At 44.4% G+C, this 144,179-nt stretch overlaps 1 protein-coding gene across 4 annotated transcripts; it reads left to right on the top strand.

Annotated features, from left to right (window-relative positions):
• Positions 1-52,436: 52,436 nt before the first annotated feature.
• GAB1 (GRB2 associated binding protein 1) lies at positions 52,437-143,021 on the top strand. 4 transcript variants are annotated; one of them, XM_083173146.1, is made up of 11 exons: positions 52,437-53,053; positions 104,513-104,807; positions 112,513-112,729; positions 116,624-117,213; positions 120,655-120,740; positions 120,840-121,143; positions 132,006-132,095; positions 133,736-133,823; positions 134,171-134,294; positions 137,672-137,794; positions 140,371-143,021. In XM_083173146.1, the coding sequence occupies exons 1-11, from the start codon at positions 52,946-52,948 to the stop codon at positions 140,527-140,529; spliced, it is 2,184 nt and encodes a 727-aa protein (XP_083029272.1). In that variant the 5' UTR covers positions 52,437-52,945; the 3' UTR covers positions 140,530-143,021. The 4 variants fall into 4 exon arrangements, with proteins under 4 accessions (XP_083029272.1, XP_083029280.1, XP_083029296.1 ...); XM_083173170.1 differs by lacking the exon at positions 52,437-53,053 and adding an exon at positions 98,435-98,540; XM_083173160.1 differs by lacking the exon at positions 52,437-53,053 and adding an exon at positions 98,711-98,923.
• The last annotated feature ends 1,158 nt before the right edge of the window (positions 143,022-144,179 follow it).

Genomic DNA, 144,179 nt, shown 5'->3' with positions numbered 1-144,179 from the left:
ACACACCCCTTTTTCATTGATCCCCAAGTCACGCATTGAATCCCGACTGGCGATATGCTGTTGAGTGAAATAAAAATGGGCCAGGGTCACAGCTGTGGGGCCATGAGCCGGGATTGCATAATCTCCCTTAGTGCTTGTATTGATCAATGCGTTTAAGCATGCAGCCCCCGACATGGGACCCCACTTTTCTGCAGGGTATATATATATTGGAATAACTGCAAGCAACAACTGTTTGAATCAACGTTTCGAGAACTTTATTGTCGTCATTAGGATACAAGACATGGACAAGTGAACATTTTTTATAGCCCATCACAAACTAATCAACAGACTCCACCCAGGCTCCCACCTTAGTGAAATCACTTGTCCATGACTTGTATCCTGATGATCTTCTCGTATGAAGATTGTTAAGTATTACTGCTTTTATCTAATGTACGTGCAAATTCTGTACACAGGAATCTATGTATTTTTTAATGGTGTTTCACTATGTGCACATTATTTTCATCTTTTCTAGCAGATTGAGTTTGCTTCTCAGCATTGTAATTTATGTTAATATAATGTAGATGGTCTTCCTATAAATCTCCTGAGATCTTCCAATTTTTGCACCTGCTGACAGTTATTTTCTGTATTTTAATTTACTTTTCATTTTGTGTAAATTGTCTTTGTCAAAGAGTGACACATACTGTATAGGCATGACAAGTAAGAAACTGCAAATGCACAGGCCATTGAATACCTATTAAAAATAAATCCAGCAATAGCAGTGAAAAAAAAACAGATGAAACAGATGAAATAAAACAAGTGGAGTGTTCATGTGAAGATAAAGGTTACAGGGATATGTGTAGAAGGGAGTTATGGGGAGATAATGAGCCATCATTATATAACATGGTATTGGGATCCCAGTGCTTTAGATGTTGGTGGTCAGAAGTCTGACATCAGTATTACACTTGTCAGGATGCCAACACCTTTTAGAATAGTATACTAACCCCCCCCCCCCCCTAACCACCATAACTCTTCTTACCTGTAGCCTAACCCTCCCCCCTTAGTACCTAGCCCTCTAAGAGTATCCAGTCATATCCTGCCCGGTTGTAACTACTAGCAAAGACTATGTTATGGTATATTAGCAAATGAGCTTATCAGGGACAGGTCTCATGTGCAAGTTGAGAAAACACTATTCGCAAGCAATCTTAGCCGTCCGAACGAGTGCTTAGGAAGTAGGCGTGCTGTGGGCCTTAGCATGGGCGCAACCTTTATAATGAGCAAAACTGGGCGTACACATGGGCGTTCACTGTGAGTGGTGGGTTTGCTTTCGCATGAGTGGAAGAGGGATTGTTCCCCACAAACTCAAAAGCTTTCGCAAGCTCAAAGCAGGTTTTCAGTTTCGCACACCATACTTTTTGTGAACTGCTCATTCGTACGGACTAAACACACGCACGGAATGCCTAAATCAATGGCTAAATCAATGGCACCTGCACACCATTGACACCAATACATGGTTGATTTCGGGAGACAATTAACTCAGCACAACTTCTGATTGCATACCAACAGCAATCAAGTGTTAGCAGACACAAACTTCTTATGTTGGTAAGGCGAATTTTAAGAAACCAATGCGATAAAACCAAACAAATTACACCATTATAAATTGGCCTTATGTAACATACCACCACTATTTTAATTTCTACTCTGCTATGTTTAGCATGTTGGCCCTCTCAACATTAGTCGACATGTGTCAACTCACATATTCGGGAGCAGAGCATGTTCGTTTGCACACTGTGGTGCGTGTGCGTAAGAAAATGTGTGGGAGCGAGCGAACAGTTTTACGTGCGCGCAATGTAAGTCCACTCCCCTTTTGTTATGGTTGCGTGCGAAGGATTTTGCAAGCACTATAGGCGTGGCTCCGCCGGATGCGTGCGTGTGTTTGTTTCTTGTATGAGTGCTTGCGAATGTGCATGCGAGCGCATGAACCTGAATAAGGCCCAATGTCCATGCATCCAAAACCTTTTACACCCACTTACCTTTTTATTGTTCCTTAAAAAAAAAAGAGGATGGAAATGTATGCTGTATGTGGATGGTGGAAATTGTAGCATAGTCATCTGTTTGTCATCCAGCAAATGTTTGTAGTACAGTGCCTCTGCAGCCATTATCCACCTTTATTGCAGTAAGTAAAGACACACTTCTGGGGTTCCCCGGAGTCCTACGATAATTTGCATACAGACCACGTTACAAGTACATTACACAGTGTATACATGCAAATGCACTATTTTGCACTACCATGTTGCACTTTTAATGAAAGTGCAACATGGTAGTGCAAAATAGTTCCATATTATTATGACTGATCAGGAGGGCTTAATATGCCATGTGGCTTCACATTTTTCTGGTGGTTTTCATAAACTAAACACAATTGCCTATTCCTACTGTTACATCTAATACACTCTCTGACTGTGAGTGTCAACCCTAAATTGTGGTATAGAAGGATTATTAGTGCCACCACCAGCCGTCTTTACAAATCTGAAGGTTATGAAGAGCTGGTCACTGCTGTGCGATTCGGCAGTGAGTGAAAACCCGCCCTGTGCAAGTCTGTGACTTGTTTTGCGAAAACATCGTCATCCAGCTGCAAATCCATACGCAACTCACCATCGAAAGATTTTTCCAGTGTGTGCAGTCTGTGCCTTACCCTGACCTTTTCACAACTCTGCGATAGAAACAGGCTGATGGAGGCCAGAGCTGACATCACAGAGCCTCCCTGAAAACACCAGGGAACGCCTGCATTTCTCTTAACACTCCCAGGAGAGAGCAAGGGGATTGGGATTAAAATAAATTGCTGTTTTATGTTGCTGTTTGGCCTCACACATGCGTAATGCGATCCATGCGCAGTCGTTAGATAGTCCATACGCTGTCCTGCAAAGTCGCACGACAGCGATTAGCTCTGAAAAACCCCTTTATTCCAATTGAATGACCTCTCTTGCTCTGTTCTGTAAAATGATCCACATCAGTCTCTATACTTTGCACCCATCCTGCTCCCTTGACTAGTATAAACTGCTGCTCACCTCCACTGCAAATGCACTCAGCTCACCTTGCAGTCTTTTGTGTCTTGGCAGAAATCTATACACCGTAGTACAAATCCAGGAGCACAAAGCTAAGTGGTTTTCACTTTCTAAATGACCTCCAGTTACTTTATGCTCAACATTTTTGTGTTGCAATAAAAGATAAGAATAGGAGTTCTCAAGCAGTAAGCAGTTATTAGCCTTCTATGTGCTGTGCTGTAAGCCAGTTCTCATTGTGTAGGTTTTTCCATAGATCTTCACATTTAAAAAATCTCAGAAAACACTGTTATACCATTAAAGGTTGCAAAACATTTTCTCCAGAATGTTATGTATATACTCAAAAAGGAAATAACCCTAGTTGTGAAACTTGAAGATGAAACATTTGACAATTGTGGGCTTGTCAAAGCAGGGACGTGCAGTCAGGGGAGGCAGGGGAGGCAGAGCCTCCCCTGTCATTTATGTTTAATATAATAATACAATACAAAGAAAATACTTATGACACATATTTTGTGTCATAAGTATATGCTTTGTATTATTAGAATCATTTTTACTTTTTTTTTTATCAGCTAAGGAGGCACCAAGAGCGGTGCCTCCCGCTGTCCATATTAAAGTAAAAGACACAGGGGCGGGCAGTGGGCAGGGCTAAGAACTGAGCTGTAAAAGCTCATTCAAAAAGTGTGTATAGGCGGCACCTATAGCGGTGCCTCGGTGACAGGGATGTGCTTTTCTGCCGATATATGAAAGCACGCCCCTGTCACTGAGGCAGAAGTGATTGGGCACAGTAGTGCTGTCTCAGTGACAGGGGCGTGCTTTCATAAAGGCAGAAAGCGCGTCCCTGAACGATGGCACTTCTATAGGTAAGGTGCCGCTTATAGCACAGTTTAGTTTTTAAAGGTGGACGAGCCGTGCACCCGCTGCACAGCTCGTCTGCTGACTTGTAGTGCCGGGTGTGGGGGGCGGAGCTGTGCCGCGCCGTTCAGCCGCCAGCTCCCGCTGTTATCTGGCCAACAGGCACCGGCACCGTCTGCTCCCCTTACTGTCCGGGGTCTGTATTCTCCTTCCCGCCCGGCGCTATTGTTCCATGTCTGGATGCCTGTCCCGGGACGCTGCGGTCACTGCTGCCGGGCTGCCTGCTGCCTCGGCATCCATGTAAGCGGTGCCTGGGCTAAAAGGTAATTTGTGGAGGGTGAGGGCATATTGTAGGTGTTTATTTATGTTAAGGTACAGACGGGCATGTGTGTTTGTATTGTTGTTGTCACGATCCGAGCTGTCAGACAGACTTTCTTACCGGCTATGTGCCTCCGCAGGTTCAGCTTGCGGTCCAGACGTCATCTCTGCCGGCGTCCTGTCTCCCAGTGACAGTCCCCAGTGCACGGCAATCCACCTGTCCGCCGCCATTGCTCCCAGTATCCAGCATGGTGTGCACAAACACACTTTCCCGCCATAGCAGACATGGGGGCTGCCATGTTCTTCCCAGTCACATGTCTGTGCTGTCCAATCCTGTTGGTTCTGATCTCCCTGTCATACTTCCTCGGCCAATCCTGGCCACCCAGTGGGGATAAGTATGCTGGGAGCTCTCAGAACCATTGCTAGTGCTTCAGTTGTCTCCAGTGTATGGTCAGCTGTCCTTGTCTCCGTGCAAGTGTATTTCTCTGCTGGTGTTGTCTTCCATGCTGCAGTGTGTTCCAGGTTGTTCCATCTCCTGTGAAGTCCAGGTTATTCCATCGCCTGTGATCCTGCCTCGTCAGCCCAGCGACCAAGCCTAGCTCCGGGACTCTGGTCCTTCCGATGCTCCAGCATCATCCACCATCGATGTTTCATCGCTAGTCCGATATTCCGGATCTCCTGCTTCCGTCCGTCATTCCGGACCCACAGTCATCTCCCGTCCGTCATTCCGGACCCACAGTCTCCTTCCATATCCGATACCCGAATCCGATGTTCCCACATCATCATCGATATTCCGGATCTCCAAGCCAAGCTTCCGTCCGTCATTCTGGACCCACAGTCAAGCTCCAGTCTTCCGTCCGTCATTCCGGACCCACAGTCTTCACATCCGATGTTCCACCATCGATCCCACATATCATCACATCTGTAAAGTATTGCAATCTGCATGAACTCTGTCATTTCTCCTGCATACTTTACTGTCTGTTTATATTACAACCATCTGCAAATAAACTCCGGTTGTATTTTACCTCTGACTGCTTATTGGCTCTGGGTGCACTGTCGCGCACTCCATGCGCAAGGGTCCTCTCCAACCTTCCCGGTTCAGGTACCGGTCCAGGTCCCCACCAGAGGTCTCAGTCTCATCGACTAAGCCCCTGGTGTGACAGTTGTGACAGACAGGCATGTGTGTTTGTGTTAAGGGACAGACAGACATGTGTGTTTGTGTTGTTGTGACAGAGGTGTGTATCTGTATTTGTGTAAAGTGACAGGTGTGTGTTTGTGTAATGTGACAGGTATGTACTGTTTCTGTGTGTTTTTTTAAATTAAGTATATTGGCCCAATGTACTGGCCTCTGAGTTCACTGGCTGTGTGGGGTGCTGGCTGAACTCAGAGGTTCTTTTAAAGAGGCAGACATTTACAAGGCAAAACCATGCATTTTAAATGATTGCCCTTTTAAAAAAAAACTCAGAGTTTGGCCGTCACCCCACACAGCCACTGAACTCAGAGGGCAGTAGATTGGGCCAATACTGTATACTTCATTTAAAAATATACTTATTTTACACATACACACAGAAACCGTACACACCTCTGTCACTTTACACAAATACACAACTCTGTCACAACACAAATACACAATTCTGTCCCTAAGAGGCTAGTTAGTACATTTGGCTGCATGTGTTTTGTTTTGTTTTTAAGTGAAGAGGTATGTGGACAGACCCCATGGTGGCTTAGTGGAGCCAGCAACGATGGGTCTGTGGCAAGCTCTGGCTACAGGTTGCTTCTGCGCCGACAGGCAGAATCTGCTCTGGCAGGTCTCTGCTGCTTATGCAGGGGGCAGTTACCGCACCTACCTGTCAGCGCAGAAACATCCCGAACCCAATGCTTCCCACAGAGCCTGGCGGCACTGGCTCCACCAAGTTGGTGCCTCACCAACCACATACCTCACCGCACGTCACTGTGTCAAAGTCACGTATTATTTGGGAGAATACTACTCAGTGGCGTAACTACATTATTGCACACACCGTAATGCACTTCCACATTATTCCACACATCATAATTCCCTTCCACATTATTCCACACATTATAATGCCCTTCCACATTATTCCACACATCATAATTCCCTTCCACATTATTCCACACATTATAATGCCCTTCCACATTATTCCACACATCATAATTCCCTTCCACATTATTCCACACATCATAATGCCCTTCCACATTATTCCACACATCATAATTCCCTTCCACATTATTCCACACATCATAATGCCCTTCCACATTATTCCACACATCATAATTCCCTTCCACATTATTCCACACATCATAATTCCCTTCCACATTATTCCACACATCATAATGCCCTTCCACATTATTCCACACACCATAATGCCCTTCCACATTATTCCACACACCATGATGCCCTTCCACATTATTTCACACAGCATAATACCCTTGCACATTATTTCACACACGCACACCATAATGCCCTTCCACATTGTTCCACACTATAATGCCCTTCCACATTATTTCACACACCATAAAGCCCTTTAAACATTATGACAGAGACCTTAAGGGCCAGTCCTAACTTGGAAGGACACAGTTACTGAGAATAATGTCAGTGAAAGGTTTGTGATTAAACTGGAATAGTATCATTGTGTCATACACATGTAGCTGACCCTTGGAGAAATGTACCTCCCAACTTTGTACATTTTGTGATTGGGACCTGCTGTGCAATCCTGAAAAGGACCCCCTTGTTTGCTCCATGCTTTTTTGCTGTCTGCACTGTGCTACAGGCTGCTAGTGAGTCCTGACTCTCAGTAAACTTATTTGTAACTTTAGAATGAGTAAACTGACTGATGTCAGCAGGAGCAGTGTGTCACACCAGGGGGCTTAGTCGACAAGACTGAGACCTCTGGTGGGGACCTGGACCGGTACCTGAACCGGGAAGGTTGGAGAGGACCCTTGCGCATGGACTGCGCGACAGTGCACCCAGAGCCAATAAGCAGTCAGAGGTAAAAGTACAACCAGATTTATTATGCAGAAGGTTGTAACGGTACAGGCAGTAAAGTATGCAGGAGTAATGACAGTTCATGCAGATTGCAATACTTTACAGATGTGATGGATATGGTATCGATGGTGGAACATCGGATCCGGATATCGGATATGGAGACTGTGGGTCCGGAATGACGGACGGAAGGTTGGAGCTTGACTGTGGGTCCGGAATGACGGACGGAAGCTTGACTTGGGAATCCGGAATATCGGACTATCGATGAAACATCGGAGGAGGAGAATGCTGGAGCATCGGAGGACCAGAGTCCCGGAGCTAGGCTTGGTCGCTGGGCTGAAGAGGCAGGCTCACAGGTGATGGAATAACCTGGACTTCACAGGAGATGGAATAACCTGGAATACACTGCAGCATGGAAGACAACACCAGCAGAGAAATACACTTGCACGGAGACAAGGACAGCTGACCATACCCTGGAGACAACTGAAGCACTAGCAATGGTTCTGAGAGCTCCCTGCATACTTATACCCACTGGGTGGCCAGGATTGGCCGGGCAGGTATGACAGGGAGATCAGAACCAACGGGATTGGACAGTACAGACATGTGACTGGGAAGAACATGGCAGCCCCCATGTCTGCTATGGCGGGAAAGTGTGTTTGTGCACACCATGCTGGATACTGGGAGCAATGGCGGCGGACAGGTGGATTGCCGTGCACTGGGGACTGTCACTGGGAGACAGGAGAGCGGTGCGCCGCGCAGCCGCGGACTCAGCAGCGCTGAGAGGACTGGAGGATGGCAGCGGTGATGGCGCACGGCAGACAGGACGCCGGCAGAGATGACGTCTGGACCGCAAGCTGAACCTGCGGAGGCACTTAGCCGGTAGGAAAGTCTGTCTGACAGCTCGGATCGTGACAGCACCCCCCCCCCCCTTTAAGGGTTGCCCCAGGACACCTTTTAGGCTTGCGGGGAAACTTGGAGTGGAACGCCCGGATGAGTCTGGGAGCATGGACATCGATGGCATTGGTCCATGATCGTTCTTCGGGGCCGTAGCCCTTCCAATCGATCAGATATTGCAGACGACCATATCGGATGCGAGAGTCCAAGATTTTACTGACCTCATATTCTGTTCCACGCTGGGTGCAAACCTTAGGAGCCTTGGGAGCTTGGAATGAAAGCGATTCAGAACCAGCGGCTTGAGCAGCGAAATGTGGAATGTAGCTGGCACTTTCAAATAGGGCGGCAACTTGAGCTTGTAAGCTACTGGATTGACGACTCGCTCAACTGGGAAAGGACCAATATATCGGGGAGCGAACTTCATCGATGGCACTCTCAATCGAAGATTCTTGGTTGACAACCAGACACGATCTCCTGGACGGAGGGCTGGCACAGCTCTGCGTTTCCTGTCGGCAAATTTTTTGTACCTGCTTGAAGCTTTCAGGAGTGAAGAACGAATGAGCTTCCAGGATTTGACGAATTGCCGGATGGTCGTGTCGACCGCTGGAACAGAGGACACAGGTTGCAGAGTGAAGTCAGGAACTCGAGGATGAAACCCATAGTTGGCAAGGAATGGAGTGACATTTGATGAAGAATGATATTGGTTATTATGGCAGAACTCTGCCCATGGAAGGAGTTGAGCCCAGTCATCTTGGGAAGAAGAGACATATGTGCGGAGAAATGCTTCAAGGTCCTGATTCACCCTCTCCGTTTGGCCATTGGTTTGAGGGTGGTAGGCTGTGGAAAACTTTAACTTGATTTGAAGCAGGGAGCACAGGCTTCGCCAGAATTTGGCTACGAATTGGACTCCTCTATCGGAGATGATTTCAAGGGGCAGTCCATGAAGCTTGAATATCTCTTTGATGAAGAGCTGGGACAGCTTGGAAGCTGACGGAAGACCGGTGAGGGGAACGAAGTGAGCCATCTTGGTGAACCGCTCAACAATCACCCAGATGGTGGTGAATTTGTCAGACTCTGGAAGATCAGTTACAAAGTCCATAGAGATATGCGTCCAAGGACGATGTGGCACTGACAGTGGCATCAATTGCCCAGGAGGAGACTGACGACTGGTCTTGTGCTGAGCACATTTAGCACAAGAGGAAACAAAGTCCTGTACATCCTGTTTGAGGGACGGCCACCAGTAGGACCTGGTGATAAACTCGTAAGTTCTCTGAATGCCTGCATGGCCAGCGAATTTTTAAGAATGCGCCCAACAGAGCAACTTCTTTCTTAGAGCTGGCTTTACATATCTTTTCCCTGTAGGGGGCGTGAGATTTGAAACTCTCGTTGCGGAGAAGGCCACTGGATCAATAATGAAATGTTGATGTGTGGACTTAGACTCACTTTCTTGCTCCCATGAGCGGGAAAGGGCATCAGCTTTTCGGTTTTGTGTCCCTGGACAGAACGACAGCTTGAAACGGAACCTGGAAAAGAAAAGTGTCCATCTGGCTTGACGGGGATTTAAACATTGAGCAGACTTGAGATACAGAAGATTCTTATAGTCTGTGATAATTGTGATCTCATGAACAGCGCCCTCTAGAAGATATCTCCATTCTTCTAATGCCAACTTGATGGCGAGGAGCTCTTGGTCACCGATGGCATAGTTACGCTCTGCAGGCAGGAACTTACGAGAGTAGAACCCACAGGGATGAAGACGACCATCGGGCGCTTTTTGCGAGAGGACTGCCCCAACACCCACGGAGGAGGCATCAACCTCGAGAATAAAGGGCAAGGTGGTATCAGGTTGTCTTAAAACAGGAGCGGAAGTGAACCTCTGTTTCAACAGATGGAAGGCTTCGATGGCTTCTGCCGGCCACTTCGCTGGATTAGACCCCTTTTTCGTTAAGGCAGTGATGGGAGCCACAATAGACGAGAAATTACGAATGAATTTTCTGTAATAATTGGCAAAACCCAGGAAACGTTGAATACCTTTCAGCGAAGAGGGAATTGGCCAATCTTGGATGGCCTGCAGTTTTCCTGGATCCATTTGAAGACCGGAACCGGAGACAATGTACCCTAGGAAGGGTATAGACTTCACCTCGAAGACACACTTCTCCAGTTTACAGTAGAGATGATTAGCTCGCAGCCGGGACAGAACCTCTTTGACCCAATAACGATGTTCTGTGATGTTATTGGCGTAGATTAAAATGTCATCGAGATATACAACTACATGACGATACAGAATGTCCCGAAAAATCTCATTGACATAGTGCTGGAACACGGCTGGGGCATTGCTGAGCCCGAAGGGCATGACGAGGTACTCATAGTGGCCGTCTCTGGTATTAAACGCCGTCTTCCACTCGTCGCCCTCTCGTATGCGGATGAGATTGTATGCACCCCTCAGATCGAGTTTCGTAAAGATGGTTGCACCGCTGACACGGTCAAACAGCTCGGTGATGAGGGGCAACGGATATCGGTTCTTTACTGTAATGTCATTGAGGCCGCGATAATCAATGCAGGGACGTAGGCCTCCATCCTTCTTCTTGACGAAGAAGAATCCTGCGCCAGCAGGAGAAGTCGAAGGACGGATGAATCCCTTTGCCAGATTTTCCTTGATGTAATTGGTCATGGCTTGAGTCTCTGGAAGAGAGAGAGGATAGGTTCTACCTCTGGGTGGTTCTTTGCCTGGGATAAGTTCGATAGGGCAATCCCACGGTCTGTGAGGAGGTAGGACATCAGCGCCAGACTTGCTGAATACATCTGAGTACTCTTGGTAGGGAAGAGGCGGAAGGTCTGCTGCATCGGCTGAAGAATGACGAGCTGGGAGTACCTTTTGGAGACAGGTACCGGAGCAAGAAGGATCCCAGGAAAGGATTTCAGATGTCTTCCAATCAAGACGAGGATTGTGAAGACGGAGCCAGGGTAAACCCAGAACCAGAGCATGAGTGGCTCGGGGTAAAACCAGGAAGGACAAAAGTTCAGTGTGCAGGACTCCCACTTTTACTGTAAGTGGCAAAGTTCTGCGGGAGACTGTCGCATCAGGAATCCTACTGCCATCCACAGCAGTAAGGAAGACAGTCTTGGAAAGACTTTCAGTGGGCAACCCCCACTTGCGGACCAGTTCTGCAGTAACGAAGTTGCCAGCGGCACCGGAATCAAGAAGTGCGGAGACAGTCTTGAAATGCTGACCAACTTGTAGGGAAACTGGAAGGACACAATCAGTTGCTGATGGAGAGGACTTAATTACTCCTAGCCTACCCTCTCCTTGACGGGCTAGGAGGAGGAGTTTTCCTGACGCTTTGGGCATGCAGAAATTTGATGTGCAGGATCGGCACAATACAGGCAGAGCTGTGCCAACCGACGACGTCGACGTTCTCCGGGAGACAAACGGAAGCGGTTTATCTCCATTGGTTCTTCTTCGGAATGGACTGCGGGAGCAGTGGGTAAAGAAGGTGGAGGAGTTGGCACTTTAACTGGAGCGCTCTTGTGACGTTCTACAGCCCTTTCTCGGAAGCGTAGGTCTACTTTGATATACAATGAAATAAGGTCACTTAGACCTGAGGGTAAGTCTCTGGTAGCGAGTTCATCCTTAATATGATCAGATAGGCCATGCCAGAAAGCTGCGTATAAGGCCCCATCACACCAGGAGAGTTCAGACGCCAGAATCTGGAACTGGACCAGATATTGCCCGACGGAGCGGGATCCCTGTCTGAGACGGAGAAGTTCAGTGGAGGCAGATGCTGATCGCCCAGGCTCATCGAAGATACGCCGGAATGTTGACACGAAGTCCTTGTAATTGGACAGGATGGCATCAGATCTTTCCAATAAGGGAGACGCCCATTCTAACGCTGCTCCACACAGGAGGGAGATGATGTAGGCGATCTTGACCCTTTCAGTAGGGAAGTTGCTGGGTTGCAGCTCGAAGTGAATCTCACACTGATTGAGAAAACCTCGACAGGTCTTGGGGTTCCCATCATACTTGGTGGGGACAGACAGATGAAGGCGAGGTGCAGCAGCCATTACAGGAGGATGAACTGGACTTGGAAGTTCTCTGACAGGCTCAGGGCCACTGAGAGTGGTCTGTAGCTTATCCAGCCGGGAAGACAGATCTTGCAGACAATGAATCACTTGGCTCTGCGCAACCTCTTGCTGATCCAAGCGAACAGCCAGTTGCTGTACAGGGCTGGGTGGAGATGCTTGGTTTGCGGCTGGATCCATTTGGCTAGTGCTTACTGTCACACCAGGGGGCTTAGTCGACAAGACTGAGACCTCTGGTGGGGACCTGGACCGGTACCTGAACCGGGGAGGTTGGAGAGGACCCTTGCGCATGGACTGCGCGACAGTGCACCCAGAGCCAATAAGCAGTCAGAGGTAAAAGTACAACCAGATTTATTATGCAGAAGGTTGTAACGGTACAGGCAGTAAAGTATGCAGGAGTAATGACAGTTCATGCAGATTGCAATACTTTACAGATGTGATGGATATGGTATCGATGGTGGAACATCGGATCCGGATATCGGATATGGAGACTGTGGGTCCGGAATGACGGACGGAAGGTTGGAGCTTGACTGTGGGTCCGGAATGACGGACGGAAGCTTGACTTGGGAATCCGGAATATCGGACTATCGATGAAACATCGGAGGCAGATGATGCTGGAGCATCGGAGGACCAGAGTCCCGGAGCTAGGCTTGGTCGCTGGGCTGAAGAGGCAGGCTCACAGGTGATGGAATAACCTGGACTTCACAGGAGATGGAATAACCTGGAATACACTGCAGCATGGAAGACAACACCAGCAGAGAAATACACTTGCACGGAGACAAGGACAGCTGACCATACACTGGAGACAACTGAAGCACTAGCAATGGTTCTGAGAGCTCCCTGCATACTTATACCCACTGGGTGGCCAGGATTGGCCGGGCAGGTATGACAGGGAGATCAGAACCAACGGGATTGAACAGTACAGACATGTGACTGGGAAGAACATGGCAGCCCCCATGTCTGCTATGGCGGGAAAGTGTGTTTGTGCACACCATGCTGGATACTGGGAGCAATGGCGGCGGACAGGTGGATTGCCGTGCACTGGGGACTGTCACTGGGAGACAGGAGAGTGGTGCGCCGCGCAGCCGCGGACTCAGCAGCGCTGAGAGGACTGGAGGATGGCAGCAGTGATGGCGCACGGCAGACAGGACGCCGGCAGAGATGACGTCTGGACCGCAAGCTGAACCTGCGGAGGCACTTAGCCGGTAGGAAAGTCTGTCTGACAGCTCGGATCGTGACACAGTGCCTCAGCTTTCTCCTTCTTTCTCTCCATTTTTCCCTTTTCTCCCCTTTATTCTTCCATACTGACCCAGTTTTTCCTCTGTGAGACAGAATTTGCCACGGCATTAAGGAGGAGAGGAGGAGCCACTCTCCTCGTGCTTACCCACTGCATCTCCCCAGTGTCACCAACTACCTGTCACAGTGTTACCCACTGCCTCTTACCCACTGCCTCTCTCTAGTGTCATCCACTATCACCCACTGCCTCTCCCAAGTGTCATCCACTGCCTGTCACCCTCTCCCTATAACCCACTGACTCTCCTTTGTATCACCATCTTCCTGACCCTCACTGCTTCTCCCTGACACCCTCTCTCTCTCCTGTCATAAGCTTGTGAGCAGGGCCCTCATACCTTTGACTGTCTGTAAATACCCAGTTTGTTGTATCACTGTCTCTTTTGTGAAGCACAATGGAATATGCTGCACTATATAAGAAACTGTTAATAAACAAATAATATACTACCTGTCATGGTGTCACCCTCCTGCTGTCACCCACTACCTTTTTCTGTCACCACCTTAATGTCTGTCTCCCACTACATCTCCCGTCAAGTTCGCTCTGCTGTCACCCACTGCCTCTCTGTCACCCTCTACCTGTCTCCACAGTCGTTGTCTTCTGCCCTTCACCCATTGCCTCTCCCTTTCTCTATCATCCTCTCACTGTCACCCTCTACCTCACCCTTTCAGTCACTGCTGTGCAGCAGTTTATGTATTTGGGGAGAGATGGAGGAGGAGGACCAAAGCATATATTTGCCCCTGGAACCGCCGCTGCCTTAATGTGTTGGTCAATATGCTTATGATCACCAAATTCCTTTTTTTTTTATTACCCCTGAGTTTCTAAGAGTTCCATTATTATAGGCTGACTGCGCTTCTGTTCCCTGTCCTTCACTGCAATCATCTGGAGCCCACTATGAAAGAATTGCCTGTGATATAACATAATGAAAACAGTAGGAATCTGAAGGGAGAGAACATAGAGATTGTCTCATCAAGTCTTGTCAAGTAATGCCTGCGATTTGCAGGCTGTTTGGTAATTTCTGTGAGTCTGTAAAGACATAGGAGGACTCGCAACTACTCGGAATTACTGAAAACCTGCAGGCTATTAATATTGCCCTTTATGTTGGTTATAGTATCCTTCTTTGTGCAAGGCCTACTGTATGTCATACTTGTTGCTTTACATGCACTTCACATAGGAGGAGGCGATCAATGCCAGCACGTGGTCTATATCATTGGTCAGTGCTGGCAAAGTCTGACCCTTGCTTCAGAGATTTGCTGGAGATCCTGTCTCTGATTGTAGCATCAGCAATTGTCTTCACATTTATTAGGTAAGAACAATGAGAGGTAGTTGTGTAATAGCACGGCGCACGGCGACACTACATTTTCAGTGTAGGCTAAGCTACGCTGTCAGCATAGCCCAATGGCTGCCTAGCGTAGTTAGCATAGTGACTCCGTGGCAGCCCAATGGCTGCCTAGCGTATTTAGCGTAGTGAAAGCCCAACGGCTGCCTAGCGTAGTTGCGTAGTGACTCCGCGGCATCCTTGGCTTTGTCCCCGGCATCCATGGCAAGCCTTTGTGAGCGCCTTCACACAGCGCCGGTAAACGCCAGATCCCCTGCGCTGGCGGATGCCGGCGGAGAGGGGCTCATGCGGGCGCCGGCGGAGAGGCGCTCCATCTGTCTGAGACGCAGGTGTCTCAGACGCTCCTGCATCTCAGTAATTATTGCAGCATGGTACGGCAACGCTGCCCGTGTCCGCTTCAGGGAGACGGGGTTAGGGGGTAGTATGTCCATCACGTGCACAAAGGGGGTATGTGGGCACAAGTGCGTCTTATGCTCAATAAAGGAGGCATTTGCCAGTGCTCCATGATACATACTGGCAAATGCCTCCTTTTCAAACCCCCACTATCCACGCCAGCCCGAAGCATAGTGAGCGCACGCATTACGCGTACGACCTGTTCATACCCCCACTATCCACGTCGGTGTGGAGTTGATTTTATAAAGTGTGGCGAGCGCAGCGAGCCACCGAGCCCAAAGTGTGTCAAGCGCAGCGAGCCCCCAAGGGGATGCGGAATACTTGTAAAGTAATTCATGGCCCCTCGCGGGGCTCGCTGCTCTCGCCACGCTTCGGGCTTGGACAGTTGGGGTATGAACAGGTCAGGGGGACGCATAATACGTCCCCTCCGGGGCTCGCTGTGCTCGCCATGCTACGGGCTGGCGTGGATAGTGGGGGTGTTTCAATCTGACAGGAATGCTGACTACGCTGGCCGTGGGACCACTATGCTACTTCTGACAGGGACACTAAGCGGCCGCGGGAACACTATGCTACTTCTGACTGACTGCTCTAACTACGCTGGCCGCTCGAACACTATGCTGATTCTGACAGGGACGCTACGGTAACTACGTAACAGGCGCCGTGCTCTTACACAAGTGCCCAATGAGATTATGAGCATGATAGAGCAAATAAACTGTTTCTCTAAATTTTCCTATAGCGCTACATTAGATTGTGTGTAAAAATTATAATTTCTCTTTATTTAGCAGCAGATTGTGAATATGGTAAATTGATATTGTGGCTTATATCCAAAGTACTATAAATCTTATTTGATCATCCTTATGTGAGCCAAAATACCTTTTACCAATAAAACATACCTAGCACAGTCATACGCTTAATGGTTTTTCTGATAGTTCACAGAGCCCTATGGACGTTTTATTGCTAAGTATATTTAGCCCAACAAAACTTAACATACCTAATTGCAATGCATATACTACATGGTATTCACAAAATGTAATCTTATGGGATTTTTTTCAAATACGATGATGATGATGATTATCCGATTAGTCGAGATCGATATTCGGACACCCAATGGATCAATGTGTGCCATGACATTCTGTCTTTTGTTTTTTTCTTTCAAGTCCTTCATTTGCATGTTAGTATCTGCTTTGACAATGTCCAACCATCGTGTACGTTTATGTGCCCTTTTTCTTGACCCACTTATGAGACCGAGCATTATTGTTGTTTCTAAGAGGTTGGCTCGCATGACATGGCCGAAATATGAAAGCCATTGCTTAGGGATCTTTCCTTTCAGGGATAAGTTTGGTGTTACGATGCCTACTGTGGCACAAGGAGAGATGGTTGGAGGATTTAAGCAGGTGGTCAGGCGTGAGCCCGTAGCCGGGACCACTGGTTAGGACGGCCACAGCGGATCCTACTCTGACTCTATTGAGTCCCTGAGGCAGATGGTAAACCCCTGCAGAGCTAGGCTTCACCTGTGGCCGCCGCGTCCGAAGGAGTGAGTTAGGCCCGCTCCGACCCCGATGCAGCCAGGTCTTATGTATGGACAAGGGGTAAACGATCGCCACAGGGCACCCAAGAGGACTGCTAACTACCGGGCCTAACTGGGACTTGACCCCTGACTGCCGGCACCAGGCCAAACCGGGAAGCGACCAAGTCGCAGACACAGATGAATGGGAAGAGGAGTCTCCAGCAGGCTACGCTCCAGGGACAGTGACTCCTCAAAACCAGGATAGGACAAGAGGACACTCCCTGCCTGACAGATGTTAATAAAGACAGAAAGATACAAGAAAGAAGATAAAGAATGAACCCACTGAAGGGCACGGCCACGGCGGACCACAGGAGCTGAATGGAAAGGGAATACTGAACCCACGGAGGGGTACGGCCACGGCGGGCCACAGGAGCTGAAGGAAAAGAGAATACAGAACCCACGGAGGGGCACGGCCACGGCGGGCCACTGGAGAAAGAAAGAAAGACAAAGGCTCCACTGGAGCACTTACGTGACCCACGAGATGATGGAGACAGTGGGCCAAACGCAGGCTCAGGCTGAAGCTGGTTTTCTGGCTGAAGCAGGTGACTGACAGGACACACCAGGGAAGGCTGGAAGAATGAGGCAAAGAAGGGACCAGGAACTGAATGCAGGGTAATGGACTGGGAAGCCACGGGGACCGGAAGCACAAGCTATCTGCCAACAGGGCAGAGAGCTAGCAGCTAGAATAAGCTAACGCTATAACCGGACGGCGGTGTGCAACATTTGGTTTAACACGTTCCAGGATGTCCTTGTTAGTGGTCTTTGCTGTTCATGGTATGCGTAGCATCCTTCTCCAACACCATAATTCAAAGCCGCCTATTTTCCTGCGATCTGCTTTTTGGAGTGTCCAGGTTTCACATGAGTAGGTGGCAATAGGAAAGATGATTGCATTGACCAATCGTGTTTTGTTGCAATGCTGATGTCGTTGCTCTTTGATATATTTGTCATTCCTTGCATTGCAGCATGGCCAAGTGCAATAAGGCATTTGATTTCAGAACCAAATTCACCCATATGGTCAATCTTGGAACCAAGGAAGATACAATCTTGTACCGATCCGATTTCTTCATTATTAACTGTTATGCTTGCACCATTGTCTGCAGTGGTCATTAATTTCGTCTGCTTGATGTTAAGGTGCAGTCCCATTCGTGCGCTTCCTTCTTGACTCTTCTGATCAGATAATCCAGATCTTTTTCACTCTCTGTGAGCCATGCTGTGTTGTCAGCATAACGCAGGTTATTGATGTTACTGCCTCCAATTTTCACTCCAATCAGGGCCGGCAGAACCCGCTCAGCAAGGGATACAAAGCAGGGAGGCGCTGGGCCAGTAGAGGCGCTCTCCCTGCTCTGCACCCTGCTCCTGCTGGCTGCCACTGCTTGTCTCGCTGCATGACAGATAGTGAGACAGGCAATATGAGGCACCTACCCGGCCACTGATGTCCTGCACGCAGGAAAGGGTGAGGGTCGGGGGGAGGCAGAGACGCACTGGGACGAAATCTGCAGAGGATGGCTCCGAAGTTACTGCTGACTGCAGTACTGCCAGGAGCCACTAGATGCCCTCAACTGATCCCACTGTGGATCTCTGCCCTGGAGAGAGACAGCCCGGGACCCGGCTGGAGAGAAATTGGCTGACATGAGTTTGTTTTTATGTGTCTGTCTGCTATCTCTCTCTCTGTCTATAGCTCTATCTCTGTTTATCTATATATCTGTCTGTCTATATCTATTTATGTCTGTCTGTCTATATCTCTGTCTGTCTATATCTATCTCTGTCTGTCTATATCTCTGTCTGTCTATATCTATCTCTGTCTGTCTATATCTCTGTCTGTATATATCTATATCTCACTTTGTCTGTATATATCTCTCTCTGTCTATATCTATTTACCTCTGTCTATTTACATCTGTCTATATCTATTTACCTCTGTCTATATATATTTACCTCTGTCTGTCTATATCTATCTCTGTCTGTATTTATCTATCTATCTTTCTCTGTCTGTATGTCTGTCTGTCTATATCTGTCTCTGATATAGGTATAAGAAGTTGCACTTGGAATTTATAGGTTGCTGCTGACTTAGAGGGGTATGCTACACATATCCCAAAATACAGGAAAGAATCCTCTGCGTAACCACACCCGCATAAAAGGATAACGTAATAATATAATACATTTTTACCATGAATAAATGTACAAGAAAATCTTTTTAATGCCATCAAAAGCAATATACTGTATCAATTTATATCTGTCATATATAGATAGCAAATTTCTCAAAAGATATATATCTCTCTCTTAACTATAATGTATCCTAATGCTGGTATTATCATCATGGTATTATCATTACATTCATTGCACAGATTGTTCCTGCCAAATAGTGCACACTGCGGTATCATCGGTGAAGTCTGCTGGCACACCCCTATAACCCCGGAGGACCTACCTAAACTTGGTGAGGTATCTATCTATGGTCAATTTTGACCTCATTCTCTATTGAAAGTACAGTATTCACAGATGTTCATGCTGGGACATTGTATTATTGGGACAGAGGAGACCACTGCAGCTGAATACTCCTGACCACCAGTCTGCCTGTGTGGAGAGCTGTAGACAAACTGTTAACTTAATAGGCTATTTGCCTCTCAATTGCACAGACTCATTTTTATTTATTATCCACAAGGGTACGGTATATCCTCCACTGGCGCTAACTTCAAGTTACTATACATATATAGTAAAATGCCATTTTTATTCAAAATACTGACACAGACACTTATCGCCCATTCAAAATCCTAGGAAAGGTATACTGTAACCCAAAAAAAAAAATGGGAAGAGCTACTTGAACAAAAAAATTTTTTGTAGCATGAGTTGTCCCTTGGGCTATGGAAGGGAGGGCGCAAAATTTCAGATTTGCAGGGGGGCGCCAGACACCCTAGAACCGGCCCTGACTCCAATTGTAGACTCATCCAAACATGATCATTTCGGCGTAGAGATTGAACACGGCTGGTGACAGGATGCATTTCCCAATCTCAAACCAATCTGTATTTCCATATGCTGTCCTAACAGTGGCTTCTTGATGCATGTAGAGCAAACGAATCAGCGACACCAAGTGATCTGGGAAGCCCATTTGCTGTAAACAATTCCATAACTTGTCATGATCCACACAATCGAATGCTTTGCTGTAGTTGATGAAACAGAGGTACACGTCCTTTTGGTACTTGCGTGTTTTCTACATGATCCACCTCAAGTTAGCAATTTGATCTCTTGTTCCTCTGCCCTTGCGAAAACCAGCTTGCATATCTGGGAGTTCCTTTTTCATGAAGCAGTAATGTTTTGACAGATTGGATTGAGCTCTTCCATTTTTGTTGACTGAGGAAATAGTCGATTTGGTTCCTATGCTGACCGTTTTGTGCTGTCCATGTATATATAGGCGACGCTTAGGCTGTTGGAACCATGTGTTTGTAATCCATAGCCTATTTTCCTGACAACATTGCACCAGCCGATCTCCAGCCAAATTACGCATTCCTAATCCAAATTTGCCTACTACTGGTGGTTCTTCTCCAACCACTTTAGCATTGAAGTCGACAGCGATAAAGATGATATCCCTGCATGTAGCTTGGTCGATTGATTGTTGAAGATCTGCGTAAAAATGTTTGATGTCCTCCTCACCCGTCTCTGGAGGCGGACAAGCCTCTGAATTTTCAAATACACACTGACTTAAAACATAGTATAATGTATAATATTTTTGTGGCAAATACATAAAGTCCATTTATAGTAATAGATGTGTTCTCATTTTGAAATAAGACGGGAGGTAATATAGAAAAACACAGGTTTCATCACAGAACTATGTGCAGGGCCGGATTAAGCCTTCGGGGGGCCTGGGACACTTTAGACAGGGGGGAGTCTCCCTCTTGTCATTACTGCCCGCAAGCTGCACGGGAGAATATTACACTGTCAAAACACAGAGTAAAGGCAGTATAAACTGTCCAAAGAGTCACTAAAGTAGCAGATAAAAGTGACAATATTAGCAGCAAAGCCTTGCATGCAGATCATACATTACATGTGTATAATGTCATTGACTAGTTCAAATAAACTAGGAGGCAAAGTCAAATGTAAAGACATGTTGTAAAGCAAAGGTAGGAACACTGCGCTAAGAGAGTACATGTAAACTCCAAAGTTGTTGGGAGAGTATATGTAAACCCCATGGGTAAGCATGCTAGTCAGGGCATCTGGACTATCAGAGAGTTGTACACATAATGGGGGAAATTTACTAAAGGAAATTTGTAAAAAATAGGTGTATTTGTATCCAGAAATACACTTATTTTTGACATTTACTATCCCGAAGATGCAGCAATTCGTATTCGTATTGATAGCACATCAATACGAATACGAATTGCTGTATTTTCGGGATAGTAAATGTAAAAAATAAGTGTATTTCTGGATCCAAATAAACCTATTTTTTTTACAACTTTCCTTTAGTAAATTTAAGCCAATATATGAGGTATACAACTGGAGGTGGTCAGAAAGAATAGGGAAAAATTAAGTGGGAGAGTACGTACAAACTTGCTGGTATTAGATGTCTTGTGGGATCTAGAATGTAAAACAGGCTGATAATCTGAAAGCTCTAATCGGGTAGTGCTCATAAGAGGCTCAGGTTAAAGGATCAACAGTCAATGGGTAACTGCAGGGGTGGAGAAAAAAAATATATGTGTGTGTGTATATATATATATATATATATATATATATATATATATATATATATATTTCAGCCCGGCACTCAATCCTTAAAATGAACAACTGCCCCGGTGCCCTCTCGGGAAATGCATACTTGATGGTCCAAGGAACAGGCAGAAGCACTCAGCAGGAGTTTTACACATTTTACAAATTTTTGGGCCAAAACCAAATTTCTCTAATGCAGCCCAAAGGTCATTCCACGCAGTCATAGGCCTTTGCTGCGTTGTTCCAGCTCAATCTGCATGTTTATTAAGAATCTCCTGATGTTTATAGATGTACTTTTACCCTTAAGGAACCCCGTTTGGTCGGGGTGAACGATTTTATGTATCACCCTGTCCACTCTATTTGCCAGAACTATTGCTGAAAGAGTATGGAGTAAAAAATATAGTCTAAGAGAGCAAAAGGCATATGAGAGAAAGGGCCCAGCTTATTAGAGCTACATTCTAGGGCAGAGGCAGATAGACAGTAGTGACACACAAGGGGTAGAAGCTGTGCCGGACTGATGGGTGCACCGGGGCAATGCAACAGTAGGGGCCCACATTTAGGGGTGTTGCCAGTCTCCAGAGGGGGTGTGGCTAATCTTTACAGATTGCATGGTCTGGATACCTTGATAACTATATTCTCAACACTGGTAGTGCATGCATGATAATGTACCAGATTGATAATACCCCTGCTCTGTAGAAAATACACCATAGTCATAGCAGTATAAGGTAACACATACATAATGCAGAACAAATTGACAGTGGCAGTGGCAGCATCCCAGATTTACAGAATACTGCCTACAGCAGCTGACTTCTCCCCCCACCCCACGCTCCCCACCTACAGAACACCAATTGCAGCTGTGGATTATTAAGTCTGCCCCATCCTCTGTCCCCCGTGCCCACCAACACCGAGCCGCAGCTGACACATGCACTTGCCAATTGCATGCACAGTGCCAGCAGCTTAGTTAGGGCTTGTTACAGACAAAGCTAACCATCAAGCCCAGGTTACGGGGAAAAGAAGCGCCAATTGATACTGATTACCACTCTACGCTGTGACACCTTTACTGACGCAAGGACACACAATGGGGACAATGGAGTCAGTGCGCCCTACAGGCCTGGAGCCGGTGTAAAATGACTTCATTGTCTCCCAGAGTTCCACCCCTGGTCTGCCGCCTGTAATAGGTGCCGCCCTTAGGCCCATGCCTCAAGGGCCTAGTGACAAATACTGCCCTGCTTGTACCCCTGTGGGCCAGACCAACCCTGGGTAGAAGTGAGCATAAACAGAAAGTTAGGATATTTAAACAAAAAAAAAAATGGTTTAACCAAAAAAATTGTTTATTTGTTTTTGTATTTTAAGTGTTTTTTTTCCAACCCTGTATTGCACAGATTCTCTATTACCTAGCCAAATATTGCAAAGATCCCTCTCCTGCCGAGCCATCCTCATGCCACTTTACCTTGATTTATTTAATTCATAGTGCCTCATTGTCAGGGGTGCCGAGAGGGGTGGGGGCTTAGGGCAGGTACAGTTTACCCGGGCCCAGGCCTGTCAGGGGGGCCCGGGTCTGGACACACAGGTTTTTTTTAATTTGGTGGCGAGTGCGCTGGGTCTGAGTGCGCCATACTCAATTTTTCAGTGGCGGCATTGGTAGTGCGAATGTGGGCCGGCATGGGGGCAGCAGCATCACAGAGGTCCTTCCGCTGTCCGACCCCAGGGCCTGCTGAGAGCCCGCCACGTGATTTGGGAGTTTACTCCTGGCCGAGCGTGGTAACCCCTGGCAGAGCATGTAACCTCATGTAGAGCATGGTAACCCCTGGCAGAGCATGTAACCTCATGTAGAGCATGGTAACCCCTGGCAGAGCATGTAACCTCATGCAGAGCATGTAACCCCTGGCCGAGCAGGTTAATCCCATGGCAAAGAGCATGTTTAGCCCTGGCAGAGCATGTAACCCCTGGCAGAGCATGTAACTCCGGGCAGAACATGCAACCCATGGCATTGCATGTAACTCCGGGCCGAGCATGTAACCCCTGGCAGAGCATGTAACCTCATGTAGAGCATGGTAACCCCTGGCAGAGCATGTAACCTCATGCAGAGCATGTAACCCCTGGCCGAGCAGGTTAATCCCATGGCAAAGAGCATGTTTACCCCTGAAAGAGCATGTAACCCCTGGCAGAGCCTGTAACTCCGGGCAGAGCATGTAACCCATGGCATTGCATGTAACTCCGGGCCGAGCATGTAACCCCTGGCAGAGCATGTAACTCCGGACAGAGCATGTTAACCCCTGGCAGAACATGTAACTCTGGGCCGAGCATGTAACCCCTGGCAGAGCATGTAACTCCGGGCAGAGCATGTTAACCCCTGGCAGAGCATGTAACCCCTGGCAGAGCAGGTTAATCCCATGGCAAAGAGTATGTAACCCCCTGGCAGAGAATGCTAACCCCTGGCAGAGCATGTATCTCCGGGCAGAGCATGTAACCCCATGGCAACGAGCATTTTAACCCCTGGAAGAGCATGTTAACCCCTGGCATCAAGCATGAAGCCCATAGCAATGAGCATTTAGGTAAGTGGAACTTACAAGGGTCAACAGAGTGTGCGGGGAGCTCCATCCGTGGGGGCCCCAGGAAGTTATTGTACCGGGGCCCAGGATTTCTCTTGGCGGCCCTGCTCATTTTTACAAGTACTGTCAGGACTCTGGAGGCTCTGGGGCAAAGAACCATGCACACACCTATTAATACTCTGTACTGAACACTCATTATATACCTTAAATCTGTGGATGGCTGTCAAACTAATTGTGTGGGAAGATTCGTGTTCGTGATTCCTCTCATGTCCTTTATATCTTCAAAGCAGTCACACTCATATATTTTTTGATTTCAGAAGGGATAAATGGTTCTGATTTACATTTTACCAAGCTTCCCTGGTATCTTCTGGTCGATACGCCGACAGTGTCTAGGTGAACCACAAACCAGAGGTTGACACATTAAAAGGTCGACATACAATAGATCGACAATGAAAAAGGTAAGCGTAAAGAAAAGTTCAACAAGCTAATGCTTTTATTACCAACTTGTTCTTACTTCTCCATCCATGTCGGCATAGATGGAGAATAGCATGACGAGTTAAGCAAGCCATGCAAGGGGACGCATTACACTAATTGGGGTTCATGTCGTTATGCCAACATAGGCACAAAAAAGTAAAAATGCAAAAAGTGTGTTGACCATTTCCATGTCGACCTTTCGTTTGTATAAACTTTTTGTCCATGTCGACCTATTGCAATTAATCTTTTCCATGTGTCGCTCTATTGACTGTTGACCTAATAATCCACAACCACCTCACTAATGGTGCCCATACACTTATGTGATCAGTAGCAATGGGACATCGCAATTCGATGTCCCATCGCATCTTATGGTGCCAAAAGTGTCCTCTTCCAGTACCGACATTGCATGCCATCTGTGATGGCACACTGGGTGTTGGAAGAGGGCTGGTGGTTTGTGGCGGTGGAGCGTATCACTGTGAAGGAGCGCTAGCTGGCAGCTGGAGTCAGTGGCAGCAGCATAACTTTGGGCGGCCCTCTGATTGGCTGAGAGAGCTTTCAGCCAATCAGAGGCCTCACAGTCATGCAGCCATTGATTGGCTGAGAGAGCTCTTTCTCAGCAAATCAGAGGGCAGCCCAGTGTTTTAAACAGTTTTTTTCTTTAAATTTCTGCAACGGCTTCTGGCTCCTGCCGCACGCTAGTGCTACAATCCACCACCCGCCACCAAGGCTCCCTCCGGGCCCCCTCTCCCCGGACCGATCGCTGCTGAAAGAGCTCCTTCCACCCGCTGACCACTGATTACATATGAGCGATCGCATGTGGTTAAAAACCACATAAAAACCACATGAGATCACTCATGCAATGCGATAAATATTTTGTGCAGCACATAGGGGATTATTTTGGTTCACTCTTTCTGACAAAACCATGTGCACTGCAGGTGGGGCAGATGTTACTTGTGCAGAGAGAATTAGATTTGGGTGGGGTTTTACTTCAAAGTGAGATCTATATTGCAGTGTACAGGGCCGGTGCTAGGGTATCCGGCACCCTCCTGCAAACCATAAATTTTGCGCCCTTTCACATTGCCATTTCAACAAGCTGCAGCCCGATTGTGGGAGCGTACGCAACATGCGATCCTATGGAGGATCTCGGGTGCATGTACATGTATGCATAGACCATCTCAGTGCTGTGTCTGCAAAATGTTGCAGGCACTAAAGGTGCCCATACACGCTGCGAGAATCGGCATACGTTATGGGCTAGATCCCATTGCACGGCATGCATGCAATGTGTGCGTGCGATGCGATCCGAAAGCAGTACAAAAAGTTTGTGCAACACATACTTTTTGTACTGTGTGATGTGATGCCCGCGGGAGTGCAAATCCCATTGCACACTGCTATTGCAGCGTGCATGGCCACCTTTATGCACATAACCCAGCCCATTATTTAAAAAGTGTCTAAATTCATATTAAAAAAATCTACAATTATCAAAAAATTTGTTATAAACTTGTATACAAAATACTCACTGTTCTTTTGCTGTTTAACTCTTGTGCAGTCCCTCCTCTTCTATTTGCATAGGCAAGACGCTGAGGACGCCATTAAACCCCTCTCGTGACTGAGGGGGAAAGGAGGGGCGAGAAGGAGCAGATGGAAGAAGAGGGGAGGAGATAAAGGGGCCGGAGTGTTGAGGACTGGCAGTGGCTCTGGCACAGCACACTGAGAAGAGGGAAGGAAGGGGAGGCGGCGCTGCTGCCTGTTCGTCATTTGATTGACAGCTGACAGGCGCAGGGAGCAAGGGGTAGGGGGTGGATCCGGACATGACATGTCATCCAGGCATTCACAGACAGCGCTACATGCCTCAGCGCAAGTGTCCATGAGGAAGAGAGGCAGGTCGCAGGAGGACAGTGTGTGCGCGGTGCAGGGAGCTGCTCAGCTTCTCCATACTGCTTCCCGCTGTCAGACAGGCACTGTGGGTGGCATGCAGGCTGTGTGCACTCGCGGTGCAGGGAGCAAATCTTTTTACTGCCGCCCGCCCGTAGGTGGTGTGTAGGAGGCAGTGACAGTGAGGGCTGAGGCAGCTTTAACAGAGCAGGGGGGAGACAGTGCCTTTTCAGCATGGCGCCTCCCTGCTTTGCAGGAGCTGCTGAGTGGGTAGCGCCGGCCCTGTCCGTGAGGAAGAGGGGGCAGGTCGCAGGAGGACAGTGTGTGCGTGGTGCAGGGAGCTGCTCAGCTTCTCCATATTGCTGCCCGCTGTCAGACAGGCACTGTGGGTGGCATGCAGGCTGTGTGCACTTGCGGTGCAGGGAGCAAATCTTTATACTGCCGCCCACCCGTAGGTGGTGTGTAGGAGGCAGTGACAGTGAGGGCTGAGGCAGCTTTAGCAGAGCAGGGGGGAGATAGCGCCTTTTCAGCATGGCGCCTCCCTGCTTTGCAGGAGCTGCTGAGTGGGTAGCGCCAGCCCTGCCGCTGTATATATTAAAGGGCTAAGGATCACTCACTTTATTACGTCAGGTGTGTCAATCACTACCCCACCTGGTATCTATACCTGTTTCTCCAAATTACGGGATTCATAAGAACTTCCCGCTTACAATTACGTTTTTTTGGTACTGCTTTCCTAGCACGGCGCCCCTCTCATTGATTGCATGCCTTAAGTTTAAGGTACTTAAGGCATACAATCAACGCGATGGACCCGATTTTTTAATCTCATGGATCTTATGCATCCATAAGATGCATGAGATCCATGAGATCCATGAGATAAAAAATCGTGAGCCCCCAATAACCATGTTAACGCCACCAGCACTATCAACGCCAACCCGAAGCGTGGCGACGCTGACTACTTTACATGTATTCCGCGTCCGCTCGCCATGCTTCAGGCTCGGTGGCTCGCTGTGCTCGCCACAGTATATAAAATCAACTCCACGCCAACGTGGATAGTGGGGGTATGAAAAGGTCGGAGGACGCGTACCGCCGCCCCTCGCGGGCTCGATGCGCTCCCCACGCTTCGGGTTGGCGTCAATAGTGGGGTGGCGTTAATAATGGGGGGGCCATTTCACCCATGAGGGGGGGGTTAGCAATTAAAATTGGGGTTTTGGGGCCTTTTTACATTGATTCCAATGTAAAAATCTCGTCGATTGCATCATCTCATGCATTTTATGCCGCACAAACACATAAGATGCATGACATGCTTGAGATATCAGCCCCACACATACAATCTAGATCGTGGGCGCCCTGCTAGGAAAGCAGTACCGTTTTTTTTTATCATACAACTGGAATATTTGATATATTCCTTTTTCTATACATCTCAGAGATTTAATCTATTTACTAATTAACTAATTTTCTCTGAAAACGTGGTACCACTCCGGAGTTGGTCTAGCTGATATGCTGCACTGCTAATTTGAATTTACTATTGAGCTCTTATGTATTTTGTTTTTATGTCTTTATTTTTAATGAATTGAATTATAGTAAATAAATGTACCTATTTTATCCCTACATTCTCCAGATGTGTGGCGCTCTCTCTTACATCTATATATTATTTTTAAGATATACATGTGTATACGATTTATTACTCAGAATAGTTAAATGTATACTACCCAGCTTTCAACAGTGACCAAAACATCAGCCAGAAAGCATAGGAGCTGAGAAGTGGTCTGTGGTCACCACCTGCAGAACAGCTCCTTTATTGGGGATGTCTTGCTAATTGCCTATAATTTCCACCTGTTGTCTTTTCCATTTGCACAACAGCCTGCGAAGTTGATTGTCAATCAGTGTTGCTTCCTAAGTGGACAGTTTGATTTCACAGTGTGATTGACTTGGAGTTACATTGTGTTGTTTAAGTGTTCCCTTTATTTTTTTGAGCAGTGTAGTAATCTCCTGCACAAAAAATGAATTAGCTCTGTAGGCTAGCGCAGATGTCGTCTTCACTATTTCATTGCCGGCATCCCGTCTACAGCTGGGAGACCAGCACCAGGTTCCCAACATCAATTAGGATTCTGGTGCTGGAATCCACACTGCTGGGATGATAAACGTAAATATACCTGGGCTGGTTATGGTCTGGCTTGGGACTTATGGTTACACTGCAGTGGGGAGGGGAAAGGTTAGGGTTAGGCACATAGAGGAGGTTAGTTTTAGGCACTAGCAGGGAGGGTTAGGGTCAGGCAGGGGTAGATCTAGACTTTTAGGGGGGCATTTAAAAATACTGACTCCTCTCCTCTACTCATTACTCCTCCGACTTAGTTATGGCTCCTCCCATTTTCAACACATTGGGAAAAAAGAAAAACAGAATAATCATTAAAAAATACACAAAAAAAATAAATCGATATACTTTTGACAAAATGTAATATCAGTGATACATTTTGAATCCTTGATCTCTGCTAAACCAGCAAATGATCAGGCAGTGGCATGCAAAATCTCATAATAGCATAAGATATTTAGAGGCAAAATTAAATAGATGCCCATCTCACTACAGCCTAAGTTACCAAAGCTGCTACCTAGATGGTGACCTGCTTGACATGTGTAGCTTCGACTTGACGCCCTCTGTTTAAGAGGAGCTACAGCTCATGCCTGCGGATTAATAAGCACAAGTAGATGAAAACAGTCCCGTCTTATTCCCGGAGCCCGGTGGCACAGCGTCCTAAATATCAATAAGCAAAATTGCAGACTTTTTGATGGACTGTGTTATGGGGGGGGGGCATTGCCCTAATTGGCTCACTTTAAATCCATCCCTGCGGTCAGGCTGCTCAGGATGGGGTTAGGGAAATGCTGTGGGCGAGGGAGGGAATGTTTTGGGGGGCAGGGGGTGGTAGGTATATTTTGCTGATTCATTGGGATTCCTTCCTTTGGCATACTGGCATCCGTATTCTGACTACCAGCATCCTCACCATCCGGCATCTGTATGTATCCCGACCAGAGTCCTTTGGATTCCCAATGGGAAATGCAGCCTAACCTTATGTACCAAGGGCCTGGTTCAGGTTCATTCTCAAAGCATATTTGGTTAACTAATAGAAAAAAACATGTGCACTGCAGGTGGGGCAGATGTAACATGTGCAGAGAGAGTTAGATTTGAGTGAGTTATTTTGTTTCTGTATAGGGTAAATACTGACTGCTTTATTTTACACTACAATATAGATATCAGTTTGAAGTACATACCTCACCCAAATCTAACTCTCTCTCTCTTCACATGTTACATCTGCCCCACCTGCACCTCTTTTGTCCATTAGCAAACCAAATGTAATTTGTAAATGAATCTGAGTCACTCCCAAGCTCCAAAGGTGGAGTTTGGCCCTGTAGGTTAGTGCCATTTGCAGATGGCATTAGCCACTTAGTGCCTATGTCCAGTGGCGTAAGTTCGTTCCAGTTGCCCGGAGGCAAGATATATATTGGTGCCCCCCACACACACATACAACCCTATATAACCTTATATAAAATATATATTTCTGTTCAGATAGATAGATAGATAGATAGATAACACATATATATTTCAGAACTCTGCCACAGAAGCAATATCGTTGGCTTTTAAATAACTGATTTCAACTTCCAGGTAAGGAGAGGTGCCCCCTTGGGAGCAGGAGCCCGGCGGCAGATGACTCCATTGCCTCCCAGAGTTCTGCCTCTGCCTATGTCATCTATTCAGTAGTCGGTATTAAATGCAGAATTTCTAGAGGGGGCTTCCAAATGCAAACCCTAAATCTCCCACTCTGTGGAACATTGAAGCAAGTGCGGGAGTCTGAGGGAGCAGTAGAAGGACCTAGTAATGACCCTTAACATTAATGTAAATATTGTTGTTTTGTACTGTTGTTTGGATACTATACGGGGGGGTGCAAAAAAGTACTTGAACAGCCACCGTTTGGACAAGTTGACCCACTTAAAAAGATGAGAGAGGTCTGTAATTTCCATCATAGGTACACTTCAACTGTGAGACAGAGGGCAGTATTCAATGAAAAAGTTCTCCGTGCATGGAGAGCGTTTTATTTCGCTCTCCATGCACTCTCCGTGTTCCGGAGGGCTCGCTGCCACTCCTGCTCCCTCTATTCAATGTGGTTAAGACTCGCCGCCACTCGCGGCGAGTCTTAACCCCTGCAGGGAGCAGGGAGCTTTCAGGGAGCCGGAAGCAGCCAGAGAGATTAAAGTCTCCCTGGCTGCTCCAGAGGACTGTGGAGGGGAGGGGGGCTCTCCAGGACCCAGGCTGCACCCCCCTATAGCCAGCGGGGGACCCAGTATTCACTGCACCGTTCGTGCATAGTTACGTTCGGGTGCAGTGAATATATGAATATCAAATGAGCGGCTCGAGCGCTCGGGCCCCCTGCTGGCTGCACTGTGTAAAAAAAAAAAGAAAATGTAAAAAAATATTTTTTTAAAAATTAAATATATATTCATGTGCTATAAGCACATGAATAAAAATAACATGCCCCTTCACAGGAAAAAAAACCTGATTTTTTGACACCAAAATTTAAAAAAAAAACCTTTACGTTCAAAAGTTCACATTCCAGCTCTCCATCAAAAGATGGAGAATTGCTACACGGAGAGAGACGGAGAAAATCACTTAAAAAGACGGAGAATATTTCACATTGAATAGGGTTGCTCGCTTTTGGAGAGCAAAATGCTCCGTCCAAGGCGAACAAAGCACAAATTCTCCACAAAACACGGAGAACTTTTCTCATTGAATACTGCCCAGAATGTGGAAAAAAAACTAGGAAATCACATTTTATGAATTTTTTAAACAATTTATTTGTATATTCTTGTGGAAAATAAATATTTGGACACCTCACAACCAGCAAGATTTCTCGCTCTCACAGACCTGTTACATCTTCTTTAAGAAGCTTTTCTATCCTCCACTCGTTACCTGTATTAATGGCACCTGTTTGAACTGGTTATCTGTATAAAAGACACCTGTCCACACCCTCGAACAGTTATGCTGTGTACACACGGGGGAGATAAGTGCTATAATCGCTGGGAATATGGTCGCAGGCGACCATATTGCCAGTGATTGGGAGTGTGCCCCGGCGATAAATCTCCGGGGGCGCGCTCCCGTTTTCTGCCCCATTGTAATCGCTGGTCGCAGGAGCTTGCTCCTGCGACCAGCTAATTACCTCTGCGGCACCCCCAGCAGAGGTTCGTTTTCAACAGCGACCATCTCTGGTCGCTTGTTGAAAAAGAGACACTGAGCAATATATTGTGTGTACGCACCTTTAGACTACAACCTCTCCACCATGGCCAAGACCAGAGAGTTGTCTAAGGACACCATGGACAAAATTGTAGAGCTGCACAAGGCTGGGATGAGCTACTCGACAATATGCAAGGAGCTTAGGGATGGCCATCGACGATTTGAAATCAACGATGGTTTATGGCCGACACTAGGAAGTCCTGTCCCCGAGTTCTGAATGGCCCATTCAGTCATATATAATGGATGACCATCGATAGCTAAATCAATTGTTATCCATCAAATAGTTTACTACTATCGATGGCTGGGTGCAGAATTGCAATTGATGGCAGCCATCAATGGCTTCTGCACCGATGGCCATCCCTAAAGCAGCTTAGTGAGAAGAGATCAACTGTTGGCGCAATTATTAAAAATGGAGGTACTTGTGTAGTTTCACGGCGGCAGCATAAGCTACGTTTGAAACTACGTTGTCAGCGTAGAACAGCGTAGCCTAACGGCTGCCTTACTTGTGTAGTTTCACGGCAGCAGCCTAAGCTATTTTGTCACTGTAGCGTACTAAGCATAGTAAGCGTACCGCGGCAACCCTGCGTAGTTAGCGTAGTCACTGTATAGTCCCCGGGAGCTGCAGCTCTGTCTCTTGCGTCCCTGGCAAGCCACAGCGTAGTGAGTGTCTCTCACACAGCGCTGGTAACCGCCAGATCCCCTGCACTGGTGGAAGTCGGCGGAGAGGGGATCATGCTGGCACCAGTGGAGAGGCGCTCTACTTGTATGAGACGCTTGTGCATCCCAGACGCTTGTGCATCTCAGATGCTTGTGCGTCTCAGTTAGTATTGCGGCAGGTTACGGCAACCCTGCCGACAGGGTTAGAGGTTAGGTAGCGTGTGTGTCTCCTGCACAAAGGGGGGGGGGGGGTGCGGTGCGCAAATGCGTCTCATGCACAATAAAGGACACATTTGCCAGTGCTTCATGTTACATACTGGCAAATGCCTCCTTTTCAAACCCCCACTATCCACGCCAGCCTGAAGCGTGGCAAGCGCAATAAACCCCGCTAGGGGACACGTTACGCGTCCTCCCGACCTTCTCATACCCCCACTATCATACCGTCCCCTAGCAGGGCTCGCTGTACACGCCATGGTTCGGGATGGCGTAGATTCACACTTGCCATATCATACATCTGAGACAGTAATGACGACATGTGTTAACTGGTAACTGGATTTTAGTTCATAATAAAGAAGAAGAAAGCAACTTAACAAAGTATAATAATATCGAAATTATCAAGAAAGAAAAAAACAATTATTCTTCTGATTCTGCATTGACAGAAACTGCAGCAGAAGTAGATGCAGTTGTGTCTGCATCTCTGCTGTCTGCTTTGTCAGCCTGTGGGAGCAGAGTTAAGGCATAAAGAATACGCTGAAAAGTGTTTTCTGCGCCAACAGTCTTTCGCCAAATGAACTCCTGTAGGTAGAAGTCCAGATTCTGGTGCGCAGTGCCCTTTTGTCTTTTGTTGCACCACTTACACGATCCCCAAAAGCGTTCAATATTTTGAGTGTGAACCCCAGTTTCCGGATCAACGAAATTGTACCGGTGGTTCACCTGTGCATAGTGGTATCCTGCCTGCTCCAGCTGCTCTGTGTTATATGCACGCCAGCAATCTGAGTATATAGTCGTCCCCAGTTCGATGTGTTTGTTGATGGCGGACATCAGGTTGCTGGCGTTACGTGTTTCGATAGGTGTCACAAAGCACTCACCGGTGTCTCTGAAAATGCCTCCGAACAGCCACTGTTGAGGCAGCATGCATCCCACATGACTAGGGAGGCCAATCCCGGGATCGGGATCGGCGGGATCCCGGGATTTGAGCCTAAAATCGTCAGGATTTGAATCCCGGGATTGAAGGTTTCAATCCCGGGATTTTGGGATTAGTATCCCAGGGCTAAATGTACTTTTTTTTCAAAGCCGGGCAGCGCTGAGCACTTTAGAATTGTTCAGATGATGCCCGGCTGTCTGCTCCGTACCCCCCGGTGGCCGATTGGTCCGCTCTCCGCTGTGTGTAGGTGCTCTGTGATGACAGGCATGACGGCGCCCAGGCTGCGCAGCGTGACCCCTGACATCATGCCACGCTGCGCAGCCCGTCCGCCGCCATGCCTGTCAGTGCACTAAATTCAGCACAAGCACACAATCACTCAGCCGCCCGCCCGCCCCGCCGCTGGATGGATGGAGGAACATCGCTCCTGCTGCTGCCTGTCACCACTACCTCTGTAAGTGACAGCGCAGGGCAGGGGGATGGGGAAGAGTGGCGGGCAGGCGGGGCGAAGTAAGAGGGCATTAATATTGATATTTGGGGGGCGGGTCATTTTTTGTTTTTTTATTAGGGAGGCCAATCCCGGGATTCCCGGGATCCCGGGATTGAGCATTTTTCAATCCCGAATCCCGGGATTGAAAAAATGCCCCGGGATTGGCCTCCCTACACATGACTTTTCCTCTGTACAAAGAGGCTCTCATCCACCTGAACTATTTTCCCGGGACCGCCAATCCAGCGTTGGGGCTGCAACATTAGGTCCACGGTGCAGGCCTCCCGCATAAGGTTGTTATACTGAACAGTGTTTTTTTTAAGAGATGGAGAGATGACGCTCACGTGCTGGTTAGATCCTCCTCCCAACAAAACACGAACATATCAGCGTCACGAACGTGAGATTGCATCCACGAAACCACTGTGTGGCCCGGACGCTAACTTTTTTGCCGCAGCTTCTTATATGGCAGCGCCACATCCGCTCCTTCACATTGAGTCGCATTGGATGGCCATTAGGACACATCTTGGTCTCAGGGAGAAAGTGGTGAAAGAGGTGACCCCTTCTCTGTCTGCGGCAAGTTAAATATGTTAACTTTTCAGCAGCCATAACTGACAATGTGACTCCGCTAACTGCGTATGGCTGACTCACTAAACTGACCACGAAAACAGTAAGCTGGCTCTGACAGAGGAACACTACGCTGATTCTGACAGACTATGCTAACTACGCTTTCCGCGGGAACACTATGCTGATTCTGACAGGGACGTTACGCTGACGACGTAACTGCCGCCGTGAAACTACACAAGCACCAAAATGGAAAAAATACAAGATCACAAACAATCTCCCTCGACCTGGGGCTCTATGCAAGATTTGGTTATTAATAGTAAGTAAGTTCATTTAATTAGCGCACTTTCTTCAACAGGACTTGAGGTGCTTTACAGGGATCCGATACGATTTGCCGGCGGTCGGAATCCCGACACTGGAATCCCGACCGCCGAAATCCCGACAAGGGGGGGACATGGATCGCCCCCCCCTTGCGGGCTCGCTGCGCTCGCCACGCAGCGGGCCCGGTGCCTCGCTACGCTCGGCACGCTATTTTATTCTCCCTCTATGGGTGTCGTGGACACCCACGGAGGGAGAAAGTTTCGGGATTTCGGCGGTCGGGATTCCAGTGTCGGGATTCCGACCGCCAGGATCCCGACCACCGGCAAATTAACTGCATCCCCTTTACAGACATAAAAAAAACAATGCACATAATACATAGGATGTTGTTAGGCAAGTCACAGACAAAAGAAACCCTTGAGCACACAGTAAGCATAATGCAGGATTGGTGCAGCATTTTGGATAATAACTTCCATTGGTTGTGTACTCCACCCTGACAAGGTACCAGGTGCGGCAGCCATTTTAGGTGCTCTACGTAAGATTACCCTGGGTGAAATAGATTACCCCTAAAAGATATTACCCAAAATGAGTGATGCAACTGACCCATTATGTCCAATCACTACCCTCCCACTCAAGCATGGAGGTGAAAACATCATGCTTTGGAGCTCCTTTTCTGCAAAGGGGACAGGATGACTGATCCGTATTAAGGAGATGATGAATGGAGCCATGTTTTGTGAGATTTTGCCCAAAAACCTCCTTCCCTGAGTAAGAGCATTGAAGATGGAATGTGGCTGGGTCTTCCAGCATGACAACGACCCCAAACACACCACCCGGGCAACAAAGGATTGGCTTCATAAGAAGCATTTCAAGGTCCTGGAGTGGCCTAGCCAGTCTCCAGAAGTCAACCCAATCGAAAATTTGTGGAGGGAGTTAAAAGTCTGTATTGTCCGGTGACAGCCCCAAAACATGACAGATCTAGATAAGATCTGCATGGAAGAGTGGCCCGAAATACCTGCTATAGTGTGTGCAAACCTGGTCAAGAACTACAGAAAACGTTTCACCTCTGTAATTGCCAAACGAGCAGGGCCGGCGCTACTGGCTAAGGAGAGGATGCAGACCAGGGTGGCGCCGGGTAAGAGAGACGCTCTCTCTCCCTGCTCTCATAGCAACATAAAATTTGACGGCAGATAAGAACCACTTGGCCCATCTAGTCTGCCCCTTTTTTAAACATGTTACCTCAAACCATATTTGATCCTTATTTTTTTTAAGGATATCAATATGCCTATCCCAAGCATGTTTAAATTGTTCTACTGTATTTACCTCTACTACCTCTGATGGGAGGCTATTCCACTTATCTACTACTCTTTCTGTGAAGTAATTCTTCCTCAAATTCCCCCTGAATCTTCCTCCCTCTAGTTTGAGTGCATGTCCTCGTGTTCTATTGCACCTCTTCCTGTAAAGAATGTCTCCCTCCTGTGCCTTGTTAAAACCCTTGATATATTTGAAAGTTTATATCATGTCCCCCCTTTCCCCTTCTCCATCCTCTGCTGCTGTCCTGTTGTTCCCGGCTGCAGCTGCTGCTGCACCTGTCACACTATCTTACAGGCAGCAGCCACACAGGCATTGTGAAGCTCCTCCAGCCACCCCTGAAGCTACCCATGGGAAGGGGGTGGAGCTACAGCAGGAATGAGCAGCACTACCATGGGAAGGGGCGGAGTTACATGAGTCCTGACAACAGCGAGAGAAGAGAAGAGGGAGAGAGAACGAGAAGAGGAGGAGATCCGAGCAGCCAAACTACAGGCAGGTGGAAGGACAGTGATTGAGAGTGAGTGTTTATGTATTATGGGCCTGATTCAGACCTGTTCACTAGGCTGCATATGTTTGCAGCCTAGCGAACAGGTAAATGCTGCCTGTCGCATAACCGAACTGCTGCCCCCGTCGCCAAAATCCCCTTGCTAGCATGCAAGGTGATGTGTACACAAATATATTCCCTTGCATGTAGTCACCCTTACGAAAAATCATTCTCGCTGACCATCAAATGATTTTTCCTCTCTGTCGACAATACTCCACTGGACCCCCGGCTCCTAACAAAAATAATGAGCTGGGATAAGCAGGGGGGTTGTTTGGAGACCAAGGAAACAGATGCTAGAGGTCCCCTGCACCTCTAGTGCCTGTCATGGGCAATGAGCATGTAACCCCTCTCCTGACAATGATCATGTAACCCCATGACAACAAAAAAAGTAACTTCCTCTTCTGATAACGAGAATATAACCACATTGACAAAGAGCATGTAACCCACCCTGGGCAAAAAGCATGTAATTCCCCCCCCTTGACAATGTCCATGTATCTCCCCCTGGTTAACTACTGTAGCAGTAGCATGTCTCCGACATGGCAATGAGCATGTAAACTGCCATGGAAATGAGCAGGTAACCTCTGGAAATGAGCATGTAACCCTCGTAAAACGAGCATATAACGAGCATGTCGGAGTAAGCGGAACTTATGTGGCATAATATGGTATAGGGAGTATGGTGAGTGGTATAATGTGCAATAGGTATTACGGTGTGTGGCATAATGTATAAAAGCATAACAGTGAGTGGCATAATGTGTATTGGCATTACGATGTGTGGCAGAATGTGTAATGGACATATTGGTGTGTAACATAATGTGTAACAGGCAATTCGATTTGTGGCATAATGTGCAATGGGTATTAAGATTTAAAAAAAAAAATTCAAACTTTGTTTATTGGGTTTTTCAGTTTATGTAACAAACATCTGATTAACATTGAATTGAAACAACGGGATACACGTGTACATAGAAGTGAAAAGGAAAAAGAGGGAGTGGGGTCTGCGCTTTCTTTACAGGATTTTTAATCTTGGAGGATCACCACTCCGTGCTTGTACCCATATGTAAACAAGTATAAACATCAAAGTATACATTAAAATAATTATAGAGAGAGAAAATAATAGAGAGAAAGAGACAAGAAGGTAAGTTGGGTATTGGTGTTGTAGGGGGGGGGGGGGGAACCAGTATTGGTCATGACAATTGGGTTTAAGGTATCCTATTATGTAGCCCCTCATCTCATGGGCCATCAGGGAGTGTCTCTGTCTGAGGCTGGGTAGGAAGAAGCTCAATGGGACCTATCATTTCAGAAGTGTCGGCTATCCGATCCTTCTAGTTAATCGCTCTGTTGGAGTCTTTCAAATGTTTTCCATCTCTTGACATAACAGGGAGAGCTCTCTGATTGAGCAGTGTTATCATATTTTTCAAATAACATCATTTTGTTTAACATCAATAGTAAGTTAGACAAAGAAGGCGGGTTTGGTGAGAGCCACTGTTTCATTATGATCTTCTTAGCCGATGTCACCAGTATTGTTAGAAAAGGTATGAGATGTGTGTGTGGGCCGTCTATTTCCCATATATCGAAGTTTGCAAACAAGAGGGGTATTGGGTGAGTATTAGCTGGGATTTTAAGTTTGTCCTTAATATAATTTATTATTTTGTTCCAGAATTTTTTAATGAGGCCGCAGGACCACAGATTGTGAAGGAGAGTTGCAGAGCTGCACTTACATTTCGGACAGCTCCCCGACTCATCCTCCACATAGTGACTTCTTTGTCCCTGAGAAATGTATGCCCGATGAATTATTTTTAGATGTGTTTCTTGCAATAAAGACGATTTTAATGTACCCATTGTCTCTTTGTGATATTTAAATAACGTGTCGTTATCGAGCATATCTGGGAGATCTCGGGACCACGCAGCAGTGGCCTGGGCCCAAGTTCTCTGCGTTTGGGGTTTGAGGAATTCGGTGTATATATATTTAGTTTTGAATTTGTTATTCTGGAATTTCAGTATTATATTTTGAAGGGCATCTTGGTAGTTGGTTAAGAATGAGTGGGAGGGTAGTGATTGGATATAATGGGTCAGTTGCATGATTGAGAAGAATGTGCTATAAAGCGGTCCATATTCTTCACGCAACTGTGGGAACGTCTTGATAGAGCCTCCTGGGTCAAAGACCTGAGAAGTCATAGTCAATCCTTTGGATCTTATTCGTCTGAAAGAGGCTGAATCTATGCCCGGGGTGAAAGATGGATTGCCCCATATCGTCAACCAAGGAGAATTTAGAGGGTTCTTTTTTAGGGTTTTGCAGAGATGGTGCCATGCCTCATATGTATCTTTAAAGAAAAGATGTGAGTATATCTGAGTGGGAATTCGTTTTTTTAGGGGTGTGGAGAAGAGCGCCCGGAGAGTAAGGGTGGAAAAGCGTTTTGTCTAGGTCGGGGACAGAATAGTGATTCAGCAGCCAATCTAGTGCATACCTGTTTAAGAGAGCTCTTGAGTATAGTACAATATTGGGGAAGCCTAGGCCTCCATTGCTCTTAGGTTGTTGTAATTTCTGCATGGATATTCTTGGTTTTTTGGATCTCCACATAAAGGTAGTGCAATGTTTGGCAAGCTGGAGTGCATCTGCGTTTGATACTCTAATGGGTAGTAGTTGCATGGCGTATGTAAGTTTGGGTAAAAGAACTGTCTTAATAACTTCTGTCCGGCCTAGTAAGGATAAGGGGAGTTCCTACCATCCCTCCATGGATTTTTGAAATTTTGACAGTAGGGGTGTAAAGTTTAATTTGTATAAGTGTGCTATCTTTTTGGGTATCTGGATCCCAAGATACTTAACATGGGAAGTTTGTGTACGTATGGTGTTTAATTCAGGGTCGTCTGGGAATTCTGGTGGGCGGCCACTTAGATTTAGCAGCTCTGATTTGTTTATATTGATTTTATAACCGGAAAAGGATCCGAATTGGCGTATCAGTGAAAGGGCAGTGGGGATTGTGTGCTGGGGGTTAGAGAGGAACATCAACATGTCGTCTGCAAACAGGGACAGTCTCATGTCTATGTTTCCTAGTTGTATACCAGTAAAGAGCAGGGAATTTCGTATAGCTACCGCAAGGGGCTCTAGGGCCAGGGCGAACAGCAATGGGGATAGGGGACACCCTTGCCTTGTGCCACGCAACACCATAAAAGGTTCAGAGATCGCCCCATTACAAATGATTCTGGAAGAGGATGAGCGGTAAAGGGTCTTCTCTGCATCCAAGGAAAGTATGGCCCTAGAGGCCCCCGACATGGCGCCCTGGGAGTCAGCCACCACTGCCAGGACCTTTCTCAGGTTAGTCACTGGGTGTCTGACCGCAACAAATCCCGTCTGGTCCGGGTGGCCCAGCGTAGGGACTATCAGCCTGAGACGATCAGCTATTATTTTCGTAAGTAATTTATAATCTAGATTCAAAAGATAAATTGGCCTGTAAGAGGCAGGGTCCGTGTGGACTCTTCCAGGTTTGGGAATAACCCTTATGTTTGCCGAGTTAAAGTATTGGGGAATTTTCTTTTCTCTCAAGATGGTATTGAACGTGGCAGCAAGGCAAGGGGCGATATGTGGTGACAAAAGTTTGCAATAATCGGAAGTAAATCCGTCTGGTCCTGGGGCTTTACCAGATTTAAGGTGGTTGATGGCCACTTGCACCTCTTGTATGGAAATATCCTGGGTTAGGGTAGAGGACATGTCTCTCTGTAATTGGGGCAATATTGTATTATTCCAAAACTGTGTGCTCTGAGTTTCATCTGAGTGGGGGAGGGAGTATAAGTCAGAGTAAAAGGCATTGAGAACCTCTGCAATTTGGGCGTTAGATTTGGTTTTAGTGCCATCTGGGCGCTTTAGTGGGTGTATAGTGGAAGGGGGTCTCTGACCTTGTATGAGGTTTGATAGTAGTCTACTCGACTTATTGCCGAATTTATGGAACTTGCGTTCTCTATTAAATGTGTATCGGGTTTCCATCTTTGCAAAAAGTTTATCAAATGAGGATTTATCTCTAGTGTAGTTCGTACGGTTCGTGAGGGAGGGATGGGCTTGGAATGCATTGTAGGAATTTGTTAGGTTTGTTTGGGCCAGTAAGTAGTCTGAGGCTAATTTACGCTTTTGGTGAGCATGGGAGGAAATTAAGACACCTCTGATTACTGCTTTCGAGGTTTGCCAGTAAAGGAGGGGGTCGGTTGTCAATGTAGAGGCGTTATCTTGGTGGAATATTTCCCAGGCTTTTAAGACAGCATTTCTCAGGGAGGTAGAAGTTGCCAAAGAGGCTGGGCATCGCCATGAAATTGTCACGATCCGAGCTGTCAGACAGACTTTCTTACCGGCTAAGTGCCTCCGCAGGTTCAGCTTGCGGTCCAGACGTCATCTCTGCCGGCCTCCTGTCTCCCAGTGACAGTCCCCAGTGCACGGCAATCCACCTGTCCGCCGCCATTGCTCCCAGTATCCAGCATGGTGTGCACAAACACACTTTCCCGCCATAGCAGACATGGGGGCTGCCATGTTCTTTCCAGTCACATGTCTGTGCTGTCCAATCCTGTTGGTTCAGATCTCCCTGTCATACTTCCTCGGCCAATCCTGGCCACCCAGTGGGGATAAGTATGCTGGGAGCTCTCAGAACCATTGCTAGTGCTTCAGTTGTCTCCTGTGTATGGTCAGCTGTCCTTGTCTCCGTGCAAGTGTATTTCTCTGCTGGTGTTGTCTTCCATGCTGCAGTGTATTCCAGGTTATTCCATCTCCTGTTGAAGTCCAGGTTATTCCATCACCTGTGAGCCTGCCTCGTCAGCCCAGCGACCAAGCCTAGCTCCGGGACTCTGGTCCTCCGATGCTCCAGCATCATCCGCCTCCGATGTTCCACCATCGATAGTCCGATATTCCGGACCCACAGTCAAGCTTCCGTCCGTCATTCCGGACCCACAGTCAAGCTCCTGTCTTCCGTACGTCATTCCGGACCCACAGTCTTCACATCCGATGTTCCACCATCGATCCCACATCACATCACATCACATCTTTAAAGTATTGCAATCTGCATGAACTCTGTTATTTCTCCTGCATACTTTACTGTCTGTTTATATTACAACCATCTGCAAATAAACTCCGGTTGTATTTTACCTCTGACTGCTTATTGGCTCTGGGTGCACTGTCGCGCCCTCCATGCGCAAGGGTCCTCTCCAACCTCAACGGTCCATGTCCCCACCAGAGGTCTCAGTCTCGTCGACTGAGCCCCCCTGGTGTGACAGTAAGCACTAGCCAAATGGATCCAGCCGCAAACCAAGCATCTCCACCCAGCCCTGTACAGCAACTGGCTGTTCGCTTGGATCAGCAAGAGGCTGCCCAGAGCCAAGTGATTCATTGTCTGCAAGATCTGTCTTCCCGGCTGGATAAGCTACAGACCACTCTCAGTGGCCCTGAGCCTGTCAGAGAACTTCCAAGTCCAGTTCATCCTCCTGTAATGACTGCTGCACCTCGCCTTCATCTCTCTGTCCCCACCAAGTATGATGGGAACCCCAAGACCTGTCGAGGTTTTCTCAATCAGTGTGAGATTCACTTCGAGCTGCAACCCAGCAACTTCCCTACTGAAAGGGTCAAGATCGCCTACATCATCTCCCTCCTGTGTGGAGCAGCGTTAGAATGGGCGTCTCCCTTATGGGAAAGATCTGATGCCATCCTGTCCAACTACAAGGACTTTGTGTCAACATTCCGGCGTATCTTCGATGAGCCTGGGCGATCAGCATCTGCCTCCACTGAACTCCTCCGTCTCAGACAGGGATCCCGCTCCGTGGGGCAATATCTGGTCCAGTTCCAGATTCTGGCGTCTGAACTCTCCTGGTGTGATGGGGCCTTATACGCAGCTTTCTGGCATGGCCTATCCGATCATATTAAGGATGAACCCGCTACCAGAGACTTACCCTCAGGTCTAAATGACCTTATATCATTGTGTATCAAAGTAGACCTTCGCTTCCGAGAAAGGGCTGTAGAACGTCACAAGAGCGCTCCAGTTAAAGTGCCAACTCCTCCGCCTTCTTTACCCACTGCTCCTGCGGTCCATTCCAAAGAAGAACCAATGGAGATAAACCGTTTCCGTTTGTCTCCAGGAGAACGTCGACGTCGACGGTTGGCACAGCTCTGCCTGTATTGTGCCGATCCTGCACATCAAATTTCTGCATGCCCAAAGCGTCAGGAAAACTCCTCCTCCTAGCCCGTCAAAGAGAGGGTAGGCTAGGAGTAATTAAGTCCTCTCCATCAGCAACTGATTGTGTCCTTCCAGTTTCCCTACAAGTTGGTCAGCATTTCAAGACTGTCTCCGCACTTCTTGATTCCGGTGCCGCTGGCAACTTCGTTACTGCAGAACTGGTCCGCAAGTGGGGGTTACCCACTGAAAGTCTTTCCAAGACTGTCTTCCTTACTGCTGTGGATGGCAGTAGGATTCCTGATGCGACAGTCTCCCGCAGAACTTTGCCACTTACAGTAAAAGTGGGAGTCCTGCACACTGAACTTTTGTCCTTCCTGGTTTTACCCCGAGCCACTCATGCTCTGGTTCTGGGTTTACCCTGGCTCCGTCTTCACAATCCTCGTCTTGATTGGAAGACATCGGAAATCCTTTCCTGGGATCCTTCCTGCTCCGGTACCTGTCTCCAAAAGGTACTCCCAGCTCGTCATTCTTCAGCCGATGCAGCAGACCTTCCGCCTCTTCCCTACCAAGAGTACTCAGATGTATTCAGCAAGTCTGGCGCTGATGTCCTACCTCCTCACAGACCGTGGGATTGCCCTATCGACCTTATCCCAGGCAAAGAACCACCCAGAGGTAGAACTTATCCTCTCTCTCTTCCAGAGACTCAAGCCATGACCAATTACATCAAGGAAAATCTGGCAAAGGGATTCATCCGTCCTTCGACTTCTCCTGCTGGCGCAGGGTTCTTCTTCGTAAAGAAGAAGGATGGAGGCCTACGTCCCTGCATTGATTATCGCGGCCTCAATGACATTACAGTAAAGAACCGATATCCGTTGCCCCTCATCACCGAGCTGTTTTACCGTGTCAGCGGTGCAACCATCTTCACGAAACTCGACCTGAGGGGTGCATATAATCTCATCCGCATACGAGAGGGCGACGAGTGGAAGACGGCGTTTAATACCAGAGACGGCCACTATGAGTACCTCGTCATGCCCTTTGGGCTCAGCAATGCCCCAGCCGTGTTCCAGCACTATGTCAATGAGATTTTTCGGGACATTCTGTATCGTCATGTAGTTGTATATCTCGATGACATTTTAATCTACGCCAATAACATCACAGAACATCGTTATTGGGTCAAAGAGGTTCTGTCCCGGCTGCGAGCAAATCATCTCTACTGTAAACTGGAGAAGTGTGTCTTCGAGGTGAAGTCTATACCCTTCCTAGGGTACATTGTCTCCGGTTCTGGTCTTCAAATGGATCCAGGAAAACTGCAGGCCATCCAAGATTGGCCAATTCCCTCTTCGCTGAAAGGTATTCAACGTTTCCTGGGTTTTGCCAATTATTACAGAAAATTCATTCGTAATTTCTCGTCTATTGTGGCTCCCATCACTGCCTTAACGAAAAAGGGGTCTAATCCAGCGAAGTGGCCGGCAGAAGCCATCGAAGCCTTCCATCTGTTGAAACAGAGGTTCACTTCCGCTCCTGTTTTAAGACAACCTGATACCACCTTGCCCTTTATTCTCGAGGTTGATGCCTCCTCAGTGGGTGTTGGGGCAGTCCTCCCGCAGAAAGCGCCCGATGGTCGTCTTCATCCCTGTGGGTTCTACTCCCGTAAGTTCCTGCCTGCAGAGCGTAACTATGCCATCGGTGACCAAGAGCTCCTCGCCATCAAGTTGGCATTAGAAGAATGGAGATATCTTCTAGAGAACGCTGTTCATGAGATCACAATTATCACAGACCATAAGAATCTTCTGTATCTCAAGTCTGCTCAATGTTTAAATCCCCGTCAAGCCAGATGGACACTTTTCTTTTCCAGGTTCCGTTTCAAGCTGTCGTTCTGTCCAGGGACACAAAACCGAAAAGCTGATGCCCTTTCCCGCTCATGGGAGCAAAAAAGTGAGTCTAAGTCCACACATCAACATTTTATTATTGATCCAGTGGCCTTCTCCGCAACAAGAGTTTCAAATCTCACGCCCCCTACAGGGAAAAGATATGTAAAGCCAGCTCTAAGAAAGAAGTTGCTCTGTTGGGCGCATTCTTCAAAATTCGCTGGCCATGCAGGCATTCAGAAAACTTACGAGTTTATCACCAGGTCCTACTGGTGGCCGTCCCTCAAACAGGATGTACAGGACTTTGTTTCCTCTTGTGCTAAATGTGCTCAGCACAAGACCAGTCGTCAGTCTCCTCCTGGGCAATTGATGCCACTGTCAGTGCCACATCGTCCTTGGACGCATATCTCTATGGACTTTGTAACTGATCTTCCAGAGTCTGACAAGTTCACCACCATCTGGGTGATTGTTGACCGGTTCACCAAGATGGCTCACTTCGTTCCCCTCACCGGTCTTCCGTCAGCTTCCAAGCTGTCCCAGCTCTTCATCAAAGAGATATTCAAGCTTCATGGGCTGCCTCTTGAAATCATCTCCGATAGAGGAGTCCAATTCGTAGCCAAGTTCTGGCGAAGCCTGTGCTCCCTGCTTCAAATCAAGTTAAAGTTTTCCACAGCCTACCACCCTCGAACCAATGGCCAAACGGAGAGGGTGAATCAGGACCTTGAAGCATTTCTCCGCACATATGTCTCTTCTTCCCAAGATGACTGGGCTCAACTCCTTCCATGGGCAGAGTTCTGCCATAATAACCAATATCATTCTTCATCAAATGTCACTCCATTCCTTGCCAATTATGGGTTTCATCCTCGAGTTCCTGACTTCACTCTGCAACCTGTGTCCTCTGTTCCAGCGGTCGACACGACCATCCGGCAGTTCGTCAAATCCTGGAAGCTCATTCGTTCTTCACTTCTGAAGGCTTCAAGCAGGTACAAAAATGTTGCCGACAGGAAACGCAGAGCTGTGCCAGCCCTCCGTCCAGGAGATCGTGTCTGGTTGTCAACCAAGAATCTTCGATTGAGAGTGCCATCGATGAAGTTCGCTCCCCGATATATTGGTCCTTTCCCAGTTGAGCAAGTCGTCAATCCAGTAGCTTACAAGCTCAAGTTGCCGCCCTATTTGAAAGTGCCAGCTACATTCCACATTTCGCTGCTCAAGCCGCTGGTTCTGAATCGCTTTCATTCCAAGCTCCCCAAGGCTCCTAAGGGTTGCACCCAGCGTGGAACAGAATATGAGGTCAGTAAAATCTTGGACTCTCGCATCCGATATGGTCGTCTGCAATATCTGATCGATTGGAAGGGCTACGGCCCCGAAGAGCGATCATGGACCAATGCCATCGATGTCCATGCTCCCAGACTCATCCGGGCGTTCCACTCCAAGTTTCCCCGCAAGCCTAAACTGTGTCCTGGGGCCACCCTTAAAGGGGGGGGGGTGCTGTCACGATCCGAGCTGTCAGACAGTATTTCTTACCGGCTAAGTGCCTCCGCAGGTTCAGCTTGCGGTCCAGACGTCATCTCTGCCGGCCTCCTGTCTCCCAGTGACAGTCCCCAGTGCACGGCAATCCACCTGTCCGCCGCCATTGCTCCCAGTATCCAGCATGGTGTGCACAAACACACTTTCCCGCCATAGCAGACATGGGGGCTGCCATGTTCTTTCCAGTCACATGTCTGTGCTGTCCAATCCTGTTGGTTCTGATCTCCCTGTCATACTTCCTCGGCCAATCCTGGCCACCCAGTGGGGATAAGTATGCTGGGAGCTCTCAGAACCATTGCTAGTGCTTCAGTTGTCTCCTGTGTATGGTCAGCTGTCCTTGTCTCCGTGCAAGTGTATTTCTCTGCTGGTGTTGTCTTCCATGCTGCAGTGTATTCCAGGTTATTCCATCTCCTGTTGAAGTCCAGGTTATTCCATCACCTGTGAGCCTGCCTCGTCAGCCCAGCGACCAAGCCTAGCTCCGGGACTCTGGTCCTCCGATGCTCCAGCATCATCCGCCTCCGATGTTCCACCATCGATAGTCCGATATTCCGGACCCACAGTCAAGCTTCCGTCCGTCATTCCGGACCCACAGTCAAGCTCCTGTCTTCCGTCCGTCATTCCGGACCCACAGTCTTCACATCCGATGTTCCACCATCGATCCCACATCACATCACATCTGTAAAGTATTGCAATCTGCATGAACTCTGTTATTTCTCCTGCATACTTTACTGTCTGTTTATATTACAACCCTCTGCAAATAAACTCCGGTTGTATTTTACCTCTGACTGCTTATTGGCTCTGGGTGCACTGTCGCGCCCTCCATGCGCAAGGGTCCTCTCCAACCTCAACGGTCCAGGTCCCCACCAGAGGTCTCAGTCTCGTCGACTGAGCCCCCCTGGTGTGAGAGAAATATATGATGGGCTTTCATGGGATAGAGTTATTTTTACCCAGGTAAGTGCATGGTCTGATAAGGAGATCGGTTCATTAGTCTCTTCTATATTGGGTAGTAGGGTGGTTGAGGTAAGTATATAATCAATTCTTGATAGTTTACCTGTAGCTGAGGATAGGCAGGTAAATTCTTTATCTGTGGGGTGTAGAGTGCGCCAGATGTAATAGGAGTTGTAATCTAGTGGCTAGCGCCATTACCCCTAGTTTAGGTTGCCGTGCTTTTGAGGGTTGGAGGACTTGCTTGTCTAGGGCTGGGTGGGCTAGCAAGTTTAGGTCCCCGCCAAACAAGATAGGGAGATGCATGTGTGGTGAGATCAAGGATATAAGCTTACACATAAATGATTTCGAATATACATTTGGGGCATACACATTTACACATACAAAAATCTTGTCTAGTAAGGTTAGATAGCATATCAAGTATCGCCCTTCTGGCTCTGATATTATATTAGTGACCTTTGCATCTAGTGAGGCTCTAGTCAGAATCGCCAAACCTCTGGCCCTGGAAGTGTATGGGGCCAGAGCCTGTACCTTCCAACCAAGGATCGAGAGCTTCAGCGACTCTGCCTCAGTGAGGTGTGTTTCCTGGAGGTATGCAACATCTACATGCAATTTTTTGAGATAAAGAATAATTTTCTTTTGTTTGCATGGAGAGTTGACACCTCCAATGTTCCATGATCCTAGTTTAATAGACATTGCTGTATTTTGCAGAAAAATATCACAGAAGATATACCATACTCACAACCCTGAAATGGGGTAAAGAGATCCTTTTCCTTGTCTTGATCTTGGAGGGAGCTGGAGGGGGGGGGGGGGGGGGGAGGAAAGAGAGGGAGAGAAAAAAGTATAGAAAGGGGGGCAAACATTAAAGTAATTAACATTATAGAATCAACTTCCGTAGTTCGAGAATTAACAGGTGGCACTATAAGTGCAATATATAACGGCAGAGTCCGCTGCTCCTGAGGCTTTGCCCAGAGCAAGCAAGTAACATAACCATCGCTGAGGGGGGGGGGGGGAGGGTGATAGGGGGGTTTCATTGTCCTCGTTTGTAGATTAATGACTGTAGATGTGTTGACGCGATGAGAGCCGTAAACTCGGTTAGTCTCTTTGGGATTAACAACTTCATTCCGTTAAGACAATGTCCAGGTGTATAGCGGGTTGGGGATTATGTCAGTGTCCTGGGGAGAATACAGACATTCGTAGGTTTGTACAGAGAGGGTCAGTTCGGAAGTCTCTGAGGCTGTGTCTTTCCCCATAGCATAAGAAGAGTTCTCTGTTTTGTTTCTGTTGTAGTGGGGGGATGAAGAGGGGGGGGGGGGGTAAGTGTTTGGGGGGCGCTGTAAATCTTCAGTGAAGTGAGGAACCGCTCTTTAGAAATGCTTTTAATTATCTGGGGGGATCTTGATCTAGTCGCAGTCTGACATTTGTAAAGAGGGCATGTGGTTTGCTTTTTCTTTATCTAAGAAGCCCTCTGCATCTAGGGGGGGGGACATGAAGTCGTCATAGGATGTTCCTGTGAAGATTCTGAGCTTTGCTGGGTACAAGAGAGCAAATTTTCTGTTCTCCTTTATCAGTCGGGAGCATACTGGGGGAAAATCTTTCCCAGCTTTTGCTAGTTCCGCTGAGTAGTCCTGGAATAGTAATATTTTATTGCCCTCCCACTCTAAATTCCTGTGTTTGCGTGAGGCACTCCATAGCAGTTCTTTGTGCAAGAAATTCAAGGTTTTAAAAATGACGGCCCTAGGCCTGGCCCCCTCCTGTGTTCTCTGAGGGCCTAACCTGTGGGCCCTTTCAATGACCAGGTCGTCGCATCTGTTTTGCACTTCTAGCAAAGTGGGTAGTGTCAGCCTTATAAAGTCATAGAGTTCCTGATACTTTACCGTTTCTGGCAAGCCAATAATCCTTAAGTTATTTCTTCTGGATCTGTTCTCCAGATCCTGAAGTTTGTTGTGTATTTGATATATCTCTTTAGTGTGCCTCTGCGATTCCTGCTTGAGTTCTGTGACTGCAGTGAAGTTTTCCCCCACCCTGTGTTCATTTACTAGCATTCACTGGTTTAGCTGGTGTATCTGGCGTGTGATATCTGCGGTCTGCTCCTTTAACAGGGGTCTCATTGCTACCCTGATAGCTTGGATCATGTCCCCGTATGTTACTGGGTCTAATGGGGCTGGGAGCGTTATATTATAGTCCTCCGTATGGATTGATGCAGGGTGGGTAGAGGGGAAGACTCACTGTGTTCTTGTGGAGGCTGCTCTTGTGGTCTGGAGCTGGTGCGCTGAGGTGCGGAGTGTGGAGACGCCAGGTCTGACGGAGCGGGCGCCATCTTGGCCGCCCTGTCCTTCTTATCTTTCTCCTGCTGTGCGAGGCTTTTTGTGCTGGGCATGGGGTTGAGGTAGTGTTCCATGCAGCTGATCGGTGCCTGAGAGCCCCGGGGTGGTTTAGGCGATGGTGGGAGGCGTAAGAACGCCGTGATTAAGAGTTTTGGGCGGCCTGGTAACGGAGCAGCTCTGCCTAGCTGCCTCCCATAAGGCTGCCGGAACCGGAAGTCCAAGATTTCAAATTTTGCTGCTTGCCTATGGTGCCGACTGTCCCTCTTTTTAGTGTGCATGTATGTGTGGGGACCACCAATTCCTTTTCTAACACAGTGCAAAATATCTAGTTACATCACTGCTGCTACTGGCCACATTATGTGTATGAGGCACTACTACAGGCATTATACACCCTTTTATTTCAGTGTGCGCCTTCGTCATGTGCTGTCTCTTTGTAAAGTATGGGAGGGAGCAAATTTATAGTTTGCAGGAGGGCACCAAACACCCTAGCACCGTCCCTGCAACTGAGGATATATATTGAGATAAACTTTTTGATTGTCCAAATATTTATTTTCTGCAAGAATATACAAATAAATTGTTTAAAAATCATACACTGTGATTTCCTGTTTGTTTTCCCCCCACATTCTGTCTCTCCCAGTTGAAGTGTACCTATAATGGAAATTACAGACCTCTCATCTTTTAAAGTGGGTCAACTTGCACAATCGGTGGCTGTCCAAATACTTTTTTGCCCCACTGTGTCCAGTGCACTGATTGAGCGCTTAGATCCTCAGACACACACACACAGCAAACATGAAAGAAAAGAATTAGCTGAAGCAGATCTTCTCTATCCCTTAATCTGCATGGTGTGGTGGTAGCTCTAGTGATTGTTTTATGGGGGTTATTCAGACCTGATCTCTTCTCTGCTAATTTGCAGAGCCCTGCGATCATTTGACCATGGCCCTGCCAAATAGAAATCCCACCCTGTGCGAGGATTTGCAGCTGGTCACCGATGAGGGATATTTTTACGAAACATTCACAGGCTTGCACGGGACGAGATTTCACTCTGCCTAGACGATGACTATCTGATCTGACAATTTTGTTAGGATGCATACCCACTATTGGTTGGGTGCCAGATGTCCTCCCGACTGTCGGTATACCGACATCGGAATCCTGACTGTTAGTTGCCCCACAGTCAGGATCCTGACTCACAGGGGCTATTCTCTCTCGTGGGGGTCCACCATCCCCATAGAGGGAGAATAGAACCTGTTGCAAGCACAGCGAGCCACCGAGTCCGCAAGGGGCTTCGTCCCCCCTTTCGGAATACCAGCAGTCGGGATTCCGATGTCGGTATACTGACCATCAGAATCCAGACTGTCGGGGCGAAATTTCGGAATTACTGGAAAATGTTACCCCTTTTGTGATCAAATATCCCTGGAATAAGGTAACCAACAAGGAAGCACAATGTCTTGATCAGGGGAACAAATATTTCGGTACTTGTTTCCTATCTGGGCGCCCAGGTTTTCTACGTACGGCACCGTAATGAAATCGGATCGCATCGCATCGGATTCGGTACTCGATGATGTACGATGGCATACGACGCTATCCGATCCGATCCGATTTCATTTTAAATCGGCAGATAAAAAATCGGGTCGGTCGCATCGCATGCGTGCTAAAAAATCGTATGCGATGCTCCCGACGCGATGCCCCCGATTTCCTATAGGGAACAATGTTAAATGCCTCAATTTACCCAATTCAACAGGGAACAATGTGAAATGGTCCATAAACCCCCCAAAACACCCCTGAACATAAAAATGTCCTCCCAAAAGTACTATAAGCCACCCCGCGATCAACGTGAACCCGAAGCGTGGCGACCACAGCGAGCCCGCGAGGGGCGGCGGTACGCGTCCTCCGACCTTTTCATGCCCTACTATCCACTAGGGCGTGGAGTGAGAATAGAATAGTGTGGCGAGCGCAGCGAGCCACCGAGCCCGAAGCGTGGCGAGCGGACGCGGATACCTGTGAAGGCCGCGAAGGGACGCGTTTACCTGTGAAGGTATCCGCGTCCCCTCGCGGGGCACGCTGCGCTCGCCACGCTTCGGGCTCGGTGGCTCGCTGCGCTCGCCACACTATTCTATTCTCACTCCACGCCCTAGTGGATAGTAGGGCATGAAAAGGTCGGAGGACACGTACCGCCGCCCCTCGCGGGCTCGCTGCGATCGCCACGCTTCGGGTTCACGTTGATTGCGGGGTGGCGTCAACTACTTTTGGGGGGACATTCCACTGCTCTGTGGGTTTTTTGGGGGTTTCTGGCCCATTTACCATTGTTCCCTATGCTGATTTGGGTAAATTGATCCATTTAACATTGTTTCCTATGGGAAATCGGGTCATCGCAGGTAAATCGGATCGCATCGCATCGTTCAATATCGTGTATGTGCATTTGTGGTATCCGATGCGATGCGATCCGATTTTTATACGGAGAATAGCATGGCGCGCAATTAACGTAGCGGGCGCCCAGATAGGAAACAAGTACCAATATTTCAAGCAACAAACCTTATAAAACCCTGCGGGGTTAGTTGGCTTGTGCTGCATTCATTGGCAATGAGTTTAATGCAGATTTTACAGGACAATGATGAATGTATGACAGTTATTAGGACACATTTTGATGCATGATATTTAGGCCAAATCTGATTCCCGCTGTAACCCCTGACAGGGAACAAACACACCTGTAATAGAATGGAAAGCAACTGACATCGAAAAACATCTACACAATGTTCATCACATAATTCTCTACAATACGTCTATTACATTAGTGGGGCTGAGAGAGTCGGAGACACATGAGTACATGTGATGGGCACACATGGCACCCGGAGCAGCCAGGTAAGTTTCCCACACCAGGGAGTGAATGATGTTCTATTATGTATGTGCAGAAGGGAGGCGTGGAGCACAGAGGGAGGGGCAGCAATACGACGCTGGCAGCAAGGGGCGTTGGAGGGAGGAGGAGGGGAAGGAGGAACAGGGAGACGGAGAAGGAGGGAGGAAAAAAGATAAAGATTCACATTTGGGGGAAAAATGTGTCTGTCGCACGATCTATACCCTGCAGGGTCAGAGGACAGCGCTCCGGGCGGCTCCATCCCCCCCAAACATCCCCTTGTCCGGGATCGCTGCTAGATTCAATGCCGAAGGAGAGTCCCGACTTCTGCTCCTGAAGGGGGGAACTTGTAGCCTAAGCAAGACGGGAAGAAGACACTGCCAGCCGCCCAGTGACTCCTGCCGGGGAAAGGGGCGGCCAGAGGGTGGGGAGCCGGCCTGATTCTCTCTCCCCCGGAGCCCTCTGCTCTCCACCCCGGCCCATAACACAGGAGCGGAGTTAAAAGTTTTCCAAAGTTTTGGAGTCGCGGCGTGTGCGGCCCTGGGCGCAGGACCCGGGGGCTGCCCGATCCCGCAGCTCGGCTAAAGCAGCCTGCTCTCGGACACCAGGAGGAGACCCTCTGCGGGGATAGGCGGCAGGAGGATGATGAGCTCCGGGGGAGCCGGCGGTGTGGGCTCAGGAGGCGGCGGGGAGGTGGTGTGCTCGGGCTGGCTCCGCAAATCACCCCCGGAGAAAAAGTTAAAGCGTTTCGTAAGTATTCTGCATTCTTTGGCTGGAGTAGGAGAAAGCAGGGAGTGGGCCTCGTCGTGCCTGGGATCTCTACGGCAGGGATGGGACGACATTACTATATGGGTGCCCGCAGCTGGGCACAGGGTGGGGGGTCCTGACTACATGGGTGCCCGCAGATGGGCACAGGGAGGGGGGCGATGACAGGGATGCCAGCAACTGGTCATAGTGTGGAGTGACCTGACTACAGGGGTGCCGGCAGCTGGGCACAGGGTGGGGTGACCTGACTACAGGGGTGCCCGCAGCTGGGCACAGGGAGGAGGGGCTAACTACAGGGGTGCCCGTAGCTGGGCATAGTGTTGGGTGACCTGACTACAGGGGTGCCCGCAACTGGGCACAGGGTGGGGTGACCTGACTACAGGGGTGCCTGCAGCTGGGCACAGGGAGGAGGGGCTGACTACAGGGGTGCCCGCAGCTGGGCACAGGGTGGGGTGACCTGACTACAGGGCTGGGCACAGGGTCGGGGTGACCTGACTACGTGGGTGACTGAACTACATGGGTGCCTACAGCCAGACACCGAGAGGGAGCTAATTGGCATGTGCAATGTGTTTACATGCGCTTCTGTTGTTATTACTGATATTGGATATGTGTGTACTGGAGATAGCAGTGTCACATCTGGATACAGTGTTTGATTAATAACTATAAAATGATCTGCTGGGAGTTCTCTCCTCAGGTATTTCCTGGGCAGCCTGCTGTAGTTCTGCACAGAGAATAGTGCATGGCCTATGCTTTTATTAATGTTAAAATATTTTCTGCAAGTCACTTAAGCTCTGTACTAGGAAAGTGCTGACTGTAAAACAAGTGTTTCATATCTGTCTCCAGCGCTCTTTGTTTCATAACATTAGTTACATAGATTATCCGTCTGTAGCACATACTGGACACAGCAGAAATAGTTTTTAAACTGAAACAACACAAATATTTGAATAGTGAAACCCAATGTAGTATATCATTTGGTTTTTACGTGGTTGTATTCATTTTGCACTTGATATGAATTCTTGTATATATTACTTTATGACTCCAAACAGAGAGCTAAAAACTGCACTGCATTCCATTCTTCATTCCTATTGGGACACATGCCACCTATGGAGGGGGTTGGGTGATATCTGTGCCAGTTGTCCTTACTAATGGGAGGGATCAGGGCTTATGTTTGTAGTGTGCACTGGTTGTTATTCAGAGCAGAGAGTTTAATTTCAAAACAGTCTGCTCCTGTGTATAATGTGGTGTGTGTGGGAACCCTGGCTGGCAGATTTCTGCTCAGGAGGCTTCCCGTCACAGTGTGCTGAGAGAGCAGATTCCTGCAGACAGTGGAAAGGCTGCAAGTTTATCATTGATAACAATAATGTGAAACATCATTCTATTTGTAACGTAACCTACTACTGTACATTTACCTGTCCTTTTGATCTCCACATACTCATTCTTGTTCACACCTCTAAGCTGCTTAAAACGTACAGATGAGTAGTTTCTCATGGCCTCTTTCCCACTTCTGCGTTCCATAAGTAACACTACTTTTTATACTTTAGAAGCACAATGTCTTATATCACTGCATTAATATGAGCCACAAGTACAATAGTTTCTGTTGGTGAAATGTGTAGAAGGCTCAGGGTAAACATGCATCTGATGTGCCTTCTTTATTACATTTATGTTTCCAGTATGTATTTGTAAACTAGCATTAATTTACCGACCAATCCAGCTGTACAGACCTACAATAAATAATATGTAGACCACTTTTGTCAGAAAATGTTGAAGTATTTTAATTGACACTGTTTAACGAACAGTAGAGGCCTTTTCTGCTTGTAGTATAAAGCAATTTGGAATTTTGTAACTTGGAAGTTTAGTGAACTTTGCTTCTGCCAAGCTTATCTTTTGTGTTGCCGTCTTTAGCTAATCTTCACATCCACTTTCTCCAGATTTGGCTGGCGTTTATTGCTTTGTGTTCCACATTGTAAGCTAAAAGTAACAAATGGGGGTCTATGTACTAACTAAAGGTGCCCACACATATGAAAGTTCTATGATCTTAAGATTTATCTTGAACCCCTGAACAAAAGAGTACATTTTGACAGAGAATGCCCGAATACCCGAGCATTCGAACACGGCCAAGTGTGTCTGAACTCCGTAATACCCAACTGCGTAAATGTGTCCGAGTACTACTGAGCATGCAAATGTACCCGAACACCTGAGTGCGTGAACTCACCTGAGCACACATGGACACCAAAACCCCTGAGCTCCCGAGCACGTCCCCAAACGCAGCAACTTCCAAATACCTAAGTGCCTGAATAACCAAGCATCCCAGTGCATACAAACACATGAGCATCTCAACGCCTGAGTGCGCCTGAGGCCTACTCCCAATACCCAACCGTGCAAATGCACCCAAGTGACCAAATATCCTAGTTGCCTAACGCCCCAACTCCCGAATACCCGAGTCCCACAGATCTTTAGCTGCACCTTGTTATCTTCTCTGCAGCAGGTAAGATCAAAAGATCCAGGTAAAAATCCTCTGGAGTGCGCATCAGATAGCGATCATTCGTGATTGCTAAGGATTTGTGGTAAAAATTGGCCGTAGTGTGTGGACACCATTAGCCTTGACGAGCGAGAAAGTCGACGGAGATTAAGTACCAACCAAAAAGCATTGTCAATTGCTGAGATTTCTCTGTCCATTTTCTCTCCAAGGTTTAGTTTTACAATCTCAAAATGCAAATAAACTGTGAGAAATAGAGGTATACTAGGATTTCGAATACCAATCATATGGAAGTCTTTACATATACACTGAGTGAATATTTCTCTTTATGTTGGTCTTTTCACATCTTTTATCTTTAATAACCATTAAGGGGGGGGATGTATTCATAAACATTGCCGCCGCAATGCCAGCACACATGTACTAACATATGCTGCTGGCATCGCGGTGCAGTGACGGAGGCCCCCAGCAATACCTGTAAAGTGGTTTGCGGGGGTCTCTGTCACCTCCTGGGCGCTACGGTGTCCCCGGCATCTCCTCCTCCCCCATGCAGCCGGAAGGACAGCCCCGGCTGTGACATCCTGCTGGGGAAGGAGTAGTAGCATGGAGGACAGGTGAGGGGAGTGCGGGCGGCGATAGAAGCCCATAGCACTTCATGTCCTTCCATCCACTACATAACAAATCAGTGTACCGAGCACAGCGCGGCACCGTTCCCGAAGCATGGCAAGCCCAAAGGCTTCTATAGAGTATCACCACCCAAAGGTGACGATACCCTGCTGGCCGAAGACGGTGCGGCCTGGTTCTAGTAAATTTGAAAATGCGGTAAAACGGGGGTTGTACCGTATTTTCATCATAGTACATCCCGCCCTATTAGTTAAGCTTTAATGATCTCTCTAGTAAGAGTGCCCAAAACAAGGAGTTCCGATTTTTTATAATTTTTTTTTTTTTTGATGGATGGATTCTTATTTGGTGATCCTCCATGTGTTACCCTGATACCCTACTGCTTGGTGCAACTCTGCAAAACCATTTGTTTATTAAATACATTTTATACTCTGGGATTGGTTCCTGCAGGACTCTCCTCTAACTGTGGGTATGGGTTATATTAGGTCGATGTACCTTGGGTCAACAATGGGAAGGTTGACAGTCAAAAGGTCGACCTGTTTTTTTTCCTCAGAGTGTAGTAATGGGTAAAAAACAGTGAGTTTTCCACGACCCCTCGCATGGCATGTTGTGCTTGCCATGCTTTGGGAACGGTGCCTCGCTGTGCTTGGTACACTGATTTGTTATGTAGTGGATGGAAGGACATGAAGTGCTGCCTGTCGGCACATATCGGCTCAAAAAACCTGTGTAAAGCTCATGTCGACTTTTTGACTGTCAACCTAATGTTTGTGTCGACGTCAGCCATGTCTACCTTCCATGGTCAACCCTATGCATGTTGGCCTAATGACCGTGTCCCCTAGATGCTTGGCGTTGTCTTCAGTTCATACTGTGATTATTCTACTTTCTTACCTGTTAAAATACTATTTTATTTATAATTTCTTATGTATCGCTGCATATTCTGTTGTGCTTTACAATTGGAATCAACAGTGATAAGACAAACTGGGTGATTACAGACCGACATAGAGGTTGGAGGGCCCTGCTCGCAAGCTTACTATCTTTTTTTTTTTTTTTTTTCAAGTAAATCTGGCATTGGGAGATAATTGTCAGTTACTTATATGGGTGTTAGTGTAGTCCAGTGGTCAGGGAACTCGGTCGTCATTACCCCACACAGTGCATGTTTTGCTGGTAACCCAGCAGGTGCACAGGTGTACTAATTACTTAGACACATTTTATAAGGTCCGCAGGTGAAGTTAATTATTTCACTTGTGATTCTGTGAGGAGACCTGCAAAACCTGCACTGCGTGGGGTAATGAGGACCGAGTTCCCTGACCACTGGTGTAGTCTATCTTGGTTCTGTGCGTCGGTCCTAGTTCTTAACGTGCGTTTTGCCTGTTCCTTGTTCTAATGCTGTGTACACACGGTGCGATTGGCCTTGCTATTCGATCCATATTCGATTTGGGATCGAAACACATGGCAAGACAATCACATTCGATTTTGACTATATAGCACAGCCCTGTACTGTATAGTCTTGGCTGTACTGTCTATTTGGATATTTGATTTCAGCTAAATGGGAGCATGCATTGGCATCGAATACTGGTTATTGAAAATCAACATTACAACAAATACACTTGTAGTTTCTTTGATTGCATTTAAGCTGGTACTGTATTCTTAAAAAAAAAAATTGTGGCACGAACACCTGTTAAAATTTGGCATTATGATACCACTCCATCAGTTGAAACCCTATGGGCTAATAAACCCTGAAACCCTGTGGGGGGAGGGGGTTGGGGAGTGTCAATTGGTGAGAATTACTGGAGCAGCCCCAAGGCTATGGCCTCTACACAACCTCCACTTAACACCGTAGTGTTGCAGGATACTTGGGTGAAAATACAACAAGAGAAATCCATGTTTTCTGTCCTACAGGAAACTATATATAGAATAGGTGCTGTCCCTAAAAATCTATGAAACATTAGATTTATATATCTAATTTGTACAAAAAAAAAAAAATGTAGACCGAGTAGAACAGAGTACTCATATTTTTTTCTACATACTCATTGAAACAGCATTATTTATGTTTTCTATTCAATTGCATTTGGTATTTTTTTTTTTTTTTTGTAAGCGGTCTTTGTAGGGGTAAAAAGCTTTTTACCATTTTAAGAAAACATTCTTCAGCATTCACATTTTGGTTAAGGCAGTCTGCTTGAACCTACTTTTTTGTTTCTGTAAGGTTTTATAACGGTCTGTAAAGTGCCTCAGAAGAGATTAAAACGAGAAAGTAGCCTCAAGTAGCTTGAACCCAACAACATTTGTAAACCACTAAAACCATTTTGTTAGGATGTTCTTTGTTAATGGACTCACAGACCACACATTTTCTGTCTTTAACTTGGTTATTAGTTTGAAAAAAAAAAAAAAACCTATTCTGGTATGTAGCACTTTACTGCATAAACATTAAAAGAGCTATTTATGAAAGTGTGGAGAGAGATACATTTGTGAGCGATAACGTTTTAACTAATCAGCTTCTAAAAACTACCAGGTTTCAACTGCTTACCAATGCCTGAATTTGCTTAGTATGTACCAGTGACCTGAATAAAACCATATACATTAGGGGGGTTGTTCCTCTTATACATTGTTATGCATATGTCTCAATTAAGTGACATCATCACCAAACTGGGGGTGTTGGGGCTCAAAGCAAAAACAACCCCCAAAAAACAAGGAGAAAATACACTTATTTTGAATGCAAAGAAAATATTTTCTGCTTTTGCATGTTGCGCAAAGATGCTGGACTGCTTTTATCTTTTCACTGCAATTTAGATTTGAGTATGGACGTGCCCTCTTGTGTTACATCTATCCACCCCCCCCTCCCTCCAGCAGTGCCGAATGGTGTAGTGAAGGTGCTTTGCTCCCAATACAAAATCATTCACAATGTATGGTAGGCCCCTTGCTATGACTAGTGGGTCTGATTCTAAATTGCGAGTGAACCAAAATAAGAGCCTAATTTATTCCCAAAGACAAATTCCTTCTCAAATGGACAAAACCATGTGCACTGCAGGGGGGGGGGGGGCGGCACATGTAATGTGCAGAGAGGGGGAGATTTAGATTTGGGTGAGTTATTTTGGTTCTGTGCAGGGAAAATACATACTGCTTTATTTTTGCACTGCAATATAGATCTCACCTTCACGCTGGAAGCACCACTGCCGCACACCTACATACTGGTGGTATGCCCGGAAATTTGGCGGGATAGCCTGATGCGGCAGAGCAGCATATTTCCGGGCATATCATTGAAGTGGTTATATGTAAGAGGGCCCTGTCCAAATTCAAATTTAAATTGCAGTGTGACAAGTACTTGTGAGCTACAGGCAAAAACAGAAAGTATATACTCATTATGTAAACATAATAAATGTATTTACACCCCTTGCATTGCAACATGGTTTGTCCAGGTGCATAGTTACTTGCTCATTCTTGTTTTATTCCCAACTTAGAACTGGGCCCAGTTTCACTGGGAATTTTTTCTTCATGATTAACTCAGTGAGTATCATGGAAAATATGTTCCAATATGGTATCATCCAATAGAATTTACTTTGTCATAGCAACAGTTTTCCTGTAGACATCACCTAGCAGTTGTTGGTGGCAGCACTCTAAACACCACTGGAAAATGCAGCTGCATTGATACTGATATTGATGCATGCCGGCACGATCTAGTTAAGGTGCCCATACATGTTATTGTATACAATATCTCATTGCATCTCGGTTTTGCGATGAGATCTAGTACAAAAAGTATGTGTTGCACATACTGTTTGTACTAGATCTCATCGCAAAATGAGATGCGATATTGTATACAATAATTGTAACATGTATGGGCACCTTTAAAACCCCATTTACACCAGAGCCGCGACCAGGATTATTGCCGCTCCAGTCCGGGCCAGGGCTTGGTGTAAAAGAGGGGGGAAAAAAATAACCTGGGTCCTGTTACCCGGTGTCCGACCCCGCAAATGTTCAGGGTCGGACACAGGGCTTCCCCGGAGTCAGGGGCCATGTAAATGGGTAACCCGGGTCATCCGACCCAGGGACCCATTTCCTCCAGTCAGGGAGCCCCAACCTCCGGACCGCAGTGCCCTGAGGTCAGTCCGGAGGTTGGACAGGGGCTACGTACAGCCTCCGCTGCTGTCTGCTGTACTATGCAGACAGCAGTGAAGGCTGGGAGGAGGTGAATGGATGCCTGTGTGCGGCATCCATTCACCTCATGGACGGAGGCTGGGGGCAGCCCAGCAGCTTACCTGGGTGCTGAGCTTGCCCCCAGCGTGTCGGACGGCGTTGTGGGTCTCAGGGCCCGAATTCACCGGCGGTATAAGATAGCTTACCGCAAAAGGCTTGTCACACATCGCAAGATGCGTATCAGTGATTTAGACACCGGGAAGTTCAAAGGAAATAGTTTATCCTAAATTGCTTAGCACAAAAGTCAACATGTGTATGCCCCCTTTGAAAGGATTGGTTCAATAATTCTAAACCGAATGTGTTGCTGTAGATCGATTTTTGTTCTCTGCATGTCAAAACTCAAAATTATCAGAAAGACTGGCTCAATATAGACATTTGTGTGAGATAAAGGTTTAAGGAGAATGCCTCTCCAGTTGCACTATATATTTTTTCCTTTTTTGGAATACAACTAGAGTAGCCTATTTTTGTTTTAGGCAGGCGACTGGTAATATCTGCGATAAATGCCTTGTTGTGGCTAATTGGATAGTCCCTGGTAAATCATTTAGCTACGATAATTTATTGCCCTAATTTATTTTGCCAGTGCTGTCCTTTGCTTATTAGTGGAAGCCCTATTCAGAAAGCATAGGTCTTCCACTGCATGCACAGAGGGACTAAGGGCAGTATTCAATGTCAAATATTCTCCGTGCATGGCGAGAGATTTTTTCTCTCGCCATGCACTCTCCGTGTTCCGGAGCCTCCTGCTCCCCCTATTCAACGTGTTAAAGACTCGCCGCCACTCGCGGCGATTCTTAACCCCTGCAGCGGACGAGCGTCCGCGGCAGGGAGCTGTCAGGGAGCCGGGGGACGTAGCAGCCAAGAGAGATTAAAGTCTCTCTTGGCTGCTGCAGGGGATATGGGGTGGGGAGCAGGGCTCCCCTGGACCCAGGCAGCACAGGCTGCCCCCCCTATAGCCAGCGGGGGACCCAGTATTCACTGTACCCGAACGTGCATCGGGTGCAGTGAATATATGAATATCTAATGAGCGGCTCGAGCGCTCCGGCCCCCTGCTGGCTGCACTGTGTAAAAAAAAAAAAAAAAATGTAAAAAAATATTTTTTTTAAAATTAAATATATATTCATGTGCTATAGGCACATGAATAAAAATAACATGGCCCTTCACAGAAAAAAACCCTGATTTTTTTTTACACCAAAATTAAAAAAAAACACCCTTTTAGTTTAAAAGTTCACATTCCTGCTCTCCATCAAAAGATGGAGAATTTCTACACGGAGAGAGACGGCGAGAATCACTTAAAAAGACGGAGAATATTTCACATTGAATAGGGTGGCTCGCCTTTGGAGAAAAAAAACCTCTCTCCACCGCGTGAAAAGCACAAACTCTCCAGAAATCACAGCGAATTTTTCTCATTGAATACTGCCCTAAGTCCAGGGATGGCGCTGCATCGCAAAGGACATCACTTATTGCAAGAGCTGTCCTTTGCATTAATAATTGCATATGTTGGTGCATATATATGATTATTATGGATGTGGTAGCCGGCGAATGTTAGAGCATTCTGCCGTGCTGATATATGGCCCGCATAAGATAATGCTGTTAACTTTTTTTGGCATTAGTTATTTGGATGTGTAATACTACCTAAGTCAAAAAGTCAACTTTATTTGCAAAAGGTGTATTTTACTCTTCTACTCCATAGTTCTGCTGAATCCTCCTTTTTTTTTTTTTTTTGATGAAGCAAAAACGTGGCGGTCTCTAGTATTAAGCTAACACAGTCCGGTTCTCAGATCAGCTGGATGCCCTAGAATAGTTCTCCCCTCCCACAGGATCCAGAACATACATTAAGGGGGGTATTCAATGTCAGAGGCACGGCTGTCGAGCTAGCGCGACAGCCGTGCCCCTGTCCCGTTCCCGGTGAGCTCGTCTGGAGCTCGGCAGTCGGGATTCAATGTCCCGGCCGCCGAGCGGCGAGAAGGGGGCGTGGCCACGAGTTGCGGCCGGGAAGTGACGAGCTGCAGCCGGCAGCTCGTCACTTCCCGGCTGTTCTCGGCAGAACGAGCCCGACAGCTAGAGATGTCGGGCTCGTTCTGCCAGGAAACCCTGTTCAATGCTGTCGGGGAAGACAGCATTGAATAGGGCCCGTCGAGCATCTCCCCCACGGGAGATGCTCGACGGCGATTGAATATCCCCCTAAAGGATAAGCTTCACCCCAGCTCTTTCCTTATCGGCTGCTATAAAACTGATGGTGTCTTATCCCAAAGTCTGAGAGCTCTGTATTTCCTACTTAACACTTTGCGTGCCAAGTGACTTTGACAAAATTGGTGTGAATTGCCAAGCACACATTTTTTATTTATCATATTGACCTGTAATGTTTACCTTTTTTTTTTTATAGGAAATATAATCTTTTTTTTTTTTTTTTACGCTTTTTTTATTTTTTTAAAATGATATTACATAACAAATAGGCATTTTTAGCTGATATTTTGCACATCTGTCACAGATGTTGGCACTCACAGAGTTAAAATTGATTTGCCCAGGTGTCCTTTTTGGCTTTGACTGTAAAGATGTGATAAATCCCTCAAGCTCAGTACACACGTGGGTGATGGGGGCTATAATCGCTGGGAATATGGTCGCAGGCGACCATATTGCCAGTGATTGGATAAATCGCCGGGTGCTCGCTCCCGTTTTCTGCCCCATTGTAATCGCTGGTCGCAGGAGCTTGCTCCTGCGACCAGCTAATTACCTTTGCGGCTCCCCCAGCAGAGGTTCCTTTTCGTCAGCGACCATCTCTGGTCACTGATGCAAAGGAGACACTGGGCAATATATTGCTCAGCAATATTTTGCTAGCAATATATTGCTGAGCAATATATCTCCCCCGTGTACGGGGCTTTACTTTGCCACAAATATAGATAGATGATACTGTAGTAATTATTTTCAAGACAGACCAGTTTTTTTATGTATTTTCTATTATGCAGATGTGTGAGTTCTATATGGTTTGTTAATGTGATATTGATAAAATTAACTTTACTTGCAGAGCCGGGATAGATTTTGTACTTTTAAATTACTGTAAAAACACTTATTTTCGCGAGGCTTTAATTTTCACGATTTTCACGAGCCTTCCGTAATCGCGAAAATTAAAGCCGCGCGGAATATTCTCTCTCTTCCCCCCCCCCCCCATCTCATTTAATACGGGGGGTTCTATTTACAGCAGGAACAGTCGTTTTTCGTGAAATTTTCAGCTTGCGAAATAGCCTATTTCTTCATTATCGCGAAAATTACTTCTCGCGAAATTAAGTGCTTATACAGTATATCGCGCGTTTTGGTCCTTCTGAGCAATATAGTTTACGAATGACTAACGATGCATACTTTTTTGACGGGTGAATCTACAAGGAATGAGATGAACTCCTGAGTCACTTAGGACTTAGAAGTTCTGGAATTTTTTCCCCAAAAGTATTAAGTTAAAGGTGCTGTGTATCTGAGTTATGGATTATCTGCCAAGGGATTTCTACCCTTCTACCATTCTTTGTTCCTTGGTATTTTCTTTGGGGTCTGACCACCCCTAGGTGTGAGCAGCTAGCTCAACAGACCATCCCTAAGCGCCTGTTAATATTTCTCCACCTAGATGGTTTAATATATTCTATTTCTACCCTTCTGTAGTGAAAGTTGAATTTCATTGTGAAACCTGAAAATGGGTAAAATCTCTGTGGATCTAAAAAAATTTGTTTATATACGTACATAGAATTTATTATGGCCTGCATGTAAAGTGCTATTGAATATTTTTTATTTCTATAAATGGTAGAGCTAATTTTATTTGCTAAGCAAACATTTAAATATATATTAGTTTGTATTCCATGGGGCAACTTCAAATGTCGCGCCAGCAGATAATGCCCAACAGAGCTATTCAATTGTTGTTGCCGGCACGGCACTTCATCTTGCTCCCTCTGAGGGTAGTGAGCTGAAGTGAGAGAAAATTTGAACAGTTTGATCATTGTGCCTGATCGTTTGGTTGGGTTAAGCCACTATGTGTGGCCAAACCTTAACATTAATTGGTGCAATAAAAACATTAATCGCCTCGTGGTCTCCCCTCCCCATTAGATGGGAGTTTGAGGGTTGATAAAGAATCGAATCCCAACCATGAGTAAAGGTGCCCATACACGGTACAATTATTGTTTACAATATCGCATCTGATTGCATCGCACAGGTTTTGCAATGCAATGAGATGAGATCTAGTACAAAAAGTATGCGCTGCGCATACTTTTTGTACTAGATCTCATCTCATTGCATTGCAAAACTGTGCGATGCAATGAGATGAGATGCGATATTGTATACAATAATTGTACCGTGTATGGGCACCTTAAGAACCATAACTGTGAGGTGCAAACTGGGCAGATACCGCTGGTGGTGAAAGGGGTTATAGAACATACAAATATGTTTTACCTTGTATGATAAAAATAGCGTTTACAAATGTGTTATTTTAAATGTTACTTGTTTAAAAGGTGCACTAAGCAGTCATAATAGTTATTTTGGTAGTTTTGTCTATAAATATAGTTTGTGTGTAGCCAGCAATTTTATTTTGGCATAGCTGTATTGTTAAGAAGTGGGTGTAACGAAGAATAAATACCAGTGCTTGACAGATTTAGTTCATATTTAAGAGGGTATACTAACTGATAACTTTGTCATGGTTACATTCCGATAGCATGTTTCGTCATTTTTCAAACCTTATTAAATAAATGTATTTGTAACATGTATATCTGTAAATATCACCATATAATTGAGAACTCCTAAAGAACTGCCCAGATATTCAGGTGTGCGGTGTCTAGGTCGACCACTAATAGTCAGCCGTGATTAAGGATGGTCAACATACCTTAGTACAGGCATTTCCAACCACGGTCCTCAAGGCACACCAACAGTGCAGGTTTTGTAGATATCCAGGCTTGAGCACAGGTGACTTAATTAGTACCTGAGTGATTCTGATTAAACCATCTGTGCTGAAGCCTGGATATCACTAAAACCTGCACTGTTGGTGTGCCTTGAGGACCGTGCTTGGGAATGCCTGCCTTAGGACCTTTTTGATAGAAAGTTCGACATACACTTTAGGTCTACATGGACATGGAAGACCTGAGTTTTTCACTTCTCTTTTTTGAAAAAAAAAAAAAGCAAATTTTTCATACTTTATTATCCTAGTGGGCATATAGGGTGGGATGTGTTAATATACATTGTCACGCCCCTGCCGCGATGCTAGCGCATATGTACTAACCTATGCGGCTCGCATTGCAGTGTGGTGACAGAGGCTCCCCGCGATACTTGTAGTGTGCGGGGGGGGTGTCTCCGTCACCTCCTTGGCTCTGCGGCGATCCCCGATGTCTCCTCCCCCATGCAGCCTGAAGGACATCCCTGGCTGTGGCATCCTACTGGGTGAGGAGAATCAGCGCAGAGGACAGGGAGGGGGATAGGAGACTGCAGCAAGCAGCGATAGAAGCCCTTAGACGTCTATAGGGTATCGCCACCCAAAGGTGGTGATGCCCTGCGATGATGCGGCGCCCGGGGAATAGTACATTTGTGAAACAGGGGTTTTACCGCATTTTCTTCTTAGGACATCCTGCCCAGAGTGAGAATATAATCGTCCCTTAAGCCGGGCACCATGTGCGAGGACACGGTACAATTACGCTGTGTCCATGTCGACATAGATACCAAAATAAAGTAAAACAAAAAAACATGTTGACCTTAAGCTTGTGTTGACCTTTCTATCAAAGTTGACCTAGGGTATGTCTAAAATTCTTAGGTTTTGACCTAGTGACTGTCGACCTAGACATTGTCTCTCATCTATACCATAACTAATATGGTCTTGTGTAGCCTACAGCACCTTAGTAGTGTTTTCCCCATTCTAGTGGAAGCTGTTCCATAGTTGGAAGTTGGATTGGACCAGGCCAGGTAGAATTATATGCCAAACACATGACTCATTAATGCTTACTGCTTACTTTCAGTATTCTATTTGCTCATAGCACCAGCCAAAAATGGAATGGACTTTTATGTATCAAGCTTCTGGTAAAGAACTAGCAGCTTGTTCTCCCTGCATGCACTCCTCTGTATTGATTGATTTTAAAATAGTAAAATACATATAAACTTATTTAAAAACATTTTTGGTACAGTTTATAAGAAAAACTATTCCTTTATTGCAGGTGGGCAATTTCAGGTTTAAACAAAGTGGGAAAGCTCTGATAGAAAACTAATGGAATGTTGCCTTAAGACATAATGAAAATACCCCCATTACAGATGTCCTTTCTAATGTTAAGAGCTATTTGCGGCAACGCAATCAGTCTGTGTATATTGGGACTATTCATGGACACGTACGCACCCACCCGCTTCCATAGGAATGGTGTGTATGCCGGTGATCCTAGTTGCGGCAAAGTGTGTGTGTAATTACTGCCGCAATGCGTAGACGTGCTATATGTAGGTTTAGTGTGGTCACATCTGTACTTGCTGAAAATAGTATTAAACAAGTGGTAAATGAAAACCTTGTAGTCTCCATGTTCTCAAATTCCCCATACTCTGCTGGTCATGAAATTGTTCTGGTGTGTAAGTGAGTTGCCACTTTATGGACCTTTTCTTGGGCATTCTTCTAGTATTTAGACATTTTTTTTGGCTTAACTATATCGCCAACAAAATGTCAATTTATCGGCACATGCTGCTTTTTCGTGCTTATCGTACCTAAACTCCATTGTGGAGGTTGCATGAATTGAGGCCCTGCAGGAGATGGTATGGTATTAATGCATTACAGCATTCAATGTACCCTAATACCAATAAATGTGAGCTGGAGCAACTGGTGAATCTGTACCTTAGTTTGGTATAGAAAAACTCTTGCCAATGTTAAACTTTAAAGGATTCAATGACTGTTTTATCTACTGTATATAGTGGTCATTCTAGCTCCCGCTGTCTTTGAAAACCCATGCAGTTAATCTTCCCTGCCTGGGGTGTCGCTGTCTGCTGTAGTGCTTCTAGCACAGTGTGGTCTGTATATAAGCACTGATATGCAAACCAGACCTGTGCTAGAAACACCACAGTAGACAGCGACACCCCAGGCAGGGAACAGGAACTGCATGGGTTTTCAACGATAGCGGGTGCTAGAATTAACACTATGTATACAGTGGGTTCTAGAATTATTGACTTTAATATAATTTCTCTATCATCCGGCAGGGGACACTGGCGTTCACGCTGGGTAATAGAGGTGGATGGCTGGGAACTGGCACACTGTAACTTTAAACAGCTGGCTCCTCCCCTCTAGTACCCACAATCCCCAGTTAGAAAAATTGTGCTCTGGGAGCTGGCCACGCAGGAGTTTGTCTCCGTTCTAACCTTCTCCTTAAGAGTTTATTTTTCTAGCCTTTTGACTCAAAGGTTCTGCTGCTGCAGCTTTGAGTTTTTTTTCTCTCCCTGCAAGGGAGCTTTGGCGCCGCTGGCTAGTCCAGCGCTCCCTGTCAGGGTCTCATCAAAGACGCCTGCCAGAGTCCTGTGTTCCTGCGGTCTCCCTCCAAAGGGACCGTCAGACACAAACTGCCTGTCTGTCCTGCGTGCCGGCAGTGAAGACTTCTAAAAGTAAGTACCCCTTCAGCGGGGCGTTCTGTGTGGGCTCAGTCAGCGTGCGCGCGTGTATGCCTGTACCGCTGCTACCGCCAAGCGCTGGGGGGTTTTAACCCTCTCTGGGCGGGAGGCTGCTGCGGGGAGACACGCTGAGTATAGCGCTGGCAGAGGCAGCTCAGACGCGGTACCGCACGCGGCGGGCGCCATGTTTTAAAATCAATGCCGCGGGTGAGGGGGGCTTTTGGGCAGTGTAAGTTGCTATAATGCCTTAATGCTGTGCTGAATATTGCTGTTTGTAGCTCTATTCTAAAGCGCTGTTCTGCTTGTCACCTTTTTCTTTAGGTGCACACAGCAGTGGGACTGTTAACCCTTGGTTCCCCTTGATATAGCTGTTTTTGCTTTGAGTAAGGGGGAGGGTTGTTTGCTTACAAGGAGGCTGTGCTTCCCTCTGGTGCCCACAGTCCCTTTGCCCCTACACCCCTCTGTGTTATTTGTGTGTGTGTGTGGGTTCATTTGATACAAAATGACTGGCAAGGCTTCCACAAAAGCCTCTCAAAAGGCTTTTTGCTGCATCTCCTGTGGTGCAAAATTCTCGCAGACATCTGCGGAGGGCAAGGCTACTAAATGTGAGGCTTGCCGTGGTATAGCCCAGGGTCAGCCTGAGTCTTCTAGCGCGCCCCCTGCATGGGCTTCCTCATTGGTGGGCGCTATGTCTCAGTTGTCCTCTGAACTAGCGGAGTCCAGGGTGGCTCAGCCAGCGTGGGTCTCGTCTTTAACTAGATCCATGGATTCGTTTGTTTCCTCGATGTCTGCCCCTGCCATTCAGCAGAGACGTCTGAAACGGCCGTTGTTACATTGCCAGGACTCTGATGATTCGGAAGATGAACCGGTATTTTTGGGGGGCGACCTGGACCCAGATTTAGATGAGGACCAGGTTCTCCAGGCAACGGATCCAGAGCCGGCCCCTGCTGGGGTGGAGGCTCTGATAGTTGCTGTAAAGCGGGTCCTTAACTTTCCTGAAGAGCCTGAGCCTGTGTCCCAGGATCTAGAGCTCTTTGAGGTACGTCCTAAACAGCTGGTTGTTTTTCCTTTTCCTAAACAGGAGCAGCTGAATTCAGCATGGTTGAACCCGGATAAGAGGTTCCAGGTTCCGAAGAAGTTTCTTTCCTTATATCCTTTTCAGCCGTCCGCACTTGCACAGTGGGTGACGCCGCCACCAGTGGATGCTTCTTTCTCGCGCTTGTCCAAGAAGACTACCCTGCCGGTCCCGGGGGCTACCACTTTAAAGGACCCTGCAGATAGGAAGCTGGAGAATACGCTCAAGGCTATCTATGTGGCGTCAGGGACGCAGCTACGTCCAGCAGTAGTATCAGCCTGGGTAAGTAAAGCTGTTTCCAAATGGGCGGAACAGTTGATCCAAGGCCTGGAAGAGGGGGTTCCCCGCCAGGATTTAAGGGTTCTGGCAGAGCATATCCGAGAATCGGCTAATTTCCTTACGGACGCGTCCAAGGATATCACGACGGTTGCTACCAGGGTATCGGCTAACTCTATCGCCGCCAGAAGAGCCTTGTGGTTGCGGTCCTGGCAAGCGGACATGGAGTCTAAAAAGGCGGTAGAGGCCTTGCCGTTTACTGGAGACATGCTGTTCGGCCCTGAGCTGGATAAATGGATCTCCCAGGCCACGGGAGGTAAGTCGGCTTTTCTGCCATCGGCTCCTCCACCGGCGAGACGGCAGTACACGGGGCCATCGTTCAATTCCTTTCGCCCACAGCAGTCCTTTCGCGGCAGGGGAAGAGGCTCTTCCTCTTCCTTTCGTGGGTCCCGTGGAAAGACAAGAGGACAGCCTGCGGCCAGGGCCCAGTTGCCCAAGCCCCAGGAGAAGCCTGCAGCGTGACTATCCTCCAGCCATGCTGGGGGATTCCCAGGTTGGGGGCCGTCTTCTGGAGTTTCGACAGCAGTGGCTTGCCACCACGTCGGATCCTTGGGTCCGTCTGCTTATTTCAGACGGATACAAGATTCAGTTTGCGGGTCCCCCACCTTCAAGATTTTTCACAACTGCTCTGCCACGCGAGCAGGAGAAGAGAGTACAGCTGCAAGGGGCTATGGAGAAGCTTTTGAAATCCAGAGTGATCATGCCGGTGCCTTTCAGGGAGAGGGAAAGAGGATTTTACTCAAATCTTTTCACGGTTCCCAAGCCAGATGGATCCGCCAGACCCATTTTAAACCTCAAGGCACTCAATTTGTACGTTCAGTACCATCCGTTCAAGATGGAGTCAATTCATTCTATCATAGCCTCTCTGGAGCCCCAGGAGTTCTTGCTTTCTTTAGACATAAAGGATGCATACCTCCACGTTCCAATATGGGTTCACCATCAATCTTTTCTCAGGTTCGCTGTTGGACAGGAGCATTTCCAGTTTCGCGCTCTTCCGTTCGGGCTGTCCTCTGCCCCTCGCGTTTTTACGAAACTGTTGTCAGTCCTGCTAGCTTGTCTGAGGCTTCAGGGCATCAATATCGTGCCGTACTTGGACGACCTGCTGATAAAGGCATCATCCCCTTCGATTCTGCAGGAGCATGCTCACAGAACGATTCTGTTCCTGACGCAGCACGGGTGGATAATGAATTATCCAAAGTCCTCATTGGTACCGTCCCAACGCCTGCAATTCCTGGGCCTGTTGCTGGATACCAGCGCACAGAGAATATTCCTACCAGAGGACAAAATCGCCTCCATCCGGTTGTTGGTGCGTCAGATTCTACTCCACAGGAGAGTTCAGATCCTGCTTTGCATTCGACTGATAGGAAAGATGGTGGCAGCTTTTCCGGCGCTTCAGTTCGGGAGGCTCCACTCTCGAACCCTTCAGTTGGACTTGCTTCGTCAATGGTCAGGCTCTCACCTGTTCATCCACCGGAGAGTACAGCTATCCAGTCAAGCAAGGTCGTCACTGCTGTGGTGGCTACACAGACAGAATTTGACTCAGGGCCGGCGGTTCGCCATATGGGATTGGATAGTTCTGACAACAGACGCCAGTCTCACAGGTTGGGGCGCGGTCATTCTAGATCGTCGCCTACAGGGTCTCTGGAGTCAGTGGGAAGCAAGTCTGCCCATAAACGTGCTCGAGCTCAGGGCAATTCACAATGCTCTACTAGCTGTTCCAGACATGGTTCGAGGGAAGACCGTCAAGGTCCAGTCGGACAACGCGACGGCTGTCGCATACCTCAACAGGCAAGGAGGCACCAAGAGCAGGGGCGCCATGAAGGAGGCCGCAAGGATCCTACACTGGGCGGAGAGACACGAAGTGATTCTGTCGGCGGTATACCTGCCAGGAGTCGACAATTGGGAGGCCGACTTTCTGAGCAGGCAGAAGTTCCATCCGGGGGAATGGTCGCTGCATCCCGACGTGTTTCAGGAGCTAGTCAGGAGATGGGGTCTGCCTCAGATAGACCTCATGGCCTCCAGGCAGAACCATCAGCTTCCCCGTTACGTCTCACGAACAAGGGACGCCGGAGCTTGGGCAGTGGACGCTCTGGAGGTTCGGTGGCCCTTCCATTTCGTCTACCTATTTCCTCCGATTCCTCTTCTAGGAAGGATTCTCAAAAAGATAAGAAGGGAAGGGGTCCGAGCCGTGTTGATTGCTCCATTCTGGCCCAGACGCACTTGGTTCGCCGAGATTCAGTCTCTGCTCATAGACCAGCCTTGGACACTCCCGGACAGGCCGGATCTCCTCCAGCAGGGACCATTTCTGCACCCGGCACTGAAGCCACTCCGTTTAACGGCGTGGCTATTGAAGAAGACATCTTAAGGAAGAAGGGGATACCGGCCTCAGTAATTCCCACGATGTTGGCGGCCCGTAAGCCGGTTTCCGCAAGGCATTATCACCGGATATGGCGAGCGTATTCCACTTGGTGTTCCGCTCGGGGTTACCCGTTCAGGAGTTTTCATCTACCTAGGCTACTTCGATTTCTGCAGTCGGGGTTGGATTCAGGGTTTCGTCTAGCTTCCCTGAAGGTGCAGGTTTCGTCACTGTCCATCCTGTTTCAGAAGAAGCTGGCTTCGGTGCCAGAAATCAAGACGTTTTTGCAAGGGGTGGCCAGAGTCCAGCCCCCCTTCGTTCCTCCTACGCCGCCGTGGGATCTGCCTTTGGTTTTGCGTTTCCTGCAGTCCGATACTTTTGAGCCCTTGGAGCAGGTAGATTTAAAATTCCTGACATGGAAGACAGTTACGCTGTTGGCTCTGGCTTCGGCAAGGAGAGTCTCAGAGTTGGGTGCTCTGTCTTGCCGGGCACCTTTTCTTGTTTTTCATTCGGACAGGGCGGAGCTTCGTACGAGGGCCTCCTTCCTGCCAAAAGTGGTTACTTCTTTTCACGTGAATCAACCGATTGTCATCCCTGCCTTTACGGACTCCGACCCGCAATCGGTCTCCCTAGATGTGGTCCGAGCTTTGCGAGTTTATGTGTCCAGAACTGCGTCCTTGAGGAAATCAGACGGCCTATTTGTCCTGTATGACGCCCTTAAACGGGGTTGGCCGGCCTCTAAGCAGACCATAGCTCGCTGGATCAAGCTCACTATTAGGCAGGCCTATTTGGCTGAGGGTAGGGCTCCGCCTTCCTCTATTACAGCTCACTCCACCCGGTCGGTGGGCACGTCGTGGGCGGCGCGACGAGGCGCGTCTTCAGTTCAGTTATGTAGAGCGGCTACTTGGTCGTCCTCTCACACCTTCATTAGGTTCTATAGATTCGACACGTTCGCCTCTTCAGCGGCGGATTTTGGTCGATTGGTCTTGCAGGCTCCTCCGAGTTCTCCCACCCAAGGGGGAATCTTTGGAACCTCCCCAGCGTGAACGCCAGTGTCCCCTGCCGGATGATAGAGAAAAGAGGAATTTGGTACCTACCGGTAATTCCGTTTCTCTGAATCCGCAGGGGACACTGGCCTCCCTCCCTACTCTGGTCGTCTGCCAGTCATTGTTGTCATGTGTGTACAGTTGTTGTTGTCTGTATATATGCATATATGTTGTAAATATGTGGTTATTTGTCAGTAGTAGTCTGGTGTCCTTCCTCTCGTTCCAATTTTCCTAACTGGGGATTGTGGGTACTAGAGGGGAGGAGCCAGCTGTTTAAAGTTACAGTGTGCCAGTTCCCAGCCATCCACCTCTATTACCCAGCGTGAACGCCAGTGTCCCCTGCGGATTCAGAGAAACGGAATTACCGGTAGGTACCAAATTCCTCTTTTCTGTTTCCTCCATCTTGTAGGCGACAGAGCTACATATTATAGTCCCCTTTATAATGATAAAGTACAGGTTACATAGTTTAACTTTTCATAGATTTTCATTGTGTTGCTAGAATTCTGTTCTATTACAGAATGTTTTGATGAAATACTGACTACTGAAGTTCTAAAATGGATTGTACAGTTATGTTGCCACCTGTAAGCACTCTTTTTTTTTCTAACATTAATATTCTATGATAAATGTATCACAGTGGCGCTAATGCAGAGGACACTATTATCCCTGGGACAACTGCCAACCGGTTATATCAGCGGCTATCTGGGAGAATAAGAATTGGTTACCAGTGCCAACTAAACACTACCTTTATTGTGCCTCAGATTTTCTGCAGTTCCCTGATGCAAGTACATTCCAGTGATATTCCACCTGTTTGTGCCTATATATTTTAAAGCTCTATGAAATATTCTATGCGTAGATAAACTTTTTTTTTTCTGATGGTTTTGTACTGTTGTAAGATTTGTTTTGTGCATTTTAAGAACTCCAATATCACATGTAAGACATATTTGTGCTAATCTTAAAGGACCCCCCTTATGAACTGTGTTGGACCATATTGTTAAAGTTTATTAAACAGTAAGGGATAGTCAACACTATCCAGTTCAGGGCTTTTAATGTATAATATGGGGTGGTGGGTCCTTTCACACGGGCCAGTATAATTTTATACTTTTGTTATAAGCATGCCATTAAAACCGCCTAAAAACCTTTGCTAGATGGCAGTGCGTTTCACAGGCAAATAAAAAGACAGATGGTGTGAAATAGCTCAATGGTTTCATTCGGCGAGGTGGAAACGCAGAGTGTGCCCATTAAAACATCAGGGCTCGCCACAAAATGCAGAGGATTCACTGCAATTGCGGAAAACCTCGCCATTTTAAGTGGATCCTCGTCATCCTCTGACAGAAAGGATTCCGGGCAAACATTAAATACGGTGAGGGGGTTGGACAGCGAGGATGGCTTTTACTCGCCAGAAAATAGTCCTCTTCAACATTCAAACCCCCTCGCCGCGGCATTGAATACACTTCATAAACGGGATGCAATTTGAAATTCAGGACAGGTATACTGAAATTTAAACCTGCAAGTTACATTAGATTAATCCGTGGTCTTTTGGAATGTGACAAAAGTAGTTTTAGATGTTCACTTAAATAAAACATGGTGTTGGATAATTCAAAGTGTGTCAAGCACTATAAGTTTTTTTTTTTTTTTTTTTTTTTTTTCCTATTCTGACAAATGTTTTAACTTGCCACAGCTTTGCCCTAAGACCTGTTTACATACTATGTAATTGAAACTTGATTTTCTGGTTTGGTTTGCATTGTTGTATATTGCTGTCTCCAACAGGTGATAGAGAATATATATAATCTCTATCATTTAGAACACAGTATTCCACTGACCTATATACTTTTTTTTTATTATTTAAGCCACAGACTATTTTTTTTTAATTAAATGGCTGGATAGTAGCAGTAGGCATAAACATCAGGAACAGGAACTTTACCAGTTCAAAGATAAAAACCACATTATTTGGTTGTTTTGGGAACAAAAACAATAGGAAAGGTTCAGAAGTGTGGAGCATGAGTTCCACATGCTTTGTGACGACAACAAAAATCAACGAGCCACAATCGCTGGTTTGCTTGCTCGTCACTGTTCAATTCATGGACACAAGGAACGATTTCTTTACTGAATCGTTACTGGCGACGAAAAATGGTGCCTGTACATCAATATGAACCAGCGTAAGGAATGGCTTAGCCAAGGTAAACAAACGACCCCGCGCATGAAACAAGATCTTCATCCGCGTAAAAAGATGTTGGGCGTATGGTGGGAGAGCTTGGTTGAATGAATTTTTCGAGTCTACACCAGGTGATTTTTTACCAACGAGGTATTGAAAACCTTATTGAACGTTGGAAATAAGTTGTAAACTACAAGGGAGAATACATTTATAAGTATTGGTGCTCCGAATTGTGCGTTGCGTGCCATATAGTGAAGCACATGAAAAGCATGCTTTTTCACGGTCACTTAACATGTTCGTTTTGCGGTTAGGTGAGGCACTGCATGCATTGGTCTTTATTCTTACAGTAGAGAAGTCATTAATTATAATTTTCGGAGTCGGTGCATTGTTTGCCGACTCCAGGAACTCGAAATTTCCTCAACTCAGACTCCACAGCCCTGCTTTCTACACTAGTAAGATTTGTGCCGATTTTTTTTTTTTACCCACTCCTAACGTATCGGGCCGAAAAATTGGCTCAAATTGAATGTTTGACATCCCATCGGACTCAATGCGTGGTCCATCGGGTCATACGATACAGATTGAACCTGCAGCAGGTTCAATCTATCGGATCAGAGCCATCAGCAGCACCCACTATGTGTTGGGTCTGATACGTAGGTGTGTGCCAGCAGTGAAGCACTGCTGGCACACCTCTATATGTAGGCCGGCTGCGAGTGCCACGAGCCAGGCAGCGGTGGGGAGCTGTAAGTGGCAGGTGCGGGGTGGGAAGAGGCAGCTGAATTGAGAAATACTGAATTTTCAAAAGACTGGCTGGCCGCTGATTGGCTGGGAGAATAGTCCCAGCCAATCAGCTGGTTATTGCTTGTCCGAATCCCACCACTGCCCTCCCTGCAAATCACCACCGCCCGGCTCTCCTGCAGCTCTCCGGGAATTTATATGCAATAAATCGCATGCGATTTATTGCACGTAAAAATTACACATCAAATGCCAAATCGTAAGCGTGCCGCTCCTGCTGCCGGGGTAGCTCAAGGGCAATTTGGTCCGACTTGTCATAGGACAAGTGTCGGATCAGTGTCGGATCAGTGTATGGGGGACTGTAAGACATCGGGCAAAACACATGGAAATACAGTTAATTTTGACAAGATTAGGTCAACCTTTTCAATGTCTGGTCCATTTTTCCATCCTGAATACTGATGGATGAATATTTCCGACTGTCGGAAATTTCGGCTAGGATTGAATACACCCCTTTACATATTATCCTGAGAAAAATGAACTGCAGATGAAACGGTTAGCTTGTCTAAAGCTGGCCATTCATCTAAAGATGTATTGTCCTATCTGACTTGTTGGAGCAAAAACCTGGAAACTTATGAGAGCAAATGACAGTTGACCATGTGCTTAGAAATGTTGGAAAACTGACTTAAATTGTCATTCAGATGTCACCAGATGTTTGTTCCAACCAGCCAGATCGGACAATAAATCTTTTGGTGTATGGCACGCTTAAGATTTGTGTATTGGACAAAATGTATTTTATTTATATTGTAATTCATCATTCTTCTCATTGGGTCATTGTATAAGGAGCTTATCCAAAGAGAACAGCTGAGCATTGCATTGATCATTACTTTCATTTGTCCATGATGTGGAAAAAATGGTTAAATTGGTTAAACCCCTATTGGTTGACACATGAAAAAGGATGACATGGTCTAGGTAGACTGACAAAAGTTTGACATGGAAATGGACCACAGGAGAAGGTCCACAATAGTTTTTCAGATTTTTTTTTTTTTGTCAAAACCTGTTGACCTGGACACCGTATGAAGCTGGGTACACACTAAATGACCTGCATGAACAATATGCAAGATACACAATAATAAAAAGAATATCGTTATACTCATTATTCAGGGTGTACCTGCTATATCATTAATGGTGCACGCTCCCTTAGCTCGTTAATGATATTCCTGATCGTCTGAACGTGCTGTCCAATCTGACAATATCGTCCGTGACTGTATGTTTGTCGGGGTCCTGATATGGCACTACAATATAGTTTTCAATATCGTTCAGTGTTTAGCTGCAGCATTGCCAGTATTGTCAAAGGTACGGGCGGAACCACATATTGGCCCTTATTCTAGTTAAATCAGACGGATGCGTATTTTGGATGGGCACCGAGTGTTCTTATCCCCGCCTACCGTTCGGATCGCTCACACCGTCCGAATGTGGTAAGCTGTCAAGCGAATGGACCTTGAGTGGATGTTTCATGCGAACACCTCCCCCATTCTCCGATGGTCGCCGACCATCGAAAGATATACCAAACCAAGAAAGATATACCAAACCAAGGAGTGCTCCAGACCACTCAGACCTTTTCCTGTATGAAAGCAGGGATATGGGCAGGTGGCTGAGATCCGGGTATGTCAGATGTCCACCCCCCACACGTGCGTCACGGCCGGATTACCATACGTACACCCAGCGTTTTCATTGGAACACCCATGAAACACAGGGTGTATACATATGGTAATGAGCACAAACATCCCTTCACACCCATCTCCACTCCCTGCTTGGATGGCTCCGACCGATCGTTTTCTGCACGGAACTCATGCCGTGTTCGGACGTGCAAGGTGTTCGCACATGCGCAGAAACGCCATTTGCCGTCCGACCGCACACGCAGCCGTCCGACTCAATCAGAATAAGGGCCATTGTGTAGTGTGGATGCACCTTTAGTGTAACATGTTCCTTTCATCATACTTTGAACATTTGTGCACTATTATGGTCTAACTTTCCCACTTGGATTGTGAAGTAAGAACAAGTTGGTTAAAATCATGGAAAACTCATGTTGACCATGAACCTTTCGACATTTTGCTTGTGTTGACCATTGGTCAATGTCTACCTAGACCATGTTGACATTGTCATGTGTCGACCAATAGTGGTAGACATATTGACTGTTGACCAATTGACAAAACTTTTTCAAAGTGAGACTTTTGGTTATATTTGCAATGTAATACTTTGTAAATAAAGCACTGAGACTCTTCTAAAGGTGCACACATACTATGATTCACTCCCTGAGCGATATCATTAACTGTATTGTAGGGACACCAGGTCATACGATTTAGTGCTTACACACATAATGATATCAAGAGGTGCTAGTGTTAAGTAGAAACTGCCTTTGCTTTTGTAAACCCGGACTTCCTTAAATATACTTCCAATGGGTACTAGGTCTACAAGCCTGAAGGTCGACAGGGACATAAGGTCGACACAAGCGTTGGGTCAACATGGGGTTTTAACTTTTTTTTTTTGGAGCCGACAGGCGGAATTTCATGTCCTACCATCCACTAGGGCGTGGCAAGAGAATAAAATAGTGTGCCGAGCCCAACGAGGCACCGTGCATGGCAACCACAGCGGTTCAATTTTTTTTTTTTGTGTCCATGTCGTCATTCGGGACAAAAAGCGAAAAGCCTCACGTCAACCTTTTAACTGTCGAACGCCCCAATGTCGACTTAATGTCCCTGTTGACCTAATGCTTGTAGATCTAATGTCTGTCTATCCAATGATCCACACCCTTCCCAAATGTCCAGGCTTTAGAGATGTCCATGCTTGCACACAGATGGCTAAATCTGTACTTAATAAGGGTACTTGTGACTTATCTGGGTGCCCGATTTTCTTCATCGCACCTAAAAATCGCATCACATACAATCAGATTGCATGTGATGCGATTTGCCGTGATTTTAATATGTGAAGGCACCCAGATGCCTGTTTTATATGTGAAATGGCCCCCCAGACTCCATAGTGGGGGTATGAAAAGCGGTACGCGTCCTCCGACCTTTTCATACCCCCACTATCCACGTCGGCGTGGAGTGGATTTTATATAGTGTGGCGAGCCCGAAGCGTGGCGAGTGCAGCGGATACCTGTGAAGCCCGCGAGGGGACGCGTATAGCTGTAAAGGTATCCACGTCCCCTTGCTGCGCTCGCCACGCTTCGGGCTCGGTGGCTCGCTGCGCTCGCCACACTATATAAAATCAACTCCACGCCGATGTGGATAGTGGGGGTATGAAAAGGTTGGAGGACGCGTACCGCGCGCTCGCCACGCTTCGGGTGGGCGTTGATAGTGGGGTGGCTTTAACAATGGGGGTCATTTAGCCATCAGGGTGGGTATACAATTAAAAATGGGGTCTGGGGGGCCATTTCACATATGAAACAGGCATCTGGGTGCCTGTACATATTAAAATTGCATCGCATGCAATACAATAGCATACAATGCAACGAGATTTTCGCTTCAAGGGAATTTCAAGGGAAATCGCGTCACATCGCATGCTTAGGGTACTGGCATACAATTTCGACATTGGGCGCCCAGATAAGTCACAAGTACCAAAATAAGTCACCTTCGCTCAAATATGGCTATATTCAAAACCTGGACTTTTTTTTTTTTTTTATTCTTTGAGGACAGTGGTTGGGAAAAACCTTTTACATTGGTATGAATGTAGTAATCGCAGCGTATGCAACAGTGGTGGCAGTTTGTTGAGGAAACAACTCTTTTATTGCTGCTCCCTTTTTTTTTTTCAGAAGTTGCCACTGCTATTTTGTATAGCAATAAAAGAACCAAAGGCGCATGCTTGACATTCTGGATGCATTACAGATACATTGCTTAATAATTGGTAAATGTGCAAGTAAGCTGTGTGTATTTCACTAAACTGTATTTTGAACCCTTTACTATATGGTTAACTTTAGTCCATAAAAAAATTACCCACAGTGCACTCTCCACAGATAATGAGCTGCACGGAAGCACTTTTCTTTGACTATTTGTAGACATTAAGTTTTTTTCCCATTGCAAGAGAAATATTTTAGTCTCAGGAAACGGATGAAGGAAGTAAATTCCTTTAAATATAGTAGTTGCAACATTAGTTAAAAACTTTTTATGCTACTAGTCTGTTTCCACAATTAACAGCAACATTCACTATTCAGCTGTTTATAAAGTTCCATGAAAGCTTTATTATAGCTGTGTGGTGTTGTGGGTTTTTCTTTAGAAGACTAGATGTTTTTCGCTCTGTCCAAAAGTAATTTCACGTGTGTGTGTGTGTGTGTGTGTGTTGTAACACTGTAGGGGAATTTGGATGCCTTTTCCTGGGGTAGAAGGCAGCCAACAGCAGCTGAGTAATCACACCAGTCCAGTCTTTGTGGTACAACTAGCCGCAACCAGTTTTATTTCAGCAGAAAACAAAATAAACATAAAAGAAAATACCTTGCCTGTCCGGCACGAACTATACACAGGGTGCTCCTAACTGTCACTAAAGAATAATACAAAGTCAACACTGGTTGGCTCACTTGTAAAAGGCAGGTTTGCTTCTCACACAAAGACTCTGCAATCTCCCAGGCAATCCTCTCACACTGTTCACTCTGGCAGCCTTTTTACGGAATCGGTACATCTGTCAGAATGAACTTAGGTCTACAGTCATTAGGTCGACCCCATTAGGTCGACTGGCTGGAAGGTCGACCTGATTTAAGGTCGACATGACTTAAGGTCGAATTTGCATAAAGGTCGACATGAGGAAGGTCGACTGGTCATAAGGTCGACATGGGTTTTTCACTGTTTTTTTATCCAAATGTCGACACAGTCGACATGGACACAGTTGGCAATGAGAATCGGACCCTCGCATCGCTCGCAATGCATCGGGCACGGTGGCTCGCTTCGCTCGCCACAGCTTTAATAACCTCCTCCACGCCCTAGTGGATGGTAGGGCATGAAATACCGCCTGTCGGCTCAAAAAACAGTGAAAAACCCCCATGTCGACCTTATGACCAGTCGACCTTTATGCAAATTCGACCTTAAGTCATGTCGACCTTGGCCCATGTCGACCTTAAGTCAGGTCGACCTAGTGGGGTCGACCTAATGACTGTAGACCTAAGTTCATTCTAATAGATGACCGCTTCCCCTTTTTACAGCTTGCTTGCTGATTAGCCCTCTGTGAGGCAAAACATCTGTTTCTAAAAGGTGTTAAGGGTCAATGTGAAATGCCCCCCCATTGTTTGTATGCCCCCTCATTGTTAACGCCACCCCACCATCAACACCAACCCGAAGCGTGGCGAGCGGCGGCGGTACGCGTCCTCCGACCTTTTCATACCCCCACTATCCACGTCGGCTTGGAGTTGATTTTATATAGTGTGGCGAGCGCAGCGAGCCACTGAGCCCGAAGCGTGGCGAGCCCCGCGTGGGGACGCGTAATACCTGTGAAGTAATGCATGATGAAATGCAAGAGTTCTTCAATAAGCCACACTGTAAAGTGTTGTGTTTTTTTTTTTTTATTAATATGAAAGATGGTCTTGATGTTCTTTACTCTTAATTCCCCACCAGACCCTCACATTTTGTCTGAATTCCTTGTATTTTTGGTAATTTTCTTCTACTCTTGATTTCAACTTCGAAAGACTCTCTTGTTGGACAGGGCTGTAAAAGGAAGGGGTGCTCTGGCTGGAGAACGCATGAATTTGCAATTTTAGAGACTTGTTTATGCCAATAGCCTGGTATTAAATACTCATAAATGCTATTTAAAATATTTTTTGTTAAAAAAACAAGGTTTCAAAACATGAAACAAAATTTGTGTAATATCTCAAATATTGAATTTGAATGCCAAGCAATCATTTTCTAGTACATATATAGTGTCAGTTATAAATCATGTCTTCAGTAGTGCTGTTACAGATGTCCCCAGTGAGTTTTTAGCAAAATAATTTTTTTTTGGTACTAGTTTCACGGCGGCAGCATGGCCGCCCGCTACTTCCGGGTTCGGCGCTCGGAAAACTATCTAAAATTAAGTCCATGCCAAAGTGAATTGGTTCATACCCCCACTAGCGTGGGCGAGCGAAGCGAGCCCCGCAAGGGGACACAGACACTGCTGCGACTGAGACGATGCCGCCGTGAAACTAAATAAGTACCTTTTTTTTTTCACTTTCTGGAATGTATGGTCTTCGAAATAATTCGGATAACTGATATTCGGATACGGGATACTCAACCTGTATTTTTCTATTTTTTTCTTTTCAGAGTGAATTAATTGACCATCGTCAAATGTTTATGTATAGAATATTTGACTACCTAGCCATTTTGTGAACTAGAATATATGCAGCCATTTAATAGAAACTAGTGACCCCAATGACGTCAGTAGTGTCACTTTTTTGGTAAGTGAATTTATGGACTCCAAGTTTTAGATACAAAAGGCAGCTGCATGAGTTACTATAAATCTGGGCTGTTTGCCCAATTTGAGGGTTATACAGATGTGTCCCCTTATACATCTAACCTCAATGCACCAGGCTTCTTGCTCTGCATATCGTAAGTGAGCTGCCAGGTCCCTTGCAACTCTGCGATGCTGCTAGGACGCACCATGAAACACTGCTCTTTTAATTACGCTACACTTGTAAGTCTGTTCGCAACTTCTGTGTATGAAGCTCATTAGAAACATATGCAAAAGCTGTCTCTGCTGCAATGTAGCACTTAATATACAGGTTCACAGACTCTGTCACACACACACATGCAAGTATATTTTTGTTCCTGGCCCAACCACTCGCTCGTTCTGCCATTAAGCCTTTACCATGATTCCTGCCAGGGAGCTATTAACCCAGAAGTCGGTACTTGTGTAGAATCACGGCTCCCATTGCATGCCATATGTAGTGGCATGTGATTTTTGCAGTTTTTAAGCATTTTTTTTTTTTTTTTTTTAAATCGCATGCGATTTTTAACAGAAATGCATTGAAATTGGTATCAAACATGTTCAATGGCCCCAAATGTCATTTTTCAGGCTGTACCACCCCCACTATCAATGCGAACCCGAAGCGTGGCGAGTGCAGCGGTACGCGTCCTACGACCTTTTCATACCCCCACTATCCACGTCGGTGTGGAGTTGAGAATAGAAAGTGTGGTGAGCGAAGCGTGCCACCGAGCCCGAAGCGTGAAGGTATCCGTGTCCCCTCGCGGGGCTCGCCACGCTTCGGGCTCGGTGGCTCGCTGCGCTCGCCACACTTTCTATTCTCAACTCCACGCCGACGTGGATAGTGGGGGTATGAAAAGGTCGTAGGACGCGTACCGCCGCCCCTCGCGGGCTCGCCACGCTTCGGGTTCGCGTTGATAGTGGGGGTGGTACAGCCTCAAAAATGACATTTGGGGGCCATTGAACATGTTTGATACTAATTTCAGTGCATTTGGATGCATTTCTGTTAAAAATCGCATGCGATGGACATCGTGGGAGCTGTGATTCTACACAAGTACCCAGAAGTCCTATCATCCTATGGCTGTTATCAGCGGAGCTATCTTTTTTTTATTTATTTATTTTTTATTTAAAGTCACTGCTATGTTTGCGATAAGTGGCTGGACCTCCTGCACCATGGCCATCATACTGCGCCATCTCGGAGATAATGCTGGAGATCTAGCAGTGCTCCCTTGCTGGAGATGGGCAGCAGTCCCCCCGCTTTGTACACAGAGGATCCAAGCGGCAGCCAGGCACAAGCAGAGACGTCAACTGGGACCGCTGCGCAGTTCAGGATTTGTAATCCGGGTTAGTTGCTGCTCCTTATTCTTTGGCTTATTTTTAATGATCACATGTTACTTCATTATTGAATACTTCTAAGGGCGGGATGTATTAATATACATTGCTAGCTGTCCGTCGTGATGCCAGCGCATATAAACTAGCATATGCGGCTGGCATTGCGGTGCGGTAACTAAGACCCCCTGCGCTACCTGTACTGTGGTCTGTGGGGGGTCTCTGTCTCCTCCCCGCAGGCTGTCCCCGGCGCCTCCTCCTCCCCCTGCAGCCGGAAGGACATCCGGCTGCTTTGCTAGGGGGAGGAAGGGCTTGAATTCCGGCTAAATCCGTGCGGCCGGGTAATAGTACATAGGAAAATGCGGTAAAACAGGCGTTTTACTGCATTTTCCCTTTAGTACATCCCGCCCTTAGTCTGGCTAGTGAGAGAAATGAGCCCAGCGCAGAACATATCGTTATTTCAGATAGGGTGGTATCCCCTGCTCCAGGCATTGTTACTAATAATGTACCCCTAGATTCATTACCCTATGAGAGTTTTCTCGCCCACACTAATGGCACTATATTATTTCTATAAATAATATGGCATAAAACACCCTCAGTGACAGCTGTAAAACTCTCGCTGTTATGTGCTGCTTCAGCTACAACTGGCACTCCAAGATGTACTTAAGCATCACTTCAGATCTATACTATGCACTGTATATGCATGTGTATATCCATGCATATGCACTGACCCTGTTATATATGGTGCCAGGATAGGTTATTAGGTCGACCCATATTAGGTTGACATCAGGGCCAAACGCAGTACACCCCGCCCTAGGTGAGAGATTTAAAATCTCTCATACTGAATCTCCCATTCTGAATCTCCGGCACAAATCTGTGTGTGGGCTCATTATCTGAGCGATTCAGTTTAAGGGAAATTTCTCTCATGATGCTGAGTCTACCATTATGAATCTTGGGCCCTATACACAGAGAGATGTGGTGTGCCAATTAGGGTAAGAGTTACTAAGCCTTGAAAAATGACAAAATGTACAGTGATAAACCACCAACCAATCAGCTCCTTCAGCCTGTAACATGGCAGACAGGAGCTGATTGGCTGGTGGTTTATCACTCTCCATTTTATCACTAGTCAAGCGGAATCGGTACATCTGTCAGAATGAACTTAGGTCTACAGTCATTAGGTCGACCCCACTAGGTCGACTGGCAGGAAGGTCGACCTGACTTAAGGTCGACATGGGCCAAGGTCGACATGACTTAAGGTCGAATTTGCATAAAGGTCGACATGAGGAAGGTCGACTGGTCATAAGGTCGACATGGGTTTTTCACTGTTTTTTTATCCGAATGTCGACACAGTCGACATGGACACAGTTGGCAATCAGAATCGGACCCTCGCATCGCTCGCAATGCTTCGGGCACACTATTTTATTCTCCCACCACGCCCTAGTGGATGGCAGGGCATGAAATACTGCCTGTCGGCACATGTCGGCTCAAAAAACAGTGAAAAACCCATGTCGACATTATGACCAGTCGACCTTCCTCATGTCGACCTTTATGCAAATTTGACCTTAAGTCATGTCGACCTTGGCACATGTCGACCTTAAGTCAGGTCGACATTCCTGCCAGTCGACCTAGTGGGGTCGACCTAATGACTGTAGACCTAAGTTCATTCTAATAGATGACCTCTTCCCATTCAAGCTTAGTACATCTTGCTCTTATTGTCTTAATTATTGAAATCTCCTACTCCTTTCTGGACTGGTAGTCACATGTCTGTGTCCTATGTAATCTGTTCTAAATGTGGCAGGGCGAATAATGTTCCTCTTCCAATATGCCTCTGCAAAGCCTTCCTTTCGGTTGATCCTGAGTTGCAAGTATTCAGAGCCCAGTGAGCAGGTAAATGCCGGCACGCCGTGTTCCAACCTCTGTTTTTTCCCTTGTTTGCAAGCATTGAATAAGTCTAAACTCACTTGGCGCTGCGAAGACAGTGGGCAGAAGGGGGCTGCTAATGATGTCAGCAGCCCTCCCTCCCATCGGCCGGGGAATGCCTGCATTTTCTGTGGCACTCACTGCGTTACTGCCCCCAAAAAGCCCACAGAGTGACCGTTTCTTATGCTTTTTCAATCTGTTTTAAACTTGCCTTTTTTTCCCCCTCTTTCTTACCTGACACCGTACTATATTTCCTCCACCCCTTCCTCCATTTTAACTTCTTCTATTTCATCTCCAACCCTACTATCTCCCATATCCTTTCCCAAAAGTACTCCCTTATATTGCTCTATGTTGGCCCTCACAAATATGGCTCCAATCATGTTTCCTCATACTGTAGATTGGTTTACTTTTTATTTTGTTTGTCTTTTCTAACTTAATGCCTTTACTTTTTTATTGCATTGCTCTTTACAAATCTCCTATTTTCTCTTGCCCCTTATATTTCTATTATACTGTTCCTATGTTATTGATTGTAAGGGATCATTAACAATTTCAATAATACCCTTTGGATAGTATAGCTAGTAAGAAGATGGTATTATTGCAGTGATGACCACAAGTGTAGTGTTCATTCTAGCACCCGCCATATTTAAAAATCCATGCAGTTCCTCTTCCCTGCCTGGGGTGTCGCTGTCTGCTGCGGTGTTTCTAACACTGATCTGGTTTGCATATCAGTGCTGATACAGACCACACTGTGCTAGAACCAATACAGCAGACAGCGACAACCCAGGCAGGGAAGAGGAACTGCATGGGTTTTCAAATATGGCGAGTGTGCTAGAATGAACACTACAAGTGTATCATCTGTTCTGTATCTACGACAAGGTCATCAATCCTCTGTCAGGCTTGATGAAATATACCGTTATACTTCTTGTGCTTAACGTTGAGGGATCCATCTTCTGTGGGGTTATCCTAAATCGAATGTCCGTCACCAGCATCAATACACACAAGTCTTATTGTGTGTCTTGGAAACACAGAGTTCGGATGAATAAAGAGCTGTAATTGCCTCACATTTACCAAGAACAAACAATCATGCACTTGTTCTATACAATGAGCACTGTTTCAGATATGAAATACAATACATTTTAATGTTGGAAGTGTGCTTGCGGGAAAAGAAATGGAAAATTATTATTGCTCTGCTAGGGTTTCTCATATGGTAAGATTATTTTATTGCATCTTGTAACCATAGTTTTTATATACAATAACAAAGCAAATATCTCAGTACTCCATTACAATAATGTTCTGTTCTTGAAGAAACTGCCAATTTACAATGTGTAATCTAAATCTACTACAGTTTGTATATTCTGAACCCTTTTTTGCACCTGTCACTGACAGACAATAGAGGCACTGAACCAATATTTTGGAGAATGCAGTCTATCAATCTAATTTGGTGCATAATATTTGTTGTAATGCAGTATTAATGACATATACATTTACCATGGTATACCATTTTACACCAAAATGCCCAGGTTTTTGGACCCAGCTTCAACCCGGGTGTGACCCGGCGTTTGTTACCTTTTTACACTGCAGTCTGTCCTGGCAAATTTCACCTGCACGCCCCCCTGGCGGAGGCGGTTCCTGATCCGGCACTTGAAGATCACATAATCCGCCAGCCGGGAACCCCCGCAGCGTCATAGCCGCGCTGGGGGCAATCCCAGTCCAAAGGTAAGCTGCTGGGCTGCACCCATCCTCTGTGTACACCCCCTAGCCCCCCCGAGGTGAATGGATGCCACACACAGGCATCCATTCACCTCCTCCCTGCCTCCGCTGCTGTCTGCAGAGTACAGCAGCAGAGGCTGTGTGTGCCGCCGCCCAACCTCCATGTTGACTGAAGGATGCTGCGTCCGGAGGTTGGGCTTCCCCCCCCCCCATACCTGTAAACAGGAGCCGGGTTGGATGACCCGGCATACCCGTCTACACTGCCCTCTACCCAGGTCCTGCCCGTGTTCTATCCTGGTCAGGACCTGGGTAGAAGTCCCGTGTAAAGGGACACTGGTTAACCACTGACCCGGGTCCACGAGGGAAAACGTTTTTTTTTTGTGGCTGTGTAAAAGGGGTTTAAGTGAGTAGATATCCAGTTCAGAACTACAAGGTCTATGTAATTCACAACTAAATTTTATGCTGGCAAGTCATCTTTATATTAAAGTACTAGGAAAATGTTACTAAGCAAATACTTTTCCCTGTTCTGGGCTTATGGGTTGCTGAAAGACCGTATTACGTGCATGGTTTTATACATTTAGGGTTGTATTCTGTAAAATCTTTTTCGCCCATGCCTTTATGCTTCCCCAAAAAAGGACAACAAGGCATGGTTGAAAAATGGAGAAAAAAAACCCGCCACCCTCAATAGAATACTATAAGGACAGAATAGTCCTATTTTTTTTTTTTTTTGTCTAACTGAATACCCCGCTTAGTGTAAAAGAGAGGCTCTCGTACTGTTATCCCATAAGCATATTTGCGATTAGAATCAGGATGTACTTTAGTACTGTTGGCTATTTGGGTGGGGTTGTGATCAGGAGGACCATTTGGATGTGCAGGGCTAAACAGAACAAGCACACTTAAAATATTTGGCTGGTAATGCAGCTTTAAATGGATACATTTATTCACACGGATTGGCTGTATGTTTAAATAAACACTTTAAGATGTAATCTGCCTATTGCATATCTCTCCCACAGCATGCTTGTGAAATATAATGTAAGTTGCCTGCCTACATTGCTTACGGTTTTATTTAAAGGGGAACCATGACCTTTTTTTCGTGCTGAATGTACACTTCCAAAGAGGGATTTATGTATCCTTGATTATTAAGTTCCCATTATAACATTCAAGAAAAAAAAAATGAGGCAGCATTATCTTTATGCAAAAGAGCTGCCACAATCCACCAATCCTATCATTCGCCCGATAGCCCCTTGTGTATTACTGCATTTGTTTTATTAATACAGAGTAGTTGAAGTCACTAACTTTGACCAAGGTCAGTGATACATAGAAGGGCTCTGCTCCTGCAGACTAATGTGATGCTGTGTTCTTAGAGACACCATGGGAAACAGGTTTGATTTCTGCTTTGGTTTTGTGTCCTACTTGTATTGATAGGTGCAGTTTATTTTATGCAGTACTTTAGTATTGATCATGCAGGTTTCATTATGTTAAATGTAAGATTTTTTTTGTATGATGAGAGCTTTGGGCAAATGCTGGGTTTGGATTTGGTGTTAAAATTGAGCAACAATCCAAGCAGAAAATTGTATTCTCTTATATAGCACTACACGTAATTGCTTACATGTATTGGGTGGGACACGGTTGTATGGTAAATTGTCTGACCGTACAGCTAAGACTAATATTTCTGGATGCGCACAGCCATCGTGATTTTCTGTTTAATAACTTGGCAAGTGATTTCTCAAAATTTGGCTAATTATTTTATCTGCATGGAATTTGTTTCATCAGGTATTGAAAGTGAATTTGATTATAAATTTGTATTTGGTTTCTACTGATCATATTTTCTATATTCAGAATTCGCCTGTGGTTGATATTTGATGCACTTTACCTTCTGGGCTAATGAGAATCATTTATACAGCCTTATACAATTTTAATGAGCATTAAAGCTTTCAAGCCTCTGTAATGGCATTAGAGTGCAGCGTGTCTGTGCCACTGCCTACTGAAATGATTACTTGCACAGTTTGATGAACTTGTGGGGAAAAGGCAGCAGTGTTTCCCCTTTTCCCTTTCAGGGATCAACTGTTACAATCCGTTTTTATGAAGAATCTTAGAAAAGCTTAAAGGGACCTACACCCACAGCGATGTGTCAGTGATGTGTGCTGAGTGTTCTCCTGTGAGAAAATGTAAGGAAAGCTGTTCATTTTGCTGACCATTGTACAATAATCACCGATGACCAGTTATCAAGGGAACGAATGCTTGGGTTCTACAGTCTGCCACTTCAGGAGAAGTTCTGCTAGCTTTAGTCACTACAGTATTTTGCAGTGCAGTCCAAAATACAGATTTGAGGACCAGTTGGTGCGGCTTCCTTTTTTAAGTTTGGATTGTGCTGCAGGCACATCTGTCCCTGGCAGTGCATGATATATTGATAATGTTGACATTCAACATGTCGACACCAGAATGTGGAATGCTTTAAGCATATTTTGGCCTAACCCTAAGGCCAGTATTCAATGCTCCCCATTCACCGGGTTTTTTTTTCCGGCAAATCGGGCTGTTTCCTCTCCTTGCAGTGAATCTTTTTCACTGAAAATGTGATTTACCCTATTCAATGTTCACTGTTCGCCATAAGCGAACAGTGAATGCCGGCCAGTACGGTTTCATGCTCGCTGCAATTCGCTGGTGTATTTCAATGGGGTTTTCACTGTGATTCGCCGAGAGTGTATTCAATGCTAGGATCCCGAATTGCTTTCTCCCTGATTTTTTTTTTTTTTTGCCATGATTCACCGTTTTGCATTTTACATCTTTTTAAGGTGAATTGGAAAGTGATCTTTTAAAATAAAGGGGTTTTTTTGTTTGTTTTTTTGGTGTCAAAAAATATTTTTTTTTCTGTGAAGGGGCATGGTATTTTTATTCATGTGTTTGAAGCACATTAATACATATATTTAATTTTTAGATTTTAATATATATATTTTTTTTTACACAATCGCCAGCAGGGGGCCGGGAGCCCTCTCATTAGATATTCATATATTAACTTCACTCTGGTCCCGGCTTGTTATGTGCGGGACCAGAGAAGCAGCTCCCTACCCCTGTCCCGGCCTGTGTCTCTCCGCGCCCCCCCCCCCCCCCCCCCCCCCACCACCACCACCACAAACACATTCTGGGGCAGGCAGGGAGGCTTACATCTCCCTGCCTGCCTCCGTCCCCCGGCTCCCTGCTGCATTCGCCAGCAGTGGCAACGAGCCCCTCCTGCATTTAATAGGGTGACCGGGAGGGCTGTCAGCGAATGCTGCAGCCCTCCTGAACCCTGCAAATGTGCAGCAAATGCAAAACTGGATTTGCTGCACAGGGAGAATAAAAACATTGAATACTCCCTTAAGAAATAAAACAAACACACACACCCCAATCCTCATATCAATACACATGCTAGCTGCATAGAGGGAACTTATTAAGAATAGTATATATACTATAACCAAAAGCAATCTTGCGGTTAGCAATTCTATGTCACACCTTTTGGAAATACGAGTTTGATTTCAATCTACAGTGTTATCTTGTTTTAATTATGTATGTTTTAACCTTGTGTTAAATAATCTAGATTCCCCCTTCAAACTCAAAGACCTGCTGACATGCTAACACTAGCTGTGGATTAAATTGTCCAAGTAGTTTGTGCTTTTTGGAGGCAAATTACTTATGCAGACCCATGTTTTTGATTTAAACTTCTCTGGTTGCATCGCACTGCAGAGCAGGCACCTTTTTATAGAAGTATAGGCCATTCTCTGCTATCTAATTTTATATTTGTTCAGTATACAGTATGTTCTCTATTGTCACATGTATTGCCCACTTTGACACACATGACCACATATATACCTCAATGGGCAGTATTCAATGAGAAAAATTCGCTGTGATTTCTGGAGAGTTTGTGCTTTTCACGCGGTGAAGAGAGTTTTTTTTTCTCCAAAGGCGAGCCACCCTATTCAATGTGAAATATTCTCCGTCTTTCTAAGTGATTCTCGCCGTCTCTCTCCGTGTAGAAATTCTCCATCTTTTGATGGAGAGCAGGAATGTGAACTTTTAAACTAAAAGGGTGTTTTTTTTAATTTTGGTGTCAAAAAATCAGGTTTTTTTTTTCTGTGAAGGGCCATGTTATTTTTATTCATGTGCCTATAGCACATGAATATATATTTAATTTTTAAAACAATATTTTTTTACTTTTTTTTTTTTTTTTTTTTTTACTACACAGTGCAGCCAGCAGGGGGCCGGAGCGCTCGAGCCGCTCATTAGATATTCATATATTCACTGCACCCGATGCACGTTCGGGTACAGTGAATACTGGGTCCCCCGCTGGCTATAGGGGGGGCAGCCTGTGCTGCCTGGGTCCAGGGGAGCCCTGCTCCCCACCCCATATCCCCTGCAGCAGCCAAGAGAGACTTTAATCTCTCTTGGCTGCTACGTCCCCCGGCTCCCTGACAGCTCCCTGCCGCGGACGCTCGTCCGCTGCAGGGGTTAAGACTCGCCGCGAGTGGCGGCGAGTCTTTAACACGTTGAATAGGGGGAGCAGGAGGCTCCGGAACACGGAGAGTGCATGGCGAGAGAAAAAATCTCTCGCCATGCACGGAGAATATTTAACATTGAATACTGCCCAATGTGTTTGGACTTTAGTTTCACTTCAAGGTAAACGCAGTAGTTGGCATGCAATGGCATACTCCTTTTTTTAAAAAGTCCCAGTTTTGGCATTCTAAAGGGTCTTTATATTTTTGTGTATGGTATTGAATAATGCAAGACCAGATCAGCTGCTTGCAGGTCTTTGATGTAGAATGTAAAGGATACGGGTGCCGGACGGCTCCCCGACAGTCGGGATTCCGACAGTCATTACTCCGACGTCGGAATCCCGACTGCTCCCTCATGGGGGTCCATGACACCCATAGAGGGAGAATAAAATAGGTGGCGAGCCCACAAGGGGCTTCATTGCGCTCCCCCCGCTGTGCAGTCGGGATTCCGACGTCGGAGAAATGACTGTCGGAATCCCGACTGTCGGTGTGTCATACCACACCCAAAGGATACACAATGGCTGTCTTTTTCACTGTAGTAATGGTGGTCCTTCCTTTTCAGTATATGGTGTATTTTAGCTTCTGCAGATAAACCCTATTTTAAAGAATATAAGCCTAACTATGTTTTATTGTTGAAGGTTTGATAATTGTTCTGTCACAGTTAGCATTGATATGAAATGTTACCATTCTGCTTGCTGGATATTGCTTTACTACTGTTCCTTTCTAAATTCTTTAGTAAACAGATTAGTGAGTGGATGGCACTACTGCATTAGGATGTCAGGGAATTAAAGTAATGGCCTGTACTGCGAAACCACACAATGATGACCTCATCTCATTAGCTGATTGAATCCAGGCTCGTACAAGTTTAGTTCTTAGATGATCTAATGTGAAAACAATATCTGCACAGTGGGGATCGCTCGTGGAGAGTGAAAAGTGGCCTAGTAGTATCTCTAAATCTGTCACATAGCATTTAGTACAGGCAAATAATTGTAGCAGGGTTAACTAGCCTAAGGCCTAGTGACTGATTCTACGGCTAGATTTATATAAGTAGAACTCAGATTCTCCGGCAACTGATGGCCAGCACCTCTCTCTATCCAGACACATCGAACTGCTTTGGGGAGATGGGCTGCAAGGGTGGGGGTCAGGCAGCATGAGGTGTAGATGGTGGGAGGGTTAGCTATCGGGATGCTGCTGTCACTGTGCCACTTATTGTCCGGCAAAATACATGATGCAGCTTCGTGCTGAAACCAAGGGTGTCTGGTCATTGGTGCTATTTCTGTACTGGAATATAATAAGTAATAGTATCTGTATTGAAAATGAAATACAATTCTGTTCATATTTGGATGTGTAAAACAACATTTTTGAACCTGAGTTAGAACATGTGCATAATAATTTTCAGAACTCTTTCACTGTAATGCACAATTGTTTGAGGGGCATCACATTTTCGACAAGATCCATACATGTCTGTTCATAAAAGCGTGTCACATATGGGGCAGATTTATTAAGCTTGGAGAAGAGATAAACTGGAGATAAAGCGGAGAAAAGGCGATAAAACACAGCCAATCAGCTGTGTTTGAAAAAGACAGTTGGGAGCTGATTGGCTGTGCTTTATCTCCTTTTACCTTTTCTCCGCTTTATCTCCAGTTTCTCTTCTCCAAGCTTAAAAAATCTGCCCCGAATCATATTTGTAAGTAATGCAAGAAAAGCATGTAACTTTTTTTTCCCTTGCAGGATGAGTACTGCCTGATTTTGTATGTATCCCATAAATGTTATTTCTATACTGCAGTTTAGATTTCAGTTTGAACATACCTCACCCATATATAATTTCTGCACGTTAAATCTCAGGTCAGGGACGAAGCTAGGTAAGATTCTCTGACTAGATACCTTTTTTTATAGCTGCTGTTCGTTACCTAGGAAACCTGTTACAGAGCAGCTGCTATGAAACTTGTGTAAAGTGTAATAATCTTTTAGGTATCACAAAGTCGGAGGTAAAATGTGAAAAGACACTGGGCGGGATTCACTAATAACCCCCGCTGCACATCGCCGGCATTCGCATTGTTAATAATCGCATATGCACTAACATATGCGATTATTAACTCAAAGGCGATGTGCAGCGGGTTCCCCCTCCCTGCCTGCACCCTTACCCGGCTTTAAGGGCTCCGTTTCCTCCTCCCTGCACTCGGAGGAGGTCACAGGTCACTGGTCCGGGCAGCACAGCAGGAGGCTGCCCGGACACACAGGTGAGGGGGGTTCGTCGTGGTTCAGCAGGGGACGCGAAGGGAAGCCCATAGGCTTCCATGGGGTTACGCCATCTAGAACTGGCGTAACCCCCCGCAGTGAAGCCCCGGAGGTGGGGCTTTGCTGCATATGAAAATGCGGTAAAACCCCCGAAAACTGGGTTTTTACGGCATTTTCAGTTTGGTGAATCTCGCCCACTACCTTGCCATGTCTATTCAGGCACCATTCTCTGTCATTACCTATGGTAGGCTTCCCCCAAAGCTGTCATAATTCAGCACACCACATGTTACAAGGATTTACCGGCATAGACCGAATACCCTTCAAGTTTCTTAATGGTGAGGAGGTAGCCAAGACTTCGACTTGTCCAAATAGGGACATTTATTGAGATTCAGGTGGCTAAGATTGCAGTAGTTGCAAAGATGCCACCAATGGCATGATCTTGCAAGCAGTGTTACAGGATACGCATTGCACGTGGAAGACTTGCTCAGCTGGTACTTTCAGTTTAAAACTCTTTACTAGCGGTAAAGAGAGGATGCTAATTGGCAACACAAACCTTCTTATTCCAGCCAACTTTGGTGTATGAAAATGTGTAATGGCTCCACTGACTGCACCCTGAGGAATGTCCAATTTAAACTTCCAGATGAGGCTTCATCATTGCTACTTGTTCTACCTTAAGCTGTGATGTAAGACAAATTTAATGTTTTACCCTTTTACATACAGTTAACAGGTGGGGTCCATAGATGGAAATGTACCCCAGATATGTGGATACAAATAGATTATTAGACCATTTTCAGTGGAAGTTTCTATATATACACAATCTTTTCTCAGCAATATTATTGTCTTGTGGCATTATCAGTAGACTATTTCATAGTAAATCATTTGTGGTTATTTAAATTTCTTTTTTTTTTTAAATAACAAATAGAAAGCATTTCAGGGGGATTGTGAAAGCAAGAATACTGAATGATCGTGGCGCTGGTGATGGCTATGCTGAGAGTAGTACCAATAAACTGACTTGCTATTAACTAAGTGGTGGGAATGTGATGGGAGGCTATGTTATTAAACAAAGTATTTAGGTATTGCAAACCAAACGCTAAACTCTGCATTGAACTAGAACCCGCACAGACACCCAATAAGTCTGTTTTTTAGCCTATTAACCCACTAATGTGTGAGATTTTACAATTGGCTGACCGTGCTGTAACCATTTGCCTGTCTTGGTCACATGAGATGCTACCGTGCGAAGCTTAGATTTTACTGACATGGTTGCACATGAAATAACCACCAGGCTCAGCCCAGCTGGCCCATCAGTTGTCCCTACAAAACCCTCAACAGCTTACCCTCTTGCTTCCCAGAGTACAGAAGGCAGCAATCCACCTGTAGATACCAGCGCTGGTTGGAATAGTTTAAAGAGATGGTGGCACAATGGATGACTTTACTCTGGTGGAGTCCGGATATGCCAGGAATGGTGCTGCACATAAATGGCGCAAGGATGTCCCAGTGACAAATGCAGCTTAACACTTTTCTCTGTATAGTTTGTAGACCAGGTTCTTCAGAAGCAAGTATGCTTGCCCATGTAGCTGATATCTACACGTGTAGCTAGCTTTTAGTGTGCTGGAGAGCACCAGCCATTTTCTTGTAGCATCCATCATCCTCATTTGTATGGCAAATGTTTTCTTCAGAGAGTGATGATGTCATTACTGAACTGTGAGCACTCAGCTCAGCCTCAGGAAGATTGCTAGAGTATGCGTTAATGCCTTCAGTGATATTATACATTTTAAAATTCAAGTGTTGACAGAACATTCTTACGAAGGATCAAATCAAGATTGAAATTGTATAATTTAGCTACCGAAATAAGCAAATCTCCTTAATGTTATTTGAATGTCTCTTGTATCTGCCTTTCTGTTTTTAATTACATGTATTAGATTTTTTGTTGCAACAATTCATTATATTCGGCTTTATTGATCGGATTGTTGTGTTATTTAGGCTGTACTCTCATAAGTCAGTCACCTGTACTTTCTGTTTAGTTTTCTTTTTAGGATGCATTCATATTATCTTGGAAGCTTCAATTAAAAATGATTGCTACCTCCTTTTGCTGTAAGCTTATGACATAGCAGCTCCTGCCTTTAGGTAATCTGGTGACATTCCAGGGTAGGGAGGCTTTCAAGGAGTGGCTACTGTTTCTTTTGCTATGTGGTCTGAGAGGCCGTACATATTACCAGAGGTTATTGTATAAATTGTGTTTATTTTCCATGTCCACAAAATATTCTCCATTAAAAGCAAAATTTAATTTTTTTCTACATTTTTGGGATTTGTTTTTGGAAATACTTGTGTTTTTTTTCCTTAATAGGACAATACAACCCAGTACACTGTTTGATATTCAAATGGAGTCACCAAGCAGTGATACAGTCTTGTGGAGGTATTTAAAGTGAAGTGAGGTTTCAAAATACACAGTCAAGTTAAAATAGTGTGATCACCAGCTGATAGCAAGAGTAATGCTGTGTGGAGTGCAGACAGCAGCTGTATGGGCTGGTGGTGCCTGAATAAGGTGTTAGTAGGTTGGCACAAGTATCTGTAGCCATGCTGACTCCAGTATATCCCACAGCTGTATGGGCTGGGGGTGCCTGAATAAGGTGTTAGTAGGTTGGCACAGGTATCTGTAGCCATACTGACTGCAGTACATCCCACAGCTGTTGGAGTGTGTGTGGCGGTGGATTTATAGTGCAAACACAGCAAATTAGGTGGTCCCACGGAATCTCAATTGGGTTCAGGTCCATGGAATTAGGGGACCAGGGAAGTACTTGGAAGTCTTGGTTGTGCTCGTCTAACCACTGTCAAACATTTCTATCCATGTGATCTGTTGCATTGTCTTGCTGGAAGATCACAGCCGCCCCATGAAGACAATCAGCATGTATGGGTGTACATGATCTGCAAGTATGGATTTGTAAGGACAACTGTTGAGTGTCTTTCACGTGGATGAGTGGGCTCAGGGAATGTCACCAGAACATTCCCCAGACCATCACTCTGCCACCACCAGCATTTGTTCTTCCAACAATGATTGCAGGGGGTTTGTTCTCCGATGCTTCTCGTCTGCCATGCCAACGTCTATTGTTTTGGTAAAGCAGAAAATTACTCATCCGAGAAGGCAGCCCTGCTCCAGTCAGCGGAAGTCCAATTCTGATACTGCCGTTGAACTTAAAGCCTTTTCTGCCGATTACACCTTATTTAGCATAGGTGCAGTGACCATCCATTGGCCTTCGGTGCTCCATATGCAGTAGGGTTCGCTGAACTGTCATTGTAGACACACATATGGTAGCCCTCAGGTACATTGTGACAGTGAGCTGCTCCACTGTAGCTTGTTAGTCGGCCCCCACGCACTTTGGTTGCTGATGATCACCTCTTACATCAGTGGCACCTGGTGCTTCGCAGTTTCCAAGTTGGTTATTTGCAATGGTGCCATTTGTCCAGTCACGATAAACCTTCACCACAGCATCACGTGAACATTCCACAATCTGCGCGGTTTTAGAAATACTGCCACACTTGTCCTGAAAGCCAATTATCATCCAGTTTTGTAACTCTGACAAATAGTCTCTTATGCCTTAACAGCAGCAAGTAATATTTGTGCAGACTGCATACTGCACACCTTACCCATCAATCCAGCACGTGACACACTTCAATGCCCTGTCAACATCAAATGTAAGAAGTGGTCATAATAATGTGACTTGACTGTATTTTTAAGATGTATGGATTATATATAATGCAATTACTTCAAAGTTTACGTGCAATTGTTTTTCATACAGAAATCTGAAGAGGGTTGTTGCATTCTTGTAGTGAGTGGTTAATGATATATTCAGGCTTGAGTCATGTATGCTCAAAATGGGCTGTATAATGCTGTGTGGCAAATTAATGATGCCATCTTACTCACTCACACTTTGGGTATATGAAGGGATACTATAGTTCTAGTGGACTGTTCCAGATTCACACCAGTGTTTTCACTGGTTAAGTTGCTTATGTTCTCATGTGACTGGACAAATGACTCCAGCTTTATGACAATGCCATAAATTGTATGTATCTTGTGCTACATGAAGGATATATGATTGTTTGAGCTGCCAAAAGCCAGTAGATGGCACCCAACAGTACGATTGCACCTGTATGGAGTAACAACTCAATCAGCTGCTGGCACCTGCATTTCATCTCACACCCCCCTGTGGATGATGAGCTGAAATGAGCGAGAAGTGACAGTTGGCAGGGGTGGTTGAGAAGCAGATGTATTCCTTATTGCTGTACCGGCAGAACGAAACCAGATGCCGACATAAAATGTCCCAAATGAAGCTGGCCTTGCTTATGAAGACTTCTACATACAGGAGTCATTGTAACTTTCTGCGGTGAAGATGATCATTTCCCTATAAACAACTATTAGAGCCATCACTTCATTTAATGTTAGTATGTGCATTGCTGGGGAGAAGAGCTGGCTTTTTTCCAATTAACTTCCCCCGCTGCAAGAGGGAAAAGCACCCCCCACCCACCCACACCCACACCCCCTTCTATACATTAAATCATACTAGATGATTGCAGCCACTGTTATTTCCACTTCCATTGTGTCTCCTTCCTGTTGGTCAAAGGTTATTAGGATGGGGTACTGCATGGAGATGGAAAGCTTACAGGAAAGAAAATCTGTGCTGCATGATCAAACTACCTACACTTATAGCACTTCTAGACAGGACACCAATTCATGTTTGTGCTGAGAAACAAAGGTAATTTTCGCGCCCCCTCCTCGGTGTCTGCAATTTTTGTTTCAAAGGAAAAGAAAGTCCACGCTGAGGAAGATGCTGTTGCTGTGTGAAATGTGCCAATGTCCTGATGAGTGAATGGAGCTGTCTTTCTTCTCTTCCTGTCTAACTCGATTGCTGCCAGGGATGCTGCGATGCAATGGTTTTAAAGCCTGTCTTGCTGGGTCTCCTCCGCTAAGAGCAAGGGACGTGTCCATATTGAACAAATGCTAAATTGACTAAAGATAACAATTGATTGTTATCCTAGATAACTGGCTTAGCTGGAAAACAGAGCTGTTGAATGGGCTCCACCCTTGCTTTGTATTCCAGATTCTCTGCTGTGGTGTGCTACGGGATTGTATTATGTGGTATGTGTTTTTTTTTTTTTTCGTCTTCTTTCTGTCTGTCTTTGTTAAAGCAATTTCTAGTTTTCAACATTTCTAGCTTTTAATATTGATTTCCCAGTATTGCTGGCTGGTCACACAATTGTTTTCTGTGCTTGCAGGTCACATTTCTGCATTGGTATTTTTATGTTTTGCTGAGCATCTTTAATTGCGATGATTTATTCTGTATTTTATGTCCTTTTCAATATGCAGTTTGTGGTGTCCTAATATTGTAGTTTTCATGGATTTAATGCAGTGTTCCTGGGTAATGGTTATATTGAAGCACTTGAGTCTGGCATGTATTGAGACTGGGGAAGTAACACTTATTCTGGATGCACTGACTTGCGCTGCTCAATTTCTTTTGCATGTATCGCTTTTTTTGTAATTTTTTTTTTTTTATTTGCCTGTAACTAGATTTATGGTCCGGATTCCAGTGGTTTTTCCTAGCAGTTGAGTGACACTGATCATTTTTGTTGCAAAAGTGATTTCCTTCTCTGCTCCTGCAAAGTACTTGGGGTAATTGTAAAGAAAATATATACATCTTGCTAGTGCCCATCCTTCCACATCCTCACACCCATCCCTTCACCCCCCCCCCCCCCCCCTATTTTTTTTTTTGTAACCAGGCCCTCTGTGATCTGTACAGTTGCAAGTACTTGGATAAGCCACAACTTTTCTGCAGTTACTACACTCCACAAGTGCTACCCATAGTTGCTTTTCACTCTACAGCTCTCCTCCATAAAACGCTACTATGTATATCACATCTCTGCTTCGCGTTACTAATACCCCTTTCACACCAGAAAATGTAGGGACTTACCCGAGAAGTCCAGGGATCATGCAGGGACATTCCCAGGTTGGTCCCTTTCGCACCAGCCTAGTCCCTGCATTTTCTGGTGTGAGGTGGGGGGGTTGGGGAGAGTTAGTGTGGGAGGCGGGGTGAGTTGGATGATGCTGGCAGGGAAGGGTTGAAATCCCAACAAATGTTCCAGGGAATTTGGCCCGAGAACCTTTCTCATCAGGGCACAACCCAGGAATTTAGGCTGGTGTGAAAGAGGTTTAAATGACGCTCTACATTTCCTTATTTTTTACTGTTCTCAGGGGGGAGAGGTATCAATCTTCAAGAAAGTTAAAGTGGTATACAGTAGTTGTCTATAGCAACAAATCAGCTTATTTATACAGAATGTGCTCAAAATGCCACTTCAAAGCCAGTAACTTTGTCTACTTAATTTTTCTCCAACCCTCCCTATAAGTCTTCTACCTAATCCTAGCCTAGTAATGGTATGGGTTAAACAGGTAGAAGTTGCCAATAGAAACCATTTAGCTATGGGAAACTTTTCCATCTGATCTCCCCTTTAGCCTTTATGCCACTACAGGTGTAGAGGCACTCATTGTGTCTCCTCTGCTGCTTCAGTCCTCCCTCACTAGGGCGTCACACTGAGGCTGATGGTCTAGTGATCTGGTGCAGCATTTGGAGCACAGCTGTAGGCAGGTGACCACTACTTACTACAGGCACTTTCTGCAGAATCACTGTATTGTATGTTATTGCACATGCGCAGCTCTGCAATACTGTACACCTGATTCAGACACATATTTAGCACACTACATATGATCTTGACAGACATGAGCATGCTACAGCACATCAGATGACCTAAGGTACCTGAAGCAGCTTCTGATTCCATACTGTCCCACCCGATGACTGTGATCTGTAGATGAAGGACTTTGTAGATTAAGTAATTTATCTGGGGGTTGAGCTTTTAGCCATGCAGCTCAGACTCTATGGAACTCACTTCCTTGCACAGTTCCAGAGGCCCCCAATCTAGAGGGTGCCGGACGGGTTCCCGACCGTCTGGATCCCGACAGTCGTTTACCCGACTGTCAAAACGCTGACAGCTGGGTGCCCGACGGCCACCCGCTATTTTCCCTCGTGGGGTTCCACGACCCCCATAGAGGGAGAATAGAATAGGTGGCTCGTGTAGCGTAGCGAGCCACCGTGCCTGCAGCGTGGCGAGCCCGCAAGGGGCTTTTTTGCGCTCGCCATGCTGTCTGACTCCGGCCAGTTGGGATCCCGACGTCGGTATAATGACGGTCGGGATCCCGTACCACACACAATCTAGAATCATTCAAAAATAGACTCAAGCGTTTCCAGTTTACTCAGGCATTTCCGTAAAGTATCCTTTATGAAAAGCTTTTATGCACTTCTTTGTTCCAGTACTGTATTACGTTAATTATATCTGTTAAGTGCCTTGAGTCCTATTAGAGAAAATACAAATACATTTATTATTATTAATCATTACCTTTAAAACTCCCCATCAAAGTATGTACAGTGTGCCCTGGAATCCATGGCTGTAGGCGCGTAACTCAGTGGGACAGGTCTCCCTGCTGTCCACAAATCGGGTGAAAATTCCTATAAATGGGGACAGTGATGTAATCCCCTTAAAGTCGATTAATAGGAAGACATGATTTTGTCCATTTAACCAATTTTGTAATATGTAATGCTAGGTTTTTGTATTATTATTTATATAGATACTTTTTTTTTTTTTTACCCCATTAAATAATGCTTTTTTTGTCAAGAGTTCTTGAAAATGTACATTATCTCTTTTAAGTCTTTGCTGCCACTGGCGGTGTACGTTTCCACACGTCACTAGTGACTACCTCTGTGTCTGTGCATGCAGGAGAGGACCATGGCGTCCACCCTCATCCCATTGTTGCCAACATCGAAAGATGTTTGCCATTGCCGATGCCAGGTCCCCCACGTTGTGATGTCACTAGTTACACACATTGCTATAGGGGGTACCCAGCATTACACAGCAATGTATGATGACTTCTAGGCAAAGTTGCTACTTGTAAGCAAAAGGCAGCTCCTAATGAGCTAACAGATGCATGTTTACAGAGCACTCAATCAGATTAACATACGCCATTTATGCATTACTGTACATAAATTATTTTATCTTTAAGCAATTATAAATGAAAATAAACCATTATATTAAATAGGGTACTTTATTATCCCTCTTTTAATTTAGATTTGCACATTAATTGCTGTGATCATAACTTTTCATTTGTTTACGCAGCTAGTCCTAAAGTTAGATTTAGCAGCACAAAACCAGCAAGTGGTGACAATAGTTCAAAAACAGGAAATGTTATCCAAATGTGCATGCGGAACAGATGATCAGGATGGTGGTCAGTGAATGGAAACTTCCATTCAGGCTGTTTTTTCCTTATTTTGTTTGGTTACATATCAATTTTGCTTCCTGGAAAACTATTTCCTAAAGTGCTAATTAAATTATATAAAGTTTTTAACTACCTTCATTGTAGACTGTTTTTTGTTTTTCGAGACCTATGAAGAACTGCTTTACTACTTGGTTTTAACAGATTTACTACTTTTAACATGACTTTATATTTTGTAGCTGTGACATTTCTTCGGGGGGGGGGGGGGGGGGGGGGGGGTGCGGTAGTGTGTACAGGGCTTTTAGGAGCGGATTGGTGCTTTATCTCGCATAATTTTATCTCTCGCTAAGCTTTGAAAGGCTTTAACGTGATAGTCACATATGGAGATAAATTGAAGCCGATGTCCAAAGCAGCGTGTTTCCATAAAAGCCAAACTATGTTTTTCAAAGGTCCCAAAGTAATGTGAGTAAAATGAATAGAAGTTTTAAGGTTTACACAAATTTCAAGTTAAGATAATGGAATATGGCACTTGCTGTCTGCTAAATGCCTCATTGTTTTAAAATTATGTAATATGCTTTTATACTGTTTATATACTATCATGAGCAGGGAAGAATGGGGGTAAATCCAAAAATAGATGCACTCCAAGAATGTGAGAGATTCTCCAATAACAAAGAGTAATTTATGTGGAGTTGTGTGCGTCTGACAAAGCAGAGGCACTTTTGTACTATGATTAGCATTGCTGCTGATGTCAGTTTGCTTGTCTGGCATTAAGCTTTATGCTACTACTAAACTCCTCTTTGTACTCACAGCCAGAGGACCTTTGTATATGCCATATTAAAGTGCCCTGCTAGTGATTTGCTTTCTCCCTTGTTCCAGTTTAATCTGTGCCAGGCTAAATGAGTGACTCATTGTTGGGGGGGAAAAAAAGAACAACATGGAGTAGCTGGTGCGTCTATACTAAAGTTAGCATTATACCTATGTACTGTGTAAAGCAATTAGGGGTAGATTTATTAAGCTCGGTGAAGTGATAGTGTCTGTTTTTTATCACCGTTCAATCAGTTCCTACATGTCATTTTTCAAACCAAGCCTGTAACTTCACAGGTAGGAGCTGATTGGCTGGTGATAAAAAACAGACCCTTTATCACTTCACCGAGCTTAATAAATCTGCCCCTTAGTTCAGGGCCGTCTTTTCGTATGGGCTTAATGGGCACTTGCCCAGGGGCCCCAGGTGTATAATAGATAGCTGAGGATCCCCTTTTTCCAGGGATACCAGAATTTTGAAAATCGGCCCTGGGGAACTGGAGATATCCAACTTCAAAGCAGCAGTACACATCCGACCTGTTAATTGCATTTCCCAGTCATATTTTTCAGGTTCTCTCTGACTTAGAGGTTTTCTGAGAGCATATTCCAAAAGCTGGGACTCTCCCCTTTCTGTCGACAATAGCGGCTTGTCTCTATCATGCCCAGAACCAGAGATATCAGCCTTCCAGCAGCTGGTCCCTGCTCCAGCTCCAAACGTCTGGTGTACAGTTTTATATTTTTGTCAATGGATTGCTCTGGCTCCTGATCTCTGATCCCCCAAGTCCCCAGCACCTCCTGAAAGTTGGGACTCTAGGTTTTTATACTATTGAAGGCTAAGAAATCTATTTCCAGATAATGGCGATATCTGCAGTTAAGCTGCCCTTCCACCGGAAAATGACGAATATTAAGCCCACTCCATTATACAACCCTCCTCTGCGTATAAAACACCCCCTACCTCCCTGGAAGTAATTTACAAGGGACCCTTCATTCAGCTCAGTGCCCCCTTCCACACGTTAGTGTTCTCCCTCCCACCACCTGTGCAGTAAAGGAGTAATTAGCAGAAGTTACTGCTCCTGGTCCTACATGTTGAGTGGAAGATAGAGTGGAAGATTTGATGTCCCCCTGCCACCCGTGGGACATCAAAGCTGCTGCTGATAGCACCCCCCACCCCTAGGAGGGGAGAATGGGTAAGGGCCCCAGTGTATTGCTTTGCCCAGGGGCCCACACTGCTGTTAAGACGGCCCTGCCTTAGTTCAGTGTAATTAACAGTCATTTTGATGTGTCCAAGTAGACATTTCTTTTCTGAGAAGGGGACGTTAAGGCTGTGTTGAAAAGGATGACAAGTAATGTAGTGACCACTTTGCGCTCTCACGCTGGTAGGGTTTTAGGTGGGACATTTTTATAGAAGGTTCTAAAAAGAATGCAGGTTACTGCGGCATATACATATTTTTGCACAGTTGCTTCCTACGTGTTTGCAGCTGCAGTAACATTAGCATACATCTCTGAATCAGGCCCATGGTGTTACATTAGCAATTCTAGTGTTCAGCAGATCATTCACAACTAGTGTAGAGTAAAAGAGTAATCAGATAATTTTTTGTATCCTTTACCTAGGCATGGAAGCGGAGATGGTTCGTTCTTCGCAGTGGACGTCTAACTGGAGATCCCGACGTGCTAGAATACTATAAGAATGACCACGCAAAGAAACCTATTCGTATTATTGACTTGAACCTGTGTGAACAAGTTGATGCTGGACTGGTATTCCCAAAAAAAGAATTTGAACATAGTTATATTTTTGATATAAAAACCATTGACCGTATCTTTTATTTGGTGGCTGAAAGTGAAGAGGAAATGAATAAGTGGGTTCGAAACATATGTGACATCTGTGGATTCAATCCCACTGAAGAAGGTAAGGCTTTCTACAATAAACAATGAAGACTGCACCCCCCCAGTCTAATTTCATTGTGTTCACCAAAAATGACCATTGGGAGTCATATGGTTTTTTGCACACGGAGAAAAAAGTGACTGATCCGGCAAAAGCTGGGTAAAGAAATGAGGCACAAATTTTAGTTCCTTTTTACCCCATTATGTCAATATAGATCACATCATTTGATTTTTTATTAATGCTCTTTCTTTTTTTCCATAAAAGGAAGTAGATACAGTTTTCCTAAGTGGCAGATATTTTACTGCTTTATTAATAGAGCAATGCCACACGTCCGCATTGTTTTAGATATATTGTACCAATTGTCATTTTGGCACCAAAACCACAAACCTTTTTCAATATGTAAATCCTAAAAATGCGACACTATCGCATTAAAGAACTACAGTTAATAAGAAATAAAGAGTAATTGAATTTGTTGGCTAGTAATGCAGATATACAAATGAATGCAATGTGCTGTTAAAGCTTATGACGTTTCTGGCTAGACTTCTAGACATCTGCTTGACACCTGTCTCTTGTATGGGGATTCCCATATTGCTTCATATTTGAAAAGGTTGAAGAAACCTATCTGGCTCTTCATGAACCACTGACAGTGTCTTATTCATTTTGCCCTTGTTGTGGTGGTTGTTTTTTCAGTAACTGTACCAGAACTTTATCCGTCTGTCAATCACGCTGCCTTTTTAAAGTTGATTTTGGCTCTATGGACAACATTATTTTTTATTTGCAGGCAACCGATTCAAAGTTATATCTGTGTTGGAGTATTATAGTAGCCAGAACATGTGACAACAGGCAATTCATTCCGAATACCTTTTTATTGTGCCACTTACTAGCTTGGTATCCAGATGGAAGAAAGACAATTTGCAGGTCAACAGACAATAGGTCCACACCTTATAGTCGATGTGCATATGGTCAAATGGTCAACATTGCTACGGTTAACATGAGGTTTTTGTGGGATTTTTAGAACATTTTCATACTTGACTATCCATGCGGACTTTGAGATTAAGAATGGTGAAGTTACCGAAGCATGGCGAGTTGTGGTTCACTAATTGGGGGTCCACGTTCTCCAAAGACACAAAAAAATAGTTGACCTTTTGCTTGTCAACCCTTTTCAACTATTATTCTTGTGCACCTCGACCTTTTGGGGTCAACCTAATATACCGCAGCCAACTAGCTGTTGTTTAGGCCTTCCATCACATGAATAGCTGTGGTGTTTATACAGAAATCTCTAGAAGTATCCATTCAGCCAGCAGCAAATGGAGTGGTCTACTTGAAGAAAAATATGTTCATATATAAAATTAATAATTCTAGCTATTTGCAAGGTAATGCTGGCACTTCAAGGCTGCCCGTAAAGTTTTATGCTAAAATGTCTTCTCTGTGATCATTTGAACTCTCATTAACATGGACTATTCTCTCTAGGAAAGGTGGATAAGTCTAACTGGTGTTATTTAAGAACAGTATAACAGTATAGAGAACACATTGTGGGGCAGATGTGTTAACCCTGGTAAAGTGATAAAGTGGAGGGGGATAATACAACAGCCAATCAGCTGTGTTTGAAAAATGACAATGGGGAGCTGATTGGCTATGATAGTATAGTTCATATTGCAAACAATCATAAACCCACTGAAGAATGGGAAGAGCGAATAAGCCATCAGGGATCCCAACAAATTTATATAGTAATTTTGGGGGAGATGTAGTGAAGTTGCATGTGGCAACAAATCTTCATTGAGATACTCTCAATCAAGTGTGTTCAATAAACTTGTAAGTAGTAGCTGAGTGGTTGCCATGGGCAATGCCTCCACTGGCACACCTCTCCTCATTTTTTCACTGTTTCTTAAATTCCCCCTTTATTTGTTTCCTGGGTAAGGGACTCTCGTTAGCTGTAAGAAGAATAGTATTTTTTTTTTTTTGTGCAGCCGACAGATCTCCTACAGCGGATCACAGGATACAATACTTAATTTTCCTGTAGGAGTTTTCTGGGTAGGGGTGAAAGAGCAGCCACTACTTGGTTTGGATTTCCCAGAAGATGAAGCTATTGACCAATGTAGGCATCAGCTTTATGTGACTGCACTGCTTTTTTTCTTATGCTCAGTGACTGTGTATTTCTGTGGATGGCAGGATTCTGTGGATTATGAGCACATGTAGGTATGTCCTGGTTATAGAGGGATATTGCCCTTCTATTTTGGCAGAATTACAGCAGTGTCTGGTTAAATAAAACTGTTTCTCCGTTGAAGTACAGAATCTGGTCAGGGGAGGCTGCCATCTTTGGCACTAGCTGAGAAGCACCCAGAATTGATGTAATAGGTGCTTCTTAATCTCACATTGAAGTACATATGTTTTGATGCTGTATCCCTGTTGAATGTTTTTACACAATGAGATCCCTATTTTTTATTTATTTTTTAAAGGAAAAGGGTGTACATCAATTGCACACACATACTTAAAATACTGTAAGTTTCCAGTTAATAATAGCCTTGGCACTTCTACTTAAAGAAATAAACATTGGTATATTTGTGCTTCAGTCTTCATTCTTTGCAACCACTTTTGTTGTCACACGTGAAGCGAACATCTGTGTGCTGACAGGTTACAATTAAAGTGACATTCTGAACAGCTCTGTTTATCATATGCTTTAACAGACCACTGAACTTAAAATATAGTTTTCGTTGCTTTTTAAATACCATTATGATGACAGTGCTTTATTATGGCATAATTGTTCAATGAGCATGAAAGCTTTTTTGTTTTGTGTTGTGAAGTTCTTAGAGGGATCTAAAACTAAGGTGGGTATTTATCAAAGCTTATCGAGGGATAAAGTGGAGAGCAAGAGAGAACCAGCCAGCTTCCAACTAATGTTTCAAACAGCCTGTGCAGTTCAGAGCTGGTTGGTGAATACTTTATCGCTTTCCACTTTAATGTACAGTGTACACACAGTGAGATTTGCACTGTCGGTTTTTACTATGTAGTCAGAATTGCCTAGCACATAGTGCAAATTGCACGGTGCTATGCAGCATCCGATCCCGATTCGAACCCAATGCGCGGCCCCGTGGCATCAGAATCAAATGTAGAAATACTGTGCAGCACAGTCTAGCCCCCGTTCCTCCCACCTCAACATCCCCCGGCGCCCTGCCACGATGCAGATAACGAATTGGTATCGGCGGCTGCCAAAATGTACTGTGTGTGTGTGTGTGTGTGTATATATACAATATTACACTCGTCGCTCATTAATAAATATTTTTTTTTTTTTTTTTTTTATGCAGTCATTATAGATATGTCCACGTACATTTGTCCACATTTGCATATAGATCACATAATTTGATTTTGTTTATGAATGCTCTTTTTGGGGCAGATGTATGATACGTCGATATGGGGGAGAAGGGGTATTAGCGCACGTTATGTGCGCTGATACCGCTTCTCCCCCATGTATGAAGCAGCCAGCGTGCGGTAATGGACAGGGGCGCTATGCGCCCCTGTCCATATCGGCGCTGCTATCAAAATGATAGCAGGCCGAATGTATGAACGGTCAGCATCGCTGACCGTTCCGCACGAAGCCGGCTTTGGCTTCGCCAGCATCAGGCTGGCGAAGCCCTATCTAAACAGCAGGGACAGCGCTGTCCCTGCTGTCAGCTGTGGGCTGCGCTGGGGATCTCGCGTGAACAGCGAGATCCCGCGCATGCCCAGTGCGGCCGGCCGGGGGACAGGAGATAGCGCATCAGTATTAACTGATGCGCTATCTCCAGAAAGGGACATCGCCGAATGGGGGAGTTAACGCTCCCCCGCTTCGGCAGACAAGATGTTAATACATCTTGTCGATGTCCCTTCCTGCTTCGCCTCGCTATTGAGGCGAAGCAGGAAGTATCATAGCGGCGCGATAAGCGCTGCTATGATACATCTGCCCCATTATTCCCAGTTAAAGGTACCACAAATGCTGTCTGGCCACACACTGCTTTGTTACAAAAATATTGTATGACCTTACAATCATAACTAATAACATACAGGACTGTGAAAGTACTAATATTCATTCAGACATTTTCTACTAATTATACCATGTACTGCACAGAATAGGAACCTGAACTATTGATACAGTTCATATTATTCTCTGAACAGAAATAGAATTCTAAGATTTTGACTAGCCTACGACTATCGGTGTATAATTTATTTGTAGGTTAATTTTTATGTGATTTCACTGGCAAATGATTGTTATTTTGTATCCTGTAATCACGGAAATGCACGTATCTCAAATTTATCGGACCCCGTGTGTGTGTCCCAGAAAGAAATTGACTGTAATTGAAAATTACGCTAAATCAATTTTTTTTTAATCCAAAAGTACCGGTACCCCCCAAATACCTATTTTTAACACTCTAAGGGCCAGATTCAAATGAACTCGCTACCCCCCAGGGGTTGCCAGCTAAAAGTCGAGAAGAGTCACACGTTTAGATGCTTTGGTCACCAGGGTGTCAAATCATCATTTGAATATCACCCTGTAATCTCCCCGTCACTTTAGATGGGAGATCGGGCGCAATATGAAATTTGAATCTGGACTGAAATGTATGCATGTACTGTATAAAATAATCACAGGTAAACCATTCCAAAGAGCCCCAACTAAAATTAAAATTTGGTGTCTTATGTAGTTATTGAAACCAATATTTCATGGTTGCCGACTCTCCCGGAATGTCCGAGAGACTCCCGGAATTCTGGAACATCTCACGGACTCCCGGAAGAGGGCCCCTTTCTCCCGCAGCTGCCGCTTTGCGCTTCCACAATGGCTACTGCGCATGTGCTAGATAACATCGATGAAGCCGCCAACGCTATGTCATCATGTTTGTGGCGCTATCGCTGTTATCTAGCCGCTAGCGCATGCGAAGTAGCCATCGGAGAAGTGAATGAAGCGGCAGCTGCGGGAGAAACTGAAAGCGGAAGGGATCCTTCCATGCATTTGTAAGTTGAGTATACTGGCAGCACGGCCTCAGCTTTCTCAAACATCCAATATGAACCCACCCTCTTCATCCTTTGTTCTCCACCTTCCCAGGATATTCAGTTAGTGAGAGCTTTTTTTTCTGATGTAGTGATTTATTGAGTGTACAAAGAGGGAGCCAAATCATTACATCTATGAGCTCCATGCTGCTGGTGCCTTCCCCTAATATTGTGTCTCCTGTCAGCACAAAGACAGCAGGAAGGCTGGGGATATCCTGCTGGGAAGCCCTGCTCCCTATGCCATCCTTCATCTACCTCCCAGCCAGTTCCATAGCTCATCATATACAAGCCTTTTATCTCCATGCTGTCACCTCCCCTTCAGATTCCTCTATAAGTGCAGCATGTATATAACAGTACCAGCATGTACCTTGTTTCAGTTTACACAAAAAATACAGACCATGCAAATAATTATACAAACTGTGTTGTACATTTAACAATGTAGCATATAATCCCTGAGCCATTATCTGAAATAGCTTACATTTTATCTGACATACTGTCATAATGCCCATGTGTGCCTCTACCACTGTCTATCTTCTCCCCTGGTCGTGTGTGCCAGTTCCTGCCATGTGTGCCCCTGACTAGGTGTGCCTCCATCCCTGCTCAAGTATATGCTTATCAAAATACTGTAGGGCCCGCCCCCTGGTGACACAAGGCCCACCCCCTGGCTTTTTGTTTTCTCCCTGAAATGATTTTTCAAAAGTAGGCATCCCCACAATATATCCACCTCCTAGACTCCTCACTATTTGCATATAATTTGGTTGTCTTTTGTGTATCCTTTATGCTGTCCATTGTAGATTTTGGTTTGTGTTTTTGCCCTTTTATGAGCATTTAAATATCTTGCTTGTTTTTCTAACCTGCTGTTTTCTTGTGGATAAGTATTCCCAGGGTACGGTCAAGCTTGTAGGAAAGGAAACCTTTTCCCCTAGAAAACGTTATGCTGAAAAACAAAACAAATAATGGGAATTGCTGTGTTCGGGCAGCATTGAACATAGCAAGGATTTAAAAGAAAACCTATAAATCAAGATTATCCTGCAACAGGTCTTGTGGTCTAGAGCAGACTTTCCAAAACTCTGCCATATCTGTACAGGTGTTCAGGATGGGTTGTGACTAGTTCCCCTTCGCCGTAAGGACCTGGGGAGGGAACGGGGAGAGGAGGAGCAAGGTCGGAACAAGACCTTGCGTGCTTGCTTCGCTTGCCACGCTGTGGTTTCTAGAGGCAACCAGTGGTGGCGTGGATTGTGAAGGAACAAGCCCTCTGTGCCAGCCAGGGTCCGTTTGGGTCCCTTATTCTGACCTTGCCCCAAAATCAAATAGAATAATAGACCAAATTGAACCGTGTGTACATCACATTACCTTCTAGAGCAGTGATGGCTAACCTTGACACACAAGCTGTTGTTGAACTACACATCCCAGCATGTCCTGCATCAGTTTTAGCATGGCCAAATAGTAAAGCTGTAGCAGGGCATGCTGGGATGCGTAGTTCCACAACAGCTGGAGTGTTAGTTAGCCACCAATATTTTTTATTTAACTACATCACATTTCTTTCCATGGGCCATACAGATGTGTTCTCATTTACCTTACCTCAATATGCCACACAATGGGTGACACCTGGCATGAGTAAGCTAACAGGTCCCGTGCAACTGGGCATCTTTTTATTGCTGAAAATGCATCTTATTCGAATTGCTGTGCAAATAAGACACACAAGCAGATTCTGCTAATTCAAATAGTATGTGGCATGCCTATATTATGTGTGCGACTGAAGCTGTATCTGCATACAAAAAGCTATGTTAGAGTTTTCTACAGAATGTAGACATGCCACATATTTTAATCAGCAGAGTCACTGTGCATTTTGACTGACACATTTTTAACAAAACGGGTACCCAAGAATAAATCGCGTGACATGGTGTGCTAAAAGGGGCTGTCTGGTGTGCAGCAAATATGTATGAGGACTTGCAGGCAGTTAGGGAATTTCTGCAAGTCTGTCTGTATTTAAAGCAGCAATTATTTTCAAGGCAAACCCAGGTTGACTTTTGCCTTATAAATGATTGCTGCTTTAAAAATACGGACAGACTCACAGAAATTCCCTGAAGAGCCTTCACCTCTCGGGCTATAACATCTTGCCCCACATGTTTATGTTCCTGAAACAGTAGTGTTTGGCTTACTTTTAATCAGCGGCATCACCCTTCAGTAGGGTGACACCAAATAGAGCTGCACCCCTACGTCCATGCCGCAGTCGGCACAAATCCCTGCTGGCAAATCACAACATAGGAGGAGAGGCACTGGTATAGTCAACCTAGTTATATATTAGAGGGAAAATTTTGCTACATTTTCTCATTGATTTCAATGGGACACGGCAGCCATTTTTAAGGAGTTTTTGTCTCCGATTCTAAAGGGGGACATTTTTTGATATACAGATTAACATTAACGTTTTCTTTCCTCTCTTGATATTGGTCCACTTTCCCCTACCACCCTTACATCACCAATGTTTCTAAACAAACCTCAGCTGATTACAAGTGAGAGTACAAACTTCCTGTAACCATTGCAATCCCTGAGATGCAGGTAACAGTGCCTCACCTTCATCCTAGTGAGCTGTAATTCTGCCCTGTTTGAAGAGTATTTCTAGATTAATTAGTTAATGTGCCCCAAGTAATAAATTATATGCACATCTTAGTTGGTAAAATGTTGACCTCTTGTTTTTGTTTTTCTTTTGCAGATGTGAAACCTCATGGTGTTTCTTCGCAGGCCCCTATTGATATTCCTATGGTTGCAAGTTCTGAACTCTCCAATCAGGCAGGGTCACACCATGGTGCACTCCCTCCACCCTACCAGCTCCTCAATATACCACCCATAGAATCTGCAAACAGCCAAGAAGATCCTCAGGACTATCTGCTGTTAGTCAACTGCCAAAGCAAGAAACCAGAGCCATCAAGGTAAATGTTTCCTAATTGTAAGAAATCTGTTCCGATGTGCCAGAGTTTAATGGGATAAGAGATATTTCAGTTACAGTGGGAACGGCGAACTCGGATTATCTGTCTTTCTTACAAAACAAGAATTCCTTACAAAAATCTTAGTTCATTTCAATAATCTGGTATTGGTCCCTGGATTTTTTTTGAAGTATTAAACCTGTTAATTTAGTATAGCTGGGCTGTTTTTACAAAGCAAATTGATTCATTTAGTATTGAAAATAGTTACTTTAATGCTGTGTACACACTGGGGCGATAGGGGCTGAAATCGCTGGGAATATGGTCGCTAAGCGACCATATTGCCAGTAATTGGAGTGTGCACCAGCGATAAATCGCCGGGTGCGCGCTCCCGTTTTCAGCCCCTGAATGGTCGCTGGTCGGAGGAGCATGCTCCTCCGACCAGCGACATCCCCTGCCTCTTCACCCAGCAGTGTTTAAATTTTCATCTGCGACCATCTCTGGTCGCAGATGAAAACGGGACACGGGGCAAAATGATTGCTGAGCAATATATTGCTAGCAATATATTGCCAGCGATCATATTGCCCTGTGTGTACGCACCTTAAGAAGAAATACTTGGTAAGCTTTTTTTTTTTTATTTGAGTTACGCTGCTCACTAATGATCATACTGTCAGTGAGAGGTATGGATGCAGAATATCATATCTTATTTTTAAGGGGCTGAAATATAGTAGTACATATAAAGTACAACTGTAGGTAGACTAACATAGCTGGAAACAACCTACAGTAATTAAATAAGTGCTACCATGTCACAGATGGAATAAATTGGTTTGGCACCTAATACACCTGTACACAAGGTAAAGGCGAGCATACTATCGGTCACTAAAATAAATAATTGGGGCAAATTTATCGAAAAGTGTTAAAACTTGTTATTAATGATTAAATGTTTTCCGTATGATAAATGGCGCTCCTGCCAATTAACTGCCAAATGTAATTGTACAAACGCCTAACAATTTGGTGTTTAACACCTGACCGGGTCTGATTGGCTGGTGCACCATTTATTATACACAATGTGTTTTATCATTCACAATGAGATTTATCACTTGTTGTTAAATAGACCCCTTTGAGACAAGACAGGTACTGGTGATATGGGTAGTTAGTGCACGTTTTGAAGCTTTTGATTTAAGGATTGAGTGATTTTTAGGAAGGTGGGGATTAACAAAGCCAGTGAAGCAGGGGTCTATGATGAGCAGCTGTGTGAATAATTGAGTCAAAGGAGGCAGACTAAAGAAGGTGGGAAGCGACCATTGGTTTTGTCATTAGTGGTGGCAGTTTCTGTGAAGTGTAAATCAGATTAAAGAGTGTCAAAAAGTCAGTGGGAGGAGAGGAATGTGGATAGTTGGAAATAGACCATCCTCTCTGAGCTGGAGGCGTAGGAGAGTGATTCGTGACCGCACCGCAGGAGGTGGAGAGAAGTCTTGGAGTATGAAAATTTATAAACAATCCAGAGAGCAGGATACCCACACCACATTGCTTGTCACCATTTTGAGGGGTATAGTAGAGAAGAAGATCCCTGAATGGCATTTAAAAGAGCTAGAGATGAAGTGTTCATGAACAGCGCAAGGCCAGTTTATACTGGTATTCCAAAGGGCACAGAAGAAAAACAGTGGGTAACAAGTGGACATTTTGATGAGGTAATGGGGTACAATCAATGCCCCTGATGGCGAGCTATGGAAGGCGAGAAGCACCGATAGCTCGCCGCCAGTATTCATCTCCATCCCCTTCACTCGCGGTTTCCACCTTGCCTGTTCCCTGAGGTGAGGTGGAAACAGCGAGTGTGGCCATTAAAACGGCAGGGCTCTCCACAAAATGCAACGGACTCGCTGCATTTGCGGCGAACCTGGCCATGAGATTTGCCCCTTACATTGAATATTGAAAGGGGACGACGAGGGGTCGGACGGCGAAGATGGCTTGTTTTTGGCGAGGAAAAGCCATCCTCGCTGTACAAACCCCCTTACTGGCCGCATTGAATAACGTTCTATATAGATGTCTTGTGCCATATGCTGTGCATTCGCAGGCTGGGCAATTAGCGATAGAATGTGCATGCATACGGAGTGTAGTACATATGCGCAAGGCCGTCCTGTGATGAAATCCTGATCCTTTTTTTATCATTGGCTGTACACAAGTCGATTGTCAGAAAGCCAGCACCTGGGGCTGATAACCAGCCGTTTTCTAGGGAGTGTCCGGGAAAACACATTCATGCTGGGGCGTTTAAAATAATTAGATGGTGAGCAACTTGTGAATGGACTTGTAGCTAATTGCTGATCCAGCTAATTTTCTCAAGCTGTGCTAAGCAATGCGTAGGGCTTGCATGGGGTGGGATTTCACTTTGGCTGGTCACCAATTAAGCAGCCATACGATCAGGTCTGAATAACCCCAACTATCCACTGAGGCTGGATCTTGGTGGTAGACTAGTACAGAGAAAAGATTTGAAAAAATCTCCACTTTTTAATCCACTGACTTTGAGAAGTGTATTTTAATGTAACATTTTCAACACATGATTGTGATCTGAAAGTTCTTGCAGTCATATGGAACATTGTGTGTCTGTGTTGTGTGAACCACAGAGTACCAGAGTTGAGGACTCCTGCTATAGTCCACACATCTCTTGCTGCTGCAGTATTCTCTGACTATAGTTCATCTCTCGCATCAGATGAGGAGTACCTACTACTTGAAGATTTTGAAAGCAAAAAGTTCTCTTGGCAGTGAGTGTGAGGTTGCTGCAATGAAGTGCACCCTGCATGTGTATTGCCATTCATTCACCCAGTTGTGTATTTGGGATTAAAATGGAATGATGACTTTGCTGATTTAACAGATAATACCATGGATCCATGATCTTCAGCACCCCAATTACTGAACACCACCACCCATTGGGTTCTCCCAGGCATTATGTTCACACGGTTTACACTTGTGAATGTTTAATGGACATTCACATATCAAAAAACGGCAACAAATGCACTATTCAAACATCTCCTTTCATCATATTAATAATGTCTTCACTAAAAAATAAAATTGCTTATTTATTAGCCATCTAGTCTGAGACAGGGGTGGTACTTGTGATATTACAGTCTTGTGAAAACTAATTTATCATCAATTAATCTCAGTTCAGTTTTACTAACCGTTTGTAGTGGTTGTTTTTCTGAATGATGATACATTTCTAACACTGAAGTTTCCTCACATCCAGTTGTATTTCTGTGTGCCAACTCCTTACTAGAAAGAAAATAAAGTTATTCCTGTCATTAATGTATACCCAGAGTCCTTGTGCCCAGAGTGTACTTTTCTTGCTGCCGTCTCTTTCACACATGCACATACTAGGCCAGAGGTATTTAGTTCCAATTCTCAAGTACCCCTAGCATGTCATGTTTTTTCAAGATTTCATACTCTGGAAGCCCATCTAATTCTAGTGGCTGCTGGCACGCACAACACTTGAATTCTCCCCATGGAGGTGAGGAGCAGCATTAGTTTTCAGTTCTATAGAATCTTGTATGATCTATGTGCCACTGTGCAGTAGTACACAGTGAATACAGCCCATACATTTATAATAATAATAAATGCACTCTGATACAATTGACCTTTTATGGTATGATGTGATACAAAGACTAATCACATGAGCACTGGCGCAGAGACAGAAACTGTTCATCACTGGAGCTTGATAGAAAGAATATATCTATGAAGCATGTCTGACAATAGAGTTTTGGGAGATGGCACATCAAAATATATTTTATTATTTGTCATCTGTATTGCTTTTCGTTATTTTTCTCGCTACAAAGCTGCGTTAGATTAGCTGTTTGAATATTGCTCTAGAAACAGCCATTTTCAAAAAGTGTTGATTTTTATTCTTGTCTTTAGGTCTCACACGGATTCTATAAAGTCGGTACCATCTGAAACGGACTGTAATGACAATGTTGCCACTCCGAAAGGTTCCTCCACGCAGAAGCATGCCTTAAATGGGTATTTCCAGCAGACTAGTGTATATGACTCTCCATCCCGTACTGGCTCCTCCTCAGAATCAAGTTTTTACAACCTACCTAGAAGCTACTCACAGGATACTTTGCCAAAAGCCGTTTCCCCTTCTGGTACAGATGTGGATGCAGATCAGAGTGTTTTTAATTTGTCAGGAGCATCTTTATTAGAGTCACAACTGAGGCATTGTTCTATAAGCTATGACATTCCTCCTAGCTCTGGAAGCACTTACCAGATACCCAGGACTGTACATGAAAACTCTTTGGGGCAATCTGTATCAAAGTTAGAGACAATTGCTGATGTTCCCCCACCCAGACCTCCAAAGCCTAATTACTCATCTGAGCGCTCCCCAGCTGAACACAGTCTAAACCGCACTGCCTCAGAGACTGACAGCAGCTACTCGGTCCCCACAGGTGGAATTGCAGCATCACGTAGTAATACAGTTTCTAGTTTAGAGCTAAATAAATATAGGAAAGGTAAGGCATGATTGTTCTTTTTATTATTATTTGTTTCATTTTGTACAATGAGAACTTTAGTAGGCCTGAGAGAGGTTTAAACCTCATTTGGCGACATGTCTAAAAATTCTGCAGTATGAGGTGTATTTGCAGTGCATAATATTTGTGGCTATACCCCCGAAAACAGCCATTTTTAGGGGTTAACTTCAAATATTAAGTACCTCCCCCCGAATGTATGAAGGGGGTACTTTGTACGTTATGCTGCACAGCATCGCTTCCCCCATGAAACATATGGGGGAATGCAGCTTCATGAGTCAGTAGAGGGATCCCAGGAGGTATTTTTAGATTTATTTATGGAATAACAAGTAAAGTAATGCCATCAGTGGATCTTCCTCTTCCCCCTCCTCTTCCCCCTCCTCCTCCCCCTCCTCCCCCTTCCTCCTCCTCCCCCTTCCTCCTCCTCCCCCTTCTCCTCCTCCCCCTTCTTCTCCTCCTCCCCCTTCCCCCTCCTCCCCCTTCCCCCTTCTCCTCCTTCCCCCTTCTCCTCCCCCTTCCCCCTTCTCCTCCTCCCCCTTCTCCTCCTCCCCCTTCCCCCATCTCCTCCTCCCCCTTCTCCTCCTCCTCCCCCTTCTCCTCCTCCTCCCCCTTCTCCTCCTCCCCCTTCCCCCTTCTCCTCCTCCCCCTTCGCCTCCTCCCCCTCCTCCTCCTCCTCCCCCTTCCCCCTCCTCCTCCTCCTCCCCCCTCCTCCTCCTCCCCCTTCCCATCAGATATTATGACCATACACTGTTTGGTATTTCCTAGTGTATGATATCTGCTTTTCTTCCCTAGGGAGGTGGACTTTCCCCACCCTTGTGTAGAAATAGGATGTGTCCTGTCATCAGCTGAAAGATGTTAATTGCAAAGTGATTGGGTTTATTTGACATACTGGACAATTCCCCATATCCAATTAACAGATCATCGCTGATGACACCCTATGTGATTATTAGCATTCAGCCATGGTTTGCAGATTGGGTTGACAATTTTATGTTTTCCCTGAGGACAGGCATTGGGAAATGTTGCCTTAAGCAAACAATGCTCTACTTGATTTCTGTGGGTTTTTCTTTTTTTACTACTCCAACAGATTATGGAAAAAGAGGCTCTGTATGCGCTAATCAAATGGTAAAACATGGTTTTTGCCAAATTAATATTCCTATAAATAAGTCATAGCAGAGTCTACATACATTGGGGCAGATGTATTAAGCCTTAACAAGAGCTAAATGCAAGGGTGATAAAGAGATAAACGTCCAGCCAATCACCTGCTAACTGCCATGTTACAGGCTGTCTTTGAAAAAAAGTCAGTAAGGAGCTGATTGGCTGGACATTTATCTCTTTATCACCCTTTCTTTTATCTCTTGTTAAGGCTGAATACATCTGTCCCAGTGCTTGTTAACTCATTAAATAAGTACCCCTAACAGGTTATGTTTTTTGCATGTATTTATTCTTGCGTAGGTGAGGTAATATATTTTGATAGATCAGTAATACTCCCACCTGCTTCCACAGACAGATATTCTGAAAAGATGATCTGTAGGGACTTGTGAACTGAAGCTGAGAACCACTGGTCTAAAACTTTTAGTTCTGTGGTAATTTTTTCCTGGGCCGGGGCTCAAATTAGAGCCTGTTCTTCCCGTTGAAAAATCACCTATTTTTGGGCAAATACACATGATAAGTTCTCGTACCTATGTTGCACTTTTTTGGGGCTTTCTTTTTGGACATCAGTGGGAGATGGTCTCAGTGGAAAATGCTAAATTATTGAGTAGCTTGAAACCTTGAGCTCTTCCCTGTGCCTAACTGGATATGCCCCATAATGAGCCTTCCTACACAACACCTGATCACAGCGGGATGATCCGTTATATACTGTATTGCCTGATTAATTAAATTAACCTCACTTAACATCCGTTCCCATTGACTTTTATTTGCAAAGCAAAGAAAAATAATTTCATGGTTGGCGACCATCAAATGTTTTTTTTCTCCTGCAGACTTGCGAGGGGATGTGGCTTTGTTACACATCCCCCAACATGATAACGAGGGAAATCCGCAGGGCGGCATCTCTGGTGCCAGTAAGCTGTTGTAAGATGTTCGCAGCTTACCCTGCAAATCAGAATCAAGCGCTTTTTGTGAGGTTTCGTTCAGTGCGTTATACTGCATGGCCAGTTTGTCCTCTCTTCTAACAGAGTGTAGTTTCAAAGTTATTGTTTGTTTGTGCTGTTCTAAAAAAAAAAAAAAAAAAAAAAAAAGATTTTCTATGCCTGTGGTGCAAGGTCTCAAACTTTTATCTGCATAGATTTGTTATACAAGCAGACTTGTTTCTTTTTCTCTTGGCTAAAAAAATAGATGCTTGCATCTGTACACTGGATACTGTGGTTTCTCTATACTGCAGTGTGTAGCCACAAACCCTGTATCTCTGTGTTCAAGGTTTTAGCTGCTTGACCAATGCGCCAGATGGCTGAATGTTCTCTAATTTGGTCATCAAACTGGATTCTTATCCTGTTATTGAATGGTCAGGACCATAAAATATCTGACTGATACCAAAAGATGAAATTCTGGACAAATCAATTCTATGATTGTCTCTTATTTTAATAACAAATGATTAAGACTCCTAAAATTTATTTTTTGTTATCTAGTCTACAGCAAATTAAATTGATTTATATGAAAACATGTTTCATTGCTATAGATCAAAGTGTTTATTTTTTATTTTATTAAATTGTGTTAAATGCACCTTTTTAAGTGCCATTATGAGCTATCACTTACCCAATCATATCATTACAGTAATTATAAGGTGATAAAAGCTGGCCATACACCTTAAGATTAACCATCCAACTAGTTGGTTGTAATTCAAATCTGGCAATTTAATGACGATCGTCCACGGACAAAAATGTTTTTTCAGACAAAGGGGGTATTCAATCTCCCGCAGCCATCTCCCGACGGGGGAGATGACTGTGGGGCCCTATTCAATGATGTCTTACCTGACCACATTGAACAGGGGATCTTGGCAGAATGAACCCGACTTCACAAGCAGTCTGGCTCATTCTGCCGAGAACGGCTGGGAATTGATGAGCTCCCGGTTGCAGCTTGCCTCTTCCTGGCCTGCAGCTCATGGCCACTCCTTCTTCTCGTCCTGCTGCAGGCGGCACATTGAATCCTGCCTGCAAATTCTTGGTTGAGCAGACCAAGAACGGGACAGGGTCACAGCTGTCAGGCCAGCTTGAAAGCTGTGACCCAAGATTGAATACCCCCAAAGTGATTAAATCTGTCTGTTTGTTTTCCAGCATTTGGAAGCAAATAGATTGTCAATTGCTCCCGTACATTTTCCTGACTAGGTGGCTAGTTAGACAAATAATTTTAATGTATGGCCAGCTTGACTATTTTTTCTTGTCATCTTATTCTTAAATGTTTATAACTGGTTTTATGGATTTGTTTTTATAGATATAAGTTCTCAAGATTTCTATGATATCCCTCGACCCTTTACTAGTGACAGATCAAGCTCGCTTGAGGGCTTTCATAGTCATTTTGTAAGTATTTGTTTGATTTATTGATACCATATATGTACGCAAGATTGACCTGGATGCCTTCATGCATTCACCATTAAATGTATGCCCTTATTCTTGCAGAAAAACAGAAGCATGCTAGCAGTGGGAAGTTTCTCCACTGAGGAGTTAGATGAAAACTATGTTCCTATGAACCCCAATTCTCCACCTCGGCAGCATTCCAATAGCTGCACGGAACCTATCCAAGAAACCAACTATGTACCTATGACTCCAGGCACATTTGACTTCTCAGCATTTGGAATGCAAGTACCTCCACCAGCCCATATGGGCTTCAGGTCCAGTCCACAGACCCCACCAAGGAGGTCAGTTCCCTCTACTGACTGTGGGCCTCCTCCAGTGGATAGAAATCTCAAACCAGATAGAAAAGGTAGGTTGGGTTTTCAGAGAAAACTGCTGCCTCTAGTGAGCAATACTACAACTGCTGCTAAAAGTCTAACCTGCTTTCTGTAAAGCAACTAAAAGACTGTTGGTGATATTTTTGGTTTGGAAAGGTGCTTCTAGAATATTTTAAGATCCTAACAACCTCTAACTATATCACTGTTTAAATATAATCTGTGCACAGATGGGTCAACAGTTAATGGTTATTGTCATTCTGTATAGTTAAGTTTATTTTAAATCGAGGAAACCTTTTACATATCGCAGAGGGTCTTCTAAATATTAAAGATGGCCTACCCCTACTACTGTATGTTTTTATTGTATTTGTTAAACAGAGCTATCGAATATACATAAGTGTTATGGGGCCTACATACATAGTGTTAAAGGGGTATTTCCTAAGCGATCTCACAAGATCACTTGGAAAATGCCCCCGCATTGCTCCGTGTGTAGGGGCATAACATTAGCACAGGTGATATCCACCATGCAGGATAAATCTAATTAACGCTGTGGTCAGGCCAGTGTTCTCAACGGAGAACACAGGTCCCGACAGATCGTTCAGCGGCACATCTCTATGCAGCAATGTGTGCTGAGCATCGCTCAGAAAGCTCATCGCTATGTGTGTAGGCCTCATTACAGATTTAGGCTTTTTCTACCTGCTACAAAGGTGGTCTTCACGTTATTGTTTTGCTTGTCCCATTCTCAAATATTCTCCATTTTTGTAAATAATTTTTCACCGTAAAATACTGTTTTTGGCATCAAGGTTTGTTTGTATTATCACCGGTGGCTTGGGTAAGAGATCTAGAAATTACAGACCAGACAAGGAGTAGACCAGGACCTTTATAGGTTAAACTTTTTAAATCGGGTTCAAATAAGCCAAGAATGGCAGAATGTTCTACATAACTTAGGATAACTGTAACCTATCTGTAGGTTGTACTAATATTACTGTGCTGCAGGTTTATTTCAAATCTAAAAAAGCCCTGAAAAAACATCATCTGTATCTTAAATCCTACATCATTGACAAAATACATTCTACATACATGACCAAAATAAATTTTCTGGATTCAATAAGAGTATTGTTTTTTGTTGGAAGGAAAATACTGTAAAATACAAGTTGCTTCTATGTTCAAGAGAATGTGTAACCTTTTACCACATATAGATGGTCATGTTAATTCTTTGAAAGGATAATACAGTAAGATATATTGAAAGTGTCCATTAAATGCCTATATTATTCAGTATGCCAGACTTTAGGTAGCAGTCATCTTAGTTTCACTCCAGGATGTGAGGCCAGCTGTGGGCATTCTACATTGTGTGCACACAGTGCATTGGCATCTGCTTTGTAGGGGATCGGAGTTATACAGATTTTGGGATATGTAAGCATTTGACATGCCCAAGAGGTCGCATTCATCCACATACACTGCTGGCTCTACATGGATTTTTCCTTAAATGCAAACAAGGCAAGTTTTTAACCTGGTTAATGTTGAAGGGCCATACACATAATGACTTTGTAATTGTGCATTTTTACCATAAGTTAAACACAGAAGTGAAAGCAAAACTCCATGCCAAATGAGATGGCACATATTGTCATTGTGGGTCTGGGAGTTACTGCACATGCGTTATGTTTTGTTGCCGTACATAAGGCACATGTAGCTGCAAATTTACTTCTATCTCAATGGGAGCTTTGCAAATACAAAGAGATAGGGCTAAGAAACTTTTAACCAAGGGCCTGGCATAAATAGGCAATTTCCTGCTTTGTCACTGGAGTGTACCAAGGGTTTCGTATATAATTAATTGTGATTTTAAAGCTGCATTACCACATGTGAAAATATTTTCCTACGGGTTCATTCCTGCTAGCTGGAGTTACAGGGAAGGCTACAATAAAGCTGGTTTTCCCAGTTGTGTAATATACAACCAACTATGTCATTATTTTTTTTTAACCGACATTAAATAGCCACATAGGGTGGAAATATGAGACAATCCCAAGCTGCACGAGCGCAGACACTGCTCCTTGCACCTGCGATATACTAAACCAGTGGTAGCCAACCCTAGCCTACGAGCGCTACCAACAGTTCACATTTTCCAGGCAACCTAGCTGCTGCACAGCTGCATTCATTAATCACTGACACATTTTAAAAGATCCACAGATGGAGCTAATTAGCTCACTTTTTATTCTGTGAGGAGACCTTCAAAACATGCACTGTTGGTAGCTCTCGAGGACTAGGGTTGGCTACCCCAGTACTAAACTATCGATGGCTTCCAGACGATGATATAAAATCATTCAGGTCTATGGGCACACTTAATATGGGGTCAAAAATGTTAAGTGCAGACACAGGCTTTATCTAAAAAGATGGGGCACTTGTAGTTTGTACACATTCTATCATATTCAAATGTTTTATTAGGTATTGCTTTTAAATGTAAGATCAATTCTTTTTTAAATAGAAGCAACTTGTATTTATCACACATTTAATATATCAGTAGAAATTTACAGTGTTTTTTTTTTGTTTTTTTGTTAATAGAAAAGCATTTATTTCATTTTAGCTAATGCATTGACGGTACAGATTATTTTATGAAAAGAAGCTGCAGCCATAACTAGAAGTGACCACAATTCAATATAGAATATATATTTTTCTAGCTAGCTACATTTCAAATAATTTGATATTTAGTTGAAATTGATTGCAGTATGCTTTTTAATTTCTTAACATGTACATTTATACTGTTGTGTGTGGTTAAAGGGGTTAAGCATGTGTTTCCCCTGTGTCTGTGTTGGTAAAACATTGGGGTCATAGGGGTTTTACAGTCCTGGCTAAGTTGTGTGATCACAGACCCCAGTGTTTATAGTGTGTTGTTACTGTATTCATTTCATAGACTTATATTATGAGTAGCCAATGAGAGACCCAGTAGTAAGTATTGGCCTAATAAGTCTGTTTCATTGAGATTCTAAACTGCATTCTTAAGCAAACACTGGTCCACTAGACATGGGAAGTCCAGTGTCCAGTTTGATTTACAGGTACTTATATGTTAGTTGGGCACCCACTATAGTTGCTATGCTCAAACCCCCACTATCCATGTCAGCATGGAGTTGATCTTATATAGTGTAGCGAACCACCGTTCCCGAAGCGTGGCAAGCGTACGCGGAAAACTAAGCAAATAGCTTAATGGGTGCCCAACTAACATATAAGTACCGATTTACACATGGAAAGTCCAGTGTCCAGTTTGATTTACCCATGGGAAGTCCAGTGTCCAGTTTGATTTACCCATGGGAAGTCCATTGTCCAGTTTGATTTACCCATGTGAAGTCCAGTGTCAAGTTTGATTTATACAAGTTTCAATTTTTTTTGTTATTCTTATGTTGGAATTCTCTCTCGTTTACTGTAACATTTACATTTTCATTAAAACATTTAAAATCAGAAAATCTTTTTTTTTTTTTTTATCTTTTTAATATAGGCTGTTTTGAAATGCAATAAAATAAATTCTCTCTTTAAACTACTTTTTATATTCTTTTTACATTGTAACTGGTGTAATGTATACATATTATTTTGCCATATATACTTTTTGGAGTGATTTTAATTCCTTTATATAATTACTCTTCTACCTTTAGCCTTTATAGCCTGGTAGACTTGAGGTTTTTTGTGTGTATTGTGTTAGATTTTCATTCAAATTTGCAATCTGGAGATTTACTGAAACTGAATTTGTTCAAAATTGTACATGGGCAAAACATTGGTACATTTACCTAGGAAATAAGGGGTCCCCTGTTTTACTAACATTCGATTTGTAAATCGAACACAAAATCGTCATACAACTCCCAAAATATCAGGTGATTTTATGCCTATAAAAGTAGAGATGATGAACGCCATGCCGATATTTTGCCATTTAGAGATTATTGGCAACATGCCCATTCAAATGCTGTGCGTGTGCCAAAGTCAAACTGCTATGCCACTCAGAGCTCTTGCCTTTATGCAGAGTGATTGAGAAATTGGTGAAAAAAATGGCAGTTTTGGGATGTTGCTATGTGCACCTGCAAATCCGGAATTTGCAGTGTTGGCTCTTTCTCTGTCAAGAGCTGGGTGCTGCAAGAAAAAAGCCCACTGCAGCACCCGGCTAATGTAACTGTGGAGAAGCTGTCAGTGTGGGGTCACCCCCTCCCCCCTTCTGCCCATTGCTCCTATGTCTTTTGATTTATGCCTCCAAGTGGTGATAGGCTGTGGTGCAGTGGGCCCAGAGTGACCATGCAGGACCCCTCCTGCACATTCACAGAACAGGTCCTGTGCATACACAGGTTTATCACCACTGGAAAAATAATATTCGATAAATCACAGCAGTTTCTTGCATGTGATATGTTTTGTTTATTATAAATACAATAAGGAAGTGTTTAGTAATTTTATTTTATTGGATTTTATATTCAGTTTTATAGATGATTTTATGTTGGATTTTGAAATGGACATAAAAAAAAAATCTGAGCCATAAACCACTGGCCAAAATCAACCCACATCCAATTCCATTTGAAATCCATTTTAAAAACTATTGGTAAATTTACCATTTGGATAGTGAAAAATGTTGATATGATTTTCATTTATTTAAATGAGCTTTCAAATTGAATACAGAATCAAAAAGGAGTAAATATACCCCTTAGCTACTGAATCATTGTCCGAATTCAATGTAGTACCTGAAATCATGTTCATGTACACATGCATGCACACACACACACACACAGTTTAAAGGTCATGTACCATACTGAGCGGTTATAATCACAGCAAGTATAATTCATGTAGACCATAATCATATGAGTCTTCACTGCATCTTCACTGTCTTCACTGCATCCAAAACGAGTATCTTCCCATTGTGCATTGTTCCTACACCAGGCCACACCAAGTACAGGCCAAGACAATCCATATGTGCATACTTAAAGGTAATAGATATAAGGCATAAGCTATGCTCTGCAAACTAAACTGCATATGATGATGATTTTTTTATTGGTTTTGTAACTAACTAAATTGGTGTATATTTGCAATCCTACAAATAAACCAAAGGTAATGCTACAGATAGTTTTCTGTAGTGTTTAGTCACATCTGTCCAAATGAGAGAAACCCAGTGCCAAATTTCCCGTGAGGCACGTGCCTAGGGGCGGCACATGTTTTGAGGCGGCACTTTGATGCATGTGATAGTACTGTCAGCGTGAAATGTACCAGTAACTGCAAAATATCCACTGCTCTGTACCATATTCCATCTTAAATAGAGTGTAACTGAATAGGACATGCAGATACTGCCCCCTGTAAGTTGTCCTACTTAGTAAATATGTATACATTATAAAAGAAAATGTTACAGTTGTTGGCTTTTTTATTATTATATTAAATTGGCAATCATTAAATGAGGGCTTATAACTAATCAATAAAAATAATACAATTAGGCAGGGGGGGGCAGCCATTAACGTTGTGCCTACGGGCGCCCTCATCCGCCCATGGAGAAACCCACTGCAGTTTATAATGCAGAAATCTATGCTATTCTGTATTGGCACAATCGCAGTTTCATAAATTCTTTCTGCTAATAGTTAGTTCTTGCATATAAAAGACTAGGTGATTCACACCTTCGTAAGGTGCTGCGCCCCTTAACTTGTCAACGTATTTTATTGCATGGGAGAGGGTTGGGTGCAAGGGTGCTATGGGTGGGGGTGGTGGAGGGGCCGGGGATGCTGTCTGGGGATTGAGGAAGTGCTGGGGAAACAGGTGGGGATGCAGATTTGTGCAAAATCACTTTATATCACATTCGAAAACACATACAGCCCAGATCTCCATAAACCCACATAATTCAGTAAGGCGACTGTACACACACAGAAATACATGTCAGTAAGGCCACAGAAATCACTATAAGCACCCAAAAATACATGTCAGTAAGGCAGTATGGTAGGTGTAACAAATCTTTTGTGCGTCTTCTTGCCATCCCCGCCCACTGCTACATCCTCGAGGCCCAGGGGATAGTACCTGCTGTCCATCGCATCCAGGAGCTGGTGCAGATCCTCGGCAGCCATAGAAAGGAACCGCTCTGCACCGGTTGCGAAGAGACAGCGTACGGGGCGCAGCTTGGGTCACACGCCCTCATAAAGGTGGCGTATGAGCGGTGTATTTGGGAATCGCAGAAGCGACGCTGTGTGGAACAGGCATATTGTACAAATGTATAACACCATGTGCCATTTAATTAGCTGCAGCTGGAGAAATAGAGGGAGCCAGTGCCCCAAGCAGTGTAAACGCTTGCACCTGTGTCTAGTGTCTCCCCTGCTGAGAATTGGGGGTGGGGGGAATTGGGTTGCCGGCGGGTATGCGGTTGGGAGATCGTGGGGGAGGGGACTGAGGGGGGGCTGAGGACACTGCCGGGAGATTGCAAGGGGGGGGGGTGCGGATGGGGATGCTGTGGGGGGATTGAGAAGTGGCTGGGGACGCTGGCGGGGGATTTCGGAAGGTATGGGATCACTGCTGGGAGATGGGGGGGGGGGGTTGGTGGCTGGGGTCGGGGATTCTGCCGAGGGATTGAGGACGCTGCCAGGGGACCTCCTCTTCTTGGTAATCCTAGCCATTTACAGGGAAGGATTAGGCAGAAACTGCTGGTGATAGGCTATTTGCCCCATCTGTCACTCTGTGACTGTGTGTATAACGCTGGGCGGAGTCAGTGACAGATCTGGGCATATATATAAGAGATATCCTTATGAGATTCTAGTTATGTTTGTGTGCCAATATAGCAATATAAAGTGCTGTGGGAGATTACACAACATATGTGCTTTTTAATTATTATTATTATTATTTTTTAATGTAGGTAATTTTCAAATAGGGAGGATTCCAGCAGATGGTACTGCGGTTACATATTATTTGAAATAGTCATGCTGAGAATTGATACAGGCGAGGAAATTTACTAAGATGTGAGTTCTACTTCAAAACTTCGCATGATATGTTGCTATGGGCAACCAATCAGAATCTACTTATTTGTTGAACACCTAGATGAGAATAGCTAGGATGTTGCTATGGGCAACCAATTAGATACTATGTGAAATAGAACTCCCATGTTAGTACATTTCCCCCAAGGTGTTTTACAACTATATTGCATTAAGCAGTAATATTTAGATATCCAAAAGTAATATTTAGATATCCAATGCAGTAATGCACATATACACATACATTGTACTTTATCCCAAAGCCTTGGGGTTGTGACAAGCTGTGGAGAGATATAAAGTACCAGCAAAACAGCTTCTGTAATTTTTCAAACACAGCTGCAAAATAAGTTAGTAGCTGATTGGCATGCACTTTCTCTCTCCACTTTATAACTCTGCAAGACTTAGTACATCTTCACCACCGTACTATGTATATATTTACTCCAGGGTATAGATTAGCTAATTTTGGGGAAAGCTGCCAAGCAGTTTGAGTGTGATTCTCTGCTGCAATTGATGTTATGATGTATTTTACTTTTTGATTTAATAAATCTTTAAAGAATAACCTATGATTATTTTTTGTTGTACCCTTGAGCAACAAAATGTAGCTTTCTAACAAATTTGTATCTGCAGATAGTATATGAATCGTCTTTAAACCAAACAGATATTTCTCTGTTACATGGACAACTATTTGTATATTCGTGATTGGTCTTCTAAAAGTGTACGTTATGCATTATAAAAAAAATAAACATGTTGTGGCTGACTAACTTGGTTCATAGCTATTTTTTCTAATGGTAATGAACCAGGAAATCCAACTTGTGTTTAAAATGTACCTGACACGTGTTTCGCTGTAGAAATTGTTATCAAAGGAAACAACCTTCACTTTTGTTTGTTCCATAGTTACTAAATGTTTATTAAAAACAATTCAGAATTATTTTGTTTCATTTTTTGAATGATTTTATGCATACTGCAGTGGTTCCAAAATGTGGTGCTCAAGGCACTCCAGCAGTTAAGGTTTTAAGGCTATACATGATTAGGCGTGAGTTTATTAGTACCATATACCCCTTTAACACTGACAAATATTTCCTAAGTTATTGCACATGAACGTGCAACAACCTGGGAATTTACTCAGTGTTAAAGGGTCCTGAAAGAATATCACAGGTCAAGCGTCCCGGCATTTCATCCCAGGTCGCCATCAGGGTTGAATCCGGAATCGAACCAGGATGCGGAGCAATGTGAATGTGCCTTACCCCAGGATTCTGTACACAGGACTATAAAAATGCCTCGGTTTGGAGGTTTCTTGTCATCATCCAGAGCCCTGGAAAGCGGAGGAGACAGGCAGCATGGCGACCTGCACAGATCAGGAGATCAGAATGCTGCTCAGCATAAGAAGGAGGAGGAAAAAGATACTATTGTTTATAAAAACATTGCAAAGCTGCTTGAAGCCAGAGGAATTATCCGGACACAACAGCAAGAAAAATGTCCATTTCTAATGACATTTCTGATGACATATTTGCATGGATAATCAGAACAGGGCTTTTCAGGGTTGATCCCAGGTCTAAAGGGGTGTACACATGGAGCAATTTTTGCTAATGAGCGACTTTAACAAAGCGATTTTGTCTATGGGCAATTTTGACTAAGCGGTTTTGTCTATGGGCGATTTTGACTATACTAGAATTAACATAATTGGTTGGTATGCATTGCAGATCGCCTAGTGAATATCTCCCTCAGCAGTGAATATCAGTAATTTTGACTAGACAACCAGCGATCTAGTCAAAGTATTCTTGCCTGGCAACTCTTTTTTTACTAAGCGATTATTATAGGGAGATTTGTCTAACCTTCACAGTGATCTTTGCTAACCTTCTAAGCAATTTTGACTATGTAGTCAAAATCGCTTAGAAGGATCGATCCGTGTGTACACCCCTTAAAGCTGGTCATACATCTACAGATTTATTGTCCGAACTGGCTGGTTGGAACAAAAGGATGATCAAGAATGTGTTGTCTCTTTTATGACCGGTAGAGGACATCTATGTCAGTTTGACAAATGTGTCTTTGTGGACAGCAGTACTTGTAGTAGTGTCATGACCTCCGGTGATATTGAGTAATCATGGAGGCTACTGTCAACCTGATCAGGGAGAGATAGAAGTTCAAACTCGGGCCGTCACCCTACTACTGATGGAGTTTTGTTCAGTAGGATTGGAAAAACCCAGTCCATTGTGTTACCTCAGTGCCTACCCGAGGATGGGGTGGGTAGGATTGTCCACATCTATAATCAAACTTGAATAGTGTGTTTGCAAATACTTTTCCTGTGCCACCAACTTGATGGAAGTCAAAAATAAATTTGGACCTTCTTCCCGCCATCTAGTGTCTTGTGTTTTTATTCAACTGGGTTTAGCGGTAGTTATCCGAAGTGAAGTAAAAGTTACAACCTTCTAGAACGTTGACATAAGGGAAGCCCTCATGCTTAAATGTCTTATGGGATATTGTAAGATGTGTAACTACCAGCATACTGTTTGAAATAAACACGTATTGAAAGTATAATCTGTTTTGACTAAAGCATCCATTTCCACTTAAACACAAGTAGACTTTGTTTTTCTTTTCACTAAATAAAGAACATTAAGGACATTTTTTTTAAATATAGAAATTTCCTCTTTTGCTATACCTAGAGCAAAATTGGAGGGAGGTTCTCTGAAGGTGTTTAGTTATGCTGTGGATTGCATGCCTAAACTGGTTATACACTGGGACATTGTGTCCCCAGCCCATAGTGCCGACATCAGATACTGGGTGCTCACTGGACGATGTAATGAAGGTTAGAACAACCTATTGTTCCTTCCTAACATCACTAAATGTATTGCTAGGTGTGAGGTGCACCACAACGTGTGCACCTGCAAGTCTTCCATAGTGAGCAATATGCCCACTATGTCATTCCGAATTGGCCCAAACCCACATTTTGAGCAGATATTGGCCCAGCACGTACCCAGCTTTATGGGAGATACTCTGGCATCTTAATAAACTAAGCCTCTTTATTCATCCTTAGTATCATTTCATTAATTGCCAAGCAATGTGTATGTGACTGTACTTCAGAATCAAAGTGTGACCAGTGAGCACCAGGCTGAGTGACTTTTAAGGTTGGGGCAATTATATTCATGCCACCAACCACACAGGTCAAGGGAAGGTGGGGTGTAGCCCCTTGGTCTTCATTATAACTGAATGCATCATAGTGTCTTAGTTCTGGACTGTGCTATATTGTACGTTCTAGAATATTTCAGTGCAAAACAAGCCATTTTTATATTGAAAGCTTTTTTTATTGCATAACCACTGGGCTGAGTACACTAATATGCCATGACTTATTTTCCTTTCTGAAACGGCTCAGTCTTTGGTATATTTTGATCGTAATAGATGTTAAATGGATGCCGGTTTCCATTCAACAAGCTTTTTTAATATTGTTGTACAGTATATCATTTTTTTTAAATCCATATTTTTTTCCAACATCTATTTTTATTTAGTATTGGCATTTTTGTGGCAGTACAAGCCTGTTCTGTTCTATTACAGCAGGTGATTACTAAAATTGTTTTCTATTAAAAAAAAAAAAAAATGTAAAATTTTGTGATTTAGGTGAGTATTGTGTGTACTCTAAGCAGTTGCTGTGGGGGACGGAAATGGAGAATAAAGGTTACCTTTTAATAATCCTGGCTTATAGTGTTGCTGGCTTCAGACAAGCTTTTGGCATGCAGCATATTTTTCTTTACAATTTGGTGCTTCCACTTTCAGCATGAGAGCAGCTTAGCTGTGAAATGGTTTCTGGACGGGGCTGCTTTTGCTGAGTAAATTAACCCTGCTGTGCTGCCTGGGTTCCGCTGCTTTCCATGCAGAATCCCACTTTTCGTTCCTGCCTTTTTTTTTTACAGAGACAATCATTTTATTAAAGTCTTCTTTTTGCCAATTAGGTCAAAGCCCTAAAATTTTAAGACCTAAACCTCCTGGTTTAGAGCGAACCGATTCACAAACCATAGGTGAATTTCCCAGAAGAAAAAAGGGTATGTACTTTAGTTCTCCTCTGTGTCCTGTTTTCAACTGTTGTGCACACATGTATAGCAATGCTGAAGCCTGCACTGCACCGTATGTTAATACCACTGCAGTTATTAATGCCGCTAGTCTTGGCGTTGTAAAGGAAAATATATTAAATATACAGTTAGTAAAAATCGAAATACTTTACGTAAGTTTGTACTAGATGTTTTTCATTTGTCTGTTTTCCATCCTTGTATTGCATAAAAATTTCATAATAAGTAAATCAAAACATACAGTAGATTATTAATCCCCCCCCCCCATACAGTTGCTTTCAAATATAAAGCATACTATGGACCAGATTCAATTAGCCATGATAATGTACTGCACAGTGAGGGTGGTAGCCTTTGTCTTTTTAAGTCTGAGGCTATTTAAATGAAGTGTATGTTTATTATGGTTTGATTAGTGAATTTAGACGTTTGCATTGATTTGTATTCTAATAAATGAGTGATGGTCTCTTGGGTTTGTATTTATTAGAAAGCAAAACCAACTGTTTTTGGTTGTGACTTAACTCACTGGGCCATATTCAATTGATACTGTATATCATGCACTATCTCCCTTCTAAAGCAACTGGAGATTGCAGACCGGGTTGGCGAACTTAAATGTCGATCCCGTGTCCGCTGGATGCCCTCTAGTGGATGCTGGTGGCAATATCATTTGAATACAGCCCATTGAGTTATCTGTGCACTGCAGTTTGTGCGGTACAGTTTATATAATATAGCAACTTTTATTGATAAGATATTGCTTAAGGCTGTAAACTATTTACAGTATTAGACCTTCTGTGTGAATGATATAAAATGGCAAATCACATTGTGTGATTTAGGGGTAGATGTATCAGTGATAAGGGAGGAGAAGTGGGCCATGGCAACCAATCACCTGCTCTGTATAAGTTTTTATTATGCAAATTCTAGATGTTACTTCAGTGCTGATTGGTTGCCATGGGCCACTTCTCCTCTGGCTCGCTTCTCCTCACTTATCACTGCTTCGTACAGCTACCCCATAAAGGCTAAATAACTCCCAAAATGCGAGTTTGCTTGCATAAGAACTTCTAAAGCAGTCGAAGATGTAAGTTTTATATTTGAGATGAAACGCTGATTTTGGCCAGAGATGTTTTCCTGTACCAGCAGACTTTTATATTGGCAGTCCCACTGATGGCACAGAAAGCTGCCACCTTTAGTCAAAATAATTATTGGAACATTAGTTTGGCCTCTGCTTCTTAGAGCTGATATAAATGTGGAATCTTTTCCTCAGAGAATCCATCAATAAAGTTCTTAAAGGCAGAAGGAGTAAAAAGAGCAACAACTTGCTGGGATTTAGTCATCTCCATAAAGAAGCGTGGAATGCCATGTGTTGGGGAAAAGGGACTGGAATTAATTTCTATTTTAGCAATCTTGGCCAAACTATTGTGGGAATATAATTTATAGGGGAAAATACTATGCATATATACCATACGTGTATAATAATATGGCAGGGTATGGAATCTGAAACACACGGATGACAGTAATAGCTATGCTTTAGAAATAAAGAAAACTTGCGTTCAAAATTTAGAGTTCCATTTTGTGACTAATTTTAAAAAGTAAAAACATTTTCACATTTGTGTGTTTTTGTGCAGTAAAGCCAGCACCATTGGAAATAAAGCCGGTACCTGAGTGGGAAGAATTGCCCGTACGTTCTCCTGTCACTAGAAGCTTCACGCGAGAGTAAGTTAAGCATTATTGTTTATATTGTACGTTTTATATTACCAGGCTAATTACCATTGAGGACCAGCTTTGGCCTGCATCACCGAAACCCTTGTTTTCAGCCATTTAAAATATAGGGTTTACATGCAACTTTTATTAATGTTTATGCTAGTATTTTTAATCGCCTAAATTGTTTGAAGTATTGACATTCTTTTACAACAAGGGAGGTGTGGAGGGTGTAGTATCTTTTTGCCAACAGTTTCCTAATATGTATTTAAAAATCGTTAAAATCAGTAGTGATCTACAGTAATTTTGTCATTACCTTACAAATTGTGCAGGATGTTTGTAAATTAATATGTGGCTATTAGCTCTTCCAGATTCCCTATGCCTCCCAGACCGGATTCGGTTCATAGCACAGCTTCCAGCAGTGACTCGCTGGACAGTGAAGAGAATTATGTACCCATGAACCCAAATCTCCCCACTGATGGCCCGGTAGGTATACTCTATATTCACTATTTCCTTCTGAAGCTGTACTGTCTCATAAGTTTGAACTTTGAAAGTCTGATGCAATACGTTATAAGCAGAAATAGAACTTCCTCGGAAATTAGATTTGATTATAAACTAGTTTCCAGACTGTCAAAATAACAGAACAGAAAATGTCAGCGGCTGTGCGCACCAGAACAGAGCAGCACTTGAATTGCTACATCGGGTCATCTAGTGGACGCCAGCACACACAACACTTGAATTTCCCCCCATAGAGGCAAGGAGCAGTGTTAGCCTTTTATTATTTAGGATGAGTAGTTTTCCTTTATAATGGATTTGCTTAAATGAACTTGACATAATATTAGTGTCTTTACATAAAAGAACAACTGGTAGCAAAATTACACACCATTCTGTTTACATTCTATCAGATAATAGAATCTTGTGTGTGCCAGAAAGGAGAAATGAGGCGGTTTCTTCCCACATCTGCATTCTGTTGGTCAATAAATGGTTTAATATATGAACATGATGCACATACTTTGTTTTTAGCATTTATGGGGCATGGCCACCTGAAGTACCCAATGGAAGTTTAAATACAATTTAATTACAATTATATTTTAATTATACATGTGCATATTATTACAGTAACTACACTATTTGTATTTGGATGACCTGTTACTGTGACTAACATTCTCGTTACGCAGGTGAAACCATTGTGCTGTGCATCACTGGGTTCAGTATGATTTCCCAAAATACAGACAAGCATTGGCAGACAGACAACATACCGACAGGTTCAAAATGGCAACATTCATTATGCCGACATGGTCAAAAAGACATTTTAAAATGTTGACATGTCAAAAATGTTAACTTTGGGGGGGGGGGGGTGCCTAGGTTGACATGGACACTGTATAACTGTGCCTCATCCCCTCGCAGGCTCGCTCGCGCTCAGTACACTATTATAATCGAATTCTATTCCCACTTGGATCATGACGTAAGAACAGGTCGGTTTCAAAGAAAGAAATCATAAAAAATCTCATGATGACATTTTAAATGTCGCATTTTGACCATATCTGCATAATGAATGTTGGCACTTTGATCGTTATGGTAATGTTACCTTACCTGGTGAAAATACATAGGATCTGTGGAAAAACCACGAACAGATGTATATTCGCAGGTAAAAGTGCATTGAACAAGAATTTGTTAGGACTGTGAGATCCGGTTACACAACAGTGTTGGTTTAGGGATTCAGAGGACTGTATGAGTATGGAAGAGAGAACATGTATTTTTGTGTGAACCATGTACAAGAGTTTGTAATCATGTTGAATTGGGAAGTTTACACCCATCAGTCATTGTTTTAAAACCACTTGCCTAATATTGTGTAGGACCCCTTTGTGTCACCAAAACCATTGTGACCTGCTGAGGCATGAGCTTCACAAGACCTCTGTAGGTGTCCCATGCTATCTGGTATTAGATGTTGGCAACCAATCCTTTCTGTAAGTTATGAGGTGGGGCTGCTATGGCTCAGACCTGTTTTTCCAGTACAACTCACAGATGCTTGGTTGGATTGAGATCTGGGGAACTTTGATTCCACTTCAACATCTTGAACTCATTTTCCACAAACCATAACTGAATAATTTTTGCAATGTGGCAGGGGGCATAGCTAGCATTAACATTTCCAGTGATTTTATGCTGCAGTATCTCTTCTGTGGGATCAGACCAGGCAGTCTAGTCTTCATTCCCCACGTGTCAATGAGCCTTGGGTGCCAATGACTCTGTTGCTAGCACAGCAATTGTCTTTCTTGGGCTATATTTTTGATAGGTGTTCCCAAGATACAGTGGTTAGTACCTAACAAGACCGAGATGCTCCAACCCTGCCATCTTTCCATTACATTTTGTCCCTTTGCTGAATTTGCTTAGGTTAGTGGTGGCCAAACCGGTCCTAGAAATCTACCAACAGTTCATATTTTCCAGACCACCTCTGAATCTGTAGAATGTGTCAGGGACCACATGTTTTAAAATGTGTGGTGTTAGTGACTACTCCTGTGCTCCAGCTAGGTGGTCTGGAAAATGCGTGTTAGTGACTACTCCTGTGCTCCAGCTAGGTGATCTGGAAAATGCATGTTAGTAGTGACTACCCACTTGCATACCCACTAGCTGGGCAGCGAATATATATGCTGCCAAGGGAGTGGGTCTGAATCAGGTACTTAGTGCTAGGAACATTTCTGTTCATGAATTGAGTGGATCAGGTCAGTTCACCTGGTGTTGTCCAATGCCTACTGGCTGGAAAGGAATTCAACCTGATCAGGAACGACAAAAAAAGTGTAAGAAATGGATCTGGTCATCTATTCATAAAGCAGGGAAGAGAGTGGAGACGTCCCAAATGCAACCAATGAGCTTTGAAGTAACATTTATCAAGTGTTTTTTTTTGGTTGCCATGGGCAAATTCTCCACTTTTTTCACTTCATAAATAGACCCTCAGTATTTTGGCTAAAATGTTGTCATACAGTTTTAGATAACTGATATTGGCCTATAATTTGCAATTTGGGTACTGTTTCTTGCTGAGTTCAGAATAACCACTCTATTTGCTAATGCAGGGGTCCTCAATTACAGGACCCCAGCAAGTTACTGCTGAAGGTCATCACATCACATGTGTAGTCAGCGGACAGCACATACATGGCAGCATTGTGGAGGCACAAAATAATGTGAGTCTAAAATATTAGACCATTCAACAGATGTTTCAGACTCCTTGAATCACTGACTGAGATTAGAAAAGTCATCAGCCTGATTGTCAGCAACATGGAGTCGCGACCCACAGTTTGAGAACCACTGCGCTAATGTGATAGCTGGGTTATATAAGCACCTTCAACTATTGTGCATAAATGTTAACCGTGTACATTAATATGGATAATATTTGCTACATACTGTAACTGTATTGCACTAACAAAATATGTGGGGTGTTTATTTGTTCTTTATTCAGTTAAACAATTCAGTTTCATTCAGAAAGCTTGATTTCATTATCAGTAAGGGGTTATGGCCATTAATTTGTGTCATCACAGTCCATTTCAATACATTGTCTATGTGTGTGTACATTCTGTAACGCCTTGGCCCAAATGTAATAGGGTGTGAGAATAAAAATAAAATAAAAATGGGAAAACTCTCCCAAAATCTCTCACTTTCTAAGGCAGCAATCATTTACACTGAAAAAACAGGTTGATTTTTGCCACGTAAATGATTGCTGCGTTAAAAAAATGAGAAAATTCTCCCCAAATCTCTCACTTTCTGATTCTCACACCCTACATTTGACCCCTTCTCTTTGCATTCATGCTTTGACCAAATACATGTGCTGATTGTTTGGAATATTTTATTTACCCCCTTTTTTATAATTACAGAATTTATTTGAGAACAACAACCTTGATGGAGGGAATAGTCCTATGGTGAAACCTAAAGGAGACAAGCAGGTCGAATATTTGGACTTGGATCTGGATTCTGGCAAGTCAACACCTCCGAGAAAAGTGCGTGACCAATTTCTCATAGTGCAGTTAGAGATGATATAAACCATGAGTTTGTTTTTTTTCCTCTCTGGTTTTCAGCCAATTGCATGATCAATAAAATCCCCAAATACTTTTTACGAACGTCCGGTTTATTTTTCCCATTTAATTTCTATAGTTGTTAAACCTTCTGACCCCTAGCAGAGATTGGCTTGCAGGAGAATTTTGTGAATTCCAATGCTTAGAACATAAGTGCTTTTCAAGTGCGACAGTCATGCAATTCGTTCTGTGATGACACAGCCCCCATGAGTCAGAATTGTTGGAATTCTACCTGCTAGTGATGGTAGGAATATTAGAAACTACAGAGGTGCCCCCAGAATGTCTGCCCTATGATGGAAATTACTTATATTGTAGTTGCCTTGTGAAAAAAATAATTTTTTTATATGGGTGGACATATTGGGCCCAAATATGTTTCTGAAAAGAAAAAAATAGGTTTTGCAGCAATTTCTTTCCCCCAATGTTTTTTCTTCTTTTCGGGCAGTTCAATTCTAGCCTTTTTTTTTTCCTGAAAAATTTCTATATTTCGGCCCAAAAGTAATGGAATCTGTAAGCAGTTCGTGGACCTATGTGTGTCTACAGCCACAATAGTAAAAACATTGCTGTTTATGTGGGATTTTTTCGTTTGTTTATTCGGGATATCGCGAGGAACTGAATCAAAGGTTATGATGGCATATACCATCAGCTAAACACCAGCAGGTACAAAAGTGTAAATTGGGTGAGGATGTTTGTGGCGTATTATAAGAAGACCACCACTGTGACAGTGACTTTTACCTAAATTCCTGTATTCCACACCCTGTGTCTATAAATAACAATGAGGAGGGAAATTCACAAGTACGATATTCATGGGTGAGCTGCCAAATCACTGATAAACCTGGTTAATGCGAAAAAGCGAGGAGAGCGGTATAACACACTCACATCGTAGACTGATGAGTAATGGAAGATGGTCATCTGGTTGGATGAATTGTCCTTCCACCTGTTCCCAACCGCAAAATTAGTTTACGTGTAAAGAAAGCAAAGCTAGTTGTATGATCAGGATAGTCTGGTGCCAAGAGTGAAGTATGATAGAGGAGTTGGTGATGATTTGAGCAACCATATAATTCTGTTGTCCCCATTATCGCTATGCACAGTTCGGTCACTGCCAGTTTAGACATTTTGGCCAACCAGGTCCATCCCATGGTGGAAACATTGTTTTTGGCAGGTAACACCTGTTACCAAGCTAATCAGATACCGATTCATACTGCTTGTGTTGTCCAGCCATGGTTTTCTGTGCATGTAGATGAGGTGTCTCAGACATAAATATCCTGGTCTGTTTTGAAGAACAGTGTCCGGTCACGTTATTGCCTTCAACGTCACTCCAGGAACCTGAACAAGTTTTGAATGAAGAACGGTTTAAGATTCCATTGTCAACCATCTAGCATTTATATTAGTCCATACCAAGAAGAATTCATGCCTTCTTGCATGCCATGTCGGCACTTCACCTTATTAAGAAATTACCTCATTTTTTCCATTTTTGTTTAACCCCTGTACTTGATAAAATACTTTCTAAAAATAAAACCCTAGAAGAACTATTAGGTACTCTTTACCTAGCACGGCGCCCATCGCGGGCATTGAATGCACTTAAAAATCGGGTGTGACGCGATGCCCGCGATTTCCCATAGGGAACAATGTTAAATTTCTCAATTGACCCGATTTTTCTGTTCAATGCCTCAATTGATCCGATTTTTCCATAGGAAACAATGTTAAATGGCCCACAGAGGCCAAATAGGCACCCTAAAAAGTGAAATGGCCCTTACAATTGTTAAGGCCACCCCACGATCAACGTGAACCCGAAGCGTGGCGAGCGCAGCGGTACGCGTCCTACGACCTTTTCATACCCCCACTATCCACGTCGGCGTGGAGTTGAGAATAGAATAGTGTGGCGAGCGCAGCGAGCCACCGAGCCCGAAGCGTGGCGAGCGCACGCGGATACCTGTGAAGCCCGCGAAGGGACGCGTTTACCTGTGAAGATATCCGCGTCCCCTCGCGGGGCTCGGTGGCTCGCTGCGCTCGCCACACTATTCTATTCTCAACTCCACGCCGACGTGGATAGTGGGGGTATGAAAAGGTCGTAGGACGCGTACCGCCGCCCCTCGCGGGCTCGCTGCGCTCGCCACGCTTCGGGTTGACGTTGATCGTGGGGTGGCGTTAACAATTGTGGGGGCCATTTCACACTTCAGGGTGGCTATTTGGCCTCTGTGGGCCATTTAACATTGTTTCCTATGGAAAAATCGGGTCCATTGAGGCATTGAACAGTAAAATCGGGTCAATTGAGAAATTTAACATTGATCCCTATGGGAAATCGCGGGCATCGCGTCGGTCGCATCGCACACGATTTTTAGTGCATTCAATGGCCGCGATGCCTGCGATTTTTTTTTACCTGCGATGCCCACGATCAAAATCGTGGGCGCCGTGCTAGGTAAAGAGTACCAACTATTATTTTATAAATATGAAAAAATTATTTTAAATGATGGTTAATGATGATTATTTTGTTTTATCTGTAGAAAAAGAGCAGTGGATCAGGGAGCAGTGCTGCAGAAGAAAAGGTGGATTATGTTGTAGTTGACAAAGAGAAAACCCTTGCGCTAACTAATACCAGAAAAGCATGGACTGATGAGAGACAGTCTACTGATTCCGAAACACCAACTAAGAGCGTCAAATGAATGTTTCTAGCATCTTCCACGTCAAGCGAGTTGCATTTGAATCGATGCAGCTTAATGTCTTCTGTATTCAATTCTGTGAAAATGGAATTTTCCCTTTAAGGACATTTACGAAGATCCAGTGAGACTGACTTGTGCACTGTAACCCTCAAACTTAAATGTAAATATTTTACTATGACCCAACAAGGACCATTTGTTTAACACATTTAGCCATGTTTTGTAGTATTATGTTTTATGCACTTTTTGTGGTGGAAACAATGGTTCTTGTTCCTAACACCAGCTTTGCTATTAACACAGCTGATGTCTTTGTTTTATTTCATACACTAATACAACTAAAAGCTAGATGAACTTTAATGTGGTAGATTGGCCACTAATGCATTGCAGTGCATAGTAGCATAATGCTGGTCTTCTATCATAGTCAAAACATTAATTGTTGTATCTTCTGATTTTAAACATACGCTTCCTTTTATTTTATATTGATATGAGCATCTGTGTGACAAGTATTTGCTTTGGACTTCAGAAAATTACCATCCTTCGTGTAGGTTTTGTTTTTCTCAAGCTTTTGACATTCAGTTCCAAATTTGGAATATAAAACATATAAGTCTCTTATTGCAACCTGCAGAACCATATGTTCAGTTGTGCAATTCATTTTTACAGCCTATGTAATTAGAATTTCATTACGGATTATAAATTAAAATACATATAATTAAGTGTAATTTTATTTTCCCACCTCTTCAAAATTATTATTTGGAGACTGGTGTGATTTGTAATATATTTTAATTAATGGGCCTTTAAACCTGAACATCAGGATGATTTAAGACCTACAAGAATTGGGTAAGGTTCACATATGTAAAAATTCCCATGCAGTAATAGGAAGAGATGGTCACATGAACCCCTTTCCAGGTTCGTGCAAACCCTAGTTCTCTTTGCCATTGTCCTAATGGGGTTGTTTATTTTAGACAACCAGCGCTAATATTACTTACACCAAACACACCTTTAGTAGCGTCTACCATTTCTTTCTCATTGTTGCTTATACCATGGTTTTTACAATCCATCCTGTCCACTTCAATTGATTTCCATGGAGCTATTAAGAGAGGATTGCCAGCAGTGTGATTGTCCAATCCTCAGCTGGTAAGCAGGCAAGTTATGGTGTTGGAACTTCAACCTCCATTGACTAAAAATGGATGATCAGATATAGTCATGGGGATTGTTAGGATTAGATAGCCTCTTTTATAAAATGGAATCTGGTATTCATAGAAACGGGGTTTGACTGGCAATTACAGTTCAATTTTAAATATATTTAGTTCTGACAAGCCTGTTCTTCTACCATACATATTAATGTTGCTATTAGTTTGTTCCAATAAATCAGCTTAGGTTTTTGCGGTTTTGTAAAGTGTGATGTCATGACTTTTGTCACTTACAGCATCTCTCCAGAAACCTTTTATGTTGGTGTACTGAAACATCCGGGAGGTGATGTGAAGTTAAAATCTGTAATATTTTAACCAAATGTAATTAATGGTAATGGTCAATTATGTAAGTCATTTCTTCAATACTGTGGTTCTTAGTACATGTTTTATGTTAATTTGGTAAAGATTCTGCAGGGTAGGATCTTACATAAAGACAAAAATAATTAAATTAACGTGCACACCGTGTATGGTGTTTGTCATTCTGTTTTTTTTTTTTTTTTTTTTTCTTAGTAGCATTTTTTTTTTTTAAGTGGCATACAGAAGGTAGATTAATATTAATCAGGTACTTCAATAGCACTTCTGTGCTTAATACACTGATCAGGTTTTTTTTTTGGTTACAGTGAGATGTAAGCATGTTAATGTGTAAAGGTTCTAATACTGTAATGTTTCATTGAGACATCTACCATGTTTCTAGTGCTAGCACAATACTGTGACTTCTGCTGTTATATAGCCAAGTATAGAATGTTTTCACACCACTGTGCCCTTTTTCATTGAAATTTTTAACTTAACACCTGCTTTGCCTTATATTGAATATCCTATGCAAATTAGTTTGTATAATCCTAGCTGTTATTTACCTTTTTAACATGATATTTAATATTTCCCATACTGTAGCTTGCTTTGACCTTTTACCCATTCATGGATTTGCTTATTTGCAAGCCAAAGCAGTGCAATTGTGTATTCAAAGGCCTTAGCCGGATATTCTTGTACTGTTATGAATTTAGTAACCAGTGAAATATAAATATTATCCCCTTTTAATCTGAAAAAAAAAATGAAAACTAATGTTTCAGAATTCCGTTTTTAAACCGTTTCGGAATATAATCAGAACAAAGCCAAGTTCCAAAGTCTACCATATAATTCTGCTAAAGTGTGTGATACTACTGTAAAGGCATGTACATTCTCTTCCTGTTCATGTAAAAACATTTGTCTTTATTGGTTTTCTATAAATGTTTTACAGTAAGGAATGCAGATTTAAGTTGAACATGAAATTCATAGATGTTACCCAAATTGGCATTAAATTATTCTTGCATATTTATATTGTTCTAAGTTTCATACAGTAGTATTTAAATACCATCAGGAGTGTTAGTCCTCTTACACATATGCAAGTTCTCTGTTCCTGCGGCATTTTGGGTATTGTGTCTGTTACTTGGTGCACACTCATCTCATTGTACCCTTTGAGCAAAGGACATACCATACACTCGGCAATAATCGTGAATCCTGGATATACAGTTGCATGGGTGCAAATGGATATGGTGTGCTGCATTTATATCCATCCTCTATTATAATCATAGAACTTTTCCAGTCTGCCCTAAACACATGCGCACGCGCACACACACACACTTGCCAATTAGCCAACCAGTATATTTTTTGATTGTGGGAGGAAGCTGGAGTACCCAGTGGAAACCCACGCAAGTACAGGTAAAATATACTCCACACACTTAGGGCCATGGTGGGAATCAAACCATCACATCATATGTACTGCTATTCATGGTAAACATTTGTGTAGATTGTGGAAACTTTCCTGAGCCCTGTTTGCAGAGCTATGTTCTCCAAGTATTGAATATAGCACAGACTGAATGTTCAATTGGCACAGGGGAAGTGCCTATCTGCACAAGCTTTGACACAAATCAATGACTTGGTACTTGGTTTTTCATGGAAGAGCACTAAAATCTAGTAAAAAAATATATATATATTTATATAATATATATCCTTTTTTTTTGCCCTTAAGAACTAAGCAAATGTATCCACTCATGCAAATATTGTAATGGTCTTATTTTTATTGTGTTAAACTTGGTACTAAATATTGTCACTGAAACCAGTGCGGGAGCTAACACAATAAACCTTTCTTGTTCATTGTATTTCTCAATCTGTTACATACTATTATAGCAACCTTCAGATGATTTTTATAGAAGGTGGGTAACTCCCTTTTTTTATTTATTTCTGTTTTCAGAAATCCATTGAGCCACAAAACCAAAAGTACAATGAATAAACTGCACTGCATTTTGAAACACTGACAAATTGACAGAATTTGTTTGTCATTCTATGTACACACTCGAATAATGAACATGTGCATGAATATGCAATGTAACCGATGTATATAAAAAAGGAAATTAAACTATTTGACACATGAAAAAGACCTTTATTTTTGGGAGTTGTATAAGAGTCAAATTAATAGTAGTAATATTGGAA

This window comes from Crinia signifera, chromosome 1 (genome assembly GCF_055691185.1).
Source record: "Crinia signifera chromosome 1, ASM5569118v1, whole genome shotgun sequence".
NCBI classification, from domain to species: Eukaryota; Metazoa; Chordata; class Amphibia; order Anura; family Myobatrachidae; genus Crinia; species Crinia signifera.
This window is presented reverse-complemented; position numbering and strand designations above follow the sequence as displayed.

Excerpts from the sequence above, each read along its gene's own strand:
- GAB1 (XM_083173146.1), top strand. The coding sequence starts at position 52,946 with ATGATGAGCTCCGGGGGAGCCGGCGGTGTGGGCTCAGGAGGCGGCGGG. Across the intron at positions 117,214-120,654 it reads GCTAAATAAATATAGGAAAG|ATATAAGTTCTCAAGATTTC; the intron begins GTAAGGCATGAT and ends TTGTTTTTATAG. Across the intron at positions 133,824-134,170 it reads ACTAGAAGCTTCACGCGAGA|CTCTTCCAGATTCCCTATGC; the intron begins GTAAGTTAAGCA and ends TGTGGCTATTAG.